Genomic DNA, 119,953 nt, shown 5'->3' on the forward strand with positions numbered 1-119,953 from the left:
AAATCGAACCCGAATTGAACCAAAAATGCAATTAAATCTTTTCTAGTCATTTTTAAGTCATAGTGTCTTCACAACAAATGATTCTGGGACCTTGAATTACATAATGGTCGGTCCAATTGCACAATTTGTGAAAGAAATCAGAAAACCCCAAAATTCAATTGAAAATTAAGAGTTTTGAGCCCAAATTGGGAATCGTGCCCAATATGAAATTGTTGAACCACGAGACCATCGTTTCTAGGGTTAATCAGATGTGGGTAATTCAATTTTGGCATCAACTTTTTGAACAATTTTCCCCGCAAAATTCATGCCTCTATGTAAGTCACACTATTAATTCTTGGCTTTTCCATCGATTGGTTTGCTCTAAGTTACTGGTATTCTCATTCTAGTTCCCTCCCAAAACAATTTTTGTAGGCGAAAGCGCATGGCCGGAGCTCGTCGGACGAAGGTTGTGGCAGAGATCTTAGAGAGAGAGAATCGCAACTGTCAGAGCCAGGGTGTTGCTAGAGGGGGCGCCGATGACGAGGGACTTCAGGTACGATAGGGTTTGGGCTTGGATTAATAGGAATGGGAAGGTCACTCAAGTTCCACGCACTGGCTAATTATATAGTATAAAAATGTCACGAGAACGGCTCAAGGACTAATAGGATACACTTTTCAAACCTTCAAAAATTGTCTTGAATAAAATGAAAGTACACGGACGAATGATTTGGAACCACTAGACCTGTTAAACGGGTGGATTGGGTCGGGTTTAGGTCGGGTCATAAATGGTCCGACTCAAATTGATCCATTAACCTGTTTATGACCCATTTATTTGTAATGTAAATATTCCGACCCATGCCCGACCCGACCCATATTACTAAAACACTTCTATATTTATAGGAAAACTTATTTCTTATGATTTTTTTAAAATTATACTACTAAAATATTTTCATACAATACAAAGCCAGTAAACAATTTTTATAATTTTTTTTAAATTGAGGTTCTATTTGTTTCGTGAAAATTGCAACATTTTTATAAAATATTTTCCATGAAATTATTTTCCAAGAAAATAAAAAAATTTCCAGTGTTTGGCTGAAACCTAAAAATAAACAAGAAAATATTTTTCGAAGTTTGGTATATAAAATCTGATTTGATTTTACTTCATGCAATCATTTTAATGATTTTAATGTTTTTTTATTTTTTTAAAGTGCTTTGCTCCCGTATTGAAAGCTACTACTTATCGCAAGCGAAAATAAGAAAAGTTTCCTTCTTTATAATTACAAATGGAGAACAAAAAAAATGATAAAATGCCAGATATCATCCCCACTTTCCCCTTCAATACGCCATTTTCCTCCTCTTTCCTACAAAATCCCATTAACGAAAAGTCTGAATTGCCCTCCTTTCAAATGACACCAACCACAGATTGAGGTCGCTGCGGTGGCGACTTCGTCGGCGCCACCAAAGAGAGACATGGAGACGGCGTTCAACGGTGGCTCTGTGGTGAGGGACACGAATATAGCAGATGGGAGGGAGAGAGTATAGGTTATGGACATAAATGAGTTGGTGTCTTGAAATTTTTTAACCATATTTTGCATGATTGGAAAAGTTTCTTTAAAATGATCGAAGAAAAAGGCTAGAAATACATTTCAACGATACGTTGTTGTAACACGCCGAACATTTTTTTGAGAAAAACAATAAAAATGTGAATTCGGAACTCATTATATACACACACATTATTTTCCCTTTATGGATTTTTATTAAAAGATTGTTCATGATATATCTTTTGATCTTAGAAAAAAAAATCTGATTGGAATAATTTTATCTAATACTATTATGTATTCTCTAGGTGCCGGAGGCACGGGTTTATCACCAGTAGAAATCAAAACTAATCATTAAACTGATATTTCATTAGCACAAAAAATACAGATGGAGCCCGGATAGAACATATATTGCAAGAAAGATACAACTATGTATATATAAAAACAAAACACACACACAAATCCCTCATAAAAGGCCCAAACCTTGGACTCTAAGGGGTTGGGGTCCCTCGAACGCACAAAGTCATACTAATCGAAGCCAATACATATAATTTGCACAATCTCTTACACCTTCTTGCGTCGACGGCATGTGAGTATATCATGCACCAAGCAATGAAACCTCACAATCACGGCCGTCTGCGATACTCGCAGAGGATCTCTATTTCCGCTCGGCAAATGCATTGTTTGCATTTGGTGTCGTCGTAATGGTCGATGTCGTGCACCCATCCTCTCTTCTTGCAGTGCTTGGTCTCCATCGGGCAGTAATAGCGAGGAGGCTCTTTTTTGAAGAACGATGCATATTTCCACCAGATGTTGTGCACGACGTGGAGAAACTTCTTGCGGCATTCCACCACTCGCCCGCTCGCGTAGACTTGTCTCAATAGTCGAACTCCTTCCTCCAATAACTCGCCACCCTCGCCAACAAGGAGGAGTCCGATGGTATAGGAAGCTCCGAAGTGCCCGATTTGCGCGGCCCTCATCAGTAGCTCCATTCCTAGCTCTACCTTCCCCAGACTTATATACTTTTTCTGCAACATATACAAATTGTTGATGGTCAAATTCTAGCTTTGAATGAAATTATAGGGAATAAATTAGAGATATAAATAATGTAATTACACACGTACTAGTCCTTCCATGTACAAAGCTTCCAAATTATTGCATTTGATGCACCTCTTCATGAAGGCATAGCCTTCTTCGGCATGCCGCCACATTATGTCCGGAATTTTGTCGATTGATATTTGTTGATATATGTAGTCTTCTTCAGCTAATTTGTTAAAGATCTTGCAACTGCAGGGACAAAATATTGACGAGAATAAGATTTCAAAATTTAATCACCTGTTTTAGAATACTTTTTGAAGGAGTATATTAGATTAGTACCTTATTTTCGCATTGAAGGAATCGTCTATAGAGGGGGCAGCGACCCGAGCAAGAATATCCACCACTATATTATTAGGCAGAACATTGAAGGCTGAAGAACATTCAATCTCCATAGCTCTTGGCTTCAAATTCCTGAAGTTGAAGAAATACGCTGCAGAGTATCATAAGACCAAGAGGCATATTAATAGAATGTGCATGTCACGTGCGACTTTCGTGCACGTGATATGCACGGAAGTCGCACGTGATATGCACGTGCTCACTGCTTGCTAAAATTTATGTTAAATAAAATGTTATTGAAAAGACAAATGTAAAATAGCTCATCCTTAAGCACCTTCATTTTCCGAAATTAAAATATTATTGAAAAGACCTACTACTATTCTTTGTTGACCCACGAAAGAAGAAGTCATGCATCTAGTATAAAAAAATATATCAAGAAAACCAAATAGTGAACAAACTACCCCAACCCCTTAGGGACCCTAAGGGGTTGGGGTCCCTCGAACGCACAACGTCATACTAATCGAAGCCAATACATATAATTTGCACAATCTCTTACACCTTCTTGCGTCGACGGCATGTGAGTATATCATGCACCAAGCAATAAAACCTCACAATCACGGCCGTCTGCGATACTCGCAGAGGATCTCTATTTCCGCTCGGCAAATGCATTGTTTGCATTCGGTGTCGTCGTAATGGTCGATGTCGCGCACCCATCCTCTCTTCTTGCAGTGCTTGGTCTCCATCGGGCAGTAATAGCGAGGAGGCTCTTTTTTGAAGAACGATGCATATTTCCACCAGATGTTGTGCACGACGTGGAGAAACTTCTTGCGGCATTCCACCACTCGCCCGCTCGCGCAGACTTGTCTCAATAGTCGAACTCCTTTCTCCAATAACTCGCCACCCTCGCCAACAAGGAGGAGTCCGATGGTATAGGAAGCTCCGAAGTGCCCGATTTGTACGGCCCTCATCAGTAGCTCCATTCCTAGCTCTACCTTCCCCAGACTTATATACTTTTTCTGCAACATATACAAATTGTTGATGGTCAAATTCTAGCTTTGAATGAAATTATAGGGAATAAATTAGAGATATAAATAATGTAATTACACACGTACTAGTCCTTCCATGTACAAAGCTTCCAAATTATTGCATTTGATGCACCTCTTCATGAAGGCATTGCCTTCTTCGGCATGCCGCCACATTATGTCCGGAATTTTGTCGATTGATATTTGTTGATATATGTAGTCTTCTTCAGCTAATTTGTTAAAGATCTTGCAACTGCAGGGACAAAATATTGACAAGAATAAGATTTCATGATTAATCACCTGTTTTAGAATACTTTTTGAAGGAGTATATTAGATTAGTACCTTATTTTCGCATTGAAGGAATCGTCTATAGAGTGGGCAGCGACCCGAGCAAGAATATCCACCACTATATTATTAGGCAGAACATTAAAGGCTGAAGAGCATTCAATCTCCATAGCTCTCGGCTTCAAACTCCTGAAGTTGAAGAAATACGCTGCAGAGTATCATAAGACCAAGAGGCATATTAATAGAATGTCCATGTCACGTGTGACTTCCGTGCACGTGATATGCACGGAAGTCACACGTGATATGCACGTGCTCACTACTTGCTAAAATTTATGTTAAATAAAATGTTATTGAAAAGACAAATGTAAAATAGCTCATCCTTAAGCACCTTCATTTTTCGAAATTAAAATATTATTGAAAAGACCTACTACTATTCTTTGTTGACCCACGAAAGAAGAAGTCATGCATCTAGTATAAAAAAATATATCAAGAAAACCAAATAGTGAACAAACTACCTCAAACAAAGTACCAAATCTTAGGCAACTCATTCCTCTATTCCATAATCCAAGCGTTGAAGGAGTTAACAAGTCTTCCTGAGTTTCATAGGCCCAGCTCTACACAGTTCTAGACCAGACATTAATATTCACTTACATCCATAGTAAAGAATTGAGGAAGGGAGAGCAAATACCATCCATGTTTATGAAGGCGATCAAGCAATCACGAATTGCAATCATCATTTTTTCCAAAGACTACGCCTCTTCGTCATGGTGTTTGGAAGAGGTAACAAAAATCATAGAGTGCAAGATGCAAAAGGACCTGATTGTGTTGCCATTGTTTTACAAAGTGGAACCAAGAGAGGTGAGAGGGCAGAGACAATTATAGAGAAGTTATGACTAAGCATGAGGTCAAGTTCGGAAAGGATTGAGAGAAAGTAAAGAGATGGCAGAAAACTCTTCTTTATGCTGGTAGCTTATTAGGGTTGCATTTTACTTATGGGTACGTGAGAACACTTCTACTACTTCAAATTTAGCCTATATTTGACGAATAAATGATATTTGAATTATAAAATGATTATGCATAGTCTTTACAATTAAATGGAACATTTATTTAAATAGGAAAGACAAGAATAAGATTTTTTGTGCGAAAAGGTCAGCGGGGAGCACTCGCACATGTGGAGCCACGTGTCACTTCCTGATTAAGCGAGGGCCACGTTGACGTGGAGGGGCCAATCTACCCAATATTTTCTCCTCCCCTCTTGAGGCTAACTATAAAAAAAAATTTAAAAACTAAAAATTGTCTTTGGTCTTGATCATCAAAGAGTTGATTATGCAAGGATGAGATAATTGATTTTTGCATTTTCACTTTCGTAGAGGCATATTAATAGGATGTGCATCTCATGTGCAACTTTCGTGCACGTGACATGCACGCACTCATTGGCTGCTAAAATTTACGATAAATAAAATATTATTGAAAAGACCTACTACTATTCTGTTGAGTTTTAAGAAAAAATATATTCCATGACATCAAATATGGATGCATGCTCGTTCCTTGAAGTTCGCATCATTCGGATTGAAGCACCACCTGAACCGGCCTTAAGAAGGTCCACACGACTGACAAGATCACTTGAGAGGTATACCCTATTTGCTAGTAATGAGAATTGTGCTTTGACTGTTAGAGGTGATGATCCAAGTACTGTCAAGAAAGCTAGAAGGGCAGAGGATATCAAACAGTGGGAGAAAGCCATGAAAGGTGAGATGGACTCACTAGATAAAAACGGAACATGGAGTTTGGTAAAACTTCCCTCAAATTGAAAGGCAATTGGTTGCAAGTGGGTGTTCAAGAAGAAGATGTCAGCAGATGGAGAGATAGAATGATACAAAGCTCGTTTGGTTGCGAAGGGATACTTGCAGATAGGGAGAGTCGATTATGGTGAGATTTTTTCCCCCGTTGCTAAATTGAATTCCTTAAGACCTGTCTTATTTGTAGCAGCTGCATACAATTTGGAGGTAGAGCAGCTTGATGTGAAGACATCATCTCTCCGTGGTGACTTGGAGGAGGATATTTACATGAAACAATTAGAAGGGTTTGTGGTTAAAGGAAAAGAAGATCTTGTTTGCAAACTGAACATGTCTTTGTATAACTTGAAGCAATCTCCAAGGATGCGATGCCAGAAGTTCGACTCATATGTCTTGAAGCTTGGCTTTGTTCATTGTGATGCTGATCATTGTGTCTATGTGCAAAGGTTATAAAATGATTTTATTATCTTAACCTTATATTTTGATGATATGCTGCTAGTAGGGAACGGTTTGTGAATGATTAGCACTATAACAGGAATGTTGGCTAAACAGTTGGAAATGAAAGATTTAGGCACAACAAACTTCATCTTAGGCATGCAGATAAAAAAGGAGCGTGTGAATGGGAAGTTGTGGTTCAGTCAGAAGAAATATATTGAAAGTGTGCCAAAGAAGTTCAACATGGCTGACTATAAACCAGTAAGACCCTCATGTCCACAAGTTCCAAGTTATCAACACTTAAGTGTCCTAAGACGGAAGAAGAGATGGTAACAATCCCATATGCAAGCACAATTGGGAGCTTGACGTATGTCATGGTGTGTAGTCATCCAAATATTGACCTAGCAGTGGGAGTATTAAGCAGTTATTTGTCCAATCCGGGGAAAGAACAAAGCGGGTGCTTCATTATCTTCACAGTACATCTGACTTTGAGCTATGTTATGAAGGTATGAAAAGCTCAAAGAGACAGCCAGCGTTAGAACTGAAGTCTTTTGTGGATGTTGATTGGGGAGGTAACATTGATAGTTGGAAGACATGTTGTTTCCTTATTCGGCGGAGCTGTGAGTTGGATGAGTAAGAGGTAGAGCACGGTTGTTTTATCTACTACTGAAGCAGAGTACATGGCCCTTGCTCCTGCTACTAAAGAAGCAATATGGATGCGCAGATTGTGTAAAGAGCTTGGTTTTACGTTAGGAGGAGTGGAGATTGGGTGTGATAACTAGAATGTTATATTCTTGGCTAAAAATCCTGGATTTCATGCAAGAACAAAGCATATCAGCATACAATATCACTTTATGCGAAAGGAAGTGGAACAAAAGGTTGTAATGCTAGAGAAAATTGATACATAGATGAATAGTGCATATTTTTTGACTAAGATAGTGAGCGTAGAAAAATTTGAATGATGTACGACTGTGTTAGGATTAAAGAAGCGTGTGAAGTATTTACCAAGTGGAAGAATGTTGAGGTGTAGTTCATACTCCCCATCAACTGTGTTTGAGCCCGAAAAAGGAAAGTTTCCTAATTCAAGTAAGTTTCCTATTTTGAATATGTTTTCTAATTGAATGATTTTCTAGAAAGAGGTTTCCTATTTCAGATCAAATTATTGCCTATATATATTTTCTTTCTCTTGTAATTGAGGAATATAACAAAAAGATGCAATGTGCTAATTATAGTGAAATCCTTTGCTAGACGTAACCCTAGTATTAGGGTAAACTAAGATAAAAACCTTGTGTCTTATTTTTTTCTCACTTTTACTCTCTATTTCCTTGTAATTGTGCACCGAATCCTAACAATTACATTATCGAACCTATATGAAAATTTATATTTTCTTACATAGATTGAACTAGTTTCAATAAGTGATTGACATAATTTATTAAACTCTCTCATATGACAACTTCTTCATAACACTCTTTCCTAGATGAGCCAATCTAGCTTTACCTTCTTCTTTTTTCACTTATAAGACTTCGAAGGCTCTTGCTCCAATTTCGATGGGCCTCTAGACCTCTAGATAAGGTGAAAACAGAGCTGCGGGAGAGCTATACAAGGGCTGTGCTATTAGGTGAAGTGATCTGAGTGATGCGTTGTAGTCTTTGATGATCAGAGTTGAGTAGCCAAAAGCATCACTATAGCTTATATAGACTCTGACCCAAGCAGCATGGGGCACGTGGAATATTTTTGGAATCAGCAAGGCTCACCTTGAGGCTAAATACTCATGGATGACCGATAATGAAGTAGTAGCGTGAGATAAGGGTGAAAAGAACTCCTATTGTTGGCATCGGATGAGTCCAGGAAGCTGCGAGAGAGCCCAACAACGCCGCTCCAGCCCGTGGGGCAACTTGGACAGCAATTTTGCTGTTAGACAATGCAACCTAAGGTACCCACAATAATACATAGCTTGAACTCGTGTGGGAAAATAACATAATGAAAAAAATTAAAAGTAAGGGCTCACTTTGGGCTTGGCTGGGCTATTCAGTGTAGCACTTTTTTTCTCTAGCTCATCCAAGTATTACATTGCAGGCCCTAGCCCAGAGGAATGGAAGTGATTGCCATATTTGAATTCACTTTAGTTTTGGATCTTTCTACGACATAATTGAAATTACTGTCTTATGAGATTTGTTGAGCCTAATATTTCTGATATCATTTGTTTGAATTTGACTGTGCTCAATAAATATAATTAGAAATGGGTCCGATGAGACGGCAAAGGGATTCAATTGGGAGGGTGTAGGGGATGTATGACATGGTAATTCTCTAGGGCGCTCTACAATATACAAGTTACTGGCTTTCGCACTTATTTTGGCCAAAGCTACAATATTTACTTTCTTAGATTGGCATTGGCTATAAACAGGTCAGACATTAGATGAAGATCCGTAAATATTCAATGTGGAGGACGTGGGATTCAAATCTTGTAAAGATTAGTTAGATACTCAAAAAAAATTCAAAAAAAAATTATTGTTGGAAAAAGAAGAGTTGGAAAGAGGTTGACTAAGAGGCTCTATTTTGGGGAGAATTAAGTAATTTGGATTCTTGAGTTATTTATTGCCCTTAGTTTATGTATATCAAGGGTCCATGACTCCGTGAGAAGCCAAAACCCGAATAGAATATCATCTCTTTCTAACTTAAATAAGAGAGAAGCCCACTTTCACGGTGTGAGTGATCGGAATGTTTTCGGCTGACGTGTCATTTTTTCTTGATTTAATTAGTGAGCAAAGGAAGATTGCACAAGCGGGGGCAATGTTTAAAGCAAGTATTTAAGAAGTAGTATCAACCAACTATCTGGAGTTTACTTAACAAGGGCATTAAATTATTGAATTTGTGTTTCGCCGGTTTTTACTCCGTCGAAAATCTTTCACCGAGCGTTGCGTTTCGGATTTTATTAGAGGAGACTAGGGTCTTGAGTCAAGTTTGGACAGAGAATGTCAAATGCGTTAATTAATCCCAATAGATCTTACACCCTGACTTGGTATAATGTCAAACTCGACAATACAAAGTACGTCAGAATTTAATCAATGACGTAACTTGAGAGAATATGGCTGGAATCTAATCAACAGCTATACTCTAAGAACAACGCCGGAATTTAATCAACGACGCTGAACTGGTGACACAACATTGGAATTTAATCAACAATGCTGAACCTGATAAAGACCCTCGTCGGAATTGAATCTACGACAAAGAATCTGAAAGTTGCAACTAAAACTACTCCTAATGCATTAAGGATAAAGATTAGATAAAAGATGTATTGTGTTTGTCGAAGAAGGTCTTCTTTTTATTAGAAATCCTTGAGTATTTATAGAGCAGCTTGATAACTATTGACCGAACATTTCTCCTTGATAGTCATTTTCCTCTTCCTTACGTTTCGCGCTTTTAACCGTTTCCTGACTTGTCGACATTGCTTACGCTTTTTGGGTATCACGTAATAGCTAATTTTCTTTCACGTGTCTCTTTATTTCTTCCTTGATCTTCACGCCCACGGTCATATCTTTTCCTTTTGCCACGTGTAAATAAATTCTTCGCCACGTATTACCATGATTCCATGCAAAGCTCGTGATCCTGGATCCATCGACATCACGTGTAGAGTTCGTGATCTTGGATTCATCGACGTCACATGCAAAGCTCGTGATCTTGGATTTATCGACGTCACATGCAGAGCTCATGATCTTGGATTCGTCGACGTCACGTGCAAGGCTCGTGATCTTAGATTCGTCGACGTCACGTGCAAGGCTCGTGATTTTGAACTTGTCGACACCTCTATGACGTGTCCTGTCGATAATTACCTTAGGTCTTCTTAATGCCTCTGGGCCTGACTTGCAGCCTTTTTGGATTTTCGCCATGTGGGCCGTACTTTATATCTTTTGTAACTTGTAAACGGCCCACTCTCACCAGGGATAATTTTGGGTGTCAACAATTTGTATTCACGATAAGATTACTAAGGGGGGTGTTGAACTTCATACCCATGATACGAAGATTAGCACAAGTAGCACAAGGGTGTAACGGTCATAAACGATTTACGAGATTAATTCATAAAATAGTCCGACAGGATCGGTAAGTACGTGAACAGCAAGTCATATCGAACAAACATCCGCAGGATGTCACGGATGAATTTCCACGAATTGAATCGGCTTTTCAGTTCCTCGTGTGAGAAGCAAACGCCCAACAAAATGAAACACGGACAATTGAATGCTAGTGCGCATGAATTATTAGAACAAAACATAGGGAAGTCATGGGAAGGGTCAAGCAACGTATTCTGAGCTGCTGGGGGTGGAGGAGAGGAAGCATTGACTGACGCCGTCGAGTACAAAGTCCGGTTGGGGATCCTTCCAGGAAGCCTTCGGCTCCGCCGCGCGTGTCCAGAACATCAACCGAACACCAGGGTCAAGAGTCATCCCCCCCGGGGCCAAAGCGGAGCGACGACGTCCTTTTCGATCCCTGATCACGACAAGAAGTGAGATTAGCCGGAACATGCTGATGGATGATCCTTTTTGTTGGCCGGCCCTTTTTGTCAACGTCGTCTCATTGACAATAAAAAGGAAAAGTACCTGATTGTTCCCAAGCCTAACGCTGGTCTAATCTTTCAGATTTTGCTGTGATTTTTTCTCCTTTTGTTCTGATATTGATAGAGGAGGGAGAGTGATTGAGAACTGTTGAGAATATTGTCTAGAGGCTTAGGTTTCATTTATAAATTGTGGAAAGCCGAATTTTTTTCCTTGAATAGTAAGATAGTATCTTATTTTCTTAGCTTGCAAAATCATTTCACGTAAAATGTTGCGAATGCTTTAGTGCCAAGCTTTTATAAAATGTAGGATCGACCATGAAAACCTAGTCTAACTCTTTAGTGGAGTAGGATTTGATTGAAAGTTGGCATGCACATTAAAAAACCTAAGCTATTTGGGCCATTACGGTCTGGACTCGGCAATTAGTCTAATAGGTCTATCGCAATATTTAAAGTTGACGTGCCCGCGTAATTTTTTTTTATACATTTCACGTTCCTCATCATTGAGATGAACGGCCAATTATGAGTGAAAAATAAATCCATCCACCATCTCAACTACCGGTCTCGATGATGGACGGTGTTAGGTATAGGATGTGTGTGAAAAAGGATTACACCATCTGGGTACCTATTATTTAGTCGTAACACAGGTCTTTCCGTCCACGACTTAATCGAATAACAACAGTGAGTCCAAGGAACCTTCAAGGAAACCTCCTCCACCAAAACGGAGTCGACCCCAACTTGCCCAAAGACTAACTCTGCATAAATACCCCCCCATCTCTCCACCCAACCAAGACCAGGCTTCATCTCTCTCTCTCTCTCTCTCTCTCTCTCTCTCTCTCTCTCTAAAAAGCAGGACAAAGAAAGCCCGATGGCTCCCATGCAGGAAGCCATGAAAGAGAAGGAATTGGCAGGGAAGAGGCAAGAGCTGCTTCTTCATCCTCCCCGGCGCGGACGCATAGAGCGTCTCGTGTTCGCCTGCTTGTACCGAACCTTGAAAGCCCTTGTGGGTAAAATCTTCGGCTTTCTTCTCGGCCGCACCACGACGTGCACCCCCACGTCAGATCACCAGCGACCTCCCTTGTCTTCGCTTCCTCGATGGGGTTGCAGGAAGAAATCATCCTAGACCCCTCGATAGCGTTGATGGGTAGTCGCGTGCGGTTCCTGAGTTCTACCTCGTGTTCTGCTTTTGCAGTAGTTTTCGGCGGGAAAATGGCTCCGTCCTTTCCGTCTGGTGTTCCGTTATCTCGGCCGACATCTTCTGCCGCTTGTTTTCAATCTTTCACTGCTTCAGTTTGTACATACATCTGTGTTATAAAATTGCCGCTTTGAAAAGCCACGTCATCCTACGGTGGTACCACAGGCTCGGTTTTCAATTCCTGTGCATTAAAAAAAAGATATATAATATGTATTTTATTCGGATCTTTTCCACAGGGTATTTGCTTTTTCAGATTTCTAGTGGCCACCATATTTTGATTTGTATCGATCGCAATCAGCATTAACTTTTGACATTTAGTATAGAAAATGGTACCATATCGACACGTATCGATCATTTCAGTTCCAATTGAGTACTAGACAAGAAACCGAGATATGTAGGCTTGTCATGGTGCTTTTATTATCATTGACCCCCCATAAAAAGAAAATTGGTCCTGACAAATTCTGATGCATTAATTAACCGCCTATGGGGAAAGTTTATCACGAAAGGTACAATGGTACACGATGCTTGTGGTGTGATTGGAGTTGGCTGACTTTCGAAGAGATTAAAAAAATGCATCGGTTGGTAAAAAAAACAAAAGCTATTCGTGACCCTAGCAATCCAATCGTTCAAGCGACGTACAAATTGGTGGGCTTAACATGTTATTGCAAGTTCAATCGGCCCAATGATCTTGTGGGCCCCACGTGCAGTCCACGCGTCCAATGGATGACATGCACTCGACCTATATGGTCCAGGTGCAGCTAATAATTACCCTCCCAATTGGGACCACATGAAAAGCCGAAAACCCTATACTTTGGGCTTAGTTGGCCTATTCAGTGTAGCACCCTTTTTCTAGCCCATCCATATATATTGCAGGCCCTAGCCCCTAGGGATAGAAGTGATTAGATATATCTGAATTGACTTTAGTTTAATATCGCTCCACTACATAATTGAAATTATCATTTGATGAGATTTGTTGAGCCTAATATTATTAGAATTATTTGTTGGGTCTGGCTTTGAGAAGAAAACCCACGTCCGTCAATCAATAAGTTAATTAGAAACGGCTCGGACAAAAAAGAGGATACGATTAAGGGGATGTAGGACACAGTAAATTCTTCAGGTAACTCTTCAAACAACGTATACCTTATTTGGTCCGGCACTTATTTTGGCCGAAGCTACAATGTGTATCTTCTTAGACTAGCATTGGCCATAAATGGGTTGGGCAATAGATGAAGAGCGCCAATTACTGAGGAAGAGTGACTGAAATCTTGTAAAAATTAGTTGGATACTCAAAAAAGTCTAGAAAAAAAAGTTGGAAAGAGGTTGACTTAAGAGGCTCGTTTTTGGGGATGTATATATATATACACACACGAGTGATTTGGATTCTTGAGTTAGTTATCGTCCCTGCGTTTATGTAGATCAAGGAATCCATGAAAAGCCAAAACCCCAATTTAGGATATTATTTCTTTTGACTTAATTAAAAAACAGAAGCCGAGTTTTTTGGTGTGCGTGCTCGGAATGTTTTCGGCCCAGTTTTGTCGCCTCCCGTGCCATTTTCCTTGATTTAATTAGTGAAGCTAAGAGAGCTCACACTGGCGGGAGCAATATTTAATGCATGGTTCTAAGAATAGGAGGATAGGAAGTTGCTGCAGGTTAGGTCCTACAGTTGAACTGAGATCCAAAAGAGGAGGAAGAAAAAAGAAACACAAATGAGGGTTTTAAGTTATTAAAATTTGTGTTCACAATAAGATTACTAATGGGGGTGTTCAACTTCGTACCCGTGATTCGAAAATTGGTGTAAGGGTGTAATGGTCAAGAATGATTTACAAGTTTGATTTAAGAAATGGTTCGAGGAAATCAATAAGTATGTGAACAGCGAGTCATACCGAATAATCATCAACGGGACATTACGGATCAATTTCCCAAATCAAATCAGTCCCTTTAATTTCTTGTACGAGAAGCAAATGCACGACTAGATGAAACATGACTGACTAGAATAAAATATATGGAAGTCCGGGGAAAGGGTCAAGCAACGTATTCGAGCAGATGCGGTGGAGGAGGAAGCATTGACTGACGCCGCCGAGGACTACAAGTCCACCTTGGGATCCTTCCGGGAAACCTTCGGCTCCCCTGCGTGTGGATACAGAACATCAACCGAACACCAGAAGTACATCAGCCGGCACATATTGATGGGCGATCTTCTTGTCGGCCCTTTTTGTCAACCTCGTCTCACGGACCATAAAGGAAAGAGACACCGATTGTTCCCAAGGCAAATCTATAAGGTCTAATCTTTCTGATTTTGTTATGTTGGGAGAATAATAGACAACTGTCGTGAATAATGGTTAGAGACACGTGCCGACTTTTTTTCTGTGCGATTCCTTTCGTGGACAGTCATATCGTTTGTTATTTTTCGAGCTTGCAAAATCATTTCACATAGCATGTTGCGAATGCTTTGGTCCGAGCATTGGCAAGGATCGACCGTGGAAATCCAGTCTAAATCTGGAGAGGAGTAGGCCTTATCGAAGGTTGACGTTTCACGAAAACACCTAAGCTATTTGGGCCATTGAGGTCAGGACTCATGATTGGTTTAATAACATGGTCCATCATAATACCAGAGTCGACATGCCTGTGTAACTTTTTTTCCTACGCATTCCACGTTTCTCACCGTTGAGATAAACCTTTCAGCTACTTATTAAAAAAAAAAAAAACTATCCACCGACTCGATGGTATCAGAAGAGTTATGCGGCCTATGTACCCACTATTTGTCCAAAACAAAACTACGGTGTTAGGTATAGGATGTGTAAAAAAGGGGTTACGCCATCTGCGTACCTAGTCTTTTTTCCACAAAACAAGTTAGAGTCGTCTCCGGAGTCTGTGGTTTCCGCACGTAGTTGTAGTTTTGGCAAGAAAGAAATAGGAAAGAACCGATAAATGACAACTAGGAGGGTGCAAACTGCGAAGAATCGCTCGCGCGCGTGAACAGGCCGTTGATCTCCATCGATGACTTCGAAATTCGTGTCATATCTGGAAGTAAATTTCGCAGAGATAAAAATAATGCGTTGGTTGGCAAAAAAAAACAAAAGCTATTCGTGAACCCTAACGGCCTCACCGATCAAGCCAGTGCAGCTTATTGCGAGTTGAATTGGCCCAACGATCTTGTGCACCCCACGTGGGGTCCACACGTCGACCTGCACTAGACTTATACGGTCACGGTGCAGCTAATATTCTCCCCTCAATTGGGGGCAGCATGAAAAGTCAAAAGCCCTAAAATAAAATGTCATTTCTTTTTAACTTGAATAACACACTATTTCGGTGCGAACGAGTGGGGCGGAATGTCCTGGGACCAATTTTGTTGGCTCACGTGTCATTTTTCTTTGATTTAAGTACCGGAGCTAAGGAAGCATAAACCAGCGGGAGCAATGTTTAATGCATGTTTTTTTTAGAGGTAGTATCAACCATCAGGAGTTTAATTGGAAGGGGAATGTGCTGCAGGTTAGGTCCTATAGTTAAATTGATATCCAAAAGGAAATGGTAAAATAAAAAGAGGGTATTAACTTATAAAACTTATATCCACATTAAAATTACTATGAGGGTCTTGAACTTCGACTATCCATAATGTATAAGGTTGTACCGTGACAAAAATGATCACACAAAATGAACTTATAAAATGACCCGACAAAATCAATAAGGTTGCGCAAACTATACGAGTTATCGAATGCGTATGTACACGACTTGTTAGAATATAAATAAATGGAAGAAGCCATGGGAAAGGGTGTCAAATTCGGGGATTCGAGAGGATGAACCTTCCAAGAATGATCGACACTCCCGCGTGTATACGAAGAACATGCAGTCCAACCAGAATCAAGAATCAGTCTCTATAACAACTTCGAATGATTTGCCACGCGTGAGCAGGTGTTAATCTCCGTGGACAACTTCTTCATTGGTGTTTCTTCCGACGACATTCTACTAATCGATAATCAAAGCGGCTGGGGAGGGCATAAATTGTCTTTTTTAAGTCGTAACACAGGTCTTTCCGTCCACGACTTAATCGAATGACAACAATATAGAATAGAGGCCAAGGCACCTTCCAGGAAACCTCATCCAACAAAAACGGAGTCGACCCCAACTTGCCCCAAGACTAACCCTACATAAATACCCCGCCATCTCTCCACCCAACCAAGATCAGTCCTCATCTCTCTCTCTCTCTCTCTCTCTCTCTCTCTCTCTCTCTCTCTCTCTCTCTCTCTCTAAAAAGCAGGACAAAGAAAGCCCCGATGGCTCCCGCGCAGGAAGCCAAGAAAGAGAAGGAATCAGCAGCAGTGAAGAGACAAGAGCTGCTTCTTCATCCTCCTCCCCGGCGCGGACGCATAAAGCGTCTCGTATTCGCCTGCTTGTACCGAAGCTTGAAAGCCCTTGTCGCTAAAATCTTCGGCTTTCTACTCGGCCGCACCACGGGGACATGCACACCCACGTCAAATTGACATGCCGCCTCCCTTGTCTTCGCTTCCTCGTGGGGGTTGCAGGAAGAAATCATCGTAGACCGCTCAATAGTGCTGATGGGTAGTCGCGTTCGATTCCCGAGTCCTGTGTCCTGTTCTGCTTTTGTCGTAGTTTCGCGCGGTAAATGGCTCCGTCCTTTTTCGTCCGATGATCCGTTATCTCACCCCGACATCTTCTACTGTTTGTTTTCAATCTTTCAATGCTTCAGTTGTACATCGTGTCCTAAAATCGTCGGTGATATGAGCGACCCATTTTGGAAAGCCACGTCATCCGACGGTACTGCAGGCTCGATGTTCAATTCCTGTACATAGAAGAAAGATCGATACTATGTATTTATTCGGTCTTTTCGGCAAGGGTACTTGCTTTGCTTTTTCCAGCTTTTCAAGTATCCATGTTTTTGTTTGTGTCCGTCCCTTTTGTGTCCATGTTGCAGGAAAAAGGACCCGAAGCCGTCATGTGCACACGCATCAATCATTTCAGTTCCGGTTTGGTAATAGACAAGAAACCGAGAGATGTAGGCATGCATGTCACGCTTTAGAACTTACTTTTGGATGGAGGAGGAGGACGACAATGATTATCGTTGATCCCCCAAAACAGAAAATTGATCCTCATGAACTTTGCTTCGTTAGTTAACTACCTAGCTAGTGGTATGATTGGACTCGGTTAACTTTCCTAGAGATTAAAAATAAATGCATCCGTTGGTAATAATAATTAGAACTCTTCCTAGCCCGAGCAGCCTAACTGTTCAAGCTAACACAGCTCACGTGCAAATTGGTGGGCTTGAAATGTTATTGCAGGTTTTGTTGGCTCGGTGATCCAGTGGGCCCCACGTGGGGTCCAGACGATCTAACGGATGACACATGTTGGATCTATACTATCCGTGTACAGCAAAAAGTTTCCCACAAACGATGATCCCATGAGAAGCCAAAACCCCAAAATAGGATATTATTTATTTTTGACTTAATTGACCCACTATTTTGTTATTCGGTGCGGGTTCGCAGAATGTTTTGGGAACAATTTTGTCGGCTCTCGTGTCATATTTCTTTTATTTAATTAGTGAAGCTAAGGAAGCTTACGCTAGCGGGATCAATATTTAATGCATATTTTTAAGTAGTAGTATCAACTATCTTATACATAAATTGAGATCCAAAAGGAAAAAAAATAAAAATAAACTGAGGGTATTAACTTATAAAACAAATATCAACAATAAAATTACTATGAGGGTGTTCAACTTCATATCCATAGTATATGAGGTTGTAATTTGACAAGAATGATTATACAAAATTAACTTATAAAATGACTCTACAAAATTATACCAATAAGGTATGCGAACAAATAGGTCGTATCAAATAAACATCCACGGAACATCACATATCAATTTCAAAAACTAAATCATTTTTCCCGTTTCTTGTATGAATACAAATATAGGTGAAAAGCAAATGCACAACCAATATGAAAAATGAGTTATCGAATACGCATGTATATGACTTAGAAGTATAAAAATAAATGGAAGAACTCATGGGAAGGGTCAAGTCAGGGAGGGATTTGAGAGGACGAACCTACCAAGAACGTTCGACACTCCTGCGTGTATATGAAGAACATGCGGTCAAACCAGAATCAAGAATCACTCTCTCATGAGCCCTCTATCTGACTCATCTGAATCCCAAAAGGCGGATCCAGGAGATACCTCTTCTGGGTCCTAAATACTAGAAAAATGTATACGAGCTACCACACAGTGATCGGTCATCTTTCCGTCGTCCATCCTTGTCGACTTCTTCTGATCGAGAATAAAGGAAATTAAAGGAACCGACAGTACCCACTACAGACACAGGTCTAAATCTTTCTAATTTTTTTTAACGTTTTCTTCTATAATTAAATAGAGGAGGGAGAATGATAAAAGAACGGCTGAGAATAATGGTAAGAGACTTTGGTCCCATTTGTAAAAAAATTGCGGGGAAAAGATCATTTAAACCCGTGTCTTAATCTTGAAATATCCAAGTACGATCGTAGAAAGTATATAATGAAATTCTTTGATTGTTTTTACCGGATAAATGATCCTTTATATTTGACTGATGAAACTAACAAACAATTCAATATAAAAAAATAGAATTAGAAAATAATAAATAAAAAAAGAGTGGTCTTATTCGAAATGCCTCGTGATCTTCAAACAATTCTTCACTTCAATATATTTACCGGGAGTGAGCGCTATAACTTGTTTCTAATACTCAACGGCTTGATCGAACCAAGCCTCCGCAATTTCATAATCTCCCTGTCGAAAGGCCTGTTCTCCCCAGTCAGAATAGGTGCGTCAATTCGTTCCCTTTGAACCGTACTTGAGAGTTTCCTACCTCATATAGCTCATCGTTCAATTCTTGTGGTATCCCATTCTTTTTCTCTCATGCTAACCAAAAGCAAAAGAGGTTAATTCCATGAGTTTCAAACGTGAATTTTTATTAATAATAAATAATCCATTCTTTTTAGTTTTATAGGATAAGAAGTAGCTGTTTGTCGGAATAACAGGAAACCACCCCATCATCAACTGAAGGATTAGGGCCAATATGACCCTAACCGTTCGATTTCAATCATTTCGTCAGTCAATATATTTTTTTTTTTCACGAAGAGTTATTAGCTTGCAAAACCATTTCGCATGGCACGTTACGAGCGATTCGGTACACGCTTTTTAAACATGATGCCCCAGCATCTCACGCGCATTGGCGAGAGGGTCCACCATGAAGACCCGGCCTCAATCATGACTAGGATTGATGTGAAATTCGAAATGCCGTGAGAGAAAGGGAAAAGAGGCGGTGCGAACAAGAAAGAAAGAACCCACAAATAACAACAAGAGAAAGAGCCGGTGCGAACAAGAAGAACCATTTTGCTCGCGTGAGCAGCTCGTGAATGGACTCCATCGACAACTTCTCCATTTGGCGTTCCTGTTGACCGACTTTCTTCGAGAATAATTCGAGATATACTGAACTAATTTTACTAATTGATAAATTAAGCGACTAGGAAGAGGATAAATTTTTCTTTTTTCAAGTCGTGACACGGGGTATTCGAACTTCCAGTTCTGATTCTGTGAAAACACGTAAATCGCCTGGTCTGCAGACATCAAGCAAGAAAAAGGCCACGATGTGAATTGTCCTAGCATTGTTTTGTTTATGTAGGTTACGATATTCTGGATATCGATTTCATCATATCTGGCGTTACTCATCTTTTCCATCTTGTGCAATTTTTTCCTTCTATCGGTCTTCCGTTGACGACTAGGTTAAATAAAAGTACCGACTACGTTCCCGCGAACCTTCAAGGAAACCTCCCGCACGCAATCAAGGACTGACCCTATAACATATAAATAAACACACTTGTCCACCCAAGCAAGAACCACCCTCATCTCTCTCTCTCTCTCTTTCTCTCTAAAAAGCACGGGAAAGAGAGCTCGATGGCTGCCATGCAGGAAGCTATGAAGGAGAAGGAATTAGCTGTGAAGAGACAAGAGCTGCTTCTTCATCCTCCCAGGCGCGGACGCGGACGCGTAAAGCGTCTCATATTCGCCTGCTTGTTCCAAAGCTTTAAGGCCCTCGTCGCTAAAACCTTCGGCTTTCCTCTTGGCCGCAACGCAACGCACACTCCCACTTCACAAGTCACCGCTCTCATCTTCGCCTAGACCGCCCGATAGTGTTGATGGGTAGTTGCGTTCTGACTCGTAAGTTCTGTGTAGTGTTCTGCTTTTGTAGTAGTTTCGCGAAGGGGAAACGGCTATGTTTTTCGTCTGATGTTGTTATCTCATCCGACATCTTCTGCTACTTTTTTCTATCTTTCACTGGTTCGGTTATACGTCAGGTCCTAAAGTTCTCGGTGATGCGGTCGACCCATTTGGGAAAGTGACTTCATCCTATGTTCAGTTGCTGTACATAAGAAGAAGATCGATTATATATATTTTCATTCAAGCTTTTTCAGTTATCTAAGGACCGGAAATCATCATGTGGACACATATCAATTATTTTGATTCCAATTTCGAGGGAGGAAGACGACAAGATGTATTATCATTAATCCTCATAAAAAGAAACTGTTCCTGATAATTTCTGCAACATTAAATGGGGAAAGTTTACTTCCTTGTGTGTTCGATGTTACTTGAAAGGTACAAAGGTACCGAATGTTCGTGATATGACTGGGTGTGGTTGACTTTCCCAAAGGGTAAAAAAAAAAATTGCAACAGTTATAATTTTATGAGCCCACGTGAGGCCGATATGATTCGAAAGATGACATGCATCGGTTTATATGATCGGGTCCGGATGCATCTAATAATTTTCCCATTGATCAAGTGTTTTAAACTAAAAGCCCAAGTTGACCCGGGTGGAGTTGATCGGCCACTAGCCTATATCCAAGCGTGTGGGTTGATTTATGTTCATATTTTGTCTTTCATAAGAAAGAATGACAACGAGCTTTGACAAGGATATAGATGTCAATTTTCTCGAACGTATGTGTTTTAGATTCATAACACTTTGTATGGATCTTGGAGAGTGAAATGAACTCGTGTTGACAGCATATGGTAGGTGGACTCTTAAATACAAGAGAGAACCACACCGAAGCAATCGACCAAGTTGAGTGGACCTTAGACCGTTTGGAGGGAGTGCAACCAAACGGTCGCCTTTGTCCACAACACCGCATCTTTTGGCTAAAAAATCAACACGAGCGTCAACTTACTTAAGAAAGACCTCTCACGTTGAATGTACTCGAAAGAAGCAATTGATGATATCTATTTGGTCATTAACTCTATGGTTTAAACTTTTGAGTGAAGGTGAATCCAAATCGATCGTCAATTGGCTTAACTTATGGGCTCCCTCTCGGAGCTCTCTATTATCAAGTTATGAGTCTTTTTGCGGAGGCATGATTTGCACGACCCTGGATGCTCTAATAATACAATCTTGAATCCGTTCTTCATTTCGTGGGACACAGAAGATGGTACATGAGAGTGACTCAGATGAGTTTCGCACCAGATAAGTCAATGGGCTTATGCACATGAAGGTGAGAGTAGAGAGATGAGTCGATCAAACGTAGCACACGCCCAGGCCAAAAAAGAGGGGAAGGGTTTGGTGGGTATTTTGGGCCCGGGAACGAAGGTGTAGATGAAGTTTCTGGGAAACGTTGTAAGTGGAAAAACGTGTTTGAGGGTTCCATGCCAATGACAATAGCAATGCCGTAATCGAGCACCTTAGTCTTATTAACAAATCCTAATAAACTTCTGGGTTTAAATATGCTTATCGGTCTGGTTCGGTTAGTTAATTCTGGGAGCACATGAATGTCATAGAAAAATTTACTAAAATAGTACCGCACGTGTACAAAAGTTAGTTTACTAAGATTTGGTAATTACATATGGCATACATGGTACTGTAAGATACTTATCGACCTCTTTCATCACTTTTGACTTTTCCTCTAATTCGATGGGTTTGCTTAATGCTGTGGCCCAATGGAATTTGAGCACCATTGAAGTACGTTGGCCCAAAATAGCCTTTTGAGTTGGCAAGAGGGCAATTAAGTTGTGGCCTTGTTGCTAGGACATAGCCATGCAAGTAGTCGATTTTGGGAGCCTAAGAAAGTGAGATCCACAACCACGATCACGGACCGCAGGAATTTTTGGGCAATGATTGCAATAATGATTTGAATGAAAACATAAATTTGTGAACCCGTTGCATTTAGCATTTGATGATTGAATGCGTGGATGAGAATGTTACTTTGTGACTCATGGGAGCACCTAAAACTCTTTTTCACTGGCCGCGTTACCTGATCATAGGTGGTGATGACGTGCAGATCTAAAAGGCCACTCACATTGGGCCGAAGCGGTTGGGCTGACCCCAAGCCTCGATATGGTAAACAAGGAAATTTCTAGATTTTATTTAGGAAGACCCTCGTATACTTAAATTAATAAAGGAAACATAAAGAGTAAGGCAGAAAGAGAGAGCTAAAAGAGGTAGGAATGAGAAATACCACAATGTTGTCCTACCCTTTTCTATTTATAGGCTTGCTCTAAACGTGACCCCCACGTGAGTCCCTTCAATGAGCCTCTGCCATCTCGTGTCATTAAAAATCTGCGTGTTTATCAATCGAGAGGATATGATTGGCACGGTGAGATAAGATCGTTTGGGTTTTTTATTGTGCAAAACTGAACAAACCTAACAACTCTGAAATGGTTATTTGGTATTGTAAAATCCGGAATGGGAATAAGCAATCATCTTACACAATCCCTCTTATATACTCTAAGGCTACGTTTGGTAGTTTGGATTTGAATCTGGATAAGATAACAAAATATCCTATCCAATGTTTGACGATGTCTTTTGGACCAGATATACCCGGATAAAATGTCGGATAAAAAATCTGGGCTAGGAGGTGGGATAGACTTAGATTGGATAAAAAAGTGCAAAAAAAGAAGAACATAACAATTTCTTTCCAACGATGAAGTGATGGAGTCTGGCTTCGCCGGCCATCGCATAAGGACCGCCACAACAATAACCTATCACTACCGACCACCGTACAATCGCCATCATCTCTGACCAATGCTGATCATCATCGTTGTCTAGCAAATTATCCTCTGACGACTGTCGAAGCAAACTGGATATCGCTGATGAATGACCTAATATCGATGGATTGACTCGAAAAGTTGTCTTTGAAAAAGAAGAAGAAGAAAAACAAAAAAAAAATCATGAAGTTTTGGGCGTTCATGGTGGTTATCTAATTTTGCCGTGATGCTTCGACGTCCGATCTAGTCCTCTACTTACATCTGAGATTGTATATTGACAATTGGAAGATTTCAATGGAGAAGGAGGAAGAGAAGGAGCTTTGGCGAAAACGATGATTGCTCAAAATGGTGCAAGTCTCGTTCCTGCGAGATTACGTCAAGTGGATTCTGTCTTATATTTGGAAAGTATTACCTTTGTGAGCAAGTGAAATTTTTAAAAATTTTGAATCCTATTTTAGATTGCACCAAACATGGTCAAGCATATTTTTACAATCTGTAGGATATTTGAAGGATTTCTAATCGTACCTTATCCTATTCTATCCCAATCCTAAATTGGGATAGAATAGGATAAAGGGGGATTTGAAATCCTCCAAATATCTTTCGGATTATAGAAATTTTTCATCATATGTTTGGTGCAACTTATGATACGATTTGAAGGTGGAGCTACGCGGTGGAGGGAACGTAATGGAGGAGGGCGAGCTACAGAGTGAAATGGAGGAGGGTGACCTCTTCCATTAAACAAAATTCTTAACTAAAGGCGAGGGGGATCTTACTGGCATTTCATCAAACACTTGGTGATAACCTAGTTCAGAGTCGTCCAAGAGAGAGATCGTGGAACAATGGAGGCCGAGAATAAGTAAACGAAGGTGAAGTATGGAAAAGAACCAAGAGATGATTCGGTGATGGTGGAAAAGCTGATAAACCAATTGCAAAAGAGAGGGACCCATGGATGAGGTGGTGAACTCTAGCCTTCCAAGTGAGCAGTAAGCAAGGCACCCGTGAGAATACCCGCGGATGCCGGAGTGAGGGACCATCATGGTGGATGGCCGTCGAAGTGGTGGTGGGAGACTACAGGTGAGAAACACCAAGGACGGTAAGTCACACCTGAGGTGGAGTTTTCCTAGTATGTGGGAATTGTTAAGTTAATATTTATAATTAACAAAAGGACACTATTAGTGCCATAACTTGTGTACGAAGATCACTTTGGTGCCATAACTTTTTTTCGGATCACTTTGGTGTTAACTTTTTTGAAAAACGATCACTTTAATGCCAATGCTGACATGGCTTGTCGGAAATCCTACGTGGCGCTGACATGGCTTGCCGGAGAGGTCCATGGCTCGCTAGAGAGGTCCAGTCAGCATTAAAAACCAAAAACAACGCCGTTTAGTCAGCTGACGTGTACTTTTTTAGAAAAATAAAATTTATATTATATTTATTTATATTAAAAAAAAATCAAACATTGCAGTAGCAGCGAGGGCTCCCTCACCGCTGCTGCTGCCATCCCACCACCACCGGGAAGGGCCAGCAGTGGTGGGCAAAGTGGTCGGCGAGGGTCGCCGGCCCCTGGCCGGGGCTCGGCGACCCTCGTCGAGAGGAAGCGATCGCCTTTGCTGGCGAGGCGAGACCTCGCCGTCGCCTGGGTCACGACGACGAGTTCTTGCCTCGCCCAGCAACGGCAAGGTCGACCTCGCTGTTGCCTGGGTCGAGGCGACGGCGAGATCGGCCTCGCCTTTGTTGGGTGAGGCGACCTCGCCCAGCCAGGGGCCGACGGGGCGAGCTTCGCCAGGGGCCGGCGAGGTAGGCCTCACCGGCCCTCCCCTCTGGCCGGTCGTCGGACCGGCGACCGGGAAAAAGTTAGGAAAAAAAAAGATTAAAAAATTCGAAAAAAAGCCACATAATTTTCACGTGTACAAGTCAGACCATTTTTTTTAAATATAAATGCCACATCAGCTTTTTGGTCGGAATTTTAGCCGGAGTCACTAAAGTGATCTATTTTCCTCCGATTTGGCACCAAAGTGATCCGAAAAAAAGTTATGGCACCAAAGTGATCTTCGTACACAACTTATGGCACTTCTGGTGTCCTTTTGCCATTTAGAATTGTATATCCAATCCGAGATTATCCCACCCCCTATGCCAGATTTCTTATTTGGCATGTATCCAGGTTTATCTAAGCCAGAGGACGTCACCAATCACCAGATAGGATAATTGTTATCTTGTCCGAACCTATCCGGACTCAAATTCATACCACCAAACGCAGCCTAAAAGAATAAAAAGTAAGAAGGGAAGTTCAAAAAACTAAAGAAGTAGATTCCATAACGAAGATGAATTCTAGGATCAAAAGGATAAGTTTTATCGAGTTGTTGTACTGTACACGCACAAGTATTTTTTTTTTACATAATCAAAATCAAAATAAAAGATAATAGAAAACAAACAAACTAAATATATGCGGTCGAGTTTAGTGGGTTGCTAGCTTAATAAGTTAATCTTAGGAGTCACAATTTGAGTTTTGAATAGGGATGATCGGTTTCCAAAATTGGGAATCGAGGACCAGACCGGTTGGTCTTAGGATCGGGAACCGATCACTTAGGATTTCGTTCACATTTTACTAATTTTTATCAATGAATTTATATTAATGAAGTTCACTTAGGGTTTAGTTCACATTTTACTAATTTTTTACAATTAAGTTCACTTAGGATTTAGTTAATATTTTACTAATTTTTTGAAAAAAAAGTATATATAGTCGGTCCGGTCTGGTTGATCTGATTCTCCCTTGGAATCGAGAACTGGACCACTCGGACACTGGTTCCATTTTTAGGAATCGGGAACCAGTCACTTAGAGTTTAGTTCATATTTTACTAATTTTCATCAATAAATTTATATTAATGAAGTTTACTTAGGGTTTAGTTCATATTTTACTAATTTTTGTCAATGAATTTATGTCAATGAAGTTCACTTTAGGGTTTAGATAACATTTTACTAATTTTTTTGTATAAAAAAAAGTATATATAGTCGGTTTGATCCAATCAATCTAGTTCTCTCTTGGAATCGAGAACGGGACCAACCGGACATCGGTTTTGTAGGAATCGGTAACCGGACTGACTCTCCTCGGAATCGAAATAAACCGGCCGGTCTGGTCCGGTCCGGGTGGTTCCCGATTTGGGCGGTTCGTTTTACACACCCCTTGTTTTGAATTAAAGAGAGGAGGGGCAGGAGAGATTAACTTTACAGAAATAAAATTAAAAAGAAAAGAAAACGAGCATTTAAAAGTGAAGAGCATTTTCTAATTAAATAATTAGAGAAAGAGAGAGGGAGAGACGGAGAGGGCGTGAGAGATATTCTGACCAGGAGAAGGAGAGAGAGATGTGAGATAAAGTGAGAATCTAAAAATGTGGAGCATTTTTTAATTTATTGATTAAAGAGAGAGGCCGAGCACTTTTGATTAATTAAATTAAAAATGCTCTTAGTTTTCTTTTTGGTGTTTCTATAAGGTTTGATTTCTCCCTCTTTAATTAACTCATTGAAAGATGCTCGGCATTTTTAAATGCTCGCTTGTCTTTCTTTTTGTTTCTACAGGGTTTAGGCTCCGTTTGGTTCAGCTTTGGGAAGGGGCTTTCGGCCTCGAAAGCCCCTTCCCAAAATGCTGAACTGTTTGATTCAACATTTGGAATGTCGAAAGCTCAAAGCTGGTCCGGACCAGCTTTGGACTTTCGGCATTCCACAAATGTTGAAGCCAAATTTTTTGTCCCCAAACTACCCTCACTTATTTTGGCTTATTCCGGTTTTACCCCTCTTTGTTACAGTTCATCTTCTTCATGAGGCCGCCGGCGAGGGAGGCCTACGAGGGCGATCGGCACTGGATCGGGTCGGCGAGAGGCCGACGAGGTCGCACGACCCAGGCGATGGCCGCTTGAGGTCGCGCAACCGCCCAGGCCGCCTGGGTCTCGCGACCCTCACGGAGGGTCGCCTGGCCTCGGGCGACGGCCGCCGGCGACAGATCTGGCTCGCCGATGGTTGCCTGACCTCGGGCAACAGCCGCTGGCACTAGATCTAGCTCGCCAGCGGCCGTCGGCCTTCGCCGAAAGGCCGGCTCTGGTGAAGGATAAAGTAGGTTTTTTTTTAAATAAAAAAGATAATTTCCAAAGCCCTTTTGCAAAAAAAAATTACAAAACACTACTTAGCCCAAAGTAGCTTTACAAGTGTTTTTTTACCAAACGCCACTTGTCGAATATCTAAATTCGATCCTATCAACGATGCAAGAAAATAACGGAAATTCGCACAACACAAGAATTTACGTGGTTCAGCAGGGGAGATGTTCCGCCTACCTACGTCCATGGGGAGATGAGATCTGTTTCACTAATAACGTAGAAAAGTGTACAGCCTTTCTTTCTCATACTCCCTCTCTTAACTAGAGACCTATTTTGCCCTAAATATATATAACGAAACCCTACATGGCACAAATTACAAAATTGCCCACATAGCCTAAAATATTTAACTTTCCCATATAAATCCTTCTATGACTGAACATAAAATGCCTCTGGCGGCCCGGGGGTGCTGCCCTTGTGACCCCTGCCGGGGCAGCCTCCCCGGACCCCCGCCCGCTCATCGGGGTGCGGGACTCCCGTGCTGTCCAGTCGTCAGGGGGCCTTTCGGAACCGCCTCATAATCTCTTGGATAACAGAATACAAGACATCAACCTCAACACCACTTGCATTTTCCCAATGGGCTTTAACCTAAAGGTATTTGCATTCTCCCAAGTAGCATTTCAAAAGCCGAACCAAACAGGCCCTTAATCTCTCTCTCTCTCTCTCTATTTTTTTTCTTGTTAGAATAATCTCTCTCTAATTAACTTATTTAAAAAATGCTCAGCCTTTTTAACGTCAACGTTTGGTTTCTCTCGCTATCACTTTCGTCATATAAGCATATACATGTAAAAAATAGAAGAACGATTCAAAATCATATTGCATATTGAACATATGACTAAAGTTTCAGTGAGAATTTGATCAGAGTCAATGCCAAATGTATATCGATATGTAGTTTTGAAATATAATTTTGAGCAGTCCCTATATTTTTCTCACATGTATAGGTGATGTATGATCAATTTGCCTTCCATAACAAATCACGTGCCATCACGTGGTCAAGTATGTGACAAAAAATTGGCTAGAGGCAACGATAGGGAGCACATTGCCACCAATTTCACGAAGTCAAGGGACAAATTGCAAAAATTGAAACGTCCGGGGGCAACTTGCCAAAATCCCCAATACTTGGGGAAAATGTAATTCTCCGTACATAATCAATCTAACTTATATGAGTAAAAGCAACATACTATTGACGTTGCCACTGAGAAAAATTTCTAGATTCGTCTCTTGAAGAAGTTATTTCTATTGAAACTGCGTCAGGAAGATTGAATTTACTAAATCCTAATGGGAAGACCCAATGGTGTTCGTATTCCATGTTCTTCAAGTCAGAAAACACCCGAGTTTTCTTGATCGGATTGATCGACGCGGGTCTAACAAGGTTGAAAGATCCGATGTTTTTTTGTTTGTTTGTTTGTTTTTTGGAATTGGAACATCTACATCTAGAGGATTCCTTCCTGGAATGCGCGGCTCTTCTCGACTTTGAACAAACACTCTTTAAGCTGTCTGGAACATCGATCCATATGAATTCGTCTTGGTTGAATTACCCAATTCGGATGCTGAAAAAAGTCTAAAAAATGTTACTGTTAGAAGAAAAAAAGAAGTTGAAAACAGGTTGACTAAGAGGCTCTTCTTTGGGGATAAATAAGTGATTTCGATTCTTGAGTTACTTAACGTCCCTGAGTTTCCCTAGATCCCAAATAAATTATTATTTCTTTTTTTACTTGAATAAATAAACTAAGCCCGCTCTTTCAGAGTGAGTGCTATGAATGTTTTGGTCCCAATCTTGTCGGCTCACGTATCGATTTTCTGTGATAGAATTAGTGAACCAAAGGAACCTTCCTCTAGCGGGAGCAATGTTTAGAGCATGTTTTCTAAGTAGTATCAAACTCTCACGTATCGATTTTCTGTGATAGAATTAGTGAACCAAAGGAAGCTTCCTCTAGCGGGAGCAATGTTTAGAGCATGTTTTCTAAGTAGTATCAAACTCTCTGGAGTTTCCCTGGAAGGGGAATGTTCTGCCAGTTAAAGAAATTTTCAAGACAGTCATCAGGGAGACTCGTTCACTGCGTGGTATTATCCGGAGGCTGAGTCGATTGATCATTTAGCACAAAACCCAAAGGTTTTATAACTTATAAGTTATAACTTCAAATTCATTTGATCTTTAGTAACGGATTTTTTATTCTAATTCATCGTCGAGAAACTTTATTGCTCAAAACCCAGAAAAGAGCTAAGGGCCAACAGCCATTCTGGTCAAGAAGAACTGAGAATGTCGCAATAGCTATTGAACACTTCAATGTAACAGTCGGGATGGTAAGTGCGTCCCAGTATAACAAATACAAACACAAAACTGCTCATATGGGGCCAAACTCTCAGCCTAAAATTGATGTCCCAGTAATAAACACTAAAGCTAAATGAAGAAAGCCCTACCCCACATAAATAATCACAAGAAACTGCAGTATATGTTCCGAAATCTGAGTATAACACCATATATTGCACAATGATCCCAATATAACTCATGCTATGATAGTTAAGAATCACTTCATTATCTGTGAGTCAACCGACCTCTCATCTCACTCATAAACTGCTGCAACATGGAGTTTAAATGCATTCGGTTGACCTTTCACAGCGGAAATCTCCGCTTGACGATTCCTGTCTCTCTCCTCCATCTTCTCTTTCCCAGCAGGCATCTTTGAGTCATGGTTAATCTGTAGAGCGGATTGCTTAATGGCTACTATCTATCTCCTCCATCCTCTCTTAAAGTAGGTGCACCTCATCGTCATTTTTGGGTCGCTTGTGTGTTTATGTTGTTGAGTCATGTAGGAGTGACACCGAGCACATACCCAGCCGCACCTCCGTACCAGTTTTCTCCCATCACATCTATGCGCGCACTATTTTCCACCCGTGGATGAATCCTCCGACTCTTCAAGTCGAAGACATTGTTCTACCATGCAGATGCTTCAGCCCTTTGAAAGTTGGAGAGGAGAAAGAACACACCACTAGGGATCATAATTTTTCTAAGTATGTCAGTGCGGACATATAACTTGCCCATATCAACAAAAACATAAATAAAAAAAGGATCAACATGCCATTATTCACTTTCCTCTCTCTCACCTTTTCACCATTCAGTTCAATTAAACAAAGGGAGACCATTATCTGGGCAAAAGGTTCATTCTCTTTTCCACCGAGAAGCTTACTATTTGACTTTACCTAGACTAAGGATAGACCAATTATTAAATCTTGGATGGAAATTTCTTTTACCCATTTCTCTAGGGTTCATCGATGTTCCGAAACGCAGAATATACAACTCGAGTATATGTTTAAAGATCGAAATGGCGAAAAGTCTGAAACAATGAACAAAGACTTTGAACACAGAAAGCCATTATGTGTTTTCAAATCGCGAAAATTAGGGGAAAAGTGCCAAAAAAGTCCTAAACCTTTTGCATTAGTACCAATTTAGTCCTAAACCTTTTGCATTGGTGCCAATTTAGTCCAAAACCTTTTTTTGTGCCAATTCAGTCCTAAACCTTTTAAATTGGTGCTAATTCAGTCCTAAACCTTTTTGTTTTTATGCCAATTTAGTCCTTCCGGCCAATTTTGATCGGAATTTACCGACGTGGACGCTTGCCGGCCGGCGGCCGGTCACCGGCACCGACGTGGCGCTGACATGGACAACTTAAATAATATTTTAATATTTTTTTTGAATTTTTCTTTTTTTTCCACTTTATTTTATTTTATTTTAATATTTTAATATTTTGGCATTGGTGCGCCTAACTTCATCACGTCAATCGCATTATTTGGAATAGAGAAATGAAGAGCTGCAATTATTGAAGATGGAGATTATTGGCAGGCCTACATGAACATTTATGATATCAAAGTCGGCACTATAGTGTTCACATCTTTCTTCCAAATACTTATCTAATTCGGATTTTTCTTCCAAATATTCTTGTCCCATTTGGCTAATATACATTGCAGTCATAATGTCCGCACCAACCACAGGAGACATTGACACGTTCATTGTCCTTGTACCCTTTGACCTCAAATTGCTTTGGGGGCATATACCAATGCGGTACTGCTCGAACAATGACGTTAGAAATGATGTTACTTTATCTCGTAAAGTTTCTGCCCGCTTGCTTTCATAAACTTGATTAATCATCCATTTCACATACTCCCACTTATGTCGAGGGTCAAGTATCCATGCAATGAACCATGTTAGATTGATGTTGTTCACATTGCCAAAATACTTATTGAATTTGGTCTTCATTCTCTTGGCCATTTCCTGCAAACTCCTATCCTCATTCACACAATATCTCTCAATCATCATAAAAATCCCATAGACATCTTTCGCCATATCATTACTAGTGACATAAGAACAACCCGATACTTTTAAAGTCGTATCATAGAACAACTTCAAGAAAGGAAGAAATTGACAGGCATATTCCCAATCATCACTAGTAGGCAACCCCCTCACCTTGGAAAGCTCTTCAACAAACTTGCTATCCCGAATATCTAGTAAGATAAAAGCCTTCTGAAACTTCAAAGCTGCTTCCAACATCAGGTATGTTGAGTTCCAACGAGTCTCCACGTCCAAACATACAAGACTCTTGGACTCGATGTTTTCTAGCTCAATGCACTCCTTAAACCGTTGCAACCTCGCAGGAGAAGACCTCACATAACGCACAGCTGAGCGTATTCTAACAATGGAATCATCTATATCTTTCAAACCCTCTCTCACAATCAAACTCAATATGTGAGCACAACATCTCACATGGAGTAACTCACCCGACAAAATTAGAGTGTTCCAAGAGTGGAGTCTTTTTTTCAAGTATTGAACACCCAAGTCATTTGAGCTCGCATTATCCACGGTTATAGAAAAAATGTATTTAATCCCCCAACTAGTCAAGCATTTCTCCACTGCTTTTCCTATAATTTCAGCAGAATGTCCCAGGATTTGACAAAAATTCAAGATTTTCTTTTGCAACTTCCAATCACCATCAACAAAATGAGCAGGGAGACACATATAACTCATATTTTGACAAGAAGTCCACGTGTCCGTTGTGAGACAAACCCTTTGAGATGTATCGAAAAAATATTTTTTCAATTTGCATCTTTCCTCCAAGTAAAACTTATAACAGTCCTCCCTCAATGTGTTCCTTGAGGGGATTGAAAACTTCGGCTGGATCCTACTCACGAATTGCCGAAATGCCTCATTTTTCACAAACTTAAAGGGTAATTCACCAATGATGAACATCGTTGCTAGGTCTTTTCGACTAGTTTCTTGGTCAAATTTCCATGGGCCAAATGACCTAGAACTACCAACCCCATCAAGTTGACTCGAGACACTTTTTTGCCTTTTCTCAACGTTCGCATATGGAAATTCGTTACATCTACCTAAATGATTATGCATCACACTAGTCCCTTGAGAGGTAGAACAACCAATAATAGCCCTGCAATATAAACATTCAGCTTTGTCTGGGTTTTCTGTCCTTTTATAGTGTTCCCACGCAGAAGATCTTGTCCTCCTCCTATTTGTGCCACTAGATTCACTCATTGAAGTAGACATCTACCAATCTATGACAATTAAAACCTGAAATTATTATAATTCAAGTGGCTGTGTCAAGTTAACAAACTTTGTATGACAAGCAAACACTTAATAGAAGGGGTGGCCATTAAAGTACCATAAAGAAAAGAAAAAAGATAAGGCGAAGGGCAAAAACAGAAACATACAGCCTATATAACCCATTAGTGACTAGCAAAACATGATCTCAAAATATTGGGTAAGGCAAATACTGCAATTCCATTAAAAATAAGCTAGGAATTATAACTCCATTCTGAAAATCGTCATTTCAAATTTTCCCTAAAAACTTCGCTTGAAAAAACTGAACAATATTAAGAAAGAAAACCCACTGCATATGCAGTACAATCAAATTCTTAGGCACCACATATAAGTTATATGATATAACCATGCAATTTTCATGACAGCAAAGGCCTTGACAAAAAAACCAGGACTAGCTAAGTCATAGCTAGAACATACCTCAACCCGTGGCTATCCAGGAAGCAGATTTGCTACAGCAGTGCCTACCACTGCATGACCAGCTTCATGGCATGCAACAACTGCCTTCTCGCTTCCTTGCAACTTCACAGTTTTCTTCTCGATGCCCTGGTACAGGTTAACAAAGAGACCATTTATCTTACCAAACAACTACAAGCTTCTACACGCTTGTTGGTTCATTATCCAACATTATTGGAACCAAGAGACATCTATTGAATCATTTGCAATCTCAGAGGAAATGAAGTATGAAAGCCATGATTATAATAAAGCAATAAAGCTAATAAAAAACATCTATGATCAAAAGCATCTACATTGCGCTCCCCATAAGCAAAGCCCGTTATGATCGCATTCCACGAAACTACATTCTTCTCAACCATCTCGTCAAAGAAATGCCTCGAAGCCACTGCATTCCCACACTTTGCATATGCATCCACCAACGCGTTCCCAACACTCACATTTGTAACCAACCCAACCTTGACCGTGTAAGCATGAATCTGAGACGCCATGACTTCATCCTCGAGCCCGGCGCATACCGACAAAACACTAATAACGCTCAGCGTATTAGGCCTCGTACCAGACCTCGAATTCATGTTGTTGAAAAACACAAACGCCTCCTCATACAAACCATTCACCGAAAAGACTCCAATAACAGTATTCCACGAAATGACGTCCCTCTCGGCCATTTCGACAAACACCTTCTCCGCGCCTCTCAAATCCCTACAGTGAGAAAATGCATACAGAAGAACGGCCCCCACTTTGCCAAGAAACAGAAATCCACGCCGATCCCATCGATCATCATGCAAATACAATCAGCGGCAAACGGAATTCAAAAGCGAAAAAGGGAAGAGCAATTACACCCATCAGAGGGAAAACAATCAGCAGGAAAATCGAGAAGCAGAGAGAGAGAGGGAGAGAGGTGACCTGTAGGAGCCGAATCTTGGACAAATTGTTGGAGGCTTCTTGCTTTGAGAGAGACGTAATCTGAATCTCGTGATCTCAGCTCTCCCTCCCCCGGTTCGGTTCGGTTCGGTTGGGTTCACTACTCTGTGGTCGGCTGCGCGACGCTCCGGGTGCCCCACGCTAGCGGCGACAAGCTCGACGCTCTCGAGGGCCGGCGGTTGTGATCCTCGCGGTTCCGAACTGGAGTGGGGGCGGTGGGGTTCCTCGGCCTCCTCGTGGGGTTTGATAATTTGGGGGGTTTTCCGCGTTTAGGGTTCGAGAGAGATGAGTGTCGTCACCGGCAACAGCGGCGGCGGTGGCGGCAGCGGCGGCAGGGGCGGCAATGGCAAGGTCGAGGCTTGGGACTCGAGTGAGTCGATGGGGAGGAAGAAGAAGAAGAGCAGGGATGGCGGCGAGAGGAAGAGTCTGGAGGGCCGTGAGGAATGGGGATGGTCTCGGCGAGAGGAAGAGTGCCTATTTCAATTCGGTTCGATCCGAACTGATCCGAACCGAACTGAAATAATCCGAACCCAAAAAAAATGGTTAATTTTGATGATCCGAACCGAAACCAAAACCGAACCGAAATGCACGAAATTTTTGGTTCGGTTCGGTTCGGTTCGTATCTCGGTTCGGTTTTCCGGTTCGGTTCTGACACCCTAATCTCTCCCACTTCCAAGCAAGACCAAGCCTCCTCTCTCTCTAAAAAGCACGGCAAAGGAAGTGCGATGGCTCTCATGCGGGAAGTTGTGAAAGAGAAGGAATTAGCAGTGAAGAGACGAGAGCTGCTTCTTCTTCCTCCCAGGCGCGGAGGCATAAAGCATCTCATGTTCGTTTGTTTGGTCCGAAGCTTCAAAGCCCTTGGCGGTAAAATCTTCAGCTCTCCTCTCAGCCGCAACGCGGCCTACATTCCCACGTAAAATCGAAAGGCACCTCTCTCGTCTTCGCTCACACGCTGGGATCGCCAAAAAAATCATCCTTGATGGCTATATATAATGTGGATATGTTGTTGCCTTCTGTTTCTGAGTTCTGTGTTGCGTTCTGCTTGTGCAATAGCTTCGAGTTGGAAAATGGCTCCGTGTTTATCGTCGGTTGTTCTGTGATCTCATTCAAAATTTGTCTCCACAGTGTATAGGCTAATCCATATATACCATGTTTATGTTTTGTTTCTCTTTTCTACATTTTTATGCCATTCTCTTGTCTTGTACAAGTAAGCTATCGATCAAATAAAAAGTGTAAATACTTTCGCTTTTTTTTTTTTTATGTCATTCATTCATTCATGAATTAAAAGTACTTTTATCGTCCATGAATGTATTTAAACATAAACATCGATAATGAAAATATTTTTTACTGACTAATTAATTCAAGCGAAATGATTGATCCCCTCGTCTTCCTCCATAAAAAAATAAGTCCTCCAACATGACATTTCTACATCTGTAGGTTACGTATTTAGCACCAAATTGAAATTGAAATGATCGATGCGTGTCAATGTGATGGTTTTTGGTGCTTTTGTCTATACTCAAGTGTCAACTATGAACCACTCGAATTGCCCCGGCAGCCACCCTTCCCATTTGGGAAGAAGAAGGTGAGGAAATTGATTTCCCACTTTCTCGAGAGGTTGGGATGGCGATGCGTGAGTGGGGGAAAAGTGTTTCGCAATTTATGCATAGTACATAGCACATACGGTGGCTTGTGAAATAATTATAGGATAGGATAAGATCAGACAAAGAACAATGTCAACTATGGATGCTGATTGTGACTGATACAAACAAAAATGTGGCTGCCAGAAAACTGAAAAACCAAATACCCTAGCGAAATGACCGGATGAACCGCATGTTATTGATCTTTTTTCTTTTGTCGAATTATTGGAAATCGAGCCTGTGGTGCGGTTTTGACTATTCCTCTGGTTCGATGGATTTGCTCAATTCTGTGGCCCAAATGGGTTTGAACGCCAATGAGAAGTATGTTGGCCCAAATAGACTCTAGATGGCAAAAGGACAGTTAAGTTGTGGCCTTGTTTGTTGCTAGGACATATAGCCATGTACGTAGTTGATTTTGGGCCTACAAACCTGAGATCCACATCCACGATCCCCAATCGCAGAAATTTTTCCGGCAATGATCGCAATGATGTTGTGAAAGGAAACGTAAAATTGCTGAACGCATTGCGCATATCATATATGATGATTGAATTGGGTGGATGAGAATGTTGTTTTATGTGCCGGACCTGCACGCTACAGACAAAAGACGTGTTCTGAATTTAAGGACTCTCCAATGCTTAAGGAAATGTGAAGAGAAAGACAGAAGGAGAGAGCTAAAAGAGGTATGATAATGCTGCCCCTTTACTGATTTTATGCCGAAGCAATTAAAGGAAAAGAAATAAATAAGAAAACAAAACCACTTCTGTGTAGAAATTCTCAAAAAGAAGAAAAAAAAACAACATATTCATCTAGAGTACTTTCTTGATACCATTACGTAATTCAATTTAGTAAGCTGATTACGTAAATTGATGACGTGTTCACATAATAAATTTAAATGTGTAGTAGTGACTAAAAACTGTGTGAATCGGACAAACGGAGAAAGAGGAGTGCTTATTTGAAGCAGGATAAGTGCACTAGAAATCCTAAAACTTGTTAACAAAGCGCAATTAAATTCTAAAACTTTTAAAATGTGTAATCAAGTCTTAAATCTTGTCAGAAAAGTGCAATCGAGTCCTAAAACTTTCAAAAAATGCAATTGATGGAATGACTTGATTGGACCAATTTGACATATTTTAATAATTGATTGCATTTTTTAAAAGTTTTAGGACTCGATTGCATTTTCGTGATAAGTTTTAGTTTTTTTATTACACTTTTTAAAAATTTGAGGACTCAATTATATTTTCGTAATAAATTTTAAGACTTTCAATACACTTATTAGTCGACCTCTCATCTTTGATGGCCAACAACTTTCGTTGCATTAACACCACTCATGACACGCACGTCCTATTTCCCATGAACATCACTCTCCAACAGCCCTAAATTCTCTCTCTCTCTCTCTCTCTCTCAAGCCACGTTTTCATTAGAACCACCACTTCTCTTTCACTCCCTAATCCCACAACACTCATGAGAAAAGCAGAGATCTTGAGTTTGATTTCTGGGTTCCGAGTAAAACGAGAAACCACCACAGCAGAAACTGTGATCCTGACTCGCCAACTCTGTGGAAGCGCGAAAAAATGTCGGTAAGTATTGCCAAAGATCACCACTACAGCAATCTCTCTCCTTCAACAAGGACTCGCAGGATCGAAGAAGGAAGAAGAGAAATGATGGAGATGATCCGGAACTTGCCTGAGTCGAGTTACGAGCTTTCCCTCAAAGATATTGTGGATAACCAGCTACCTTTGCAGGTATTAGTGGACTCGGTTCGATTCAGTTTGGTTTGGTTCGCTTCTTGTTCAATCATGAAATCTGATCTCATAACTGTAATCACACAGTTGACATAACATAGTAACATACCGATGTGCTTTATAAGTGCTCTTCATCTGTTGTATATGCCTTGAAACCAATCTGGGGAAACACTAAGGAAATGATGTTTTAGAACTGGAAGACAAATAATTAAACGTGGATTGCTTTGCAGGAGAATCAAGAGGAGGAAGAGGAAAAATTTCAGTTTCCCAGTGCTGAGGCAGAGTCAAATAAAAACCAGAAGAGGAAGAAGAGGAAGAAAGTCACGAGGACCCCTAGTCATCAGCATCAGGTGTCAAGATGTAATAGCCTCGAAACAGGAACTTTCCTGATCAAGATGTTTTTCCCATCTTTCTTGGCATTGAATAAGAAACCAGCAACATCACGGAACAGCAGGTTGAAGATTTCGCCTAGGACATCGTTTGAAGGGTCCGATCAGAGGAATGTGGACAGAGTGTCTAGGATTAAAATGAGTCCCATGTTGTGACGTAATAGTGCTTGTATATGCAAAACAAAGTTGTTCGACAAACCTGAAATCATGTTATGACGAGTAATCCGAATGTCAACGAATGATCCGAGCCCAACGAATTCACGTTGTGTCCTTAAGACAATTTGTCCCCTATACCGGTATCCAAGGTTGTTAAACAATTGTCTCCCAGGATAGAACGGATTGCCTTTTCAAAGAAGCGGTACTTCTTCAAAGGAAATATTCGAACGCAACTTCGCAGAATAATCGCACAATGATGAAGAAAATGCAGCAGAATGCCGTACAGAAACAAATGAAAAAATGTGTAGAGAGTGTCAGGAAAAAAGTCTCGCGGGAAAATAAAAATGCCACGAAGAGTCTCGACCGAACAGAACAGTTCGGTTATTTATGTGGCGAAATGAAGAGTTGCGAGCAATGAAGACTCGCTCGAACCGAAGTGGTTTCCGTTCGGTTCGTGAACAGTCGCGAGCCGAGCGGTTTCTGTCCGGTTCGTGAACAGTCGCGAGTCGAGCCTTGAACTATAAATCCCCTGGACGAGTTTCTGTGCAAAAAAGCGTTTGATAACGAAACAAAATTTCTGTTCTCGAAATAGAAATTCATTCGATAACGACACAAAATTTCTTCCTCTCAGGTGGTTGGCAAAGGACGGCAACGGGAGGCGGCCAGCGGTGGAGGATGGCGACTGGCGGCGGAGGACAACAGACAACGACCTATGGCTGATGGCAGTGGATGGTGGTAGGAGGCGGCCGACGGGCACTGGCCGATGGTGGGAGGCAGCTGGCATCGATCGGTGACAGAGGACGGCAGACAACGACCGGGGTGAACGGTCGATATTGGCGGGAGGCGAGAGGCGGCCGGCGGACGGTGGACGACGGGTGGGCAGCTGGCTAGTAGTAAGGGCAAGCGATGAAAAGAGTTTTTATTTCTCATTTTTGTTCCAAAAATAGAAAAGTAGAAAAAATTTTACTTCTCATTTCTATTCCAAATCTATTTTTGGAAACAAAATTTGTTTCAGAAATAAAAAAAATGAAATTGTATCACCAAAATCGAATTCTGTTCCAAACTTGTTTCTAAGAACAGCAAAACAAAAAAATAGAGAAATATAATGATTATCATATGCGTCCTTACTATATGCAGACGATTATACCATTCTGTTCTAAGAAAACAATAATTTTCCATGCTGGTAAAATCGAACTTGATATGCCCCGGAATCCAAATTAGTGTTGTCTCTTAGCCACATGTTTCCTTTGCATCATTTCCCTTGCCAAATGTAGGTTGTGGAATATTATCAGCAAGTGATTGCCACGGACATGAGCGAGTCGCAGCTAAATCATGCCATCCCGGATCCCCATGTTCGATACATCCACACTCCGCTATCCATCTCAGACGACGAACTGTTAGCCATGATCGGTGGCGAGAACTCTGTCAACCTAAGCACTGTGGCTGAAGCCATACATTGGTTCGACCTCCCCAAATTCTACTCCCTTGTAAACCGTGTCCTTCGCAAGTCGGGGTCATGATTGCAGTTTGGGGCTATCAAGCCATCCAGGTCGGCCCTATCTTTGATCCGATAGTGAAAAATTTCCTCAACACGACGCTTCCGTACTGAAATTCTAACATCAGGCACTTGTTCGACCATTACAAGACATTGCCGTTCCCTTTCGAGAGCGTCGGTTTGGGATCCGAGGGGAACCCAATGGCCCTTGACATACCAAAGGAGGTTTCTTTCGAGGGAATCCTGGGGATCTTGAGGTTGTGGTCCACGGTGGCGACGGCAAAAGAACGGGGAGTGGAGATGTTGAGTGAGGGGGTTGCTAGGGAGTTTGAGAGGGTTTGGGGTGGTACAAAGCTGGTGAGGAATGTGGTCTAGAAAGCCTTTATACTGGCAGGGAAAGTGAAGAAGTGACCTTCCTTGTATGATTGGAAAGGGCATATATGTTTGCAAATTGTTTCAAACAATAAGGCCACTTCACATTGTTCATTAATCCCAGCTGCTCCTTTTATCACTTTCTATGTTGCTCCCTCATTTCTTTGAAACGTTGGAATTAGGCTGACGCTCTACCAGCGAGCTATTAGGTTCAATTTGCTTTACGTGTTGAAAAATAAGAGGTCAATTGATTTGGGGCATGTTGCCATCTCTAATAAAATTATAGTTGAGCAGATAACATGAAACTTGACGCTCTTGAATTGAGTCAAGCGAGTGAATGCGCATTTCAAATATGGAGCGAATCGGGCCTTATTCATCTAACAGCTAGCTAGCTGAAACTTTCAAAAAAAATTGATGGATGATCCTACAAAATTTCTCTGGAAAAGTTGATACTTTTCAAAATCAAAGAAGATAAACGGTTGGTTGGTGACTAAATTTAGTTGGTAATTGACATGACGAATGTTTGTACGTAGGTCTAATTAAGGTAGTTAATTTTCAATAAAAATTAATAACTTCAAAAGTGTTGATAAGCCACAAGAATATACGTTGATGATTATTAAAGTGGTTAGTAATCTTGGAAGTAAAATAGAAAAGTTGTTGGTACTTTTCAAAAATCAAGCAAGACTATAGTTAATAGGTGACTGATTAGTTGTAGTTGGTATCTTAATGTGGTGAATGTTGGTATATCAATCAAGTACGGTTTCTTAATGTTAGTTGTCAATTTGACAATGCAACATGACGTGATGATTTTGTGTTTTGCCAGACTTGATTGATGATTGACATATACAAGAACGTTATTTTATAAAGTTACCTACTCGGATTTGAATATTAGTCAATGATTTCACCATATTTTACAATGTCATAACCTGAGTTAAAGCTACTCTTATGGATATAATGGATCACGTCTATTTATTAAACTTCAACACCTACTTGAATATATGTGAGTATATAGTATTTAGGATTTAGTAAATGTGAAAACAAAATGTATACTCAAGGTGTATATGCTTTGCTTTTTTAAGCTTGGTTGTGTGTGTTGGCCAAGTCAAACAGGGTGGGTGATTAAGTACAAACTAGAAAGGGGAATTTTTAAATGACCAGAACCGCACTGTGCCACAATGTTCGGGTTTTTTATGAGTGATAAAATAGGAACAAGCACTAAAAAATCAGTGGGACAAGCTTACGGACTTGAGCAACGGAGGTAAAGTGCATATAATGGTTCGAGGCACACTAAAATGGGATGTTAAGACGGCCTCATCTTCCGCGGGACCATGCATATATGCAACGGACTTTAGTTAGATTTGTTGTCCAATTGAAATGTCAATTAAGGTAAGGGTGGGGTAGATGATCGGGTCCTCAAAGTCAATTTATTACCCTATAAATGAGAAGTCATATTATGCTTGTCTTGTTAAACTCCGGTGTTCCGAAAGAACAACAATTTTAGAGAGACAGAGGTCAAGATAGACAGTACGTATTGTAAGATCATTTTGTTCAAATTTGTTTGTCCATCGTGAGAGTAACAGAGGTATCTTGTAAGATGAGAGTTAACATATTGTAATAGTGTCCTTTGTATTGTTTACAAAGTGCTTTGCTTATCATTATTCTCGTGTTCCTTCCACTGCATTCACGCCAAACTACCCAACAGATATAAGACCAAGCTTCCATATCCAGCACTATAAGACCAACTCCAAAAGATATAAGCATATAGCATATAGACGTAATAAATATAGGATTTTCTGGATGATACGATCCGACACTTTTTAATATACAAATAGCATTCGAATATAGAGCTATTTTATCCTAAAACAAATGGTTATCAGGGGTGGGTAAAAAATGGTTTAACCGCCAAACCAAATCAAATCCCAAACAGTTTATTGCGGTTGAGCTCCGTTTAAGAGTAAAACGGTTAAAAAAATCAAACCAGACCGTTTTTGTGTGAATTTATGAGCTGTTGTGAGTGTAGAATTTGTTTTTTTTTTTCAATGGAATTACAATAGATAAAGAGAAAAAGATGAAAGAAGAAAGAACGACTAAACCGAATAAATCCCCAAAAAATGGTTTGGCTTGGTTGGTTCTTGACTATAATACGATTTAATTGATTTTATTTTTCTTCAAATCGTACTTATGTAGTTTGGTTTGGTTTGACATCCAAATTGCACCATCTGTACCGTGCTCACCTCCTAATAATTATCAATAAAGAAATAACGGTTGCAAAAGATTTGCGCAATTTTTTTTGCTTATTAACATAAGGCAAGTCATAAAGGCGAAGAGATCAAAACAAATACTCCATGGTAAATGGTAAATATATGCTGAGGGAGCGCTCAGGTGGAGCATTTTTTGCAGAGAATGAGGCAAATCCAATTTGATGGCAAATGGGTCATATTTAAAGTTGAAGTGTAACAATTTTCTAACAATAAATTTTGACGTCGCCATAGCATGTCCTGTTCATGATGGGAAGTAAATGTTTCATAATTTTTATAATAAGGCCACTTCTCTCCAAGTTAGAAATACTGTATTACCATTGTTGTTGATGTCTGAACCGATCTTATGGACTCCAGATTAGATCAGAATATCCCAAAACTCTTTGAATCTATTGGTCAGCTAAGTCAATTTTTAATTTCCCGAATCGATTGGTAGCTGGCCCACATCTCGAGTCTTTGTGAAATTAACTGTATCTCAACGGTCCTCTGACAAGTCTTTAAAAGTCTTCGACGATACTTCAATTTTAAAGTCACCGGCTTGTATTCGAGATTGGCTGAACATCTTCGGCTTCGTGCGAAATTGCTTATACCCAGTATGATACGCTAGATGAAAACTTACTTCAACAGTGCCTACTAGAGAGAGAGACATAGGGTGCGTTTGGTTGAGCATTTTGAAAGCCCCTTGAGACCTGAAAGCCCTTTGGAGAAAATGTGGGGTGTTTGGTAACCATTTCCCAAGGAGCTTTGGGGTGAAAGTTGGCCTTGGGAATGCTGAAAGCTCAATGCTAGTACCTACTAGCATTGAGCTTTCAGCATTTTCGGAATGCTGAAACCTTTGTTTAATGAAGTTTTGCTGAGTTCCTTTTTTGTCCTCAAAAATTTACTAAAAATCCAAGTTTACCCTTTTTTAAAAACAAAACCCTAGATCTGCAACCCCGTCTCTTCCCTTTGTTGCTCTAGACCCAACGCTTTCTCACATCTCTGCTCCCTCTCCTTTTGCGTTTTCTCTTTCGCTCGACGGCGCTCAATCGGTGCTTGATCGACCGCGCTCGCTCGACAGCGCCCTTCCTGCTCCCACGCGTTATCTTATAGGCTTGCGCTCGCTCGGCGCTTGTCGCTCCTCCTGCTTCCACGCTTGATCGACCACGCTCCCTCTCCTTTGCGTTTTCTCTCTCGCTCGACAGCACGCCTGCTCGACGGCACTCCCTCGCTCGACCACGCTCCCCTGCAGGTTCAATCTCTCATTCATCTTGTTTTTGTGTTATTTTTCGCCTTGTTTTTTATTAGGGCTGTGAAGGCACAAAAAGAGAGGTTTTCGAGTGATTATTTGTGAAACCTGTTTTTATTGCCTCTGTTTGTTTCTTCTTTCTTGGTAAATGGAAAGTGATCGGAGGAATGATATTTGTTGCACAAGGGAGGAACTTCAGTTCTGCACCACTCATTAAGTCTAAAATTGGGGGCAGAGCAAAAGTACTCTCAGTGAGTTGTTTCATGGGAAGATTAGTGAAAATTGGTTGAGCCAAACGTAAATTCTAAGCTTGATTAGCTGCTCTTAATCTACACTACTAATCAAAGTAGAAAGATGATAGAAAGATAAAAGATGTCAGCAATCCTTGTGCTGGACTCCTTTGGAAAGGCTAATGAGTGTGCTAGTGAGATTATTGATTCGAAGGTTAACACTTCTTCAAAAGTGCCTATTCCAAAACCATAAAGATTGCCAAAGCTGATGGTAAAGAAAGCAGGAATGTCCTGAGGTGAACTTTGTGGCTACCTTGTTATCAAGTTCTCTGAATCTTTTGGATGGTTTAGTTAACACTCAAGCGAGTTTATTGAATTGCAGACCCGTCTCTCTGTTCTTTAGCCTCAAATGATGACTTAGCTTCTGACATGGCACGTTTACGTGATCAAATAGCTATAAGTTTAGGAAATATTTAACAATGTTTGTAATTTTTAAGGATAATGAATTTCTTTCGTCGGGGCATATGTTATCATGATTATTGTAATGCTTTTTAAATTAAGAAAGAGACCACTTTGATGTGAATTTTCCATTTGAATTTTTTAGCAAAAAGAATAAATTTTATTTTTTAAATAAAATTATTGACACGATATCTTTTAACATTATTGTCGATATTTGAATTAAAAAAGTTGCAGACCTTTTTTTTTCAATTTTAACCCAATTAAAAATTAAAACTTTAAATTAATCACCCAAATGGACTTTCCAAATGTGTTTTCACCAAACAGCTTTTCTCTTAAAGTTGCTTTTCAAAGCAAAGTTTACCAAACGGTCTTTGCATTTCCCCAAAGCCCTTTAGGCTAAGCTGCTTTGCATTTTCCTAAAAGCTCCTTCAAAATGCTGAACCAAACGCAGCCATAGAGAGACAGAGAGAGAGAGAGGAGGCGCTGACCACGCTAATTGCGAAGTGATCTCCTATGGCGAACTCAGAGATAGGGACGAGCACCGGCATCACATTAGGAGGTGAGTACCAAGTGTTCTTGAGTTTCAGAGGGCTCGATACTCGTCGTGGATTCACCAACGTCCTCTACCATGCCTTAAAAGATGCTGGTGTTCACGTTTTCATCGATGATGAAGAGCTTCAACCGGGCGAAATAATTAGTGGCAACCTTCTGCGAGCGATCGACGACTCTAGGCTCTACATACCCATCTTCTCCCCAAACTACGCTTCCAGTCATTGGTGCCTCCGCGAGCTTACGAAGATGGTGGAGAACACATCTAAATCTAAAGATGATAATAAGAAGTTGATGTTATCTATCTTTTATGACGTGAAACCTGATGATGTCAAGTTAAAAACGGAGTTGTACAAAAATGCCATATCGAAGTTGGAGCAACGGAAGGAGGATCAAAAGAAGTGGTGGTTTTCTGGTCCGAGAAAGAAGAAGTTCAGCACAGAGGAAGTAGAGATGTGGCGGCATGCTCTTTGCGAAGTTGATGACACCAAGGGGTGGGAGCGGGAGAAATATTCAGGGTAACCATCTGATCGTGAATGTGAAATTTATTTTTTACAATTGGACCATACATCTAATAAAAATTCATTAATTATATTCCTACCCCCAATTTCCCTGGATTTAACTAGAAAGTCTCAAATTCTCCTTTTATTTTTTCTTAATCACGACATAGCCAAATATTTTTCTGACCTAATAGGATTATTAGAATTTCATTGTGGACCTAATTTCCACTGTATAAAAATTTGGCTTTACTTAATCTTTTTGCTACTAACTTTTGATCCATGTATGTGCTAGGATTCCAAACGTATGTTAGAGAACTTGATATGAACCTGTATGCAGTTGCATTTGTGACTAGCCACACATTCATATTTTGATTCTTCTACTTGATTCAAAGATCAAACATTTCTTTTCCTCTATTTTTTCAACGTAAACTTGTAATGGATTTTCAAGTTTGTAGTCCATCATGTTCCTCAAGTTTTGAGGGTAACGTTGAACTTTTATCGAGTCTTTAGTCCAACTAATTCGAGTCCTTTTTCTTTGGATAAATTCTAGTTGCTGCAGCCCGACCCACCCAAAAAATAGAAGAAATAGTTGCCGCATAATCATAAAGACATTTATCCATACATATTGACATGTGATATCCCATATGCCTACTAGATAGATTGACTATGAATAGTAAATTACCAGGTTAAACTCTCACGAGAGCATAGGTGTGTATATAGATATAACTCAAGACACTTGATGGAAATTAATTTTTCTTGTTTTAAGTGAATTAATAATGCAGTTGTAAACTTTTAGTGTCGACCTTGAACACGATGTATATTTAAAAAAAAAATGAACTCCCAAAATTAAATGCTGTTAAATAGTTTTATTTCGGTAAAAAATAAAAAGGCTTTTTCTTCCACTTATTTTATATTGGTCTCTTACGTGGTGGTTCTTTCTTAGATGCAATAATAAAGTATCAATATTAGATTCCTGGCTCCGTCGCTTGTTAGATATTTGAATCAGAACCACTCATTTATATACTCCGTTTCTGTTCTTTTAAATTGTTTTTGCGCAAGAATTGTCGATCACATAACATAACAACAATATATTACGATTATGTTATTCGTCCATAATTTTAACGTTTCCATGGGAACAATGTTTAAGATACTTAGATTGAAATTAGTTGACTTAGTATACAGTTGGTCAACATGCAAGATATGAATTAATTACTTTTTCTCGATCGGAACTGTTCAACTTTGTGGCAGTGATGGGCATCTAAGCAAGACGGTTGTTAACGAGGTTGTGAATAGGCTCTAGACAAGACAAAGAAAAGTGACCGAAAATTTAGTCGGAATGGAGGATCGAATAGCAGCCATAAATAATTTATTGGACATCGACTCCGGTGATGTGCGGCTTATTGGAATTTATGGGATGGCCGGCATGGGTAAAACAACACTTGCCCAAAAAATCTACAACCAACTATGTCCTCGCTTTGGGAAAAGCTGCAGCTTTCTTGGTGACGTAAGGGAAATGGCAAAAACCAAGGGCTTAGTCAAGCTGCAAGAACAATTATTGTCCGATATCTCTAATTCTAGAGTGCCTCGCAACATTGTTAACAATGATGATGGGATCAAAGCGATTGAAGAAACAATTCGCAACAAGAAGGTACTAATTGTTTTGGATGATGTCGATGACACAACCAAATCCGAACCTTAATTGGAATGAATTCTTTGTATCATGGTACTAGGATACTTGTTACCACTAGGAACAATGGGGTTCTGAATATAATCAGGGGATTTAAGTATAAATTCGAGCGTTATGAATTGGAGGGCTTGAGTGACAAACACGCACTTCAACTTTTTAGTAGGCATGCCTTCGATGATGACTCTCCTCCAACCAATTACTACACTCTTTCAAGAGGCATTGTGTCTACTGTGGGTGGACTACCTCTAGCTCTTGAAGCAATAGGTTCATCGCTTTTTGGTCAGAAAAATAAAAAAATATGGGAAGAGAGGCTAGAGAAGCTAAGGAAAACACCTCATGATGATGTCTTGGGAAAGCTAAGGATTACATATGATACCTTAAAACCTGGTCAACAACAGATATTTCTCGATGTTGCATGCTTTTTTTATCGATGAGGAAAAGACTGATCCAATCTACATGTGGGAAGATTGTGGGTTTGACCCAGAGGATGCTATTGATGTCCTTATTAACAGATGCTTGGTAAAGGTTTTAGACAATAATAGATTTTGGATGCATGATCAGTTCAGAGATCTTGGAAGGGCAATTGCTAATCAAGAGCATAGCAGGTTGCGGGCTAGAGACGATATCATTCGCGAATTAAGATCAACAGAGGTAAAGTATGGCCAAATTTGAATTGAAAATTGCTTACCTTGTTCTTAAATGAGGTTTGACGTTTCTGAATAGAGAGCTAGTCTTATGTTTCATTTTTTTCTTCTCTTCGACGAAATAAATTTGAGGGATATTGACAAATTCCTGCTCCTGCTCCTCAATGTCATTGGCAGATCAACAAAAGCGTTCAAGCACTTGATTTAAAGTCATGGAGTCTAGCTCGGATGACTGTTACTGCGGAGCAAATTAAACGGTTCCCACACCTAAGATGTCTTTGGTTGTGTAATGTAACCTGCCAAGGCAACTTTACGGGCTGTCTTTCCGAGTTGAAATGGATCAATTTGCATTACTATAATGTACGTGATCCACAGTTTATGGCAACCGATTTGCATCTAGAAAACGTGGTTGTGATGTATATTGTTGGCGTAGAGTGGACGGAAGATGCGGTCAGGAGCCTAATCAAGGTACGTTAGAATCTCCCTTAGTCTAATTTTCTCATTCAATGCAGGACAAAATTTAATGAATTTACAGTCTGATTTTCTCATATAGTGAGAGGATCAAATGACAAACGATACAAATTGGGAGCCTAAATCCATATTTATTTCTCGTACAAACATCTAATTCTCTGTCTTGATGTTTTGTTGGCTTTTGTAGGGGGCAAGGAAATTGAAGGTTCTCACTCTTCAATATGCTCAGTCGTTACACTGGACGCCAACCTTTGTCGAACACTCCGTTTTAGAGAAGTTGACTATTTTTTCTTGCGGACTTCTGAAGGAAATTGATTGCTCTATTGGGAATCTGAGGCCGCTGACTGACTTGCGCGTTGATTGTTGTGATGCACTTGAAAAATTGCCTGAACAAATTGGCGAACTAAAGAACCTTCAGCACCTCTCTCTTTCGAAATGTTACAGCTTGAGGGAACTCCCCGACTCGGTTTCGAAATTAGAGTCGTTGACTGAACTGGATGTATCATTCACAAGCATTACAAGATTACCGGAGTCTATTGGTAGACTACGAAGCCTGTCATCTCTCAATGTATCATACACAAACATAGTGAAATTGCCTGGGACAACAAGCAAGCTTAGTCAGCTCCATACACTGGACCTATATGGCTGTGATGAGATCCAAGAGTTGCCGGAGCTCCCCAGAAGTTTGACCACTCTATGGGTTAGATCTGAATCATTGCTGATTGTCCCTGACCTCTCAAACCTTACTAATTTAGTTGAACTGCTCCTCTCCGATGTCTCTGATATTTATAAAACATCAAATATAATTCGTTGTGACTTGCTGTGGATTGGGAGGCTATCCAAACTGAGGAAGCAGCACTTGTGCCTTTTAAATGTCCACGCAACGTCAACAGAGTGGGGTTCCCTTTCTCTGCTGGAAAAACTTAAGTCTCTCTGGACTAGACTTGCAAACGCTGAAACAACTTCCGTCAAACTTGAGAGTTCTAGAGCTTGATAACACTCGAGTGAAACAAGTAGAACTCAATGGGCTTTCTCAATTGGAAAAGTTGACTATCACAAGGTGTGAACTCGTCACAAGAATATCCATTCTATCAAGTTTGAGAAAACTGAGAGAAACGGATGTGGATTCTTGCAACCAGCTTGTTGAAGTTCAATTTCTCGGTATCTTAAAATCAATGGAGAGCTTATCTATTAGTGGATGCAAATCTTTCGAGAGGTTCGTTTGTCTATTGGAGGAGCCAGGGTGCAATGAGCTACAAGCTCCCGAGTTGACTGATGATTGGAGGAGAGTGTCCCTTGTCTCAAGCTCCCTAATAATGCTTCAAAAACTCCAGCTGTGGAGGTGCCCAGACATATAGGAGATTGAATTTATTTCAACGTTGGAAGCATTGAAAGAATTTGTTGTACAAGAGTGCACTTTGTTAAAAAGGTTAGGCGGGTTGTCAAATTTGAAGAATTTGAAGTGTTTAGAAATTAAAGGGTGCAAGAGCCTGCAGGTTGTCGAGGGCATGGATGAATTAGAGCATTTGGAGCAGTTGAAAATTTATAGGTGCATATTAATGGAAAGGATTATTGATGCATCAAGCTCAAAAATACCAAAGAAGTGCCAGATACTAATGAGGGATTGTGGGGATTTACTTGACACTGGTCCAAATAGTTCAGGCATCACTTGGGAGTCTTATAGAGGGAAGATTTTGAATGGACGAACACAATGGTCGGACTCTAAAATTGAAACAACTTTTTGACTGTGAAACAGAAACAGGGGATCCTCTATTGGAAAAGGTGCGCCTTCTTTCAATTCATAGATCATCACTGTTTGTTCTGCTTTATTTGCTTTCTTTTTCTGTAACAAAAAGGCCTTTCCTGAATAAAATTAGGCTGGACAGACCTCAGCCCATCTTGTTATAAGAAAGGTGTTTGTCTCAAAGAAGTCCATGAAGTAGGCGAGCAATTCACCCCCTGCTCGTATCTTTGTCGACCTGCGAGCACATGCGTTTCGCGTGTCATTTTCCATAAAACGGGCAGGGCATTTTCGTAAACTCCTCGAGAGATTATTCATTACATCAAGTTTTGAGTAAACCGATAGAAGCGAGGTGTCTTCTTGCATAGAGCTAATTGTAGTTTAATTTCTCGGTGTTTTAGAATCGATGGAGAGCTTATGTATTGTTGACTACAAATATTTCGAGAGGTTAATTTGTCTGTCAGGCCTGTAAGGGTGCGCATGGAATGCATTCCGGAATGAAAATTCGGTTCCGGAATACATTCCGGAACAGAATGGCGTTTGTTAAAAAATTTCCGGAATGCATTCTGGAGCGATTTTTGCATTCTGGAATAAAAATGCGTTTGTTAAAAATACTTGATTCCAGAATGCATTCTTGATTCCAGAATGCATTTTTGATTCCGGAATGAGTTTTTGGCAAGAAAAAGAGAAGCTACTTTTTGTAGCTTCTTGATTCCGGAATGCATTCTCCCTATTTTCTCACAATTTTTTTTTCAAAAAATGCATAAAAATTGAAAAATTCTAGAAAAATTCATAAAAATTTCCAAAAAATAAAAAAAAGTCAGATTTCGGGAAAATATGAAATTTGGTGAATTTTTTTTTAAAAATAAAAAAAAATCAAAAATTTCAAAACTTCACAGAATAGCTTAAAACACATGTGGCCACCCACTTTGAGTGAAATTTAAATTTTTTGATGTGCAAAAAAAAAATATAAAATTTCAAAACTTCACAAAATGACTTAAAATACCTGTGGCCACCTACTTTGAGTGAAATTTAAATTTTTTGATGTGCCCAAAAAAAAGAAAAATAATAAAAAAATAAAAATTTTCAAAACTTCACAAAATGGCTTAAAATACCTGTGGCCACCCACTTTGAGTGAAATTTAAATTTTTTGAGGTGCCCAAAAAAATAAAAAATTTCAAAACTTCACAGAATGGTTTAGAATATCTGTAGCCACCCACTTTGAGTAAAATTTAAATTTTTTTAGCTGCCCAAAAAAATAAAAAAAATCAAAACTTCACAAAATGGCTTAGAATACCTGTGACCACCCACTTTGAGTGAAATTTAAATTTTTTTAGGTGCCCAAAAAAAATTTTAAAAAATCAAAAATTTCAAAACTTTACAGAATGGCTTATAATACATGTGGCCACCCACTTTGAGTAAAATTTAAATTTTTTTAGGTGCAAAAAAAATCAACAAATTAAAACAGATTTCTGTTCCAGAAATCAATTTCTGGAGCAGAATTAGTCATGTTTTACCAAACAGATTTATCCTCCAGAAATCAATTTCTGGCAAGAATTCCAGAAATCAATTTCTGGCAAGAATTTGATTTCCGGAGCAGAATGGTTACCATTCGCACCCTAAGCTCCCAGGTTGACTTATCGTGGTAGGAGAGGTCCCTTGTCTCAAGCTCCCCAAAGATGCTTCAAATACCCCCTGTCAGGGTGCCTACAGCTACTGGAGATACAATTTGATTCTACGTTGAAATCATGGGAAAATTTTTATGCTTGTTGATACCAAATTATGACCAACTCTTGAAATCGACGAGTAGCAAGCTCAGTCGACGAGAACAAAGCTCGATCAAAACATAAGTCACCAACGAATAAAGCAATCAACAACTTGAAGGGGATTGATGAGGGCCTTCACCAGTGGATGAGATTCATCGACGGTTTAACCATTGCATATTTTGCTAAGTGCTCAGTGAGTGTCTTCCAAAGCTTCTTTTCCCTCTTGTTTTCTTTTTCAAATGTGCTTCTCTTAAGTTCTCTTTGCTTTATGATAATAGATCTTTCACCAATCTCAATATCTTTCATTAATACCATATTGTTCGTCACGTACAGGTCTGTTCATATACCTTGCATTTCCTTGTAAAGCAAGTAGCTGAGCACTACAACCAGGTGATCACCACTAATGCAAGCGAGGTCCAACTAAAATGTGCAATGCAGCATTTAAGGGTCCGCTACGTCCACACACCAATACCAACTCCAATGACAAAATCGTGACTTAATCGGAGGCGAAAATGCAGTGGATTTGATTACGGTGGCTCAAGCCATGCACTGGCTCTTGAGCTGTCTGCTTCAGAAGTTGGGAGGTGTGATTGCAGTGTGGTGCTACAATGATCTTAAAGTGAGCCCTACATTCGATCTGGTCATGAAACACTTCCACGACACTACACTGCCCTTCTGGGACCCCATCTTAAATTACTGAATTGATGGTTACAAGAAACTCCCTTTCCCATTTGAGAGTGTGGGGTTGGGATGCGAAGGTGAGCCATTGCCACTGCATATAACGAAGGAGCTCTCTTTCAAAGGGTTTCTGAGGATGTTAGGGTCAGGCTCCGCAGTTACTACAGCTAAGGAACAAGGTGTTGATTTGTTATCTGAAGGCGTGGTGAGAGAGCTTGAGGATGCAGGGGGCTGTCCTGATTTGTTCAGGTGCATTGTGTACACACCTTTCATGCTTGCTGGCGCAGTGTAAGCGGTAAATGTCTGTCTTTGAATTCATTAGAATAGAATTGAACTGGCATGAGCAATTGAAATGATCCGTTTGATAGCCATTTTTCACAAGCTGAGAACTTATGAAACCTTATCTCAGACCTTGTGCTGAGCTGATTTGCATATACTCTATCGTATCTCTGTCAAGCTTGCCAAACTTAGGAGGGGAAGGAATGATTCGACACTGACTTATGTACTTGGCTTCATCGTTGAACGAGTGTTAAATGCCCATATCCTTCCGGTCTCAAGCCGAGGTGCGAAACCAATTTAGTTTTTCGTGTCTTTTGGTTCTTGTATGGTTCTGTTCTTTTCCTTTCTGATAGATCAAATGTTTATTTGCCCCTTTCTTTCCCTCCATAACCCACACAATGGTATGCAAGCCCTATTTAATTCATGAGTTTGTTTGGATTCTACTTCTTAATCTGTTCGTCTTCGGTGTGTGCATTTCTGATCACGTCGACCAGAGCTCCCCTACGGAAACATTCTTCATAAATCCGTCTTTGTTGATATGGTTCAGCACTCATTGGTTTACCACTCCATGACACTTAACAATCGTCTTGAATTCTCTTTTCCCAGACCAAATCCTTCTTCGGCCTTTCAGGCAAGCGTTCTTATCCAGCACTAGTACTTTGATGTATAAAAAACTATTTGTACTTTCCAAAACCAAGCAAGATAAAATGTTTGTAAGTAATATGACGGATGTCAAACGAAAAAAGCACGGGTAATTTCGGGATATACAAAAGCTAAGAAACTTTCGTACTTTCTTGTCTGATTTAGATTTGGATAGGTTGTGTTCTTCCGCCCCCGCCCCCACCCCCCCCCCCCAATAAATTTTGTATTTCTAGGCTTGAGCAGAGAAAATGAAACTTGTGGAGGTTGGATTGCATCAAGCGGGTGAATGCGTATTGACAATGCGATATGGATATGATTATTACGTTTTTAGCCAGACTCTCGCTCTAATGATTGACATATATAAGACAGTATAAAGTTAATGTTAATCGGGTTTGAATATCAGTCAACGATTCAGTAAATGTTACAATGTTATCACCTAAGATAAAACTACTCCTATGGATATAATGGATGACACACACACACACACACACACACACATATATATATATATATATATATATATATATATATATTAAAAATCAACACCTAATTTAGTACATGAGAGCATAAAGTAAAGTGAAAACAAAAAGTGTGTTGAAGGATTAATGACAAGGAATTGCGGCTTGAGTTCGGGCAAGTAGAGACAATGGCGCGGGAAGTGTGCGTGTGTTATGCTAGCTGTATACGTTTTGTGTTATATTCTGGGGTTGCTACAAGTACAACTACATTCACGCCAAAATAGCCGACAAATGATATCTGAGTAGCTTCATGAAAGTCAACGTCTGGTATCCAAGCTAAGCTTCCTTATCCAACACTATAAGACCGACTCCAGTAGATCTAAACATAGTACATATGAACCTCATAAATTTAGTCCAAATGACACGATTGGTGAATTTTTTTATTGCACAAATTGCATTAAAAAAAAATCTATTGTAGGAGTACGTTAAAATATGCTGCAAGTATAGATAGATACTTTCTAGCAAAAAAAAAGTATAAATAGGTACTGCACATGAACCAACATGTCTTGTGGACAAAAAGTAAGGGGTGAGTAAAAAATGGTTCGAGTTAAAGCAATCAACCGAACAGTTTTTTGCGGTTTGGTTAGGTTTAAAAGTACTTTTTTGGAAAAAAAAAAAAAAAAGCACAACGGAGCACAAATCAAATCAGAATGTTTTTCATGGTTTGGTTTGGTTTCAATTTTTTTGAAACCAAATCAAACCGCAAAATCATATTGTGTAAATTATTAATTTTGTTAATTATTTTTGCCATCTATATATGGAGCAGCGTACTGATTTTCATTGTGTGTGAATTCATGAATTGTTGTAACCGTAGATTTTGGTTTTCTTCACGAAATTACAAAACATGAAGAGAAAAAAATGAAAGAAAAAAGAATGATTAAACTGAATCAATCTGCCAAAAACAATTTAGTTTGATTGGCTCATGACTACATTACGGTTTAGTTTGGTTTCACTTTTCTTTAAATCGTATTTATGTAGTTTAGTTTGATTTGACGTCCAAATCGTACCAATCACACTGTGCTCACCTCTTAATAGTTTTAATAAATAAGTGTGGTAAAAGATTTGCGTAATCATTTTGTTTTTAATATAAAGACACATTTTATAAGAAAATTTGAGTAGTTAAATGTAATCAATTCGAATAAGAGGCAATAAGGCGAAGAAAACAAAACAGATACTCGATGGTGAATTGATAAATATATGCTGAGGCGGTACACAGGTGGTGCATCTCTTTTTGTGGAGAATGCTGCAACTGAAATAAATGCAATATGAAGGAGATCTTAGCTTAGAGTCCCATGTGTGATCTGGGACGCGATTCTTTAAGCATATTTTGTTATTATGTACTTTTACATATATGTATATATTGTGATTTTACAATATTGGACCAAGATGTTAAATATGTCCAACCGTAGATATAGCTATAGAATAATTGAAATTGATTTAACTGTTTGAGAATAATTTTTTTTTAAATCCAAAAGTTCAAATGCGAATTCAGAACAGAGGATGTTACATAGCCAGAGTCATGTGGCAGGTACGAAGAAGAAGCTAAAAAAATTGGGCGTGTGAAAAGGTACACCTCTCTTGACCAAAAAAAAAGGTACACCTCTATCTCTCTTTGTTTTCTTTGGTCGCCTCCTTATTGTCATCGACCTTATTGACTAATGGTAACTGCACCTGCTGGGAAGTTGCCACTACGCGTTTTTTATTGGGTGTGTGAAAAGGTACACCTCTATCTCTAGGTGCTCTTTGGTAAGGGTGAGCGGTTCCCAGTTCGATCCGATCCAACCTAAGAATAAAAAATCAGACCGGTTCCCAGTTTGTAGGATCAGGAATCGGACCGGCTAGTTTTGGGACTCTGGACTGATTCCAATGAGACCAATCACTTAATGGTAAAGGTAAGAGGAAATTGGGAAAGTTAGATTAGGCTTTCTATTTTTTTCAAAAATTTTAAAAAGTAAATAAATATATATGAAAAAATTAGAAAAATATATATATTATTGGTCCGGTCCAGTTCCCACCCTAGAACCGGGAACCGGACCATCCGGAAACCGGTTCCACTTTTAAGAACCGGGAACCGGACCAAACCGGTCGGTCCGGTCCAGTCCGGTTCGGTCCCAGTTAGGGCGGTCCATCTTGCTCACCCCTATTCTTTGGTCTCCACTTATTATTTAAAATCCATCGACTTTATTGACTAATGGAAGCTGCAACTATTGGGAAGTTGCCTATACGCATTTTTTTATGGAAAATAGAGTTAAATTCAAATATGTGAAGCGTATTGTATTTTTATTAGAATTTTGTTAACAAGTACTCTAAAGGCATTAGTTAAATTAAACATCAACACGTGAAGAAATTTTGTCATTTTCAAAATACTATTTTTCTCATATCATGCACCATGATTGTATTGAAAATAAAAATATTCTTTTATTAGGAATGACTAACGAGTGCCGAGCAAAATACTTTTAATTGTTGCCATAGCATGTCCTGTTCATGATATGGTAACAAATGTTTCACAAATTTTCTAATAATGCCGCTTCTCTCTAAGTAGGAAACCATGTATTACCATTGTTGTTGATGTCTGGACTCTGAACCGATCTTTTGGTCTCCATATTAGATCCAAATATTCCAATTTTTTTTGAATTTAATGGTGAGCTTAGTCCATTATAATTTCCCGAGTCGATTGGTGGTTGGCTCATATCTCGACTTTTGTTAAAATTAATAATTTTTCAATGATCCTCTAAAAATCTCGAAGGTCTTCGTCGTCACTTTAATATTAAAGTCAGAGACTTGTATTGGAGAACCGCAAAACATACTTGGCTTAGTGCGAAATTGCCTATACCTGCTTCCAATGCGCTAGATGAAAAAGAACTACTCTTATGGATATAATGGATGACATCAACACCTAACTTAGTACATGCGACAATAAAGTAAATGTGAAAACAAGGAGTATGTTCAAGGAGTAATGAAAGGAATTGCGGCTGAGTTCCGGCACGTAGAGACAATGGCGCTTGAAGTGTGCATGTGTTCTGCTAGCTGTATATGTTTTTTGTTACAAAGTTTTAGTTTTATGCGTTGGCTAAGTCAAATAAGGTGGGTGATTAAGTAGATCGAATTCTTTCAATGGCCAGAACGCACCGTCCTATAACGTTCAATTTTTTTTTTTATGATTGATAAACTAAGAATTAGTCCTAAAGAATTAGCAGGGCTAGCTCACAAGCTTGAAGAACAGAGGTAAAGTGCATATAGAGGCTCAAGTTGAGTTGTACATTTGTTGTCCAATTGAAAAGTTAATTTGGGTAAGTACAAAGTAGATTTGCGGGGTTCTCAAAGTCGGTTTATTACCCTGCAAAGGGAAGTCATGTTATGCTCGTCTTAGTAAACTCTAGAGTTTTAGAAAGAACAGCAATTTTAGAGAGACTGCGATTTACTATAAAGCTTCATGGGAGAGATACAAAGGTCAAGATAGAGAATGTGTATTATAAGAGCATTTTGTTCGAATTAATTTTTGTATCATGAGAGTAATAGAGGTACCTTATAAGGTGAGAGAGTTAACATACCGTAATAGTGTCTTCATAGGCTTTGTATATTACGATTCTCTTGTGTTGCTACCACTAAATTCATGCCAAAAAAGCCGATAAGTGATATCTGAGTAGCTTCACAAAAGTCAACATCTAGTATTGGAGTCAAGCTTCCTTGTCCACATTATAAGACCACCTCCATTAGATATAAGCATGCTATTTATGAACAGTATGAATGTAGGATTTTCCAAATGACACGATTGGCGGATTTTTTATTGTAAAAATTGCATTAAAAAAATCTATTGTAGGAGTACGGTATAATATGCCACGAATATAAATAGATACTCCACATGAACAAAGGGGTCGTGCGGAAGGGTAAAGTAACGGGTGAGTAATAATTGGTTAAAGTTAAAAGCAAATCAAACCAAACAGGTTTTTGCTGTTTTTTTTTTTTTTTTGGTAAGGAAACAGGTTTTTGCTGTTTGGTTCCGTTTAAAAGTACGTTTTTTTGAAAAAAAAAAACGGTTCACAAATCAAACCAGAATGTTTTTTGTGGTTTGGTTTGGTTTTCAAAACCAAATTCGCGAAATCTTGCTGTATAAATTATTAATTTTGTTGATCACTATTACTATCTATATATGGAGCAGACTATTGATTTTTTTTTTTGGGAAAAAACCACCAAAAACCCCAAACTTTGCCATCTGTGACACATTTACCCCGAACTTTTTTTTGTGACACCAAAAACCCCGAACTTTACTTTTTGTGACACATTTACCCCAATGTATTTACTCTATGGGCATTTTCGTCTTTTTGCTTTTTTTTTTTTTTTTTTTTTTTTTTCTTTTTTCCTTTCCGGATCCCAGGGCGCCCATCGCCGGATCCGCGAGGGCGGCCCTCGCCGGGCCAGCGAGGCGGCCGTCCGCTGCCCGCCGGCGTCGGGCGAGGTTCGCCCTCGCCCGGGCGAGCGAGGGCGGCCCTCGCCAAATCCGGCGAGGGCGGCCCTCGCCGGCGTCGGGCGAGGTTCGCCCTCGCCGGGCGGCCCTCGCCCGGCTCGGGCGAGGTCGACCCTCGCCCGACGCCGGCGAGGGTCGACCTCGCTGAGTCGGGCGAGGGCCGCCTCGCTCGCCCAGGTGAGGCGAACCTCCTCGCCGGCGGCCGCCTCGCCGGATCGGCGAGGGCCGCCCCCGGATCGCGAGGGCCGCCTCGCCGGATCTCGGCGAGGGCCGCCTCGCCGGATCCGGCGAGGGCCGCCCTCGCTCGACGCCGGCGAGGGCCCCCCTAGCCGGATCCGGCGATGGGCAGCCCTCGCCGGATCCGGCGAGGCCCCCCCTCGCCGGAAAGGAAAAAAAAAGAAAAAAAAAAAGAAAAAGCAAAAAAGACGAAAATGCCCATGGAGTAAATACATTGGGGTAAATGTGTCACAAAAAGCAAAGTTCGGGGTTTTTGGTGTCACAAAAAAAAGTTCGGGGTAAATGTGTCACAGATGGCAAAGTTTGGGGTTTTTGGTGGTTTTTTCCCTTTTTTTTTTGGTCAAGTTGATTTCAATGAGTGTGAATTTATGAATTGTTGTAACTGTAGAATTTTGTTTTTTTTTTCATGAAATTACAAAACATGAAGAGAAAAAAATGAAAGAAGAAAGAATGATTAAACGTAATTAATCCGCAAAAGATAATTTGGTTTGACTGGTTCTTGACTATAATATGATTTAGTTTGGTTTTATTTTTTTTTCATATCATGTTTATATAGTTTGATTTGGTTTGATGTTCAAATTGTACCAACCACACCGTGTCGACCTCGTAATAGTTTTTATAAGCGTTAATACCATAAAAAATTCCAAACTGGTACACTTGTGACAATTTCACCAAAAACTAATTTTTTGACCATAAAAAACCCCAAACTGGTACACCTATGATAAATTTACCCATAACTAATATTTTGACCACTAAAAATTCAACTGGTACATTTATGATAAATTTACTCTCCGTTAGTTTCCATTAAATTGAATTAATACAAAAAAAATTACAAACTGTTACACCTATGACAAACGAAGGGTAAAATATAAAACTGGAACATCAATCAACTGTCGTGTGTTATTTAACAAAAAAATTTGATAGTAAAACTTAATAAAAATAAAATGATAGTGAATTTGTCATAAGTGTATCAATTTGGGGCTTTTGGTGATCAAAATATTAGTTCGAGGTAAAATTGTTATATGTATATCAGTTTGAAGTTTTTTATAGTATTAATCCTAGTTATAATAAAGAAAAAACTGTGGTAATAGATTTGCGCAATTATTTTGTTTTTAATATAAAGACACATTTTTCAAGAAAATTTGAGTAGTTAAATGTTTTTTATCTGCACCGTGTGCTTCCCGATGGAGCTCCTCCTCCGCAAGCCGCAGTCCCTCGAGCACACCTAGGGTGTCTCCAGCCATCGTCGATTCTGCATAAACAGACTTCGCGAAACCGTGAATCAGCACTCCCCGGTGATGGTCGCGAAACTACTCCGGCGAGCCCGTCAATTCCGCACGATCGACGTTAATTTTCAAGGATCCCTTCGCCGGTGGTCGCCGTGTCTGAGGTAAAGCTCATCTCCTGCGCCTTTTCCTCTTTCTTGCTTGGGTTCCACCCCCAAGAAGCTCCTGTGTTCTGTGATTGCGAGCTTGATGGCTGAGCTCGGGTCCGGCCGGCGAACTCGGAAGACTCCGAGGTATCTAACATACCCATCTTCTCCACGTACTTCAGCTGTGCCTGGGGACCACGCTAATTGCAGAGTAAGCTCCTATGGCGAACTCAGAGACAGGGACGAGCACCGGCAATACATTAGGAGGTGAGTACATGGTGTTCCTGAGTTTCAGAGGGCCCGACGCTCGCCGCGGATTCGCCAACGTCCTCTACCACGACTATAGACTTAAGAGATTTCGGGATTCACGTTTTCTTCGATGACGAAGAGCTTCGACCGGGCGAAAGAATTAGTGGCAACCTTCTGCAAGCGATCGATGACTCTAGGCTCTACATACCCATCTTCTCACTAAAATACGCTTCGAGTCACTGGTGCCTCCGCGAGGTTGCGAAGATGGTGGAGAACACCTCTGAATCTAGAAGAGAAGATGGGAGTGAGAAGTGTTGGAGTTGGCGAATACTTCGGGGATCCTTGTTTCTCACACCGGGTACGCCCACGTGAGCTTAGGGAAACTGAAGAGTTGTCCGACGACACGTGACCCATGCGTGCGGAATGCGGGGGTTCGGGGGTAGCGCCCCCGACACGGGTGCCCCGCTACCCGGTCAGCGGGCGGGGGTTCGGGGGCAGCGCCCCCCGACGGGGGTTCCGCTGACCCGTATGGTGCGAGATTAAGAGATTTCATATAGGTTTAGGTTTTAGGCCCGTTTGGGGCATATATATATTTTACTCATTTTTCTGATCATTGTAACGAGTTGAGTGGCTGTAAACCGAAAACATAGTGAAATCTCTTTGCAGGACGTAGCCCTAATCGAGGGTGAACCTGGGTAAATTCGTGCATCGTCTATTTTCTCTGTTTTCTGCGTGATCGTTCTGTTTCGGTTCTCGATACATCCCTTCAATTGGTATCAGAGCCGGAGTTGTTCGAGGAATTAGGGTTTATTCGAGATGTCAGGAGGATCACGAATTGAGATAGAAAAATTCGATGGGACGCGATTTGATCTGTGGAAGATGAAGATGGAGGATCTTCTTTGTGATCGAGATCTCTGGTCGGCAATCGAAACGGAAAGGCCTGTTGCTGCGCAACCTGGTGTTGTGATAGGCAAGGAAGCGGTGAACGATGGGGATTCAACTTCCAAACCGGCAGATCCGAAGGAGATTGAAGACTGGAATCGGATTGATCGGAGAGCAAAGGGTTTGATTCGGCTTTGTCTCGCAGACTCGATTCTGACAAACGTGATGGGGGAATCTACAGCCAGGGACCTATGGCAGAAACTGGAGTCGCTGTATCAAAGTAAGTCGTTGGTTAATAAGCTGTTTTTGAGGAAAAAGCTGTATAATCTTCGGATGCATGAGGGCGACTCGTTTTCTGCACATCTGTATAACTTTAACACATTGATTAGTCAACTCGTATCAATCGGTGTTAAGTTCCAAGATGATGATAAGGCAATAACACTGCTCTGTTCATTCTGCCGGATTCATGGGATATTCATGGGATCGGTGGTGGGGATAAGGAATTATCGTATGAAAGTGTGTGTTCTGCTTTGTTATCGGAGGAGACACGAAGAAAGGGATCGGGAAATTCCGGTAAAGAGGCATTGGCGGCTAGGGGAAGGCCAGCAGAGAAGACTCTGAATCCGAGAGGACCCAGATCCAAATCTCGTGGGCGATCGAAGAGTAGGGAGAGGAGGGTACAGTGCTGGAAATGTCAAGAGTGGGGCCATGTGAAGCGGGACTGTAAAAACAAGCCAGTTTTTAAGAAAGAAGCTGAATCATCCTCGGGTAAAAAGGAGGTCGATGCAGGAGATATGTATTTGGCTGCTGCGTGTATGGCGCAGTCAGACAAGGATATATGGTTGATCGATACCGGTGCTTCATACCACATGACGCCTCATAGACACTGGTTTTGTGAATATGAGCAATATAATGGTGGGGATGTCATGCTCGGAGATGATACTGCAGTTCAAATTGTCGGGCGTGGCAGGGTGAAGCTGAGGATGAGTAATGGCACGGTGAAGACTATTCCAGACGTGATGCACATACCCTTGATGAGTAGAAATTTGTTATCAGTCGGTACGATGGCTGATTCGGGGGTTATTTTTAGCTGTGATAAGGATTCGTGCAAGATGACTCGAGGTTCTATTGTGATTGCACGAGGAGTCCGTTACGGGACATTATACAAGCTGCTCGGGGAAACAGTGACTGTTGGTAGCGGGTTCGTTTCTGAAGAGGCCAAGGAAGATGGACATGATACGTCCATGTTGTGGCATCAGAGGTTAGGGCATATCGGTGAAAAGGGACTGTCTACCTTAGCTTCAAGTCAGATGGTAGAAGGAATTCCAAAATGCTCTATGGGTTTCGGGTTCTGTGAACACTGTCTCCATGGAAAACAGAACCGAGTTAGCTTCCAACACACTGGTACAAGAGCAACTGAGGTTCTCGAGCTGATTCACAGCGATGTCTTTGGACCTACTCCAACTCCATCTATTGGAGGATCCAGGTACTATGTATCGTTCATAGATGATTTTTCGAGATATAGTTGGATTTATTTTATTAAAAGTAAATCAGATGTATTCGAGAAATTTCGAGAATTTAAGGTTTTGGTTGAAAACCAATTGGGCAGGAAAATCAAGGTCCTTCGTACAGATAACGGAGGTGAATTCTGTTTGGATAAGTTCGAGCAATTTTGTGTGGATAATGGTATTGCAAGGCAGAAGACGACTCCATATACGCCTCAACAGAATGGGGTAGCCGAAAGATTAAATCGGTCACTCATAGAAAAGGCAAGATGCATGCTGAGTTGGGCAGGTTTGGGGACAGAATTTTGGGCAGAAGCTGTAGCCACAGCCAGTTATTTGAAGAACCGGTCACCGACCTCATCAGTGAAGGATCGTACACCATATGAGGCAGTGTTTGGGAAGAAGCCGAATCTGTCCCATGTTCGGGTGTTCGGGTGTGACGCATATGTTCATGTACCCAAGGAGAAGCGGGGCAAGCTTGACAACAAGTCTGAGAAGAACATATTTGTCGGATACAAGGAAGGGGTCAAGGGCTATAAGCTGTGGAATCCAGAATCAAAGACTATTGTATACAGCAGGGATGTTGTCTTTCGTGAATCACAACCCTAGGTTGGCACACAGAAAGGTGATGAGCCCAAGAAAGTGGTAGTGCTTGAAGAAAGTCCTAAAACTGAAACTGTGGAGATGGTTCCACAAGGCACGCTAGTAGAGTCTGATTCTGAATCGGAGCAAGGGGACTTGGTTAATGAAGTCGAGGATGCAGATTCAGATGAAGACCTGGATACAGATAGCATGCCGGCTCTCAGGAGATCGACGTGGGAAAGAAAGGTACCACTTCGATACTCACTTAGTGCTTTGAGTACGTTTCATGCTTTGAGCATTACCGGAGATGATCCTAGTTCTGTAAAAGAGGCGAGATCTATGGATGATGCGAATCAGTGGGAGCTCGCAATGATAGATGAGATGCAGTCGCTTGATAAAAGTGAAACATGGAGCTTGTGTAAATTGCCTAAGGATAGAAAGGCAATTGGGTGTAAATGGGTGTTCAAGCGAAAGCTGAAACCGGATGGGACTATAGAGAAGTACAAGGCTAGGCTTGTAGCCAAGGGGTACTCTCAGATTGAGGGAGTTGACTATGATGAGATTTTCTCTCCCGTGGCGAAGTTGACCTCGATACGGTTTGTTCTGTCCATAGCATTTGCATATGATCTTGAGGTAGAACGAGATGGATGTAAAGACGGCATTCCTTCATGGGGACTTGGAGGAGGAGATATATATGAGGCAACCAGAAGGCTTTGAAGTAAGAGGAAAGGAGAATTTAGTGTGCAAATTGAAAAAGTCTTTATATGGGCTGAAGCAGTCACCGAGGATGTGGTACCAGAAGTTTGACACGTACATGCTCCAGCTTAATTTTGTGCGTTCAAATTCTGACCATTGTGTTTGTGTGAAGAGAACGGGCGATCAGTTTGTCATTCTCACGCTATATGTGGATGATATGTTGTTGATCGGGAATAGTGTGAAGATGGTGAATTCCGTGAAGAGTTTGCTGGCCAAAAAGTTCGAAATGAAAGACTTGGGGCCTGCAAATTTTATTTTGGGCATGCAGATTAGGAGGGACCGTGAGAAACGGAAGCTGTAGCTAGGGCAGGAGAAATACATAAAAGAAATATTGAAGAAATTCAATATGATAGACTGCAAGCCTGTTGGTACCCCTATACCTTTAGGGACCAAGCTATCTGCGGAACAATGTCCAAAAACAGATGAAGAAGCTGAAGAGATGGCCCGAATTCCATACGCGAGTGCAGTGGGTAGCTTGATGTATGCTATGGTGTGCACGCGTCCGGATATAGCCCAAGCAGTGGGAGTCTTGAGTCGATACATGTCTAACCCAGGTAGAGAACACTGGAATGCGATCAAAAGAGTTTTCAGGTATCTTCGTGGAACTTTGAATTTTTCTTTATGTTTTGAAGGTACAGGGAATGGAAACATGCTTGATATCGTAGGCCATGTAGATGCTGATTGGGGTGGAGATATTGATAGTAGACGGTCCACTAGCGGATATGTTTTCACATTGTTTGGTGCTGCATTGAGTTGGATGAGCAGGAGGCAAAGCGTGGTAGCGCTTTCTTCTACTGAGGCTGAGTATATGGCTCTTACTCATGCTGGAAAAGAGGTCGTATGGTTACGGCGGTTGTGCTTGGAGCTCGGTTTTGAGAAAGGTGCCATAGAGGTGAGATGTGATAATCAAGGGGCTATTTATTTAGCTAAGAATCCAGCATTTCACTCACGCACAAAGCACATTGATATACAATATCATTTCATCCGAGAAAAGGTAGAGAAGAAAGAGGTTCGGCTTGTAAAGGTCGACACGGTAGAAAATAGTTCTGACTTCCTTACTAAAGCCGTCACAGGTGCGAAGTTTGAATGGTGCTCTACTGCGATTGGATTGAAGAAGAATGATATTGGAAAGGCCCTCATTTGCACGAAGTATCCACCAAGTGGGAGAATGTTGGAGTTGGCGAATACTTCGGGGACCCTTGTTTCTCACACCGGGTACGCCCACGTGAGCTTAGGGAAACTGAAGAGTTGTCCGACGACACGTGACCCATGCGTGCGGAATGCGGGGGTTCGGGGGCAGCGCCCCCGACACGGGTGCCCCGCTGGCCCGGTCAGCGGGCGGGGGTTCGGGGGCAGCGCCCCCCGACGGGGGTTCCGCTGAGCGGGCGGGGGCTCGGGGGCAGCGCCCCCGAAACCTCAACGGGTTTGGGCTGGCCCGTATGGTGCGAGATTAAGAGATTTCATATAGGTTTAGGTTTTAGGCCCGTTTGGGGCATATATATATTTTACTCGTTTTTCTGATCATTGTAACGAGTTGAGTGGCTGTAAACCGAAAACATAGTGAAATCTCTTTGCAGGACGTAGCCCTAATCGAGGGTGAACCTGGGTAAATTCGTGCATCGTCTATTTTCTCTGTTTTCTGCGTGATCGTTCTGTTTCGGTTCTCGATACATCCCTTCAAGAAGGTGATATTGCCCATCTTTTATAACGTGGAACCTGATGATGTGAAGCTGAGGACCCAATTGTACAATAATGACATTCTGAATTTGGAGCAAATGATGGAGGATCAGAAGAAGAAGTTCAGCTCCGAGGATGTAGAGATGTGGCGGCAAGCTCTCAGAAGAGTTGGTGGCATCAGCGGGTTGGACTCCCAGGATTATACAGGGTAACCATCTAACTGTGAATGCTAAGATTATTTTTTACCATCAAAAGGTAGATCTAATAAAAATTCATCAATTATATTCCAACTCCAATCTCGCTAAATTGAAATAAAAAGCCTCAAATTCTTTCTTTATTTATTTTTTATATCATGAGACATCCACATTTTTCTGACGTAATATAATTATTATGATTTCGTTTTTGACATAACTTTCATCGTATAAAATTTTGGCTTTGCTTCATCTTTTTTACACTAACTCGATGAAGAAATAAGTAAATTTAATACTGCTGTAACTCATCACACATTTATATTTTAATTCTTCTACTTGATTTAAAGATTAAACATTTCTCTTCCTCTATTCCTTCAACTTAAACTTGTAATGGATGTTCATGTTTGATATTCATCATGTTCCTGAAATTTTGGGTGCAACATTGAATTTTTATTGAGTCTTTAGTCCAAATTATTCGAGTCCCGTTTCGATTCGTGCCCTTTTTCATTGGATAATTTGTTGTTGCCACCTGACCCCCCTAAAGAAATTAGCTGCCTCATAATCATAAGGCAAAGGTCCATACATGTAGACATGTGATAACCCATATGACTACTGAATAGAGTGATCATGAAAAGTAAATCACTGATTAAATTTTTGAGGGCAAGCGCCCTCAACGACACCCTCAAAACTTCAGGAACATGATGAGGGCGCTTGCAACAAGCTAGTTGAAGTTCAATTTCTCAGTGTCTTAAAATCGATGGAGAGCTTATCTATTGAGAGATGCCAATCTTTTGAGAGGTCGGTTTGTCCGTCGAAGGAGCCAGGGTGCAATGAGCTACAAGATCCCGAATTGACCGATGGTTGGAGGAGAGTGTCTCTTGCCTTTAGTTCCCTAAAGATGCTTCAAAAACTCAAGCTGTCAAAGTGCCCAAAGCTACAGGAGATTCAATTCGTTTCGACATTGGAAGCATTGAAAATATTTGCTGTTAAATGGTGCATTTCGTTAAAAAGGTTAGGCGGTTTGTCAAAATTAAGGAATTTGGGGCATTTAGAAATTAGAGGCTGCGGGAGCTTACAAGTTGTTGAGGGCATTGACGAGTTAGAGTTTTTGGATCATTTGGAAATATATGCGTGCAGATCAATGGAAAGGATTATTGATGCAGCAAGCTCAAAAATACCAAACGAGTGCTGCATACGAATCATGAATTGTGGGGAGTTTCCCGACTGTATTCCAATATATCCACAAATCATCACTTGGGGGTCGTACAGAGAGAAGATTCTGAATGGACCACTACAAGCGTCGGATTATGAATATGAAACAATTTTTTCCGACCTTGAAATGCCAGCAATGTTATATGACTCTAAAACAGAAACAGAGGATCCTCTATCGGAAAAGGTGCGCCTCTTTTCTATTCATACATCATCCCTGTTTGTTGTGCATCATTTGCTTTCCATTTCTGTAACAAAAAGGCCTTTCGTTAATAAAATTTAGGTCCGATAGACCTCAGCCCATCTTGTTATTTCCTTCCGCAGGATCAGGAAAATAAAGAGAAGAAGAGAAAGAGAGAAAAATAGAGTCGGCAAAAGCAGGAGGGAAAGTCCCAAAAAGTCTCGTGAAGTGGAGTAGCTCTCTCGACAAAGTTCTCGAAAAGGCGTTTGTCTCAAAGAAGTCCGTGAAGTAGGCGAGTAATTCATCCCAGCTCAGCAGCAGCTCATATCTTTGTCGACCGGTGAGCACATGCGTCTTGCGTGCCACATTCCGTAACATGACCAGGGGATTTTCGTCTCAATTTTCTGATTTAACCCAATTGCACGTGCCACTCATGTCAACTGGGTTAAAATTAAATGGCCAAAAAAAAAAAATGAAACCTAGGTTCTTCGAGTCAGCACCAGCGGTGCTAGGGTTCTTTGCTTCACTCGATTGGAAATGGAGGATCGACGGTGTAGCGAGGAAGGAGGGCAGCGGTGCGAACGACTTGGATCGAAGCTAACCCTGCGAGGCGATTGCATGCATGTCCAAAACCTGGGTAGGACTTTTCATTCGTTAAATTTTTGGGTTTTCGCATATGAAATTTGGTGTTTGTGTTTGGGAGTGAAACTCCTCGAGAGATTATCCATATACATCAAGTTTGAGTAAACTGAGAGAAGCGAGGTGTCTTCTTGCACAGAGCTAATCGAAGTTTAATTTCTCGGTGTTTTAAAATCGATGGAGAGCTTATGTATTGTTGACTGCAAGTATTCGAGAGGTTGGTTTGTCTGACGGAGCTACAAGCTCCCGAGTTGACTTATGGTGGGAGGAGAGTTCCCTTGTCTCAAGCTCCCTAGGATGCTTTAAGTACCCGCTGTCGGGTGTCTAGAGCTACTGGAGATTCAATTTGTTTCTACGTTGAAATCATGGGAAAAATTCCATGTTTGGTGACACCAAATAACGACCAACTCTTGAAATCGACGAGAACAAAGCTAGATCAAAACAGAAGTCACCCACGAATTAAGCAACCAACAACTTGAAGGGGATCGATGAGGGCCTTCACCAGTCGGTAAGATTCATTGACAGCCAACCATTCCATATTTTGCTAAGTGCTCAGTGTCTTTCAAGCTTCTCTTCCCTCTCGTTTTCTTTTTCAAATGTGCTTCCCTTTCCTTCTCTTTGCTTTATGGTGATAGATCTTTCACAAGTCTCAATTTCTTTCATTAATGCCAGATTGCTCGTCACGTACAGCTCTGTTCATATGCCCTGCATTTCCTTGTAAAGTAGGTACCTGAGCACTATGACCAGGTGATCGCCACTGATGCAAGCGTGGCCCAGCTAAAATGTGCGATGCAGCATGTTAGGTTCCGCAACGTCCACACCCCAATACCCATCTCCAATGATGAAATTGCGACCTTAATCGGACGCGAAAATTCAGTGGATTTGATTGTGGTCTGCTCAAGCCGTGCACAGGTTAGACCTCCCCAATTTCTATTCCCTCATGACCCGTTTGCTCCGGAAGCTGGGAGGTGTGATTGCAGTGTGGTGCTACAATGATCCTGAAGTGAGCCCTACATTCTATCCGGTCATGAAATGCTTCCACGACACTTCACTGCCCTTCTGGGACCCCAACTTAAAGTACTTAATTGATGGTTACAAGAAACTCCCTTTCCCATTTGAGAGTGTGGGGTTGGGATGCGAAGGTGAGCCATTGCCACTGCATATTATGAAGGAGCTCTCTTTCAAAGGGTTTCTGAGGATGTTAAGGTCATGGTCCGCAGTTACTACAGCTAAGGAACAAGGTGTTGATTTGTTATCTGAAGGCGTGTTGAGAGAGCTTGAGGATGCAGGGGGTGGTCCTGATTTGTTCAGGTGCATTGTGTACACACCTTTCATGCTTGCTGGCGCAGTGTAAGCTGTAAATGTGTCTTTTGACTTCATTAGATTAGAATTGAACTGGCATGAGCAGTTTAAATGATCCATTTGCTTGCCATTTTTCACCAGCTGAGAACTTACGAAACTCTAGCTCCGACCTTGTGCTGAGCTGATTTGCATGTACTCTGTCGTATCTCTGTCAAGCGTGCCAAACTTAGTTGGGGAAGGAATGATTCGGAACCGATTTATGTACTTGGCTTCCTCATTGAACGAGTGTTGAATGCCCATATCCTTCCGGTCTCAAGCCGAGGTGTGAAACCACCTTAGTTTTTGGTATCTTTTGGTTCTTGTCTGGTTCTGTTCTTTTCCTTTCTGATAGTTCAAATGTTGATTTGCCCCTTCCTTTCCGTCCATAACCTAGACAATGGTATGCAAGTGCCCTATTTAATTCATGAGTTTGTTTGGATTCTACTTCTTAATCTGTTCCTCTTCGGTGTATGCATTTCTGATTACGTCGACCAGAGCTCCCCTGTGAAAACATTCTTCATAAATCTGACTTGGTTGATATGATTCACGACTCATTGGTTTACCACTCCATGACACTTACAATTGTCTTGAATTCCCTTTTCCCAGACCAAATCCTTTTTGTCCAGCACAAAATGTAATGTCACCACCACTTACTCGCCTTTTAAGTATATAAACAAAAGCAGGAACATCTCGTTGGGGGAAGGAATTCACGTGTTCAATCTCATACACAAATCTCTCCAAGTTGATGTGATGACCTCTCAAAGGACGAATTGAAGATAGTAATTTTTACCGGTCAGTTTCCTTCGTTAAAAAACTATGGTCAGCGGGAACCAATACAATTCTTGCTACCAAGCATACGAATCGAATTAAAAAAACCTAGTGGTACAGAGAGACGGCGATTCACTACCCTGCAAAGGGAAGTCATATTATGCTTGTCTTGGTAAACTCTAAAGTTTAGAAAGAATGGCAATTTTAGAAAGACGGCGATTCACTACAGAGCTTCATGGGAGAGATAAGTCAAGATAGAGAATGTGTATTATAAGAGCATTTTGTTCAAATTAGTTTGTGTATCACGAGAGTAATAGAGGTACCTTATAAAATGAGATAGTTAACATACTATAATAGTGTCTTCGTAGGCTTTGCAAATTACAATTCTTTTGTGTTGCTATCACTAAATTCACGCCAAAAAACCAATACATGTTGAGGTAGTACTTAGGTGGTGCTTTTTTTTTGTGGAGAATGCTACAAATTCAATAAATGCAATACGAAGGGAATTCAGCTTAGAGTCCCATGTGTCATCTAGGAGGCGATTCTTTCTTCTTCTTCTTCTATGTTTTTTTGGGTCGACGTACTGGAAATTTCATTAATTCAAAGCAAGTTTGTGAACGTCAAAAATTAAAAGATCCAACATTGGTTTCAGGAGATAAGATAGTCAATTAGTGGGGAGTTTCTATTTTTTCCGCTGGGTTTTAGCCACCCAATCCGCTAGCTTGTTCGCTTCTCTTGGGGAAAAGGCTAAGCGCTCTCCACTAAGGATGTGTTTGTTTCGCGGAATATGAGCGAACTGAAAAACATTTTCTGAAAAATGATCGCTTATGTCGTTTAGAAAAATAAATGAATAGAAAATTTTTTCATCACTGTCGCGACCTCCCCGAACCGGCCCCGCCGCCTAAGGGGTTCGGCTAATGGATTACTAAGTTAAACCTAGCTCAAGCTCTCCCAAGCCCATACCAATTCGCGACTTAAGTTTAAGTTATTAACATGCAAATCAATTTCATCTAGGAGTCGCCACTAATCAATTTTTGGTGGGTCGATTAGACACCCAAGTAAAGCACGGGAGAAATGCTTTACTTCTACGAACCAGAGATTCAATGGGTACGGGGACTTGATTACACTAATTGACCAACTAGTGCCCTTTCGGTACCTAATCTTGCTCAATTCACCACCTAACGTGTTCACACTAATTGGGAGTTTCAAAATTCCATTTCTAACTAAGCTAAGGGAAGCCACAATTAATATCTAAACCTAACATGCATAATTGACCACATGCAAAGTTAAGTTAAACGCACAAATCAAAGCGTGTGAATCAAACAAGGTGCAATCAAACATAAGCTAATCATGCAAAATGGGAGAGAAAAAAAAAACAATTTTAAAAAAAAACAATTTCCAATTTTTTATTTTCGAAATTTTTTTTTAAAAAAAAAATTCGAAATTTTTATATATTAAAATAATATAAAACGGATCCGGGTCGGATCTCCACATCCGACCCGGATCAGGACTGACCCGGGCGCGCCAGCCCGGGTCCACCGCCGAACCGGGCTCATTTGTTGAGCCCGGTAAAAAAAAGTTTTCTTTTTAAAGAAAGGGCAAAAGGAAAGGCCCAGCCCAAATTTTTTTAAATAAATAGAAGTCCAATACTCTAAAATCATCGGCCCATCCGCGAAATGGCCCAAGACCCTAAAAAAAAAAAAAAGGCTATTCTAACTAAACTAAAAAAGAGGCCCAAAACCTAATAAACCCTAAGCTCACGAATAAAGGAAATCCAATCTGATCAGACCCGCGACCCGACCTGGACGTGAGAAACCCTACCCGGTTTGCCCGGCCACCTGACCCGACTTGCGGCCGCCCGACGCCTTGGCTGGCCAAGCCGCCGCGACGGGCCTCCCCCGAGCACCAACCTCCGCGGCCGACGCTGCACCTCAGCCCGCATCGCCGCCTCAACGAGGGGCGGCGAGCGTCCTCCACCCGTGTCACCGCCATGGCGACCGGTGGTTGACTGGGACCGTCCAAGCCTCGACGAGAGGCTGGCCGGCCGAGAACCAGCCAAATCCCGGCGAGGGACCGGCTGGCTGCCTCCTCTCGCGGCTACGCCCGGACCGCCGTGACCACCCGCGGTATGCCAGGACCGTCCGACACTCCCAAAAACGCACCAGAACAGAGACAAACCAAAGAAATTTGGTTCGGGCAAAATGTCGAACAGTTGGTGCGCGCGATGAAAACGACAGATTTTAGGCTCGATCGAGGCTCAAACGCATCCGAAATTTACACACAGAAAATGCATGGACAAACAGGATCAAGCTCGAGGTGTCACGGGCCGGAACTCGCGCGAGCCGGACGGCCGCGAGCTCCGGCCAGTGAACCCGAGGAACAGGGGAATGAACAACAAAACAAACAGGGGAGGGGGGTCGCCGTTGCGGCACTTCCTATCCGGTTTGGGGGCGGCGAACGACGGCGAACTTGATGGATCGGACTACATCCGGTCGCCTCGCACGCCCCCAAGCCGGAATCCTCGGGAAATTACCCCGAATCAAACCGAACAAAAAAAAACCCGACGAAACTCGGGGCCGGGACCTACCGCGAGAAACGTCGGAGCTTCGCCGGCCGCGGTTGAGGCGCGACGGTCGTCGACGGGAGCCCGTTCGGCCTCGGATCTCTCTCGCCAACGCTCTCGGCCTCACCCTCTCCCTCGGATATCTCTCTGTTTCTCTCCGATTCTTCTCACTCTCTCTGTTCTCTCCCCCTCTCTCCGGAACTCTCTTTGTTCTCTCGCTCTCTTTTAGCTCTATGTTCTTCTCTCTCTTTCTCCGGTCTCTGTTTTTTTTTCCCTCTACCAGAACTCCCCCACTTTTAACGTCCAGAGAAGGAGGAGGCTCTGCTTCTCGGCTTTCCCCCCCCCCCCCCCCCAGTTCAGCGCACGGCGTAGGGTAGGAGAAGTGGGCCAGCGTTGACTAATTCAACGCTGGCCTCTCTCTCCTTTTCTTTATTTTAATTTTTTAATAATTAATTAATTACATTTTTTTTAAAGAAATTTTTTTAATTAAATTTTCGAAAATAAACAAGGGAAATATGTTCTAATAGGCCCTATTAATGCAAATGCACCTATTGTCTACATGCAATTTTAAGAAAATATTTTTGGTTTAGGGGTTAAAAAATTAATCCCTAATTTTTATGCGATAAAACCCTAAATGGATTAGGCAAAATTTAGGTGTCAACAGCTGCCCCTCTTTGAAGGGGAGCTCGAAGAGGTTCCATTCAAAGACAAAAGACACCTAAATTTCGTTGGCGGAGGACATGGGATGGCGCGATGCTAAAGCATGAGGGGTGATTTTTTTATTTTTTTTTAAGGGACAAAACTAAGATGACGTTTAGGGACTAAAACCCAGTAAACGTCGGAAATTCCACCTAGGGATTAAAACCCTATGAGCAGCTAAGATCCCGCATCGGGACTAAAACCCTATGAACGGCAATAGGAACAACACCTTGGAGGAACGCCTAGGGACTAAAACCCTAAGAACGTCTAAGATTCCGTCTAGGGGCTAAAACCCTATAGAACGGCAAAGGGAATAAAACCCAAAAGGAACGCCTAGGGACTAAAACCCTATGAACGTCTAAGATTCTGTTTAGGGACTAAAACCCAACAAGTACGCCTAGGGACTAAAACCCTATGAACGTCTAAGATTCTGTGTAGGGACTAAAACCCAGCAAGTACGCCTAGGGACTAAAACCCTATGAACGTCAAAGATTCTTTTTATGGACTAAAACCCAACAAGTACGCCTAGGGACTAAAACCCTATGAACGTCAAAGATTCTTTTTAGGGACTAAAATCCTATGAACGGCGATAGGAACAATGCATCGAAAGAGCGCCTAGGGACTAAAACCCCATGAACGACAATATGAACAATGCCTCGAAGGAGCGCCTAGGGACTAAAACCCTATGAATGGCAATATGAACAATGCCTCGAAGGAGCGCCTAGGGACCAAAACCCTATGAACGTTGAAGATTTAGCTTAGGGACTAAAGACCTGTGAACAACTACGATCCCGCCTAGGGGCTAAAACCCTATGAACGGCAATAGGAACAACACCTTGAAGGAACACCTAGGGACTAAAAGCCTATGAACGTCTAAGATTCAGCTTAGGGACTAAAGCCCTGTGAACAGCTAAGATTCCGCCTAGGGGCTAAAACCCTATGAACGGCAATAGGAACAACACCTTGAAGGAATGCATAGGGACTAAAACCCTGAAAGTACGCTTAGGGACTAAAACCCTATGAACGGCAAATTACACTCAAAATCTTGAAATACCTAATGTTTTTCACTCATGATTTTAATGTTGCCAAAAAACATGGTTTAGGGATAGACCTGTGAACCTTTTGAAATCAGGGTTTCGAAAGAGACCCAGAACCTTTTGAAATCGGAGATTAAGAGAAGACCCGGAATCTTTTGAAATCAGGGTTTTGGAAAAGACCCAGAACCTTTTGAAATCGGGGTTTAAGGGAAGACCCGGAACCTTTTGAAATCAGGGTTCAAGGGAAGACCCAGAACCTTTTGAAATCGGGGTTTAAGGGAAGACCCGGAACCTTTTGAAATCAGGGTTTTAGGAAAGACCCAGAACCTTTTGAAATCAGGGTTTAAAGAAAGACCCAGAACTTTTGAAATCGGGGTTTGTGAGAAGACCCCAAACCTTTTGAAATCAGGGTTTTAGGAAAGACTCAGAACCTTTGAAATCGGGGTTTGTGGAAAGACCCAGAACCTTTTGAAATCAGGGTTTAAAGAAAGACCCAGAACTTTTGAAATCGGGGTTTGTGGGAAGACCCCGAACCTTTTGAAATCAGGGTTTTAGGAGAGACCCAGAACCTTTGAAATCGGGGTTTATGGAAAGACCCGGAACCTTTTGAAATCAGGGTTTAAAGAAAGACCCAGAACTTTTGAAATCGGGGTTTAAGGGAAGACCCGGAACCTTTTGAAATCAGGGTTTAAAGAAAGACCCAGAACTTTTGAAATCGGGGTTTGTGGGAAGACCCCGAACCTTTTGAAATCAGGGTTTCAGGAAAGACCCAGAACCTTTTGAAATCAGGGTTTTAGGAAAGACCCGGAACCTTTTGAAATCAGGGTTTAAAGAAAGACCCAGAACTTTTGAAATCGGGATTTTAGGAAAGACCCGGAACCTTTTGAAATCAGGGTTTAAAGAAAGACCCAGAACTTTTGAAATCGGGGTTTGTAGGAAGACCCGGAACCTTTTGAAATCAGGGTTTTAGGAAAGACCCAGAACCTTTGAAATCGGGGTTTGTGGAAAGACCCGGAACCTTTTGAAATCAGGGTTTAAAGAAAGACCCAGAACTTTTGAAATCGGGGTTTGTGGGAAGACCCCGAACCTTTTGAAATCAGGGTTTTAGGAGAGACCCAGAACTTTTGAAATCGAGGTTTTAGGAAAGACCCGGAATCTTTTGAAATCAGGGTTTAAAGAAAGACCCAGAACTTTTGGAATCGAGGTGTCATGCAATAAATGCATAAACCTCTGCATTGCGTGGCTTAAGGACAAACGCACGAACCTTCAGAAAGCACGGTCCCACGTGGGAAAGACTTCTCATGTAAGAATGGTTTCGGGCTGTTAGAGCTTGTTGTACATGTCGATCAAAAGATTCCAAAATGGATACTGCACATTTGACAAAATGTGTTATACCAAATACTCTAGTAATGAAGGCATACCGGGCGAGATCAATGTCTTTTGATTACATGTCATGAGAGACAGTATCAAAAGGGTATCATCCATGAGAAAATATTGATCGTATGAGCAATTCAGGATGGATTCAATTGTTTGGAAAGCATTCAACATCCTTCAATATCGCAAAATTGCCTTTAGGCTTGAAAGACGTCATTAATCATCAAATTTCGTTAGGAGAAAATCTTTTGTCAAAATGATCTTAACTCATGAAAAGGGCTTGTTAAGTATGCCAAATGAGAACTCCTTAGTCGGAAAGGACTTCTTACATACTCTTCTAGGAGGCAGCTCGATCCCATCCATTAACGTGGGAAGTAAATCTAATCTCTCTATATACCTCACATTATTAGTGTCGGAGGCTTAGAGAATCATTCGCAATAAGCACACATTGACCAATCCAAGAGGTCTTTTGTAAGGACTATAATGCGGGCTTGGTCATGGTTTCGACAACGGATAAGCATTGACGGCTAAGAAATGAAATAATCATTGATCATCATTTTCGCCAGGTTTACAAGTCAAGAAACCTTAAGATGAGATAAGATAACTTTGCCCCCACTTCTTCGAGCGATAGCTTGTTTGGAAATCCAAATTTCTGCTTAGACTATCCCAATCCGAAGAGATTTTGGAGAAGGTTATAACATTGGTTTGGGTAAAGGCTTGAAAGGCTCAGAAATTTTCAAAAAGGATTCAAAAGTTGGTGATCACCATGGCATCATTACCATATCATCCAATCTTTTCGAGGACACTTCCCTTTTGAAGTCTAATTTGTCTCGAAAATCCATTGACTAATCATTTCAATGCAAGAGCTTTGCTCTTTTTTCTAATGGCGTTTGCACTTGCCATGATCTTTCTTTCTTTCTTTCTTTCTTTTGTAAGCATTTTGCTTTTGACATCTTTTTACAAGAGAACTTTTCTCTTGATGTGACTTTTTTTTTTTACGGGCATTGGCCTTGCTTTTACTGGGCACACTGCTTTTTCATGCCCCCTTACTTTTATTTGACTTTTGCTCATTTGAACATTTTGAACTCCTAGGACTTTCGAGATTTCTTACACTCTATCACATAAGTACCAATTGACTCGGTAAATTATGCGCCTTGCCCCAGTGTGGGGAGACAATCACCACTCGGGCTTTTGAAATGAATATTCAGGCTCAACATGGCTAAACAAAGGGTATGAGTGTTTGGGTAGAGAAAGAAATGATCTTCTTCATTTTGGGATGTTTCAAGCTTCCATAAGGACTCACCTGAAGTTATCACAAAAAGATTAATACAAGTAAGGGCAAAGAAGTCTTTCTCATCTTTTCCTCCAAAGAACGTCAATCAAAACCTCCAAATTTGCCCCGTTGTGGGGTGATTTCTGACAGGGGTATTTTGTAGAAATTCTCCACATGTAAAGGCTCAAAGGGGCTTGACTATGGTCACCTGTAGTGTATAGGATAGACGAAAGAAATGCCTCTTTTTACTTTGATCTATGTACTACTCGCGAATGAATCTCTTATCCTTAAACAACACATGTTTTCTTTTCCGCTCAACTCTCAAAGTGTTTATGGGATATGTTTGGGAATAACTTGCCTTTCCTCATTCTAAGTATTTCTCGCTTGGCATGATTAACATCTCCCTTTCATTTTGTCGAGATCATCACGGATTGATTAATCTCCACAGGGAATTTTGATGCAAAATGAATGATCCGTCAAACACCAAGGCAATTTTTGGAAAAATACGATATTCAAAATTTTTGTGAAAAGTTTGCTTTCACAGTTCTACTTTTGTACTCTTTTCTCAAATACATCATAAACTCCCCAATTTTTTCATGAAGAAAATTTTCATTTGATTTTCATTTGAATTTTGGAAGAAGGGTACTTACCTGCGACATGGCGACTTGGTAACCCTGTAAAGAATAAAAAAGAATGTGTTAGTGCATGAATCTTTATAGATGAAAGATTGGAAACGACACATCATTACCTTTCACTTGCATTTGTCCTTCATGTTTTTGATGCTTCCTATCAAGGGAAGAAAGAATCACATAAAAAATGGAATCAAAATGGGCAATTGGAAACGATACAATTTACCCTCATTTGAATTCGCTTTCTCGGGTGTTTGACAACTCCCTTCATTCGAATTTGCTTTATTTCGATATTTAAGGGCATTGTCCCTTGGATGCTTTGCCCCATCTATTGCATGCTTCCTTGGTAGGGGGTGTCGTCACCTTGATCAAACACATTGTTTTGTCTGCAAAATGAGAGATGGGGCGAGTCATTTCCATTCTCAGTTGGAATAATTCAGGAACGATATACACCCTTTTGCTTTAGGGATAGCTCAATTCTGGACTAAGTTGTCATCTTCGTGCAATCTTGTCGCTTGAGCTTTTCCTTTGCAACTCCTTCCTCAAAGTTGCTTGATATTCCCTCTTAAGTGTTTGGAGGCACCGTCCACAACATGATATGCCCTACATTTATCTGTCTGGCATATGTCTCTTTTGCATCCATCCACTTGTTGGAGGAGAAGGAACTTACTCACATGCTTGATTATACTAAAGCTATTTGCCCCAGCTGGATGACACTCGCCCCGGTCAGATGCTTTCTCTTCCAGAGACTTCAGTGTGTTCAATACTCCTTCAGGCCTTCTTATAGACACTTGTTTAATTTTCATTGTCCTTTGCTCGGGTCTTCCACCTTTGATCATCTTGACTACTCGTGCCCCCAACTATTTTTCGCATATCCCTAGTTTGATGGAGAGAAGTTCTTCAAATGCACTATTTTGCCCCATCATGACGCAACCTCTCATTTGTCACAATGGGATGGATGGTTTGGCCTCGTCATGTCTTTCTAGCTGGAAGCATTATTGCTATGGTCAAACACAATTCTTTATTTCGTGTTGAACCAGTCGACTCCATTTTATTATACTTCATAGGCGATGGTTACCCCTTGGGTGACTTGCCTCATTCGTCATCTGCGGAAATGAGATAAAACATGTTATTCTCATTCTCAATTGGACTGAATTTAGGAACGGTATACACCCTTTCATGACGAAGTTGATAATTTTGTCTCTAATGCTTCCTTGGCGGGATGAGGGGGAGTTCATCGCGCTCCAAGCTGAATCAAATGTTTTCCTGTGCGTCATTAGTGGGGACGTTGGCTTCTTGATCACATGCACTTCGTGTTTTAGTCAGATAATTTTAATGTACGTTGCTTCGCCATGCTCTTGTCGAGTCTTTCATTCAAATCCACCCTAGGTAAAAAAAGAAAAGGAAGTATCATTTCTACATTAAAGTGAATGAACTTTGAGAACAAAATACACCCTTTTTCATTGAATTGGACGGCTTTGACATTCCATGCCCCCAGTTCGCATCTCTTGGTGCTCCAATGGGTCTGTCGTGCGATCCTCATCTTCATCCTCCTCAGATACAATGGTGCCCCTCTTACTCTTATTTGAGAGTCGGCTATTCTTGAATCGTCCTTTAGTTAAGTGGATGATCATCTGACATCGTTATTTTGTTTTGATTTGCGTATGCCTCGTAAATCATCTTCTGTACAAGTGAGTACACAAGTGGAGACTCCCTATTTTGAGGGACTCGGTGGCACGTTTTCAACTCGTTCCCAAGCGGCCTATACCCTTCGCCCCTTTACCTATTTTGACAAAAATGAATGAACAAGTCAATTGTCGTACAAGAAGTTCTAATTGGAACGATTACAGATTTACCATCTCATAGTGTCGTTTTGCAAATCAACCTGCGAAATTAGTCAGGTGAAGAGATGCAATTTTATGCGAGTCTTTTTTGAAACTCATTTTCAAAATTTTTTTAAAGGTAGGGTAAGAAAGTCCAACCCAACATGTTAGTTTCAAACACTTCAAGTACTTTTAAAGAAAGATGATTCTTATGGAATCAAACCTCATTACTAAAAAATGTGTATTACACGATTTACAAAGCGTTCGATTGGGTACGCAATCGAAATCCCAAACACAAAACACAATTCCTAATATGAATAATAACAAGGACAAAGTACAAGAAGTTATTGTATAGAAGAGTGTAATGACCACAATTCTCATCCTAGTTTTAAATTCATTTTTTTTGTGTATGATCAAGCGAGTGAATGCCAAGGAGCGGTCGTCATGTATAACCTGTGAAAGGATGACAATGTCAGTACATGAATGAAAAAATAAAAAATAAAAAAATAATCTCTCAATGAGGCCGCCTCTTATAATGAAATCAAGGCGACGATACATGCCCCCATAATCCCTATTTACAAGAATTTGGTATTTCGCCAAGATTTCATTGCAAGAGGAGACATCATTAAAAGACCAATCTGTGATTATCAATCGAGTGCCCCTTCAATTTCAAAAGTTTTATACACACAACGCGGTGTCAATTTTGACAAAACGAGGCGATTTTGTTTAAAGAAATCAATACACAAAATGTAATTTCAATTTCAATTCCGAAATGTAGACAAAAAAGGATTTTATTGAAAATGTGATTCCTCTTCAATGCCCCAAAAATTATTTTGACTTGGAAGAATTTCTACACAAAATATGATTTTAAGCCCGTAATTGGAAATTTAGACAAAACCATCTAATTTGTAGGGCCAGATAAGAGGTGTTTGAAATTTATGCTCAAGGCTCACTGTGAAGAGTGATTGCCTGAAATTTTCAATTATAAGCTTAGATCACCTAGGGCATTCGATTGATTTCCACGAATTTCAAAAATGAAAGTTTCAACCAAAAGTGAACAGGTAAAGAGAGAAACCATACTTACCGTGAATGACAAACTTTCAATCACATAAACATGCGAATGTAATGTGTGGCTGATTCCTACTCTAGACGGCTTAAGAAAGTGAAGCTAAGAAGGTGATCTGACCGTCGCAGTCTCGCGTTGGTATCAGGCCCACTTAACTCCGGCTCAGTCGAAAGGGATATCCTATAGTCACGCGGTCTCGCAGACAAGGATAAACACTTACGACACCAAGAAAGAATTTTCGGGGAAAAGAAAGGCAACCTCTATATTGCAGTCTCGCGTTCGAGGTTGTATCTTTCTTAACACCATCCTAAAGTATCCTATCGCGGCCCTGGTCCGGCAGCATGGTTGTGAGTGCAACAGTGTAGTGCCAAAACATCTAAAGCATGCACAATAGTTTGCAAGCAAATAATACTTCAAGCATCCGAAAATAAACATTCATTCCCTAAATCCCAAACCTGCAAAATAAGGAGTCAATGGCAAGAACAATCACGTTAGGGATATATTTGAACAAGATAAACGGCCTAAGTCCACTAAGAAGTCCCCAGCGGAGTCGCCAAGCTGTCGCGACCTCCCCGAACCGGCCCCGCCGCCTAAGGGGTTCGGCTAATGGATTACTAAGTTAAACCTAGCTCAAGCTCTCCCAAGCCCATACCAATTCGCGACTTAAGTTTAAGTTATTAACATGCAAATCAATTTCATCTAGGAGTCGCCACTAATCAATTTTTGGTGGGTCGATTAGACACCCAAGTAAAGCACGGGAGAAATGCTTTACTTCTACGAACCAGAGATTCAATGGGTACGGGGACTTGATTACACTAATTGACCAACTAGTGCCCTTTCGGTACCTAATCTTGCTCAATTCACCACCTAACGTGTTCACACTAATTGGGAGTTTCAAAATTCCATTTCTAACTAAGCTAAGGGAAGCCACAATTAATATCTAAACCTGACATGCATAATTGACCACATGCGAAGTTAAGTTAAACGCACCAATCAAAGCGTGCGAATCAAACAAGGTGCAATCAAACATAAGCTAATCATGCAAAATGGGAGAAAAAAAAAAACAATTTCCAATTTTTTATTTTCGAAATTTTTTTTTTTTAAAAAAATTCGAAATTTTTATATATTAAAATAATAATATAATGTTAAAATAATATAAAACGGATCCGGGTCGGATCTCCACATCCGACCCGGATCAGGACTGACCCGGGCGCGCCAGCCCGGGTCCACCGCCGAACCGGGCTCATTTGTTGAGCCCGGTAAAAAAGTTTTCTTTTTAAAGAAAGGGCAAAAGGAAAGGCCCAGCCCAAATTTTTTTAAATAAATAGAAGTCCAATACTCTAAAATCATCGGCCCATCCGCGAAATGGCCCAAGACCCTACTAAAAAAAAAAAAAGGCTATTCTAACTAAACTAAAAAAGAGGCCCAAAACCTAATAAACCCTAAGCTCACGAATAAAGGAAATCCAATCTGATCAGACCCGCGACCCGACCTGGACGTGAGAAACCCTACCCGGTTTGCCCGGCCACCTGACCCGACTTGCGGCCGCCCGACGCCTTGGCTGGCCAAGCCGCCGCGACGGGCCTCCCCCGAGCACGGGCCTCCCCCGAGCACCATCCTCCGCGGCCGACGCTGCACCTCAGCCCGCATCGCCGCCTCAACGAGGGGCGGCGAGCGTCCTCCACCCGTGTCACCGCCGTGGCGACCGGTGGCTGACTAGGACCGTCCAAGCCTCGACGAGAGGCTGGCCGGCCGAGAACCAGCCAAATCCCGGCGAGGGACCGGCTGGCTGCCTCCTCTCGCGGCTACGCCCGGACCGCCGTGACCACCCGCGGTATGCCAGGACCGTCCGACACTCCCAAAAACGCACCAGAACAGAGACAAACCAAAGAAATTTGGTTCGGGCAAAATGTCGAACAGTTGGTGCGCGCGATGAAAACGACAGATTTTAGGCTCGATCGAGGCTCAAACGCATCCGAAATTTACACACAGAAAATGCATGATCAAGCTCGAGGTGTCACGGGCCGGAACTCGCGCGAGCCGGACGGCCGCGAGCTCCGGCCAGTGAACCCGAGGAACAGGGGAATGAACAACAAAACAAACAGGGGAGGGGGGTCGCCGTTGCGGCACTTCCTATCCGGTTTGGGGGCGGCGAACGACGGCGAACTTGATGTATCGGACTACGTCCGGTCGCCTCGCACGCCCCCAAGCCGGAATCCTCGGGAAATTACCCCGAATCAAACCGAACAAAAAAAAACCCGACGAAACTCGGGGCCGGGACCTACCGCGAGAAACGTCGGAGCTTCGCCGGCCGCGGTTGAGGCGCGACGGTCGTCGACGGGAGCCCGTTCGGCCTCGGATCTCTCTCGCCAACGCTCTCGGCCTCACCCTCTCCCTCGGATATCTCTCTGTTTCTCTCCGATTCTTCTCACTCTCTCTGTTCTCTCCCCCTCTCTCCGGAACTCTCTTTGTTCTCTCGCTCTCTTTTAGCTCTATGTTCTTCTCTCTCTTTCTCCGGTCTCTGTTTTTTTTTTTTCTACCAGAACTCCCCCACTTTTAACGTCCAGAGAAGGAGGAGGCTCTGCTTCTCGGCTTTCCCCCCCAGTTCAGCGCACGGCGTAGGGTTGGAGAAGTGGGCCAGCGTTGACTAATTCAACACTGGCCTCTCTCTCCTTTTCTTTATTTTAATTTTTTAATAATTAATTAATTACATATTTTTTTAAAGAAATTTTTTTAATTAAATTTTCGAAAATAAACAAGGGAAATATGTTCTAATAGGCCCTATTAATGCAAATGCACCTATTGTCTACATGCAATTTTAAGAAAATATTTTTGGTTTAGGGGTTAAAAAATTAATCCCTAATTTTTATGCGATAAAACCCTAAATGGATTAGGCAAAATTTAGGTGTCAACAATCACCCACGATAATAGTTAGACATAGTTTGTTATCGATGATGAAAATATTTTTCAGTGACTAATTTTCTAATCGATATAAGTAATTATTTTAATAATTTATTTTTCGCTAAACAAATGCACCTAAGATGGGCCAAATATTCCTCTCAAACTTCGGCCCAACCCCTAATGGCCCATGGGCCTTTGGCCCTCCTTATTCAGCAGAAGGAAGTACAATCACTTCCCAACACACTACTTCTCTGCACTGCGATGGAGCTCCTCCTCCGCAAGCCGCAGTCCCTCGAGCACACCTAGGGTTTCTCCCGCCATCGTCGATTCTGCATGAATGTACTTCGCGAAACCGTGAATCAACACTCCCCGGTGGTGGTCGCGAAACTACTCCGGCAAGCCCGTCAATTTCGCACGATCGACGTTAATTTTCAAGGATCCCTTCGCCGGTGGTCGCCCTGTCTGAGGTAAAGCTCATCTCCTGCGCCTTTTCCTCTTTCTTGCTTGGGTTCCACCCCCAAGAAGCTCCTGTGTTCCGTGATTGCGAGATCGATGGCTGAGCTCGGGTCCGGCCGGCGAGCTCGGAAGACTCCGAGGTATCTAACATACCCATCTTCTCCACGTGCTTCAGCTGTGCCTGGGGACCACGCTAATTGCAGAGTAAGCTCCTATGGCGAACTCAGAGACAGGGACGAGCACCAGCTACCAGGTGTTCCTGAGTTTCAGAGGGCCCGACACTGGCCGCGGATTCACCAACGTCCTCTACCACGGCTTAAGAGATGCCGGGATTCCCGTTTTCTTCGATCGCGAAGACCTTCGACCGGGCGAAAGAATTAGTGGCAACCTTTGGCAAGCGATCGATGTCTGTTGGCTCTACATACTCATCTTGTCCCCAAACTACGCATCGAGTCACTGGTGCCTCCGCGAGCTTGCGAAGATGGTGGAGAACGCCTCTGAATCTAGAAGAGAAGATGGGAATGAGAAGGTGATATTGCCCATCTTTTATGACGTGGAACCCGTTGATGTCAAGCTAAAAACGGAGCTGTACAAAAATGCCATATCGAAGTTGGAGCAACAGAAGGAGGATCAAAAGACGCGGTGGTGGTTTTGTGGTCCGGGAAAGAAGCAGTTCAGCACAGACGAAGTAGAGACGTGGCGGCAAGCTCTCAGAAGAGTTAGTGGCATCAGCGGGTTGAAATGGGGGGATTGTACAGGGTAACCATAATGCTAAAATTATTTTTTACAATCAAAAGGTAGATCTAATAAAAATTCATCAATTTTGTTCCAACTCCAATCTCGCTAAATTGAAATAAAAAGCCTCAAATTCTTTCTTTATTTATTTTTTATATCATGAGACATCCACATTTTTCTGACGTAATAGAATTATTATGATTTCGTTTTTGACCGAACTGTATAAAATTTTGGCTTTGCTTCATCTTTTTTACACTAAAGAAATAAGTAAATTTAATTTTGCTGTAACTCATCACACATTTATATTTTAATTCTACTACTTGATTTAAAGATCAAACATTTCTCTTCCTCTGTTCCTTCAACTTAAACTTGTAATGGATGTTCATGTTTGATATTCATCATGTTCCTGAAGTTTTGGGGGTGTCGTTGAATTTTTATCGAGTCTTTTGTCCATCTTATTCGAGTCCCGTTTCGATTCGTGCCCTTTTTCATTGGATAAATTGTTGTTACCACCCAGAAAAAAAATTGAGTTGCCTCATAATCATAAAGACAAAGGTCCATACATGTAGACATGTGATAACCCATATGACTACTGGATAGAGTGATCATGAAAAGTAAATCACTGATTAAAACTCTTACGAGATCATGGCGCGTGCGCGCACATCTCAAAACACATGATGGAAATTAATTTTTATTGGTTTTAAGTGAAATAATAACGCGGTGATAAATTTTTAGTGTCCTTGAACCCAATGAACATTAAAAAAAATGAACTCGTACAATTAAGTGTGGTTCAGTATTTTTATTTGGATAAAAAAAAAACTTTTTCTTACACTTTATTTTTATATTGGTTTCTTAGGTGGTAATTCTTTCTTAGATGCAATTATAAAGTATTAGCATTAGACTCCTGGCTCCGTCACTTAACTGAGTGGAATCTACCTTCTTGATTAGTTTATGAAATTGATCTACAAAAGAGATGCGAAAAAGACTTTTTAGATGTTTGAATAATAACCACTTATTTATATACTGCTTTTCTGTTCTTTTGAATTGTTTTTGGGCAAGAATTGTCGATCTCATAACATAACAACAATATATTGTGATTATATTATTCGTCCATAATTTTAACACTTCCATGGGAACAATGTTTAAGAAAATTAGATTGAAATTAGTTGACTTAGTATATGGTTGGTGAACATACAAGGAAATGAATTTGTTACGTTTTCTCAACTGAAACTGTTCGACTTTGTGGCAGCGATGGGGATCTAAGCAAGAAGGTTGTTAAGGAGGTTGTGGATAGGTTCAAGAAAAGACGAAGAGAAGTGACTGAAGATTTAGTCAGAATCGAGGAACAAATAGCAGCCATAAACAATTTATAAGACATCGGGTGCGGTGGTGTGCGCCAGGGGTGTCAATGGGTCGGTTCGGGTCGGGTTTTCATGATACCCGACCCGACCCGAAACACTTGACATGCGTGCTTGACCCGACCCAAACAGGATATTGCCAAGTGATCGAGACGGGTCAAGTTAGGTCAGTTCGGGTCGGGTTCCGTGTTTCAAACAATGAATTGGCAATAGAGGTTAGTCCCCAAATCTTTGCCACATCGTTGCCACGCTCTCATGCTCCCAGACTGGGAGCACGAGAGCGTGGCGACGATGTATCAAATGGCATGTATACCTGTGTTAAATGAATTGTTATGATTGTCAAATTCTGTGGTTTCTGTTTTTTGTTTTTTGTCTTGAACTGTTGCTGTTTGAATGAATAGATAGTCGTTTGATTAGGGATTTTTTGTTTCTGGTTGCTAAATCATCTCTCTTGCTTGCTGTAAGTTCTCTCATTGGAAAGCTTCACCCTTCGGAGCATTATTATGCCAAGCAACAAGCAGATTACATCTTGTCACAGGTATTCTCGAGTGAAAAGGATTTCTTGAATTGGTCTTACATGTGTTTGCTTGTGTGAAGTAGGTAGTTGGAATTTGCTACTCGGTCATGGGTCACGATTGTAATTTTTGTAGGATTGTTGATACTTTTTATCACATTTTATGGCAACCAATGGACTAGTGTTGCTTGGGACAATTGGTCTCCATGGACTCTTTACATCCTAAAATACTTCCATTATTTCGAGTCATCTGGTGCTTAAAAAATATGCATGTGACTGAAATCAAGAAAACTCGTGGCTCTCAAAAGTTTCATATATTTTTCCAATACCAAAAAGGAAACAGGAAAGAGGAGTTCATGGGGATAATGTTTCTATTTCATCCTTTAGAACTAACTTGCATATCATGCCGTGTCTGAATACTCGATCAGCAATGCCCAACATTGGAAGCATGAGCAGCTGACAATTGGGTAGTGCCTCAATGTTTATTCATCCTCTAGCACAATACACTTGTTTTCAGATATTCATCTTGCGCTCATTTATGAAGTTACAATGGCCCTGTTTCTGTAAGAACATGGAAATAACTACTCTAATCTTGTACAAACTCCAAAACCTGGCTGATACCAGGATTGTGTCTTCCAGGGGGTGACCTTATGAAAATATTTACTCTTTGACCGGAATTATTGGATGTCTTAATCTGTCCTTTCTTGATTTGGGAAACACTCGTGTATTACCATTAAAGTATGATGGTTCTGTTTCATTGATTGAGCTTGCTGGCATAATTCATTAGATTGGCTTCCTTTCTCCCTATGGAGCGCTCCTCTGGTTGATGCTAGTTACTTGTCAATGCAGGCGGATAATGACAAGGATGGGCGTAATAGTCAACACGGCTACAAAAAATAAAAAAATGATACAAATGACAGAATAGTGTAGTAGAGAGCTAAGAGAATGAATGGCTATTCGGGGTTCACACCCACTTTGTACTTGTTTATACGTTTACCCATGAAAAAAAAAAACCGAAAACCCGGCCCGACCTGGATTTTCACTTTGGGTTCTATGCGTTTTGGGCCGGACCAGGTCAGAGAGAGCATGTGCCCCTTGTGATTTGGGTTGGGTCGGGTATAATAGAAATTCGACCCGACCTAACCCATTGACACCCCTACTCCCAGTCCTATACTGGTGAGCTCCACCTTCGTCACGCCGACAGGACTGAAGGGTTCTCTCTCTGGCATCAGGGAGCTCTTTGGATTCTTCTCCCTCACCTCACCATTCTGCCGAGCTCCTTCACTGTAACACCAGCTGAGTTTCCAGAATGTCGCCACAGTTGCCGACTCCTACTCGACCTCAGGCGATCGCCGGTGTTGGCTCTGACGAGTTTGGCCGAGATGCCCTGTTTTTGTATCCTCTATTTTCACGGTTCAAGAGCTTGCTCTTCTCGTTCAAACCTTTATTCATCCATTCTTGAAGTTCGAGATGCTTGTACCACGCGTCAGTGACTGCCATGGAATCGCTGGTTCGCCAAAAACTGCCCTTGCAGAGATGGACTCGATTTGAGTCTTCCGCCAGCGACTCACTTAATGGCAGCGCTTCATCCTCGTGCCTTTATCCCGGATGATACTCACACATATAGCGGCACCTCACGTAATTGTCGAATTGGCCTTGAATAGCCACGATATTACTCTGCTCGGTTCTACTCTGTTACCGTGTCGCTGCTGTTGCTCAAACCAATTTATGTACTTGGCTTCCTCGTTGAACGAGTGTTGAATGCCCATATCGTTCCTGTCTCAAGCCGAGGTGCGAAACCACCTTAGTTTTTGGTCTCTTTTGGTTCTTGTCTGGTTCTGTTCTTTTCCTTTCTGATAGTTCAAATGTTAATTTGCTCCTTCCTTTCCCTCCATAACCTAGACAATGGTATGCAAGTGCCCTATTTAATTCATGAGTTTGTTTGGATTCTACTTCTGAATCTGTTCCTCTTCGGTGTATGCATTTATGATTACGTCGACCAGAGCTCCCCTACGGAAACATTCTTCATAATTTTGTCTTTGTCGATATGGTTCAACACTCATTGGTTTGCCACTCTGTAACAATTACAATTGTCTCGAATTCTCTTTTCCCTGACCAAATCGTTCTTCCCCTTGAAGGCCTTTTCAAAGCTGATCTTATATAAACATCTCTTAGAGTTGATGTGATGGCTTGTCAAAGAACGAATTGAAGATAGACAAATTTTTCTTGTCAGTTTCCTCCGTTAAAAAACTTAGAGCGAACTAATACGATTCTTGCTACCCTAGTATACGAATCAAATTCAAAAACCTAGTAGTGGTACAGATAGATGGCAATTCACTACCATGTAAAGGGAAGTTATATTATGCTTATCTTAGTAAACTCTAGAGTTTAGAAAGAACGGCAAATTTAGAAAGACGGCAATTTACAGGTTAAGATAGAGAATTTGTATTACAAGAGCATTTTGTTCAAATTAGTTTGTGTATCATGAAAGTAATAGAGGTACCTTATAAAATGAGAGAGTTTACATACTGTAATAGTGTCTTCATAGGCTTTGCATATTAAGATTCTCTTGTGTTGCTACCACTAAATTCACGCCAAAAAACAAATACATGTTGAGGCAATACTTAGGTAGTGCATTTTTTTTTTTTTGTGGAGAATGCTGCAAATTCAATAAATGCAATACAAAGGAGATTCAGCTTAGAGTCCCATATGTCATCTGGGAGGTGATTCTTTCTTTGTTTTTATTTTTTTTTGGGTCGACGTACTGAAAATTTCATTAATTCAAAGCAAGTTTGTGAACATAAAAAATTAAAAGATCCAACATAGGTTTCGGGAGATAAGATAGCCAATTAACGGGGAGTTTTTATTTTTTCCGTTGGGTATTAGCCACCCAATCCGCTAGCTTGTTCGTTTCTCTTGGGCAAAATGCTAAGTGCCCTCCACTAAGAATGAGTTCGTTTAACGGAAAATAAGCGAATTGAAAAACAATTTTCGAAAAATGTTCGCTTATATCGTTTAGAAAAATAAATGAATAAATTTTTTTTTCATCCCCCACGATAATAATTAGACATAATTTGTTATCAATGATGAAAATATTTTTCAATGACTAATTTTTTAAACGATATGAGTTATTATTTATAAAGAATCATTCATTTTCTGGTAAACGAACGCACCTAAAATGGGCCAAACTTTCCTGGCAAAATTCGGCCCAACCCCTATTGGCCCATGGGCCTTTGCCCCGCATTCAGCAGAATTAAGTGCAATCAATTGTCACTTCCCGACACAATTCTCTCTGCACCGTCTACTTCCCTTCCCGATGGAGCTCCTCCACCGCAAGCCGCAGTCCCTCGAGCACACCTAGGGTTTCTCCAGCCATCCTCGATTCTGCATAAACGGACGTCGCGAAACCGTGAATCAGCACTCCCCGGTGGTGGTCGCGAAACTACTCCGGCGAGCCCGTCAATTTCGCACGATCGACGTTAATTTTCAAGGATCCCTTCGCCGGTGGTCGCCACGTCTGAGGTAAAGCTCATCTCCTGCGCCTTTTCCTCTTTCTTGCTTGGGTTCCACCCTCAAGAAGCTCCTGTGTTCCGTGATTGCGAGATTGACGGCTGAGCTGGGGTCCGACCGGCGAGCTCGGAGGACTCCGAGGTATCTAACATACCCATCTTCTCGACGTGCTTCGGCTGTGCCTGGGGACCACGCTAATTGCTAATTGCAGAGGAAGCTCCTATGGCGAACTCCAAGACAGAGACGAGCACCGGCAATACATTAAGGGGTGAGTACCAGGTGTTCCTGAGTTTCAGAGGGCCCGATACTCGCCGCGGATTTACCGATGTCCTCTACCACAACTTAAGAGAGGCTGGGATTCACGTTTTGATCGACGACGAAGAGTTTCGACGGGGCGAAAGAATTAGTGGCAACCTTCTGCGAGCGATCGATGACTCCAGGCTCTACATACCCATCTTCTCCCCAAGCTACGCTTCGAGTCACTGGTGCCTCCGCGAGGTTGCAAAGATGGTGCAGAACACCTCTGAATCTAGAAGAGAAGATGGGAATGAGAAGGTGATATTGCCCATCTTCTATGACGTGAAACCTGATGATGTCAAGCTAAAAACGAAGTTGTACAAAAATGCCATACTGAAGTTGGAGCAACAGAAGGAGATTCAGAAGAAGAAGTTCAGCTCCGGGGATGTAGAGACGTGGCGGGCGGCTCTCAGAAGAGTTGGTGGCATCAGTGGGTTCGACCTGCAAAATTATACAGGGTAACCATCTAACTGTGAATGCTAAAATTGTTTTTTAACAATCGAAAGGTAGATCTCATAAAAATTCATTAATTATATTCCAACTCCAATTTCTCTAAATTGAAATAAAAAGTCTCAAATTCTTTCTTTATTTATTTTTTATATCATGGGATATCCAAATTTTTCTGACGTAATAGAATTATTATGATTTCGTTTTTGGCCGAACTGTATAAAATTTTGGCTTTGCTTCATCTTTTTTACACTAAAGAAATAAGTAAATTTAATATTGCTGTAACTCATCACACATTTATATTTTAATTCTTCTACTTGATTTAAAGATCAAACATTTCTCTTCCTCTGTTCCTTCAACTTAAACTTGTAATGCATGTTCATGTTTGATATTCATCATGTTCCTGAAGTTTTGAGGGTGTCGTTGAATTTTTATCGAGTCTGTAGTCCATCTGATTCGAGACCCGTTTCGATTCGTGCCCTTTTTCATTGGATAAATTGTTGTTACCACCCAGAAAAAAAATTGAGTTGCCTCATAATCATAAAGACAGAGGTCCATACATGTAGAGATGTGATAACCCATATGACTACTGGATAGAGTGATCATGAAAAGTAAATCACTGATTAAAACTCTTACGAGATCATGGCGTGCGCGCACATCTCAAAACACATGATGAAAATTAATTTTTATTGGTTTTAAGTGAAATAATAACGCGGTGATAAATTTTTAGTGTCCTTGAACCCGATGAACATTCAAAAAAATGAACTCGTAAAATTAAGTGTGGTTCGGTATTTTTATTTGGATAAAAAAAGACTTTTTCTTACACTTTATTTTTATATTGGTTTCTTAGGTGGTAATTCTTTCTTAGATGCAATTATAAAGTATTAGCATTAGACTCCTGGCTCCGTCACTTAACTGAGTGGAATCTACCTTCTTGATTAGTTTATGAAATTGATCTACAAAAGAGATGGGAAAAAGACTTGTTAGATGTTTGAATAAGAACCACTTATTTATATACTGCTTTTCTGTTCTTTTGAATTGTTTTGGGCAAGAATTGTCGATCTCATAACATAACAACAATATATTGTGATTATATTATTCGTCCATAATTTTAACGTTTCCATGGGAACAATGTTTAAGAAAATTAGATTGAAATTAGTTGACTTAGTATATGGTTGGTGAACATGCAAGGAAATGAATTTGTTACTTTTTCTCAATCGAAACTGTTCAACTTTATGGCAGCGATGGGCATCTAAGCGAGACGGTTGTTGACGAGGTTGTGAATAGGCTCCGGACAAGACAAAGAAGAGTGACCGAAGATTTAGTCGGTATGGATGATCGAATAGCAGCCATAAATAATTTATTAGACATCAACTCCGGTGGTGTGCGGCTTATTGGAATCTACGGGATGGGTGGCATCGGTAAAACAACACTTGCCAAAAAAATCTTCAACCAATTGCTTCCTCGCTTTGGAAAAAACTGCAGCTTTCTTGACAATGTAAGTGAAACAGCAAAAACCCAGGGCTTAGTCATGCTGCAACAACAACTCTTGTCCGATATCTCTAATTCTAGAGGGGTTCGCAACATTGGTAACAGCAATCATGGGATCAATACGATTGGAGAAACAATTTGCAACAAGGAGGTACTAATTGTTTTGGATGGTGTCGATGATGGCAACCAAATCCAAGGACTAATTGGAATGAATTCTTTGTATCCTGTTACTAGGATATTTGTTACCACTAGGGACAAAAGGGTTCTGAATATCAGGGGATTTAAGTATGAAATCGTGTCCTACGAAATGGAGGGGTTGAGCAACAAAGACGCTCTTCAACTTTTTAGTAGGCATGCCTTCAATGACAACTCTCCTCCCCCGGATTACTACACTCTTTCGAAAGAAATTGTCTTTACCGCAGGTGGCCTACCTTTAGCTCTTCAAGCAATAGGTTCATCGCTTTTTGGTCAGGAAGACAAACAAATATGGAAAGAGATGCTAGAGGAGCTAAGGAAAAAACCTCATGATGATGTCTTGGGAAAGCTAAGGATTACCTATAATGCCCTGAAATCGGCTCAACAACAGATATTTCTCGATGTTGCATGCTTTTTCATCGGTCTGGATAAGACCAATCCAATCTACGTTTGGAAAGATTGTGGGTTTAGTCCAAATTCTGCAATTGATGTCCTTATTAAAAGGTGCATGATAAAGATTTTAGACGACAATAAATTTTGGATGCATGACCAATTTAGAGATCTTGGAAGAGCAATTGCTAAGGAAGAGCATACCAGGTTGTGGGATACAAACGACATCACTCGCGAATTAAGATCAACAGAGGTAAAGTATGACCAAATTTGAATAGAAAATTGCCTACCCTGTTCTTAATTGAGGATTCACGTTTCTGAATTGGTAGCTACTTTTCTGTTTCATTTTTTTATTCTCTTTGAGGAAATAAGACTCTAGGATATTGACAAATTCCTGATCCCGCTCCTCAATGTCATTGGCAGATCCAGCCAAGCGTTCAAGCAATCTGTTTGCCAGAGAACTTCCGGAACCATATAACTGTCACTGCGGAGCAAATTAAACGGTTCCCTCATCTACAGTTTCTTTGGTTGCGTAACGTAATCTGGCAAGGCGACTTTGCGGGCTGTCTTTCCGAGTTGAAATGGATCGATTTGTGTTCCTTTAAACTTGATCGACAGTTTATGGCAACCGATTTGCATCTAAAAAGCGTGGTTGTGATGTATATTTTTGGCAATGAGTGGACAACGGATGCGTTCAGTAGCCTAATCAAGGTATGTCAATTTCCCGCTCAGTCTAATTTTCTCATTCAATGAAGGACAAAATTTAATGAATTCACAGACTAATTTTCTCATTTAGTGAGAGGATCAAATGACAATCGATACAAGTTGGGAGCGTAAATCCATATTTATTTCTTGTATAGACATCTGATTCTCTGTCCTGATGTTTCATTGGCTTTTCTAGGGGGCAAGGAAATTGCGGGTTCTCAGTCTTGAATGTTGTTGGTCGTTACATAGGACACCAACTTTTTCCAAAAATTCAGTTTTAGAGAAGTTGACTATTTCTCGTTGTCCATCTTTGAAAAAAATTAACCGCTCTATTGGGAAATTAAAGTTGTTGACTGACTTGAATGTTGAGGATTGTGGGAAACTGAAAAATTTGCCAGAACAAATTGGCAAATTAGAGAATCTTCAGCTCCTCGATCTTAGGCGATGTGCTAGCTTGAAGGAACTCCCCAACTCAGTTTTGAATTTAGGGTCATTGACAAAGCTGAATGTGTCAGCCACGGGCATTAGAAGATTACCAGATTGCATTGGTAGACTACAAGGCCTGTCCTCTCTCAATGTATCATGCACAGAAATAGTGAAATTGCCTGGGACAATGAGCGAGCTTCGTCGCCTCCAAACACTGGACTTAGAGCTTTGTTATCGGATCCAAGAGTTGCCGAAGCTACCCGAAAGTTTGACTACTTTACAACTTACATCTCGTTCGTTGCAGACTGTCCCTGACCTCTCAAACCTTACTAATCTAGTTGAACTGGTCCTGTCCGATGCCTCTGAATTTTTTATCCATTCATATAAAAGTCAATCTTGCGATTTGCCGTGGATTGGGAGGCTATCCAAACGGTGGAAGCAGGATTTTTCCTTTGTGATTGACCACGTACATTTTACTCTCTGTGGACGAGACTTGCTACTGAAACGACTTCCATCGAACTTGAGAGTTCTAGTGCTCAATAACACTCAAGTGAGACTAGTAGAACTCGATGGGCTTCCTGAGTTGGAAAAGTTGACTATCAGAAGTTGTGAACTCGTCACAAGAATATCCATTACATCAAGTTTGAGAAAACTGAGAGAAGCCAATGTGGATTCTTGCAACAAGCTAGTTGAAGTTCAATTTCTCGGTGTCTTAACATCGATGAAGAGCTTATCTTTTACTGGATGCAAATCTTTGGAGAAGTTGGTTTGTCTGTTGAAGGCGCCAGTGTGCAATGAGCTACAAGCTCCTGAGCTGACTGATGGTAGGAGGAGAGTGTCCCTGATCTCAAGTTCCCTCAAGATGCTTCAAGAACTCGATCTGCATGGGTGCCCAGAGCTACAGGAGATTCAATTTGTTTCAACGTTGGAAGCATTGGTAAAATTTTCTGTTCAAGATTGCATTTCGTTAGAAAGCCTAGGCGGTTTGTCAAACTTGAAGAATTTGAGGACTTTAAATATTGGATGGTGCGAGAGCCTGCGGGATGTCGATGGTATTGAAAAATTAGAGTTTTTGTGTCAGCTGACAGTTTGTGAGTGCATATCAATTGAAAGGATTATTGATGCATCAAGCTCAAAAATAGCAAATGAATGCTGGATAGTTGTAGTGCGTTGTCGGGGGTTTGAGTCGGTTGACCGTTGGGTTGGGGCTCGTTCCTTCACTGTGGGGGATTACAGAAAGAAGACTCTGAATGAACCAACAAGAGAGTCGTGCTATGAAATTACATACTTTGATACGGTAATAGGTTCGGAAACAGAAATGGGGAATCCTCTGTTCAAAGTGTTGCTCTGTTCGAAAAGGTGCGGCTTCTTTCAATTCATAGATCATCACTGTTTGTTCTGCTTTATTTATTTACTTTCTATTTTCTAAACAAAAAGGCCTTTCCTAAATAAAATTTAGGTCCGATAGAGGGGAAATTGCAAAAGGTCTCACGAAGTGTGGTCGCTCTCTCAAAAAAGTTGTTAGGAGGTGTTTTTCTCAATGAAGTAGGCGAGCAATTCACTCCCAGCTCACCAGCAGTTCGCATCTTTTGGCGAGCAATTCACTCCCAGCTCACCAGCAGTCCGTCTCTTTTGTCAATCGGCGAGCTCTTGCATCTCACATATGCCATTTTCCGTATAAAAAATGAAAGCTTGGTTCTTCGAGTCATCACCAGCTGAGCTAGGGTCGTTTGCTTCACTCGACTGGAAATGGAGGATCGACAGTGTAGCGTGGAGGGAGGGCAGTGATGAGAACGACGTGGATCGAAGCTATAACCCTGCGAGGCGATTACATGCATGTCCAAAACCTGGGTTGGACTTCTGATTTGTTAAATTTTTGGGTTTTCACATTTGAAATTTGGTGTTTATGTTTGGGTGTGAACTTTTCGAGAGATTATCCGTTACATCGAGTTTGAGTAAACTGAGAGAAGCGAGGTGTCTTCTTGCACAGAGCTAATTGAAGTTTAATTTCTCGGTGTTTTAAAATTGAGAGGTTGGTTTATCTGTCGGAGCTACAATCTCCCGAGTCGACTTGTGGTTGGAGGAGAGTGTCCCTTGTCTCAAGCTCCCTAAAGATGCTTTGAGGACCCACTGTTGGGGTGCCTATAGCAACTGGAGATTCAATTTGTTTCTACGTTGAATTCGTGGGAAATTTTTTGAAGTTTGTTGACATGAAATAATGACCAACTCTTGAAATCGACGAGTAGCAAGCTCAGTCGACGAGAACAAAAGCAAAAGCTTGATCAATCGACAGCCAACCATTGCATTATATTTTGCTGAGTGTTCAGTGTCTTCCAAGCTTCTTTTCCCATTTGTTTTCTTTTTCAAATGTGCTTCTCTTCCCTTCTTGCTTTATGATGGGAAATCTTTCACCAATCTCAATTTCTTTCATTAATACCAGATTGTTCGTCACGTGCAGCTCTGTTCATATGCCCTGCATTTCCTTGTAAAGTAGGTAGCTCTGTTCATATGCCCTGCATTTCCTTGTAAAGTAGGTAGCTGAGCACTAGCTAAAATGTGCGATGCAGCATTTAAGGGTCCACTACGTCCACACCCCAATACCCATTTCCAATGACGAAATTGTGACCTTAATCGGAGGCGAAAATTCAGTGAATTTGATTACGGTTGCTCAAGTTATGCACTGGTTCGACCTCCCCAATTTCTACTCCCTCGTGACCTGTCTGCTCCAGAAGCTGGGAGGTGTCACTGCAGTGTAGTGCTACACTGATCTTGAAGTGAGCCCTACATTCGATCTGGTCTTGAAACGCTTCCACGACACTACACAGCCCTTCTGGGACCCCAACCTAAAGTACTTAATTGATGGTTACAAGAAACTCCCTTTCCCATTCGAGAGTGTGGGGTTGGGATGCAAAGGTGAGTCATTGCCACTGCGTATAACGAAGGAGCTCTCTTTCAAAGGGTTTCTGAGGATGTTAGGGTCACGCTCAGCAGTTATTACAGCTAAGGAACAAGGTGTTGATTTGTTATCTGAAGGAGTGGCAAGAGAGGTTGAGGATGCAGGGGGTGGTCCTGATTTGTTTAGGTGCGTTGTGTACGCACCTGTCATGCTTGCTGGCGCAGTGGAAGCTGTAAATGTCTGTCTTTTGACTTCATTATAATAGAATTGAACTGGTATGAGCAGTTCAAATGATCCGTTTGATTGTCATTTTTCACAAGCTGAGAACTCACGAAACCTCAGGTCAGACCTTGTGCTGAGCTGATTTGCATATGCTCTGTCGTATCTCTGTCAGTGTCAAGCATGCCAAACTTAAGTGGGGAAGGAATGATTCGAAACCGATTTATGTACTTGGCTTCCTCGAGTGTTGCATGGCCATATCCTTCCGGTCTCAAGCCGAGGTGCGGAACCACCTTAGTTTTTCAGTCTCTTTTGGTTCTTGTCTGGTTCTGTTCTTTTCCTTTCTGATAGTTTAAATGTAAATTTGCCCCTTTCTTTCCCTCCATAACCCGGACAATGATATGCAAGTGCCCTATTTAATTCACGATTTTGTTTGGATTCTACTTATGAATATGTTCCTCTTCGGTGTATGCATTTTTGATTGAGTCGACCAGAGCTCCCCTCCGGAAACATTCTTCATAAATCTGTCTTTGTCGATATGGTTCAACACTGGTTGGTTTACCACTCCACGACACTTACAATTGTCCTGAATTCTCTTTTCCCAGACCAAATCCTTCTTCCCCTGGAAGGCCTTTTCAACGCTGATCTCATATACAAATCTCTTTTAAGTTGATGTGATGGCCTGTCAAAAGACGAATTGAAGACAGGCAATTTCTTCCGGTCAGTTTTCTCCGTTAAAAAACTTTGGTCAGACGGAACCAATACGATTCTTGCTACCCAAGTATACGAATCAAAAAGCCTAGTAGTGGTACAGAAAGAAGGCGATTCACTCCCCTGTAAAGGGAAGTCATATTGTGCTTGTCTTGGTAAACTCTAGAGTTTAGAAAGAACGGCAATTTTAGAAAGACGGCGATTCACTACAGAGCTTCATGGGAGAGATACAAAGGTCAGGATAGAGAATGTGTATTATAAGAGCATTTTGTTCAAATTAGTTTGCGTATCACGAGAGTAATAGAAGTACCTTATAAAATGAGATAGTTACTGTACTAGTGTCTTCATAGGCTTTGCATATTACGATTCTCTGTGTTGCTACCACTAAATTCACGCTAAAAAACAAATATATGCTAAGGCAGTACTTAGGTGGTGCATTTTTTTTGTGGAGAATGCTGCGATTTCAATAAATGCAATACAAAGGAGATTCAGCTTAGAGTCCCATGTGTCATCTGGGAGGCGATTCTTCTTGTTTTTTTTTTTTTTGGGTCGACGTACTAGAAACTTCATTAACTCAAAACAAGTTTGTGAACATAAAAAATTAAAAGGTCCAACATAGATTTCGGGAGATAAGATAGCCAATTAGTGGGAAGTCCTCCTTCATTTTTCTATTTTCGGCTGGGCTTTAACTATCCAATCCGCTAGCTTGTTCGCTTCTCTTGGGCAAAAGGCTAGGCGCGCTCTTCGGCCAAATTTTCCTCGCAAACTTCGGCCCAAGCCCCAATGCCCTTCGTTCGGCAGAAGGAAGGACGATCGCTTTCGAACACAACACTACTCTCTGCAGTCTGCACTGCACCGTGTACTACTCTTCCCGATGGAGCCGCTCCTCCTCAAGCCGCAGTCCCTCGAGCGCACCTAGGGTTTCTCCAGCCATCGTCGATCCTGCATAAATGTACTTCGCGAAACCGTGAATCAGCACTCCCCGGTAGTGGTCGCGAACTACTCCGGCGACGGCGAGCCCGTCAATTCCGCGCGATCGACGTTAATTTTCAAGGATCCCTTCGCCGGTGGTCGCCTGTCTGAGGTAACGCTCATCTCCTGCGCCGTTTGCTCTTTCTTGCTAGGGTTCCACCCCAAGAAGCTCCTGTGTTCCGTGATTGCGAGATTGATGACTGAGCTCGGGTCCGGCCAGCGAGCTCGGAAGACTCCGAGGTATCTAACATGCCCATCTTCTCCACGTGCTTCAGCTGTGCCGGGGGACCACGCTAATTGCAGAGTAAGCTCCTATGGCGAACTCAGAGACAGGGACGAGCACCAGCTATACATTTGGAGGTGAGTACCAGGTGTTCCTGAGTTTCAGAGGGCCCGACACTCGCCGCGGATTCACCAACGTCCTCTACCACGACTTAAGAGATGCCGGGATTCACGTTTTCGTCGATGACGAAGAGCTTCGACCGGGCGAAAGAATTAGTGGCAACCTTCTGCGAGCGATCAATGACTCGAGGCTCTACATACCCATCTTCTCACCAAAATACGCTTCAAGTCACTGGTGCCTCCGCGAGCTTGCGAAGATGGTGGAGAACACCTCTGGATCTAGAAGAGAAGATGGGAATGAGAAGGTGATATTGCCCATCTTTTATAACGTGGAACCTGATGATGTGAAGCTGAGGACCCAATTGTACAGTAATGACATTCTGAATTTGGAGCAAATGATGGAGGATCAGAAGAAGAAGTTCAGCTCTGAGGATGTAGAGACGTGGCGGCAAGCTCTCAGAAGAGTTGGTGGCACTAGGGGGTTGGAGCTGCAGAATTATACAGGGTAACCATCTAACTATGAATGTGAAAATTATTTTTTACAATTGAAAGGTAGATCTAATGAAATTCATATCCAATTTCCCTAAATTGAAATAAAAAGTCTCAACTTCTTTTTTTTTTATTTTTTATATCATGAGAGATCCAAAGTTTTTCTGACCTAATAGAATTATTATAATTTGGTTTTTGACCTAATTTTCATTGTATAAAAATTTGGCTTTGCTTCATATGTTGCACAATAACTCGATCCTTGTATGTATTAAGATTCCTAAAGTATGCCAGAGAACTTGATTATGGAACCGAATGCGGTTACATTTGTAAAGTTCATTTCCACGCCAAAAGAAATCAGTAAATCTGATATTGCTGTAACTCATCACACGCATTTATATTTTAATTCTTCTACTTGATTTATAGGTCAAACATTTCTCTTCCTCTATTCCTTATACTTGTAATAGATGTTTATCTTTGTAATTCATCATGTTCCTGGAGTATTGGGGTAATATTGAATTTTTATCGAGTCCCATTTCGATTCATGCCCTTTTTTATTGGATAAATCCCCCCCCCCAAAAAAAAGTTGCTTCATAATCATAAAGACAAATGTATGTAAATTACTGAGTAAAACTCTCACAAGATGGTGGCGCGAGTTCGCACACATATCGCAAGACACTTGATGGAAATTAATTTTTATTGTTCTAGGTGAAATAATAATGTGGTGATAAATTTTTAGTGTCCTCGAACCCGATGAACAATAAAAAAATTGAACTCGCAAAATTAAATGCAGTTTAGGATTTTTATTTCGGTAAAAAAACGCTTTTTTTCTTACACTTTTTTATTATATTGGCTTCTTACGTGGTGGTTTTTTCTTAGATGCAATAACAAAGTATCAACGTTCGATTCCTGGCTCCATCACTTAACTGAGTAGAATCTACCTTTTTGATTAGTTTATGAAATTGATCTACAAAAGAGATGCGAAAAAGACTTGTTCGATGTTTGAATAAGAACCACTTTATTATATACTCCTTTTCTGTTCTTTTGAATTGTTTTGCGCGAGAATTGTCGATCTCATAACATAACAATAAGGTAATATGATTATGTCATTCGTCCATAATTTTAACGGTTCCATGGGAACAATGTTTAAGATAATTAGATTGAAATTTGTTGACTTAGTATATGGTTGGTCAACATGCAAGGAAATGAATTTTTTACTTTTTTCTCGATCGAACCTTTTCAACTTTGTGGCAGCGATGGGGATCTAAGCAAGTCGGTTGTTAACGAGGTTGTGAATAGGCTCCAGACAAGACAAAGAAAAGTGACTGAAGATTTAGTCGGAATGGAGGATCGAATAGCAGCCATAAACAATTTATTAGATATCAACTCCAATGGTGTGCGGCTTATTGGGATTTACGGGATGGGGGGCATCGGTAAAACGACACTTGTCAAGAAAATCTTCAACCAATTATGTCCTCGATTTGGAAAATACTGCAGCTTTCTTGATGATGTAAGCGAAATGGCGAAAACCCAGGGCTTACTCAAGCTGCAACAACTCTTGTCCGACACCTGTAATTCTAGAGGGGTTCGCAATATTGGTACCAGTGATCATGGGACTCATACGATTGGAGAAGCAATTTGCAACAAGAAGGTACTAATTGTTTTGGATGATGTGGATGATGGCAACCAAATCCAAGAACTAATCGGAACGAATTCTTTGTCTCCCGGTACTAGGATACTTGTTACCACCAGGGACAAAAAGGTTCTGAAAATCAGGGGATTTAAGTATGAAATCGAGCCCTATGAAATGGAGGAGCTGAGCGACAGAGATTCACTTCAACTTTTCAGTAGGCATGCCTTTGATGACAACTCTCCTCCAGCCAATTACTACACTATTTCAGAAGGCATCGTCTCTACTGCGGGTGGACTACCTTTAGCTCTTCGAGCAATAGGTGCATCGCTATTTCTTCGGAAAGAGAAAAAAATATGGGAAGAGGTGCTAGAGGAGCTAAGGAAAACACCTCATGATGATGTCTTGGGAAAGTTAAGGATTACCTATGATACCTTGAAACCAGGTCAACAACAAATATTTCTCGATGTTGCATGCTTTTTCATCGGTTTTATAAGGCTAATCCAATCTACATGTGGAAAGATTGTGGGTTTAGCCCAGAGAATGCTATCGATGTCCTTATTAGCAGGTGCATGATAAAGGTTTTAGACAATTATAGGTTTTGGATGCACGACCAGTTTAGAGATCTAGGAAGGGCAATTGCTAGTCAAGAGCGTAGCAGGTTGCAGGCTAGAGATGACATCATTCACGAATTAAGATCAACAGAGGTAAAGTATGGCCAAATTTGAATTGAAAATTCCTTATCCTGTTCCTAATTGAGGATTGATGTTTCTGGATAGGGAGCTACTCTTCTGTTTCATTTTTTCTTCTCTTCGACGAAATAAGTTTGTGGGATATTGACAAATTCCTGCTTCTGTTCCTCAATGTCATTGGCAGATCAAGAGAAGCGTTCAAGCACTGGATTTGAGAAAAACTGTCACTATTGATAATGATATGACTGGCGCTACAAATCGGTCATTGATTGATGATTATCCAACTGTCACTGCAGAGCAAATTAAACGGTTCCCACATCTTTGGCTGCTGTGGTTGTGTAACATAACTTGCCAAGGCGACTTTACGGGATGTCTTTCCAAGTTGAAATGGATCGATTTGATTTACGATGTTGTAGATCCCAAACGTGATCTACAGTTTATGGCAACCAATTTGCATCTAGAAAGCGTGGTTGTGATGTCAATTCGTTACTATGTGTGGACAGAAGATGCGGTCAAGAGCCTAATCAAGGTATGTTAGAATCCCCCTTAGTCTAATTTTCTCATTCAATGAAGGACAAAACTTAATGAATTTACAGTCTAATTTTCTCATTTAGTGAGGAGGATCAAATGACACACGATACAAGTTGGGAGCCTACATCCGTATTTGTTTCTTGTACATTCATCTAATTCGCTGTCCTTATGTTTCATTGGCTTTTGTAGGGGCAAGGAAATTGAAGGCTCTCACTCTTATACATATTCCATCGCTATGCAGGACACCAACCTTTTCCGAAGACTCAGTTTTAGAGAAGTTGACTATATCTGGTTGCCACTATTTGGAGGAAATTGATTGCTCTATTGGGAAACTGTGGTGTCTGACTGACTTGAGTGTTGAGCATAGCATGGCATTTCAAAAAGTGCCCGAACAAATTGGCGAACTAAAGAATCTTCAGTACCTCGCTCTTAATAATTGTTGGAGATTGAGGGAACTCCCCGACTCAGTTTCGAAATTAGAGTCATTGACAAAGCTGAAATTATCACACACGAGCATTACAAGATTACCGGATTCCATTTATAGACTACAAAGCTTGTCTTCTCTCGATGTATCAAGCTCAAAGATAGTGAAATTGCCTGGGACAACGAGCAAGCTCAGTCAACTCCATACACTGGACCTATATGAGTGTCATGAGATTGAAGAGTTGCCGAAGCTCCCCATAAGTTTGACCACTCTACGGCTTGAATCAAAATCGTTGCAGACTGTCCCTGACCTCTCAAACCTTACTAATCTAGCTGAACTGCTCCTATCCGATGCCTCTGGTACTTATGAAAAATCAGATATAATTCAACCTTGCAGCTTGTTGTGGAGTAGGAGGCTATCCAAACTGAGGAAGCAGCACTTGTGCCTTTTAAATGTCCGCGCAACGTCTACGGAGTGGGGTTCCCTTTCTCTACTGGAAGAACTTACTCTCCATGGACTAGACTTGCAAACACTGACACAACTTCCATCAAACTTGAGAGTTCTGGAGCTCAATAACACTCGAGTGAAACAAGTAGAACTCGTTGGGCTTCCTCAATTGGAAAAGTTGACTATCGCAATTTGTGAACTTGTCACAAGAATATCAATCACATCAAGTTTGAGAAAACTCAGAGAAGCCCATGTGTATTCTTGCAGCAAGCTAGTTGAAGTTCGATTTCTCGGTGTCTTAAAATCGATGGAGAGCTTATCTATTTGTGATTGTGAATCTTTCGAGAGATTGGTTTGTTTGTCGGAGGAGCCAGGGTGCAATGAGCTACAATCTCACGAGTTGACTAATGTTGGGCGGAGAGTGTCCCTTGTCTCAAGCTCCCTAAAGATGCTTCAAGAACTCCACCTGCGGGGGTGCCCGAAGCTACAGGAGATTCAATTTGTTTCGACGTTGGAAGCATTGAAAGAATTTGTTGTTCGAGGGTGTATTTCATTAAAATGGTTGGGCGGTTTGTCAAACTTAAAGAATTTGAGGCGTTTAGAGATTGGAGAGTACGAGAGCCTGCAGGTTGTCGAGGGCATTGACGAGTCAGAGCATTTGGAAAGGATTACTGATGCAGCAACCTCAAAAATACTCGACTATGGTCCATGGGGTTCAAGAATCGATTGGGGCCGTTTTGAAGACATAAGTCTGAATGCACTAGACATTTCTGATAGCCAACCAAGTTCTTCCGAATGTGAAATAGAAATAAAGGATATGCTATTGGAACAGGTGCGCCTTCTTTCTATTCATAGATCATCACTGTTTCTTTTGCTTAATTCGCTTTTTATTTCTGCTTTATTCCAGTGAAGAGAGACAATAAAATGATTCTAAAATGTGAAACCATGGAAAATCTTATTAAAAATCCCCATCTTACTAGGAATCTTCATTTGCTATGCGTGTGTCAACTTCGGAAGTGAGGTCAGGGATCTTACATCACTCACCAACTGATTGAGAATCTACACTCTCCTTCTTCCTATTTGTGCTTTTAGTTCATTTTGCGCATATCACAATTACTCAAATGACATGGAGCCTATTTTTACCCCCAAAAATTGATGATGAAACTTCATGTCTTCTTTTTCACTAGATAAAATCGATATTGTGCAATAGGATCATTAAAAATTATCCACGTCAGCAATTTTCGACCAAAATTGGCTGAATGGACTTAATTGGCAAACAGTGAAAAATTTTTAGATTCAATTGTCAAAATTGAAAGGTTTAGGACTGAATTGACAAAAGTGTAATAGGTTTATGACTTTTTGGACAATTTTCCCCTTTATGAGTTATAGTTTGAGAAAAACGATATTAGAAGTTGAGTGAACACTGGATGAGGATTGCATGGAATGGGAGGTTGGAATTGAGAGATTATTTTTTATGTTAGAATCTCCTAGTTTGTAGCGGGTTTGTTATTTCTACTCTTCCCGTGAATCTAGATCACTCTTTGAACCGAGCTAACCAAATTGGGGTGTGTTGAATCTATTTCTTATTTAATTTTCTAGTATCTCGTGATTTTGTTTGATTGCATGATCCTATTGCACAATATCGATTTTATCTAGTGAAAAAGAAGACATGAAGTTTAAAATAGGCTCCATGCCATTTGAGTAATTGCGATAAGCGCAAAATGAGCTAAAAGCACAAATAGGAAGGAGAGTATAGATTCTCAGTCAGATGGTGAGTGATGTAAGATTCCTGATTGCTCCCGGCAATCGGGCTCGACCCGGTATGGCTTGACTCACCTGCAAGCATCCGGGAATGACCCACTGAACGCCCATACACATGTAGATGCCTATTTGCATCCCTTCACTTGAATCCAAGCTGACATTCTCAACAAATCTCCACATTGGCTCAAGTTTGCAGCCAAGTCACGGTTGTGTTTTGTCGCTTTACATTGCTGCGCTCTCCCAATACCTTCCACGTGCCTGTCAACCGCCACATGTCTCTATTGATCGATTCACATCTTCACGACTCTCTGTTGCAAGAATCTTCTCGCACGTTGTTACTGTTGTAAAACTGTCGATCAGTGTTGGTAATTACAGAACTCGATTTCGGTGCCAAATTGGCCACACTACCTCTTCCACTTCTTTCGCTATCACTATATTTGGGCTCAGTCATTGATGAAGTTACCGTATCTCGTATCAAAACCTTCCAACTCATATCACAAACCACAAGAGTAACAACATAACAGCTTACAGATCGACCGCTCTCTACGTTGTCTGCTTGACTCAGGTCTACTTGCCAACTTACTACCACGCTACTTGAACTGCTTTCCCTATCATCCCAACGAATACCGGAGGACCCATTCCATGTATACACAGGCTGACCATATAAATTACCAACAGCATGTGAAAGATCAAATCGAGCACTGCACCTACACATGGCATACCTTTAACAATCAAACCAGTGTGTGAAATACGAGATATATGCTCCACCTCCTTCCTTATGCATAATGACAACTCCGAACTTGTCTCACACTCCTCCGAGTCAATTCTCAACATTCTAATTTTCCTATCCCTTCGCATCTCTATATGCGACACCTCCTCTGCTTCTCCCAAATTCACCAACTAAAACCTTCATATTCAACTAACACTCCAACTCATCCACCTTCACTGACCACTGCAAAGCCTTAAGTCTACGCTCACCACAAAGTGTCTATAAGTTGCTATAGAATACCGCCACTCTACAAAAACTTTCACCTCATCGGCAATCTGCTTATCTTTGTGCTCTTTTTTGCAACTCCCCCTATTTTTATGTACACCATTTTGATCTTTCTTTATAACTGATTACTCATTCCTTTTATAAATTAGAGCAAACTCGTCAAAGGTAACGTCTTTACTAATCATAAATCTGGGTAAAACCTAATTTGCACCATATTTTGTGTACCGTCAACCCATCTGCATAGTTTAGGAATTTGTATCTCCTTGCCCTAACCTTCAGTGTGCCATCTTTCACATGAGTAGGAGTAGGGCAATCACGCATCTCAATCCAGTGTAATCAGCAACTTGCTTGGCCACATTTCCTCATATTACTGCAATCAATTGATAGTGATGGCTATACTACATGTTGTGTTCATGTCCAAAATTGGAGAATAAAGAGTGAGCTATCTCCAACAAAGTTATGTTCATCATCATTCAAGTTTGCTGAAGTGTGGTGTGTCAACAGTAGTGTGGTGTCTTACTAAGCCTTCCTCGGTACAAATCGGCTAAAAAAATTTTAAAAAGCTAAAAATCATGGAAAAGTCGTTGCAAAAGTCCTTGTTGAGGGCTAACCAAGCAAGCTACGACACCAATCTGAGGCCATTTTGGACAGTTATCATATCAGTGCTTGATCCTTGCAAAAGTCCATTTTTTGTCTCTAAAATCAGATTTCCTTGTTATCTTAACATGTGTCAAGTCCTGCGAAAGTCACAAAGAAGTAAATCAAAGCCTAACAATTGCTCTGTTCCAATTTTGAGGGAATGAAGATATACAAATTTGTGAATGTTGCTTGATTCTGACAGATTTATATTAGATTGATGCTTTGGAAAGCGTTCTTACGGTGATTAAGTGTGAAGAAAACCCTTTTATGTTGGTTATTGCTAGGCGCTTGCGTTTGGGTGTTCGAACTAAGGATTATTGTCATGTGATATTTGGGGAATCTGTTCTCTTCTTTGAGATGTTTAATCCACCTTAGATATGATAATTTTGAACCTCTCTCCTCAGCAAGATGACGATGACGAGGATGACGAAGACGAGGATTATGAAGATGAGGACGATGAGGATGATGGCAGGGATGATGATGATGAGGATGACGATTGGGAGGATGACGAAGACGAGGACGATGAGGACGATGGCAGGGATGACGACGACGTGCATGAGGACCATGAGAATGATGACGGCGAGGATGATGAGGTCGATGATGTGCATTCGTCTCGCAGGCCTTCGCTGGTTTGTTCCATGGACGATAACGATGAGAACAACAATGTCGATGGAGAAGGTGAAGGCGATGGTAACGGCGATGGTAACAGCGATAGCAAGGACAATGCGGACAAGGACAATGACGATCACGGTGAGGATGACGAGGATGTGCACAAGGTTTAGCAGTCATCTCACGAGCCTCTACCGGATTGTTCTGTGGGCGATAACAATGAGAACAATGAAGTCAACGAGGAAGGCGAAGGCGATGGCGATGGCAACGAGGATAGGATGAGGACGAGGAAGAGGAAGAGAGGGACGATGAAGAAGCCGAAGAGGAGGTAAGAGACCATAACAGCCTAAAACTCAGCTGAAATCTGTTTCTGTTCTCTGTTCAAAATTTGTGTTGATTTTTTGAAACACTGACATTAAATCCAGCAATAGTTGTTGCTCTAGATCGCAAGCTTGCTGCAACTAAAAACTGTGATCAAAGAAATTGATATCAAAACTGTTGGTTTTCAATTTAAAGTAGGGCCTTTAGCACATCGTTGCCCCCTGTTTTGCCCTACTTTCTTCAAATCCGAGTACCTACTGAATGAGAGAGAAAAAGGTGATAAAAAAAAGTCACGTTAACAATTTCTATTAGTCAATTTGAACGGAATTAAAGGATTATGTCGATTCTTGCTGGTTGCTTGCATTTGGATGTTCAAACTAGGGATTAATGTCGTATGATATTTGGGGATTTTGACCTTTTCTTCTTAAGATGTTTAATCCACCCTAAACATGATATTTTTAAACCTCCCTCTCCTTAGCAAGATAACCGATGACTGCAACGACAATGAACATGACGACGACAAGGAAGACAATGGTGATGAAGACGATGACGAGGGTGACTACAACGGCGAGGACGACGACGACTAGGACGACAATGGGCAGGAGGTTCTGTAGTTGTCTCGTGGGCCTCCGTGGGTTCATTCCGTGGACAACGATGCGGAGAAGGAAAAAGGCGAAAGGTGAAGGCGAATCGTTGGCAACGACGAGGAAGAGAGCGATGATGAAGAAGCTGAAGAGGAGGTAAGAGACGGAACTGAATGATGTACTTGGTTTGTTTTTCCTTTGAAACATGTTCCGAGATGTCTATGACTAGTAGTTGAAAGAGTGTTTATGCCCATATCCTTGCGGTCTCAAGAGCTGATTGGCCAAACAACCTCAGTTTCTTGTCTCTTTCGGTTCTTATCAGGTTTTATTCATTTCCTTTTCAATTGTTCAAATGTTAAATCATTCCTTTCTTTTCTCTCCATAAAACGACAATGGTGTGCAAGTGCCCAATTTATTTCACACGAATTTGTTTGGATTTTACTTGTTAATCTGTTCCGATTCAGGGTATGCGTCTCATTATGTCGAGAGGTGCCCCGTAGACACATGCTTCATGAACCTGTCTTTGCTGATGTTGTTCAAGACTCATTGGTTTACCGCTCCATGACACTGCATAATCATAAACAAAACAAGACGATTGTTCTTTTGACAGACCAAATACGTCGTCCCTGGCCTTTCAGGCAAACAGATGATTCCCGGAATTCTTCCCCTTGTAGGCTTTTTCCAGGGTTGATCACATTATGGGCCGACTCCAATTTTCTCGTGAAGGCAGGCCCGATTAATTAGGGCTTCTTGTTCATCACGAAATGTAACATCACTACCACCATTCTTGCTCGTCTTTAAAGTATATAAACAAAAACAGGAACATCTCATTGGGAAAGGAATTAACGTATTCAATCTCATGGACAAATCTCTCCTAATTGATGCGATGGTCTTTTAAAGGACCAAATTGATGGCAATTTTCCCCGCTCAGTTTCCGCCCATTAAAAACTTGCCTCAAAGTGAATCAACACAATTCTTGCTACCCAGATACATGAATCCAAATTCAAAAAGCCTAGTGGCCAAAATTTAAAAAAAGAAAATTTGAAAAACGCTTGCGAACGAATGAACCAAAAATTCACGCACGATTGCTGTTAGGCAAAAGAGAAATCATCAATAATCAATGAATTAAGGTGGGTCAAAGGTTCCACGGGGACGGAAATATAGTGTACTTTGAACTTTTGAGTCCTCCATTGGTACAACCTTAAACAGCAGTCTAAAGTAACATAAAAGGAAGGGTTCCCAAAACAAGGCTATATATGAGTAGCGAGAAGAGATTTTATCAAAATCCTAACGAACTACAATGCGGTCCCAAGTGATATTTATTTCGAGCTTTCTATTCAACGGGAAGGGATGGATCCATTTTCCCACTTGAGTAGCCAGTAGCCCGTCTTGGTACCGATTGTGCCCATCAATGGAGTGACTAGGGAAATTGCCCGATCTCTCGGGGTAGACGTAGATCCTCGTGGGGTTGCTATAGTAGTGTCCAATGCACACTTTGATGGACTCCTTGGCTTGATCGCTCGGAGTTTCTTGCCTGAATCAATGCAAAGACATGCTCGCCTTCCCCACGAGGACTCCTCCTCATACTTTGGCACCCTCTGCACTGCCAGCACTAATGTGTTCCAGGTCACGCACTTTTTGTACTTCCCAGAGGGTATACACATTGTCGCGGGAGATGGAGTCGGGTAGTTGCACTTTTCCATGCTAAAAATAGTGCCTAAACTAGAAAAAAGCAGCTGCAAAACGTGGGTAGTACGAGATCTGCCCCTATCGACACCATGTCCAGTGAGTGTCATGCACTATCCTCGCCTACTAAACGTGATAACTCAAAAATCTGATTTGACAAGTTACACCTATTCGTGAATTTAATGCAAGGATTTTGATGTTTACATGACCAATCTTTCGCAGGTGTAAGTCAAGAACAGGACACCAATTGCGACGGCCACCAATAAAAACCCTAGATGGCCGGTAATGTTGTGCCACGTTCACGTGCACGACTCATGTCCAATATTACGATTAAAACTCATAAGGGTTTGTAATTCATGAGCAAGACACATGGTCGAATAATGAGGGCCACGTGAATGTTCCAATGGGCTCAAAATATCGCCAACATGTCCAATGATGTCGAGTGTGCACATGGCAGCGAACAACAAGGATCGGAGAGGCAAAAACTGAACCAGAGAATTCTCTCGTGGTTTTGGATTGCAATTGGGCCCTTCTTTTTTCCATAGCAATGTCATGAAACGCGAGCTATTTTCTTTGGGCTTTAATTTCCTAAATTCACAAATATCTCCGATTTTGGCATTCTGAAGATCAACATGACGGTTCCTTTGTTGCCGAATCGTCGAAAGGAGCCACCGCCTGCGTTTGCCAAGTCTCCATTGGTCAATTGGTGGACAAAGATCAATGCATGCTAGCTCGGTCGCGCTTGTGGAGTCGATAGCCACGGTGGAAATGACGCACTTATTTGGAGAGGGTGTGATTTGAGGTTGCGCTTTTCAAACCTTACGCTGGCCCATTGCAACAGAAAGTCCAACAATGTAGCTGACAGGGTCGCCAAAGCCCAAAAAAAGAAAAGCTTGCCTAGCAATTAGACTCTTTATCCCTTTTAAGCCCTTTAAGACTTGATTTGCGCTAAAGTTTTGAACTTGTATTCAGTAAACTCTTCTAAGCGAATGGCATTTACTATTTTCAGACCTAGAAAAAAAATATCTCCGATTGATTGTCTCTTTAAAAAGTTTTACACTAGATTGCCATGGTTACTAGATTGGCCAACAAAATGGCCACATAAAAATTCTAATTACGCAACTAAAACATTGTGGGATGACATTCCTCGAGATTAACACCAACACATTTCACGCATACACACATTATCGTACGGAAATAGATTTACACAATGAACAAGAATAGAATAACACCGAGAGCAAAGATTATGCAAAACATATCTAACCAAATATCACACACGCACACACACACAACAAAATCCGCAATAGTTTAGTGTCAAAATCGTGAGAAGTTAAGAGTAACCTCTACATTAAATTGTCTATTATAATGATAATGATGCATTTGATTAAACCAGATGCACTGTTGTTAAGTTTTGGCTAGCTAGGACTCTTCAAGGCCAACGAGCACAAGTGTGTGTACGGCCAAACATATCCCGGAATTCCAAAGTCGCAGTTCTCACCACGTAACTTTTGTCTTTTGTGGTGTTTGATCCTGTCGCGTTCGTCGCGTACATCCAAAAACAGAAGAAAAACAATGTGAGATCAAACAGAGTTGTTGGGTCGACATGTGAGCTATCGCTTAATTAGGCATCTTAACAAAAATAATCATAGATTTGTGTAGATCTCGCGCTATTATGGGAATAAAATATGTGCATACGTGGCGTATGGATTTGTTTTAAGCATTCGGTATTTGTGGTCAGTACTTAATCCGTCTATAGTATTCATTTCCTATATCAATAACTTTCATAATAAATGAAGCTGAGATCCACATAATGATTTGTTGTCATCTTATAGGTGGCAGTAATCAACTTGCGGCCAATATATATCGAAGATCGATACATTAACTTTTCGTCATTTATTGTCATAATGCACAGTCCTTGGTTTGATGGACAAGCCTATGGTATGGTAGAAAAAATAATGTGGAAAGATATGATCGTCTTGAGAATACAAACATAAATTATTATTAAACTGGAAAGATGAGTGATCTCTATAGAATGCTTGATGATTATGTTGAATTCAAATTGGGAAGTTAAAAAAAGTGAGCCGGTGGATTTGCTATATTAACAGCAGAGATGTAGGCAGGGTGTTTAGGGAATTCTTTCATAAAAAGTTTGAGATCGGAGTTATCATTTAGATTTTTTCTTTTAAATGTAAATATAAGTAATAAACCTGTTGAACAGATGTCAATATAGTTTTAATCCTTTCAATTTGACTAGTTTAGTTCTAAATATTTTGGTGATTTTGCCATTATAGACTTTATGGGTAATTTTGGTTGGAAATCGCTAATGCGGACACCGTTCTACTTAACACGGTCGGCTACTGACAAGGGTCACAACCTTTGCCGGTTACGAGCGAGGCAACCCTCTCTAAGATCTGGTGAGGGTCTTCGCGCCCTCACTAGCAATTAGGCCTTGTCGACTCTAGCCTAGGGGTGAGCAGTTCCAAGTTTCGTAAGGTTTCACCTATAACCTAGAACCTACCCATGGAACAAGTTTCTTATTTTTTAGAACTTGAAACCTACTCTACATACCTTGGAACCTGGAACCTACCTTGTCACAGGTTCCGGTGTCGGTTCTATGGTCTACCCAGGTTCCACCTGTATTATTAATTGAACAATTGCAGTGAATCATCACATTTAATGATCACAACTTGTTATTACGATCTACTGACCAAACTTATATTTAGATACATGAAGAATATGAAACATTAATAAGTCATAAAATGAAAGCTCAGACTAGTGGTTCCAGATTATATACTCATCATCTAATGCCATGAAACACCGCAGGATCACGCGAAGATATAAATAAAAAAAAACTGAAGAAACTTATTTAAGGTTTTAGGCTCTAGATTCCACGTTCCACCGACCTAGAACTTAGAACTTATCCGTCGAAACAGATTCCCCAATTTTTGGAATCTGGAACCTACCATGCATATCTTGGAACCTGAAACCTACAGGTTCTCATTGATCAGGTTCTCAGGTTCGAGATTTTACTCTAGAACCATGCTCACCTCTACTCTCGCCTACCACAATGGAAAAAAAGAAGACAAAAAAAGATATACAAAAATTGTAAAATTATTCACGTCAGTGCCGGACGTGCCGCGTAAGACATTGTCCATCATTGTTAGTGATTTTCAGTCATAATTGGCTGGAAGGACTACATTGACGAATTGTCAAAAGGTTTATGACTAAATTAATTAAATTAAAAAGTTTAGGATTAAATTGGCATCTATACAATATGTTTAGAACTTTGTTTGGTAATTTTGCATACTTTAGAGTTAATAAAGTTGATGGCTTTAAACAAAAATAAGTTGGAGACCAATTAGAAAAAGCGATTACAAGGACACATTAAAGTTTGCGGTTGGTGATGAATCGGTTGGAAGAACTTCAGGAAGTGTCGATGTTGATGATCAGAGTCGCGGGAAAGTTGAATTAATCGGTTTCGAGTAACTTCAGACATGCTAACTGAACAACAGGGCAGAATAAAAGGAATCGAGGGCAGCTCGGTAATGGTGAACCGCAACGAGTCGGAGACGGAACTCGATCTTGATCTTGAATCAAGGGCAAAACCGGAGTTAGGGGAAGGACGATCTCATTCTCTCTCGGATATTTTGCCAGATTCCTCTTCTTCTTCGTGAATCTGAATACGAGAGGAAAAAGATTGAGGGACGAGAGAGGTCAGTTTCGATCCTTTATTATTCTTTATATCATCAAAGTGAATTGAAAAGTCAGAATGAAGCCGGCAGAAATTGAAGGCGAAGGAAGGCTGAAGCGAGCAGGGAGAGGGAGAGAGAGAAAGGCGCTATTCTCCAGAAAGCTTTGCAGCGCTCCAGAAAATGCAACCGGGAGGCGGCCCCAGTTCTCCCTTGAAGCTTTAGCTATGGCGATTCCTCCGTTGCCAGAACTTTTTATTAGCCTTTTATTGCTAATTTCTCCACTTTTCTTTTCCTTTTTTTTGTAATGTATGTTTGATTTTGTCGATAAAAATTAAGGTGCCAATAAAGGTAAATCTTTATGTGTTTGTTTATTGGGTTAATATCTCGAAAAACCGCAGATTGGTACATCTGTGACAATTTTACCCCGAAATATTTTTTTGACTACAAAAAACTCCAAATTGGTACACTTGTGACAATTTTACTCCGAACTATTTTTTTGACCACAAAAAACCTCACACTGGTATATCTGTGATAATTTTACTCCCGAATTAATTTTTTGATCACAAAAAATCCCAAATTGGTACACATGTGATAAATTTACGCTCCGTTAGTTTTCATTAAATTTTACTGTCAAATTGCTAAGTTTAATGACACGTGGTAATTAACAGGTGTACCGATTTTGGGTTTTACCCCTCTGTTTGTCACAAGTTTACAAATTTGTGATTTTTCATGATATTAATCCAATTTAACGGAGGGCAAATTTGTCACAAATGTACCAGTTTGAGGTTTTTAGTAGTCAAAAAATTAGTTCGGGATAAAATTTTCAAAAGTGTACCAATTTAGGGTTTTTTGTAGTAAAAAAAATAGTTCGAAGTAAATTTGTCACAGGTGTACCAGTTTGAGGTTTTTTGTGATAAAAAAATAGTTTAAGATAAAATTGTTACAGGTGTACCGGTTTGTAGTTTTTCGTGATATTAACCCTTGTTTATTTCATGGCAAATGGGGTCAAACTCAAACATGTGAAAATGTCCTGCACCTTATTATTTTTAAGTCCGTCGATTTTATTGACTATAAATTGAAAGCTCCACTTATGGAGAAGTTGCCCATTCGCGTTTTTTTTTTATGGCAAATGGGTTCAAATTCAAAATATGTGAAGCGCGGAGAGAAGCTTTTTACAACGAGCGAACATCATTGACGGTTAGAAAGGCCTAAAATCAAGTCCCTATTTATCATAATCAAAATTCGGATCATCGAACGCAGCTTAAATAGATATAAACTATATTGCAATGATGAAAAAGCACAATTAAAATGCAGAGGAAATGATGATTAGAAAATTGCATCATTTGCTAGTTGTTCCTAACTTTTCTTTTTTCAAATGTTGGGCAAGTTTAGAGTTGAATAAATAGGCAGTGCAATGAACAAAAAGCAGAAACTAAGGACCCAAGGCAAAGAAGAACGCAAGCAGAGGCAGATCGGGAAGAGATGGCGGGTCTGTTCGACAAGCAAGCGGAGATCTACGTGGACACTCGTCCGACGAACCCGGCGCACTGGTACTCCATGCTCGCTTCTCGCACTCCTCTTCACTCCCTCGCCTGGGACGTCGGCACCGGCAACGGCCAAGCCGCCCTCGGAGTCAGTTCTCTCTCTCTCTCTCTCTCTCTCTCTCTCTCTCTCTCCAAGATGAGTAGCAAGTTGAATGTTTTGTCCTTGTTCGCTCGTTTTACGACGAGGAATATCCTTCACCGAAACTTCGATTTTCGGTTTTTATTAAAGTAGGTTTTGTGGCTTGATTACTAGGAGAGTTGTGGTGAAAAATAAAGTATCACAAGATTGTATGGAACGGATAGAAACTGAATGGACTGGAAATGGGTCTGAGATCAACAAAATTTCAAGCTACGTTACAATACTCCTATGAAAGCTGTAAAGGACTTGAAAGTTAACTAAAGCTACAGGAAGCTGTAAATACAGGAAGTAAAGGTGCATAGGAAACTAAAGTGCAGATAAGCTTGAGTGTTTTTGCATTGTTGTTGGTCGTGTCTTCCTCTTTGCTTCCTCTGAGTATTTGTATTTCCTTCTATCTTGCAACTGCTTGTCGGTTACCTCCATGTTTTCAAACTTTGAATATTTTGGCGCTTCCAATAACTGCATTTTCTAACCACGTTTTTCCAGTTTTATTGTCCGCCAAAATTTGATCTCAACCGCTAAGATGATTTCAAATCTGGACAAGTAACTTCCCATAATATGCTCGTGCTGACTATCCTCGCTTCTGCTCGTAACTTCTTGCTGTCGTGATTTACGTGATTAGACTGTGATTTTTCAGTGCATTCCCGAAGTGTGAACCTCCTGAATTTCGGGAAAGGGTCGTTGTCCTAAGGTATAAATATTCCAATGTCCCGAACTATAACTCTCCATATTTCGGTAAGTATACATATTTTCATCAACTACCGAATTCGGGACACGATACCATTCACACTTGCTTCTCAACATGTTTCTGAATTTGGTCCAGACGTGTTTCGGTAGATGGCTGATTTCCATTATACGCCATATTCGGCATTAAAGCCGATTCGGCACTTATGCCGATTCTTATTTTGGTGTCAACGGTCCTGATACGATGGAACCCGACATTTGATCGGGAACAGTGACGATGTGAGCAGATCTTCTGGATTTTCCAAAAACAGAAATGGGGTCGACCAGATGTGATCGCAGATCTTGCGAAATGCGAAACTTTTTTATGAACAATACATGTCAAATGCAAGTCTCGCTGAAGAGGGATTTTGATGAGAATCATTCATTTGCGTACTCACCTTGTATGAACATTTTCATTTCTTTTTGCTTTCGGAGGTACTTGAGTAGACATAAGGTGTCGAGAATGAGTGAGATTAGCTCATCCTGGGTGAATTTTAGGACTTCGCTTCACTTCAACAGTTAGCTGAATCCTCAGATACTCTGCTTTTTACTCTTCTCATTGATACTGAGAAGTTGATTTATTCTATTTGATTTTGTTTGGGGCTAGGATTGGCTGGGTACTGCTTACTAATCACTAACTGAAGGTGGAAATCCTCCAGTTCCACTTAATTTGTCTCAAATCATTTGTGTTGGTTTGAATCTGATCTTTGAAACTGAAGTTCAACCCCCGTCTCAGTGTCTTCCAGCTTCTTTTCCCTTTTGTATTTTTGTCAAATGGGCTTCTCTTTCCTTCTCTTTGCTCTATGATGATTGATCTTTCACCAATTCAAAGCTCAACTTCTTTCATTACTACCAGATTTTTCTTGTCAGTTACAACTCTGTTCATATACCCTGCACTTGCTTGTAAAATAGGTAGCCGAGCACTACGACCAGGTGATCGCCACTGATGTGAGCGTAGCCCAGCTAAAATGTGCGATGCAGCATCCGAGAGTCCGCTATGTGCACACCCCAATACCCATCTCCAATGACGAAATCATGACCTTAATTGGAGGTGAAAATTCAGTGGATTTGATTATGGTGGCTCAAGCGGTGCACTGGTTCGACCTACCCAATTTCTACTCCCTCGCGACCCGTCTGCTCCGGAAGCCGGGAGGTGTGATTGCAGTGTGGTGCTACAATGACGTTGAAGTGAGCCCTACGTTTGATCCGGTCATGAAACGCTTCCATGACACTACGCTACCCTTTTGGGACCCCAACATAAAGCACGTATTCGATGGTTACAAGAACCTCCCTTTCCCATTCAAAAGTGTATGCTTGGGATGCGAAAGCGAGCCATGCCCTCTGGATATACCAAAGCAGCTCTCTTTCGAAGGGTTCTTGAGGATGTTACGGTCATGGTCCGCAGTTGCTACAGCTAAGGAACAAGGTGTCGATTTGTTATCCGAAGGTGTAGTGAGAGAGCTTGAGGATTCATGGGGTGGTCCTGATTTGGTCAGGTGCATTGTGTACAAGGCTTTCATGCTTGCTGGCACAGTGTAAGCTGCATATGTCTATGTCCTCTTTAGACTTCATTACAATAGAACTGAACCAGCACGGCGGTTTTAATGATCCTTTCAATTGCCATTTTTCACAAGCTGAGAACTTATGAAACCTTAGCGCGGACCCTGTGCTGAGCCGATATGCATATACTCTGGCATATATCACTTAGGTGGGGAAGGAATGAGTGGAATAGAAATCTGTAATTGGGCTTCTTTATTCCTCTAAAACGTATGGCTAGATGACTATGACTGCTAGTTGAAAGAGTGTTGATTGCCGATATCCTCCGGTCTCAAGAGACGAGGTGCTAAACTGGCTCAGTTTTCCGTCTCTTTTGGTTATAATCAGGTTTTATTCTTTTCCTTGTCATTAGTTGAAGGCCAATTCGCTCCTTTTTTTTCCATCCATAACCAGACAATCGTATGCGAGTGCCCTATTCATTTCACGCATTGTTTGGAATATACATCTTAATCTGTTCCGATTCGGTGCATCCATTTCTAATTACGTCCACGAGAGGTCCCCTCTAGAAACATGCTTCAAGGGCCTGTTTTAGCTGATATAGTTCAAGACTCATCGGTTTACCACTCAATGACACTTTGATCATAAATGATATGAATGTTCTTATCCCAGACCAAATCCTTCTTCTTTGAGGTGATTCCCAAGATTCTTACCTTTGAAGGCTTTTTCAGCTTTGATCACATCATGGGAAGACTCCAATTTTCTCCTGAAGGCAGGCCCAATTATTCAGGACTTCTTGTCCGGCACCAAACTGTACAATTAAAGGAAAACAGGGACATCTCATTAGGATAGGAATAATACTTAAAGTATTCAATCTCATGTACGAGTCTCTCCAAGTTGATGTGATGGCCTTCCAAAGGACTAATTAAAGATGTCAATTTTTACCGCACAGTTTCCGCTCGTTAAAAACTTGCCTCAACGGGAATCGAATACGATTCTTGCTACCCAAATGCATGGATTCAAATTCAAAAGCCTAGTGGCCAAAATTTTTTTATAAAAAAAACATTGAAATGCATTTGCAAAAGAATGAACCAAAATCCATGCACGATTGCTATTAGGCAAAAAGAGAAATCATCAATAATCAAGGGAAAAGTACCAAGTCCTAAACCTATTGCATTGGTACCAATTTAGTCATAAACCTTTCAATTGGACCAGTTTAGTTCTAAATATTTTCACATTGATACCAATTCAGTCCATCCGGCCAATTTAGGCTGGAAATCGCTGACGTAGACGCCGGCTGTCATACATAGCACGGCTGGCGTTAACGTGGATAATTTTTAATAATTTTTTGAATTTTGAATTTTTTTTTCCTTTTTTTCGGAAGGAGAAGGAAGGGAAAAAAACGAAAAAATTATTAAAAAATTTAAAAATTATTCACGTCAGCGCCGGCCGTGCCACGTAAGATGGCTGGTGTCCAAGTCAGCGATTTTCGGCCTAAATTGGCTGGATTAACTAAATTGATATCAATGTGAAAAGGTATATGACTAAATTGATCAAATTAAAAGGTTTAGAACTGAATTGGTATCAATGCAATAAATTGAAGACTTTTTTGGTGCTTTTTCCCAATAATTAATAAATTAAACAAGAACGTATGCAAAAGAAAAGAGCGGTCAGAGGTTCCATGGCAACGGAAACATAGTTTACTTTGAACTTTTGCGTCCTCCTTTGGTACAATCTTAAACAGCAGTCTAAAGTAACACAAAAGAAGGGTTCCCAGAACAAGATTGTATGCAATTAGAAAGAAGAGATTTCATTCAAAATCATAACAAACCACGGTGCCGTCCTTAGTGACATTTATTTTGCGCTTGCTATTCAACCGACGGGATTGATTGCGCCTATCGATGGAGTGATGAGGGAAATCGCCCGATATCCCGGGTTAGACGTAGATCCTTGCAGGCTTACTACAATAGTCCCTGCTCCACACTTTGATGGACTCCCCCGGTCGGAACACTTGGAGTTTCTCCCCCTGAATCCACGCCAAGACGTGCTTGTCTTCCCCGCCGCGGTTCCTCTTCTCATACTTTGGGACCCCTTGCATAGCCACCACTGATGGGTTTCTAATCACACACTTCTTGTACGTCCCAAAGGATATACACATGGTCTTGATAAATTCTTGATTAGAATCGTAACTTTTTTGATGTAATATTTGTCAAAGATGTCATGGCTTTTACTTGGGGTATTCAAAGTTGAATTGTTTTATAGATGAAAATAATCTGTAGATGAATCCTAGTATGGAATATCTTTGATATATTCAAGGCCGAGAGCCTCCTAATAGGGAAAGGGTTACGACTTACGAGTCTTAGGACTCTGATATTCAAAAACGACCCTTAAGAGTAATTAGGGTTCGTGATTGGTGATTCGTAGATAATGGTTTCGCCTTAACGAATTCATTTAGACGTCCTAGTTCTGAAAAGAATGTGTATCCGTAAATTTAGCATTACTTGGAGTAAATTGTCCTTTTCATGCTAATTTAGTTTGGAGCTTTTAGCAATTGAAATTTGACTTAAAGGCCAAATAATCGACTAAGAGCATCATGTTCTTCGTCTACCGAATCGAGGGATATACTATGATATTTGTTTGGGAAAACTTAAAAAAAGTAACTTGTTATGAAATTGTACTTACAACCTGTTTGGCCTTTCTTTTATTAAAAGTAAGAAGCTATTAGTCCACA

At 41.0% G+C, this 119,953-nt stretch overlaps 4 protein-coding genes and 6 pseudogenes across 5 annotated transcripts; all 10 read left to right on the forward strand.

Moving 5' to 3' along the window:
* Positions 1-37,355: 37,355 nt before the first annotated feature.
* Positions 37,356-38,226, forward strand: LOC130134518 (uncharacterized). The gene is made up of 2 exons (XM_056312395.1): positions 37,356-37,681; positions 37,912-38,226. The coding sequence occupies exons 1-2, from the start codon at positions 37,511-37,513 to the stop codon at positions 38,224-38,226; spliced, it is 486 nt and encodes a 161-aa protein (XP_056168370.1). The 5' UTR covers positions 37,356-37,510.
* A 729-nt stretch (positions 38,227-38,955) lies between these two features.
* LOC115664058 (uncharacterized) lies at positions 38,956-40,132 on the forward strand (annotated as a pseudogene).
* A 4,648-nt stretch (positions 40,133-44,780) lies between these two features.
* Positions 44,781-45,438, forward strand: LOC130138437 (disease resistance protein L6-like). The gene has a single exon (XM_056312561.1). The coding sequence runs from the start codon at positions 44,782-44,784 to the stop codon at positions 45,337-45,339; it is 558 nt and encodes a 185-aa protein (XP_056168536.1). The 5' UTR covers position 44,781; the 3' UTR covers positions 45,340-45,438.
* A 1,130-nt stretch (positions 45,439-46,568) lies between these two features.
* On the forward strand, positions 46,569-50,222 carry LOC115668581 (disease resistance protein RUN1-like; annotated as a pseudogene).
* Positions 50,223-51,771: 1,549 nt separating this feature from the next.
* Positions 51,772-52,948, forward strand: LOC115666846 (uncharacterized; annotated as a pseudogene).
* A 12,529-nt stretch (positions 52,949-65,477) lies between these two features.
* LOC115669103 (disease resistance protein L6-like) lies at positions 65,478-95,712 on the forward strand. Of its 2 annotated transcripts, none has more exons than XM_056312560.1 (5): positions 65,478-65,676; positions 91,722-92,808; positions 92,979-93,266; positions 93,457-95,045; positions 95,146-95,712. In XM_056312560.1, exons 1-5 carry the CDS (start codon positions 65,567-65,569, stop codon positions 95,228-95,230), a joined length of 3,159 nt encoding a protein of 1,052 aa, XP_056168535.1. In that variant the 5' UTR covers positions 65,478-65,566; the 3' UTR covers positions 95,231-95,712. The 2 variants fall into 2 exon arrangements, with proteins under 2 accessions (XP_056168535.1, XP_056168534.1); XM_056312559.1 differs by lacking the exon at positions 65,478-65,676 and adding an exon at positions 89,948-90,490.
* On the forward strand, positions 68,151-69,047 carry LOC130138436 (uncharacterized; annotated as a pseudogene).
* LOC115661581 (disease resistance protein L6-like) lies at positions 89,526-108,286 on the forward strand (annotated as a pseudogene).
* On the forward strand, positions 96,208-96,844 carry LOC115661534 (uncharacterized; annotated as a pseudogene).
* A 6,449-nt stretch (positions 108,287-114,735) lies between the features above and the next one.
* Positions 114,736-117,361, forward strand: LOC115661531 (uncharacterized). Its single transcript, XM_030583779.2, has 2 exons — positions 114,736-114,954; positions 116,641-117,361. Exons 1-2 carry the CDS (start codon positions 114,805-114,807, stop codon positions 117,265-117,267), a joined length of 777 nt encoding a protein of 258 aa, XP_030439639.2. The 5' UTR covers positions 114,736-114,804; the 3' UTR covers positions 117,268-117,361.
* Positions 117,362-119,953: the final 2,592 nt, after the last annotated feature.

Source organism: Syzygium oleosum, unplaced genomic scaffold (assembly GCF_021117445.2).
Source record: "Syzygium oleosum isolate NSW1041296 unplaced genomic scaffold, Sole_v2.1 Sole_v2.06, whole genome shotgun sequence".
Lineage (NCBI taxonomy): Eukaryota > Viridiplantae > Streptophyta > Magnoliopsida > Myrtales > Myrtaceae > Syzygium > Syzygium oleosum.

What these genes read in the sequence shown, in the direction of transcription:
- LOC115661531 (XM_030583779.2), top strand. Translation starts at nt 114,805, where the DNA reads ATGGCGGGTCTGTTCGACAAGCAAGCGGAGATCTACGTGGACACTCGT. An exon ending in ACGGCCAAGCCGCCCTCGGA is followed by an intron (nt 114,955 to 116,640) that starts GTCAGTTCTCTC and finishes CTTGTAAAATAG; the next exon opens with GTAGCCGAGCACTACGACCA.
- LOC130138437 (XM_056312561.1), top strand. Translation starts at nt 44,782, where the DNA reads ATGGCGAACTCAGAGATAGGGACGAGCACCGGCATCACATTAGGAGGT.
- LOC115669103 (XM_056312559.1), top strand. Translation starts at nt 89,958, where the DNA reads ATGGCGAACTCCAAGACAGAGACGAGCACCGGCAATACATTAAGGGGT. An exon ending in GACCTGCAAAATTATACAGG is followed by an intron (nt 90,491 to 91,721) that starts GTAACCATCTAA and finishes ACTTTATGGCAG; the next exon opens with CGATGGGCATCTAAGCGAGA. An exon ending in CGTTCAGTAGCCTAATCAAG is followed by an intron (nt 93,267 to 93,456) that starts GTATGTCAATTT and finishes TGGCTTTTCTAG; the next exon opens with GGGGCAAGGAAATTGCGGGT.
- LOC130134518 (XM_056312395.1), top strand. Translation starts at nt 37,511, where the DNA reads ATGTCGGTAAGTATTGCCAAAGATCACCACTACAGCAATCTCTCTCCT. An exon ending in ATAACCAGCTACCTTTGCAG is followed by an intron (nt 37,682 to 37,911) that starts GTATTAGTGGAC and finishes ATTGCTTTGCAG; the next exon opens with GAGAATCAAGAGGAGGAAGA.